The sequence below is a fragment of the Phocoena phocoena genome, chromosome 9 (genome assembly GCF_963924675.1).
Source record: "Phocoena phocoena chromosome 9, mPhoPho1.1, whole genome shotgun sequence".
Taxonomy (NCBI): Eukaryota; Metazoa; Chordata; class Mammalia; order Artiodactyla; family Phocoenidae; genus Phocoena; species Phocoena phocoena.
The window spans coordinates 93645163-93789341 of record NC_089227.1 but is presented as its reverse complement, the minus strand read 5'-3'; the positions used below and the strand labels follow the sequence as shown (position 1 = coordinate 93789341).

Sequence of the window (144179 nt, the reverse complement as noted above, 5' to 3'; positions counted from 1 at the left end):
GCAGAGCTTAAGAGGTAGAGATAGCTGAGAGGAGGTGAAAGAAGGGCAGAAATTGGGTTTGGCCTCAGACCATGGGATTAACAAGGTCAAGAAAGCAGGTACCAGTCCTCTGGTTGAGAACTTGGTAAAACATCTCTCCAGGTATCCCAGATCTGGAAGTGATAGAGGAATTCAGGATACCCAAGAGATTTGGTCACATAGGACAAGGAAGGTTAAAGTAATGTCCCAGCAGATGAAGATTCAGGAAACAACCCCACACTATCCTTGAGTAATACTTTCTATTCCCAAGGTTTAAAATACAATCTATACTTTAATGACGTCTGTGTCAGGCAGAATAATGCCCCCCCAAAATGTCCACACCCTAATCTTCAGAACCCATGAATATGTTACTTTACATGGAAAATGCAGCTTTGCAGATGTGATTATGCTTATGGACGTTGAGATTATCCTGGATTATCTGAGTGGGACCAATGTAATCACATGGGCCCTTAAAAGTGGAAGAGGAAGGCAGAATATTTGGCCAGAGAGACGTGACAACAGAAGAGGCAGCAGAGATTCCAAGCATGAGACGGACCTACCCCCCACTGCAGGCTTTGAAGATGGAAAAAGGGAGCTACAAGGCAAGGAACATGAGCGGTCTCTAGAAACTGGAAATGACCCTCAGCCACCAAGTAGCAAAGAAATGGGGACCTTAGTCCTACAATCCTTGACAACTTGATTTTAACCCAGTGAAATCTGTCAAATTTCTGACCTACTACTAGTACTGTAAGATAATAAATTTGTATTGATTTAAGGTAATACAATTTATTGATTTAAGGTGTTTGTGGTAATTTGTTACAGCAGCCACAGAAAACTAATACAACTTTTAAATCCACAGCCCCTAAAAGAACTGCTTTTTATAATGGGATTTAAAAACCTTCAATGGTGTCCGATTGCCCTGAGAATATCTAAACTTATTAGAATGGCATCCAAGCCTCCTTGATACTTCCCACCAATCTCATCACACTCCCAAAATAGAATTTCTAATACTGTCTTGCCACTTGGCATTGCTTCCTGACCCTGTGAAATGTAAATCAGGCTAAAAAGAATGTCAGAGGAAAACATTAAAAAAAAAAGGCCAACATCCCCTTTCCTTTTAAGGTAGCAACCTGGTCAAGGCACAACCTTAACAAACTTAGATCCATTAAAAAAAAATTCCTTGAGTTGAAGTCAAGCCTTCAAGTGTTGAATGCAAAGGCAACAATATTCCAGGCGAAGTAGTTCCTCTACTCCCATTGCCTATGACTTAGGCATAAATAAATCATATCAATCACTCTTAGAAGTAGATTGCAAACTGTGCTATGTTCAAATGTGTGAAAACTCCCTTAAATGCTGCCATGCGGCTGCTGTCTCCTCAAATGATGCAAAGAACAATTATGCAATAGAAGCAACAAGAAAGATTAGGACTTGTTTAAATCAAAATTACTGCCAATATGACAAAAGATAACTCAAACAGCAGTGTAGATCTGGATCACCATTCAAAATCATCTGTCCTATAGCCTCAGCCAGAGGATGACCAAAAGGAAGTCTGAGAAATGAAAATTAAATCCATAGTCCCACCTGTCAGAAAATTATCAATTCTGCAAAACAAGCAAGAACAAACCACAACCTATCTGGAAAGAAATGACCACAAAACTTTCAGAATCCAGATGGAAAAAGAAACACTGAATGCACTCTGTGCTCCAAAGCCAATTAAAAGTGACCAATCCTTATCCATTGCCCATTTCCAAAAGCCCACCCAGCAAAGATCACCCAATTTATAATCATAAGAGCTAGCCCTTAAAAAACCTTCTGTAACTCCCCTTCTGTGGACATCACTGATGTTCTGTTCTTAATAAAGTTTTCCCTAGCTGGAACGATTATTAATAAATGACTCTGCTCTTGACATAGGCTTTCCTGATGATTCTGTGCAGATTTTAACAGCTTGTATCTAAAGCGAAGGCTCCACTTATTCACTAGATCCCATCCCCTCTCTTCTAGTCAAGAAAATCACTCTGGTACTATTTCTCTTTTGGTCTCTCGGTCTCTCAGTCTCTCTGTCTCTTTCTCTCTCTCTCTCTCCCCCCTCCCATCAGTCCCATCAACACAGAACCATGTTGTTATATCTCCCATTAAAAAATTGTATTTAGATCTCATGTCCCCTGCCCCGGCTGCTATTCTCTCCTACAATTTATAGCAAAACTTCTTGAAAAGGTTGTCTATTTTCACCAATTCCTCTCCATCCCAGTCTCTTGATCCAACTCAAATCTGGCTTTTGCACAGCACTCCCTCTAAAACTACTCTTTCTAAAGTCACCAATGACTTGTATATTTCTAAATCCACAGGTCAATTCTCAGCTCTCATTTTACTTGACATTATCAACATCAATTGAAAATGTTAGTCATTCCCTCTTCCTGGAAACATTTTCTTTACTTGGCCTCCAGGACGTCATCTTTTTTCCATCTATCTCACTGGCTACTTCTTTTCAGTCTCCTCTATTGATTCCACCACATTTCTCTAACCTCTTAACGTCAGAGTTCCCCGAGTTTTAGTCTTGGCCCTCTTCTCTTATCCATATCATCCACTTCCTTACTGATCTATGCTAGTCTTAAGATTTTAAATATGATATATAATCTAACAGCTCCCAAATATATATCTCCAGTTTGGACTTTTCCCTTGATGTCCAGTCTCATGTATTTTACTCATATAGTCTACTTTGATATCTAATATATATCTCAAACTTAACATGTTCAAAACTGAACTCCAAGTCTTACCCACAAGTCAACCAGCCTCACCCACGATCTTCCCCATATGAACTGATGACAAGCTGATGATCCTGCGATTTACTCAGGCCAAAAATTTTGGAGTCACTTTTGATTCCTCTCATCTCTCATATCTTATATCTAATCTATAGGTAAATCCTGCCAGGTCTATCTTCAAAACATTTCGACAATCTTACCACATCTCCCTGTCTCCACTGCAACCACCCCGGTAAACTTGGAGCAGCGCAATATACCCCAACCCATTTTATTCTTCTACTTTTGCCTTACTAAATTTAACCTATTCTCAGTACAACTACCTAAGTGGTCTTTTAAAACCTAAGTCAAGTTTTGTCACTTGCCTCTGGTAAAACCCTCCAATCGTTCCCCATCTCACTCAGAATAGAAGATAAAATTCGAACAATGGTCTATAATAAAGTCCCTAAAATCATGGGCTCCATGGCCCCTTTGACCTCAGTGCCCACTACACCCTCTACTCCAGCCACAGTAGACTCCTCGCTCCTCCTTGAACACATTAGACACTTTCTTACCTCAAACTTTTACACTTTCCCCAGGTTCCTGCATGGCTACCTGCCTCACTTCCTAAAATCTTTGTTTAAATATTTTCTTAGTGAAGTCTTGTCTGACTAACCCTATTTAAAATTAGGATCCCACTTCTGGTGGAAGTGCATATTCATTTTCTACAAAAATTTGGCAGTGCATATGATAAACCTTCGAATTATGCACATTCTGCCTTCTACCTTTAGAGTTTTACAAGGATGTTTGCTGCAGCACTGTAGAGAGCAAAAACTGGTGGGGTGGGGGCCAGAGAGTATCGCTAATTTCTAAAAAGGCAGTACAACCATACACAATAATACGTGTGATCATTTAAAATGGTGTTGTAAAAGAATATGTATTGTCATAAAAATTATAAGACTCAGTTTATGAAATAGTATATATGTTATGGCTCCATTTTGGTGCCCATAGCTGTTCATTCAACAATATCTACTATTCTAAACACTGAAGACACAAAGAAAACCAAAGAAAAAGATTCTTGTCCTCAAGGAGTATACATTCTAGTTTAAAGGTACAGGTAGTTAAATTTTAAAATGTATGTCAGATAAGTACTGTGAAAGAAAACTAAAGTGGAATTGGGAGCACTGGGGTAACATTTCAAAGAGAGTACATATTGAGATTCATTTGACAAGGATCCCCAAAACTTGAGCAGGTTCTAAGAATTCTCCTTGGGAATGCAGAAAATAGAGTTGAAAGGTGTTTGGGAAAGGTGGTGTCTGCTCTCCTAGAGATATCATGATAAATAGAGAACAGTGAAAATGCCACGATCGGGGTGAGAAAGTGAGGATGAGGAATGTGTTTATGACAAGTTGTAATAATAAAGTGTGACAAAATGTGGCTCCGGAGCCTGAATGTACCCAGAAGGCGATGACGATGAATGGACAAAAGAAGGGAAGAGGGTAAGGGATCCATCCAGGAAACATCCAGGACATGGATCTCAGGAGCAAGGATTTGGATTGGTTACTGCTCCTGTGGGGATACTGGGAAAACCCAAAGCCAGTTTGCAAAGCTAGGGGCCTTGAAGTGAATGCTGCTGTCATCAGATGTTCCTCCAACTCTTTTACTAGTTCCTCAGAATTATCCAGTGCTGAATAATAAAACCTTATTAAAAGAAAAAAAGCCTGAACTGTTGATACCTGCTTTTTAAAGTTATCTTTTACCTTATATTCAAGATAAGTTCATCTCAGTGATACTATGCTAAGAGAACTTCAATGAGATTAATACTCTATTTTTCTTAACCGTTTTTGCACATCTGAATCACATGAGGAACTTTAAAAGACATAATGCCTGGGTCTTATCTCAGAGATTCTGATGTAATTGCTCTTGGGCAAGACCTGGGCACTTGGGATACTTTTTAATCTGCCAAAGTGATTCTCATATGCAGCCAAGATTGAGAACCTGAAACTGACTTTCACCATGAAGCTTGTACTAACTAAAGCTTTCCCAGAATTTTACAGCACACTAGAGGCTGCGAAAAATGGTTTTCTGAAAACCCAGGTTTACTAGTTTCATACTGCTATATAGAAACACACTAACGTTTGGGTATTGACCTTATATATAGCTACATTTCTAAATTAACTTATTTCCTAAAATTGTTTAGATTATTGGGATTTTCTATGTAGACAATCATATATTAAAATAATGAGTTTTATTTCTTCTTTTCCAATACTTACATCTTTAATTTATTTAATGTGTCTTTAAGTGTATAATTCAGTGGTTTTTCAAATAGTCACAGACTTAAGCAATTATTACCACCATCTAATTTTAGAACATTTTCATGACCCTGATAGAAACCTATACCCATAAGTAGTCACTACCCAATACCTCTATTCCCCAGCACCTGGAAACCACTGATCAACTTTCTGGTTCTATAGATTTGCCTATTCTGGACCTTTCATAGAAAGGGAATCATATAATATGCAGTCTTTGAGACAGGCTCCCTTCAGTTAGCATAATGCTTCAAGGTCTATCTGTGTTATAGCATGTATCAGTACTTCTTTCCTTCTTATGGCTGAATAATATTCCATCGTATGAATATGTGTGTGCATGTACACACACACACACCACATTTTGTTTATCCATTCATTGGATGATGGACATTTGGGTTGTTTCCACTTCTTGACTATTATGAACAGTGTTGCCATGAACATTCATTGGTAAATTTTTGTGTGGACATATATTTTCATTTCTCTTGGCTATATACCCATGAGAGGAATTGCTGGCTCATATGATAACTGTATTTAACATAAAATGTAGAAGTTCTTGAAGTCACTCCACTAGCTCCCACTAAAGGAAAGCCCCTCAGCAAAGTTTTCAGCTTTGCTCTTAAAATGCTTATATATTGCTAACGTTTTCTCTTTAATTGAGAGAAAGTTGCCTCCAGTGGTTCCTTTCGTCTTCAATCTATATGCTTAATTTTTTGGACTGTTTCTCCTATTTCCATCTTTTTATTGCTTCCTGATACCTTCTGAGAGAGTTCTTTGAGCTGACCTCCCAGTTCATTCACCGACCGTCTGCTGTATCGATTCTGCTACTTAACCTCACTGTTGAGTACATTATTTCATCTAATTTAAAAATACATATTTTAGAAGCCAAAGGGAAATCAGACTTTTTTTCACCACAGGACCTATCGTCTAGGGCAGGTGTGTGACCTAGAATCAGCCAACCAGAAGCTCTTAGCTAGGGCTTATGTACTATGACACAAAGGGATACATTCACAGAGGCAGTGGCACTGTCTAGGACACAATGCTGACAGTTGAAATGTGAGTGTTGCTGCCAGCATCAGTCCCTCTAGAGTGACTTGGTTGTGTTCTCAGCTGTTTAAACCCTCTTGGTTCCCATTCTGATGTTGACTCTCCAGACTTCCCATTGATTCTAAAAGATAGCCAATTTCCTTCCAATAAATTAATTTCCTCCTTAAGTCATTTCAAGTTGGACACATGAGTTGGGATGTGGGAAAAGTACATGAGAGTTAAAGCACTAATTTCTACATAGTTAGATTCTGTAGACACTGTCATAAGTTATGGTTCAAAAAGTAAAGTGAAAAACATATTACTTGAAGTTACAAAATTAGTAATCAGAAGAATGACAAGTAAATAAAACTAATCAAATATAGGAGAGGGGAATAAATTTGGGGTTAAGTGAGATGATTCCCAAACTTTGATGAATGGGATTCAAAAGTTACAGTTTCAAAGTTGATAAACCAAGTAAGAAAGGCAAAATATTATTTAGAGATGTGAAAGTCATCACCAGAAGAACTAAGACAAATGGTAAAATGTGACCACATCTGGGCAGTGGGACTAATAAGGAGTGGAATGGGAAATGCTGCTGTACATTTTCTACCTTTCTGTATTGTTTACATCTTTTTCCAGTCCCCCTCTAGGCTGCACCATCAGAGATCATACCCCATAACAGAAAGGGAAGTAGTAAGACCTACACACATACATACACACTTATGCGCATGAACATGGATCCAGCTGCAGCTCGGAGAATGCAAACTATAAAAGATTTAATTACAGAAGATTCAATTCAAAAGCACAGATTTGCCTCCAGATTTGTTTTCTTGGATAAAACACAAAGTAGCCTCACATCCATCAGGAGCTAAATCACGCACGGAAAAGGAAGGAAATCCAACCCCAAAAGATGACTGGGAAAACGCAAGTGTTTTGTCCCTAAGAAAAGCAAGTCATAGATACTTCAGTCTGTCATGATTTTGGATCTTGACTCCCAGGCATCCCACCAACACCAAACATGAAAGATTAGTTGCTTATTTCACCTGTTTAAAAATACTCTCAAACTTGAGCATTCCACAGGCTAATCCCGGCATGAAGTCTTACAAGTATGAACAAGAGGAACTTAAGGTTTACTGGTAAAAGCACAAGACTTGGAGTCCAAACATTTGGGACTGTTTTATCTGACTGTTTACTAGTTGATGATGTTAAGCAAATCATCACTCCAGCCTGAGTTTTGTCATCTATAGAATGGGGATAGAATTACTACCTGCATAGAGTTGCTATTAAAATCAAATGAGATAATAGACTACATATAAGAATACCTGATAAAGTGTAAAGCCCAATACAAATGTTAGGTTATTATCATTATGACAGCTGGTCACAACAGAGAGCTGTACAAAAATAGGCATGGCATAGTGGAAAATTCATTCTACTACTAAAAATATAACCCTAGAGAAGCATCTCCATACTTGAAAAGGATGAATATTATCATTTCCAGAAGACAAAGATGGTGCTTGACCTCACACAGCTCACAGTGACATCAGTGGAGCTATCCCTCCCTTGAACTATGACTAACATCCACATGTGGCTAGCACATACCTCAGTTCATAGCTTTGGATACGGAAAAGACATGTGTTAGAACATGTTAATGAAAGTAGAAGTGAAAAACAAATTTTAAGTATATCAAGTATTGTCCTTTGGATTACAGATCCTTTAGAACTGAACCAAAGAAAATGTGTTCAAATAAGCCTAAAAAGAAGGCTGAGAAAGTATATACAAAAATGGACAAGATTCAAAGGAGGGAAAGGCAAAGCTAACTCTTTAGCAAAGTAGTGTGATATAAAGGAAAGAGCCTTGGACCAGGAGTCTGAAAAGTTAGTTCTGGCTCTCTACAAAACTCTGGGCAGGCCATTGCCCTCTCTGGGCCTCAATTTCTCTATAATATATAAAAGGAGTTAAAAGACTAGTAAACACAGCTAATCAATCATTTACAAAACATTTATTGTTTATTATGGGCCAGGTAATATTCTAGGCACCAAGAACTTAGGAAGAAACAAAAACAGACACAGTTTCATGGATTTGATGTTCTAGATGATCTCCATCCAACTCAAAGACCCAACATTTAACTCTGTTAAAACAGAGTTTTAACTCTGACTTTAGGCTGTAGAGAGGCCAGAGTGGACAGTCAGGATGGTCAAATGACCAAAGAAAATAAGGCTTGACCTCTCCAGGGAGCAATGTTCTTTTGGGGAGCAGAAGCAAGTGCCCCTCACTCCCATCTTGCCCCACACTAGGTCCTGGGCTCAGAACGTAATACCAATTGTGGCAGCCAACTGATTTTTATCCTGAAAGGCAAGTCTAGGGCTCAAAGAAACTCCCAGAAATAGAAATATATTTTGTTTTATTTTTCAGTTAGATAACGAGACCAACTACAGTAGAGAAATGGGAAACTTATTTGGTACTTTTTTTTAAGCTTATCTAAAATGACTAAAATTAACAGATAGATGAAATTTCATAAAAATTAAGGATCACTATATTAATTGTTCCTAATCTCGATTTAATAGGAAAAACACAACTTATTTATGTAATTTTAAAGGAAATGAATTATTTTCTGTATATAAACAGAACATAACACCTCATTTACCAAACATAAAGCCCTAGCCTCGATTTCTCTCATATATTAAAATAATGTACTTTGCATTGTGAAAAGAGAAACAGTATTGATTTTTATTCTGCATTTTCTATTGTCCGTTTATTGATATAGCGTTAAAGAAGGAAAACTTTTACTCAGCCATTAAAAAGAATGAAATACACACACTACTATATATAAAATAGATAACTAATAAGAACCTACTGTATAGCACAGAGAAATCGACCCGATACTCTGTAATACCCTACATGGGAAAAGAATCTAAAAAAGAGTGGATATATGTTTAACTATAACTGATTCACTTTGCTGTACACCTGAAACTAGCATAACATTGTAAATCAACTATACTCCAATAAAAATTTATTTTAAAAAAAGAATGAAATAATACCATCAGCAGCAACATGGATGGACCTGGAGAGTATCATACTAAATGAAATAAGTCAGACAGAGAAAGACAAATATCATATGATAGCGCTTATATGTGGAATCTAAAAGAAAAAATGATACAAACAAACTTATTTACGAAACAGAAACAGACTCACAGACATAGAGAACAAACTTATGGTTAGCGGAGGTGGGGGAGGGGGAGGGGGAGGGACAGATTGGGAGTTTGGGATTGATATGTACACACTGCTATATTTAAAATAGATAACCGGGGCTTCCCTGGTGGCGCAGTGGTTGAGAGTCCGCCTGCCGATGCAGGGGACACGGGTTCGTGCCCCGGTCTGGGAAGATCCCACATGCCGCGGAGCGGCTGGGCCCGTGAGCCATGGCCGCTGAGCCTGCGCGTCCGGAGCCTGTCCTCCGCAACGGGAGAGGCCACAACAGTGAGAGGCCCGCGTAACGCATAAAAAAAAAAAAAAAAAAAAAAAAAATAGATAACCAATAAGGACCTACTGTACAGCACAGGGAACTCTGCTCAATACTCTGTGATAATCTAAATGGGAAAAGAATTTGAAAAAGAATAGGTACATGTCTATGTATAACTGAATCACTCTGCTGTACACCTGAAACTAACACAACATTGTTAATCAACTATACTCTAATATAAAATAAAAATTTTTTTTAAAAAGAAGGAAAAATTTTAAATATGTAAAAGTCAGCCCCCTTTTGGAGAGCTATCAAAAAAGTGTCTCAAAACAGTCTCCTGACCACTCCTTTCTCTCCAAGTATATACTGTCTTCCACAGGATTCTCTGACAAGTCTGCTTCATCCTGGGATTCCCCATGATCAATATGACAGAATGAAGAGAAGCGTAGGCAGCGATGAGTGTCTCAGAGATGAAGAGAGCGGTAAGATCAGCAGGAAAAGACCTGGAGGTGATGGAGAAGGGGCTGGCCAGGATGTAAACTATGTAAAGTATAAGAAAACAGCCCAAGGACTTCAGGACAGTGATGTGAGCCTTGGCCTGAGCATCTCTCCTGCCGACTGTATGGACATTCATCTTCCTGCGGTGTCTACACAAAGAGACAATCCGCATCCCAGAGGAAATAAGCAACACCATGAAGGGCATTATACTTCCTGTATTGAGCCATAATATATACAGATAGTGCCAGTTTGAAGGGGGGTATAAAATGCTGCTGTTTCCGTGGGAAGGATCGGAGAACTCTAAGCTACCCTGGACTATAAGTAACAAACTGATCATGAAGTACACCAGAAGGCACCAGTGACTCAGGCAACAGGCCCTCTGCTTCAGCCACAAGTAGACAGGGTGTTCAAAGGTCATGATCTTCCTGCAGTAGAAGACACTGAGAAAAGTGGCAAACCACAGGCTGGTCTGGCTTACTAAGACCCAGAAGACATTGAGATAGCAAAGCCAATGGCTGCTCTGGAAAAGCGGAAACAGACTTAAGTCCACCATAATCAACCACTGTAGAAGAAATCAACAGACAGCCAGGCCCAGGACAATGAGGTTATATGAGGACCCCTTGAATTTTCTGAGCCGTTCTCCAAAACTCCAAACCACGAGGACTCCATTTCCAACCAGGCCAATGAGAAATTCAGCCACTGCTACCAGCATTAACAGTCCTAGGACAGCAGTCAGCATGGCTGGGGAAGTCTCTCACTGCTGTCTCAGCAGGTGCTCTGCTTCAGTGCCGATGAATGCGAAAGGCTCCTGGCTGAACTGCAGACTCCCTGAAGAGGATACAACACTCACAGTAAATTTTCATATCACAAAATCTGGATTTGGTCTTACCCTTCTGTAACCTGTCCTCAAGCATAGACTGAACAGCTGTGACCAGGAACAGAGAGTTTAGAAGTTATAAACCCCTCTATATTTGCATCCACATGAATGAACCCTGAACAAACCCTGAGACTAGAGATTTGAAAACGTATCAGAAATACCAACTCTCCTTCTCAAGGGTCATGGGCTAACATCTAGATACCAACACATAATATAATAAGATCTCTCAATAAGAAAGACCAAAACAGTCTTAGGTTCTATACAGTGCCAGATGTGAGCTCATTCATATAAAAAAGAAAATTTATTTTCATAAAAAGAACTTTGAACATATAGGCATGAAAGCCAAATAAAGTCAGAAATTAAAAATATATTTCATTATTAAAGAGAGAAGTAGGGGAAGTTTGGGGAAAGAAAACAATCACAGAACCAAAACATACTTTAAGTGCCAAATAATAAAAAATATAGGAGGTCAGGTAGAGGAGCCATTACTATTAATCAGGATCTTTGAGATCATCTGCCCTTTATGATCAATTATCCACACACACTTGACTTAGCATATATGTCATATCAAGGTCTTAGAGGAAGGAGATGAGCTCAAAGAAGTGAAAAAAGACTAGCAGAGTAATCAAGAAATATAGGAAAAGTGCTTCATTTACTGTTCAGATTCCACCTACCTTGGGACCAGACAAATGCAAATGTGTTTATGGGAGGCTTAATTCTAAGATGGCGCCCAAGGTTCCCACCCTTTGGTGTACATACCCTGAATAATCCTTGAGCAGGGGTGGGACTGTGAATAACATGGGATGTCACTCCTGTGATTAGGTTATATTACATGGCAAAGATGAAGGGCTTTTGCAGATGTAATTAAGGTCCCTAATCAGTCAAGTTTGAGTTAATCAAAAAGTAGACTATCCCGCGTTGGCCTGATTTAATCAGATAATGTCTTGGAGGAGGAACTGGGCCCTCCTGCTGGGTTTAAAGAATCCAGCTGCCATGTTGTGAGAGAGCCACATGGTGAGAAACTGTGGGAAGCCTCTAGATGCTTAGATTGACCCCACCCCACCCCCGAATCCCACCACCTGACAGCCAGCAAGAAAACAGGACTTTATCCTACAAATGCAAAGAACCGAATCCTGCCAACAACCAGTAAGCTTGGCAAGCTCCAGAAAGAACACAGCTCCAGAAGGAACACAGCCCCAGAAGGAACACAGCCCAGCCAACATCTTAACTGCAGCCTGTGAGACGCTACACGGAGGACCCATGTGGGCTGTGCCAGGAGTCTTGATCCACAGACACTGTGACATAATAAATGGATGTTGTTTTAAGCTGCTAAATTTGTCTTGCTTCACAAAAAATAGAAAACCAGTAGAGTGTTCAAAACAGGCTAGAAATAACTATGAGGAAATGAGAAGAAAGTGGAACTGGACTGGAAAGAAGGAGAAAGGCCAGGCTTCTTAGGAAGGCAGCACGGGTGTAGTAAAAAGGTTCTGTTCCAGGTGCCAGCGCTGCCTTGGGCACTCTATGAAGCTGCAATCAAGCCAGCACCCTCTCTGGGCCTCAGCTGTTCTACTAGTAATATAATCGCTTGTGGGACCGGATTTCTATCCATTAGGTAAGACGTGCAGAGCGCTTACCATGTGCCAGGCAGTGGAGGAGGCACAGGAACACAGCAGGGAGCAGGCCCTGCTGCCAGGGTGCACACATTGTGCACCACCCCACCCAGCTGAGGGCCTGGAGCCTGAGAACTCTGCCTGCAGCTGTGGAGAGGCAGAGGGGAAGGTCATAACTGCCACTGGCCAGAAAACTTGGATGAGGCATGAACCTCTCCAAGAGCAAGGCTTCTACAGTGACTTTTGGATGGCAAACAAAACTGCCCTTCTCTCCCACCCTGCCGCACTTGAGGTCCTGAGCAGTGGAACTTCATGCAAAGCATGGCAGCCAACTGACGTGTATCCAGAAAGCCTGTTCTGGGCTCAAAGAAAAAAAAAAAAATCACTAGAAATATAAAGATGGTTTCTTGACGGGCTGCTTTACAAGTGGTGTTAAGAAAGGCTAAACCACGTAGAGAACTGAGATAATTAGTTAATTCTAATAAGAATAATGTTTGTCTAAAAAATATCTAGCAATTAATGCACAGGTTCATCTTTTTCTTCACACACATTATCTCAAAATTATACCTATTTTCTACTTCATCTCATCAGGGGATACACAGTCTCTACTGGCAAAGAGAAATGGATTACCTGCAATAATTTAGAAAAATGTGATCCTTTCCATGCAAAACATGAGAACTCAGTTTTGACTTCTGGAGTTTACTAAAATAAGCACTTTGCATTGCTTAGAGAGCAATAGCTCTGGTTTCTATTCTATTTTGCATGTTACTCTCTCATTTTATTTCAAAATTAAAGAAGAAATGAGAAGAAGAATTGAGAACAAAAATGTAATTAACTTGACAATTTTACAGGAAGTTAATTTTACTGTTGGCAATTCTCTAGAGTAAGGGCTGACTAGATCTTTCTCCCATGTCGTGGACACCTTCAACAGGTCTGATTCCTCATGACCATTATGACAGAACAGAGGGACGTGTAGCCATCAGTGTCTCAGGGATGAGCCAGTGGTGGGCTCAGAGAGGGAAGAGCCGGAGATGATGGCAGAGAGGCTAGCCAAGGCATAAAAGCCACATGAAGGAGGAAGCAGCAGCTAAGGGACTTTGGTTTCAAAGACTAAGGTCTGCCACTTTCATCCAAAAAAATGCCTTCCCCCCACAAGTTGCCAGACTAAGTACAGCTCCATCTCCTGTTCTACATCTGATATATCTCAGGGACTCAAACATTTTGTATTCCTGGACATAGACTTTTCTAATGCCGCCCCAAATTGTGCCTACATTGCCACTAGATGGCATCTAGAAGGCAACTCTTCTGTAGCAACTGCTAACCTGAGCAAATTAATTCTTCTCTTAATGTACAGCATGTGTCTAAAAATTCAGAAATTGAGAAAATTAAGCATGTTATTAATTGGCACGTGTAATAGGAACAAAAGCTATAAATGTACACATATTCATCGTCTTTCCAGCTTCTTCCCCACCACTTCATGAAGAGGTGGAGTTCTCGCTCACTGGGTCAGTACCACCTCTTGGGTACTGGAATTCAGGTATTTGCAGGGAGGATGAAGTGCCAAACTCCACCCTCCATGGCCTGCATGCAGCAAGGATCACAATAAGAGTATAAGCAGCAGCAGCATTGCTGGGGTAGAAAAAGTAAATGGTAGTGAGGGGACTTGGCAGATAAGAAAGCAGGAGCTATTTTCTCTGCTTCCGTAAGTATGAAAATTTGGGACGAGAAATAAGTAGACAAGATTTGGGAGACCCTCTAGGAAGCACGGCTTAATGCCCCTTCCCTTGAGAATAAGCTGGACTTAGAGACTTACTTCTAAACAAGAATGTCTGGAAAGGGAAGTAGAGTAACCAGGCAGTGGAGAAACCTGGCAGACACCACCTTCATCAAGCAATCCAGGTTAACAGGACCAATGATAAGTCACGATGACATCATGTACCCCTGATGTGATGTGATGAGAAGGGTGCTTCACCTCTGTTGTACTCTTCCCTAAAGGCCCTCAACTCCAGTCTAACTGTGAGAAAAACATCAGAGAAACCCAGATTAAGAGACATTTTATAAAATGCCTGAACAGTAATCTTCAAAGCTGTCAAGGTCATGAAAAACAAGGAAAGACTGAGAAACATCGCAGACCAGAGGAGACTAAAACTATCTGACAACTAAACGCAATGTGAGATCCTGGATTCTTGGAACAGAAGAAGAACACGTGTGGGAAAACCGGTAATATTTGAATGAAGTCTGTAGTTTAGTTAACAGTTACTGTGTGATTGCTGGTTTCTTAGTTTTAACAAATGTACCAGGTTATGTAAGCTATTAACATCAGAAAAGCTGAGAGAGGGGAATATGGGACTGCTACATACTCTCTTTGCAACTTTTCTATGACATAAAATAAAATTAAAACGTTATTTTTGAAAAGTTATGTAAAACTCAGTTACATAAGGCTGTTTGCAGGAAAATTACATTTTTAACAATTTGAGGATTGTGCTTTTCTAGAGGACGTTTGGGAGGTGGAGGTTTTCTCCTAACATCGCAAGATCATGCTGAGAAAAGAGTCGAGCAACAAGAGATGGCAGACAGGGCTTTCTGGATATCTGCTCATCTGAAGCAAAGTGTCCACAGTTTCATGCTAGCACCAACCCTCAATGGGACACAAACCACATGACCAGCTCCGTGTAAGGGGAATTCAAATAGGGGCACTTGTGGCCACTCATAGAAAGGCAACATGCTTCAGAGTCAGACAGATTTGGGTTTACTTCCCAACTCAACCAGTTATAATGTAGCCAGGTCCTTAGACAAGTCAATTAACCTCTCAGAGCTCCTCGTTTCTCTTTATAAAAGTTTTGATAATAATGCTTACCTCACAGGGCTATTGTGATGATAAAAGGACGTATGAAATTACCTAGCCTGGTTCCTAGAAATTAATGTTAGTATTTTTCTTTCCTTCCTTGGTGATTTCTCTCCATATTCACTCCTGTCAATAAAGTAGGAGAGCAGCTGAAGTCTGCTGTTATTCACAGTATGCAAATACATGAACTGGGTTGGTGCTTCTGAAGAAAGGTGGTAAGCTCTGCACAATTCCAGAATTTCTGGAAAGCAAGAGTAAAGATAGGAGCCTGATTATGACAGGCCTTTAAAAACAGACAGAGAAGTCAAAGATACAGAGGGGAAGATGGGAGTTAGATAGATTTTTCTGAGTAATATCAATATATTTAAGTATTTCTTCTCTTGATATCCCTGAATTCAGATCATTATATAGTCATTGTCCCAACTATGAAAGCAGCAAAACTGAGACAGATAATTTTCTGTATTTAAAATAGGTCAGAAAGATTATCAAACAAATCAAGGATGTACCTGTGTTCAGACACCTCATTTGCAAGCAAGCTGTACACACATGGAGCCATTACCCAGGGCCTCGTGTTCCTTCCTACTGACAGAGTTACAGTCCTGCCTTTCTTCCCAGACCCTATATATCCCACAGCCATAATCCAAAGAGCAAGCTAGCTGCTCTGACGTGATGTTACTACTGGTGCTCCCCCAGAAGACTGAACTTATACCTACCCCAACTGCTTGGGGAGGATGGTGTGCGGTCCTCCCCTCTCCCCACCCTAACCTCCATTAACTCCTATCACCTACTTGTTAATTTCCATGCCAGGCAAATTCTCACACATCCATGGAGTTTCTTTTCATCCTTTTTCACTCAAGGAATAAAACTGGCCAGGGGCCAGTTTTCTAATCCTTAGGGAGTTTTGTCAAACTACCACTTCTACCTTCTACTCCCACACCCAGGAAGAATGGGAGGCAGGGCATACAAAATTTGAAAGAAAGCCCTCGCACCTCCAGCTCTCTCTTAGAAGCAGTGGGCTAGATTAGAGGATCCATCTCCAGCTTTAACTTATAAAAAAGAACATTATTGGGAAACTTATTTTAAACGCTTTCAGTAAGCTTCAGTTTTACCAGAAGACCCTGGCATTTGAGGCTATCTTAAAAGTTACAATCAATTTATGCTTTACAACACTACTGCCTTCTTCCTCTTATTCCCTTCTTTCTTTGTTAGTGTTTTTTCTTTTTAAACAGCTGGAACAACTGAAAATGTCTCAACAGAATGCTGGTAACAATGATCAGGGAAACCCAAAGTCACATATGTTTAAGTGAAACTTAGGCAATATAAAGAAACTTTTAAAATACTTGAAATGGCCAAGAATTTCCTTTACTTCTTACATGAACTGTATCTACTTTCCCACCCTCTTTCTACTCCTTCCCAAGTAGCTGTATTCAAAAGAAATTTTAAAATGGTTTCTTCTTTAATGTTCCTACTTGTTGTTTTAAAAATATATCTCACATAAATTTCAGGGCCTAAAAACCCAGTGTCTACAGTACCCCATGATAATTATTTCAGAAAGAAACTAAGCATCCACAAGATTTTCATACCTCCCCTACCTCTCTCTCTTAGATAGATAGATAGAGAGATAGAGAGACAGCAGCCCAGCATGGATTTTCAGGCTGGATACATCCTGCTTCAGACATCATTTTGAATATTTTCTTCTTGTCCTAGGAAATAAAGCTTTATAATTGGGCATGATTCTACTCTGTCCCTACATCTTTCCACTCATCTTCTGATACAGTGGGAAAATAAGTGGATTTTAGAATCAGAAGACGAATTGGAGCCTTGCATCTACCCTCTCCTAGTTTTACTATTGTGAGCCATTTACTTAACTTGTTTGGACCTCAATTTTCTCATCCATATACTGGGTATAATATATATCTACATTACCAAAGAAATTGTGAGGAACCAATAAAATAACATGTGAAAATGTAGCCCAGACAATAATTTGACCTGTAGCAGTTAACAGTTAAATAACAATGCCTCCAGTTATAGCTACCACAGAGAATGTTTCAGGATGTTATACGGACACTGCCCTCATGCCTGCCCTTCATTTCAGAAAGTGACTCTTCTCAGCAAAGAGTTTTAAACATCCCTCTCTTTCCTGAATAGGTAGAGAATTTAGGGAGATGCAGGATATTGCATATATATATATTAGAGAGCTTGTAAGTTATCATATTTTGAAGAAATAAACTCCAAAACAATGTTTAAACTCCTGATTAATAAGTACCTAGTGGAAGAACATATTGGAACCAGCAAAACTCCAAACCCACAGCATTGCTAAAAAACTATGCCCAAGAAGGACTTTAGGCAATTGTCTAAGCAAAGACTCAAGATCTTCAAACAGCAAAACAGTCCTAATACAAAAACAACACATCCAGTCCAAATGGGAAATAAATGAATACAATATAAGACACTCAAGAAATGAATCAGCAGAACTTTGTCAATACTAGAAAAAGAACCCAGACAAAGCAGGAGAATGGTTACTCACTCAGCCTTTCTTAGTGAGGAGAGACAGGAGTTTGACATCAGAAGACCCCACTGATCATTTAGACAGACAGACAGATACTTACTGTTAATATTTTAAAGTATGTGTTTTCTTCTGATTACAGAAGAGATACATGTTCATCATAGAAAACTTGGAAAATGGGAAAAAAATTACTCAAAACTTTCTACCTAAAAATAATTGCTGTTTTCAATTTTCTTTGCATATACATGTTTTTGTTTCACTTAGTAGTAATAAGTATTTTATCAGGTCATATAAAAATGTTCTTTGACTACAAAATGCTAAATACACACTCCTTCATCATACAGATATACACTATTGTACATATCTATGGTACAGCATAAATTATTTGAGTAAAAGGCAATAGAAACACCAAACTACAGAGTCGGAAAGAATGGAGATGTTTATTTTTCATGAATGGTCCTGGAGTTGAGGTATGGCAGCTCCGGGAACCATACAGCCAACTCGAGCATGCATAACTGCTCCACTATCTCCAGGCAGTCACCTCATCTGTGTGGTGCAAGATGGCCAATCATTACATCGGCATTCCAGCCCATAGGAGGAGGAGAAGGGAAAAGAAGGGAATGCATATACCTGTTCTGGGGGCGCCACCTAGAAATCACGGCAATACCTACTTATAAGAAAAAGCTGTAAAATGTAATTAGCTGCCAAAAACTCCAAGTAGCTAAAAATTCCGTTAACTATTTAAGAGAGGGGGAAAAGAACAGATACTGGGGTCCATGAGGGCTTCTGCTATGCATTTAGAGTTCTTATGTCGCAGTGTACATTTAATTGCTCTCAGCAATCCTTTTATCTCCTAATATTCAGATTCTAACATGATGAATACCTCCAGGTTTTGTAGTATAAACTATTGGTTCTTTACTGAATACTGTAGTCAGGATTCTGGTGGCTGGAATGAGAAATATCAGGTAAATTGTAAAATTTGGAGATTTCTCGGGGTCTTTTTCAATAAAGAGAATGTTATTTTATTAAGATTATTTATTTTGTGATGTGTAAATATTACATATCCTATAAACACCAAAAAAACTATATAAATTATTATTTCCCAATTCCCATTTCAAAACATCAATATGCCATCTTCAGATTCCTATTCCTCTGTAGCCATAGTCCTGCTGTTCCAAACAAATAAACAAAAAGCTCAGCATTTTGGAGAACTGTGCAGTGCCCATAAATCTCAGTGCATAAATTCACACAGAGGTGACATAAATTCACCAAAAGTCAGGTGTTCCCACCACCAGTCCCATGACTCCTCTCGGCTTTCTACTGAATCCCATATCATATGAAGGGTACAATCTTTTGTAAAGGGGCACTCGGATTGTGTTAATGTCACGTTTTGGCACATGCTTTTGAATTTGGCTCCCTGGATTTGAAGATCCTTGAAACCATCCTGGATTGGGCTTCTTCAATCCTAACCACTTCCCTCCACTCATCAACTCTGGCCCTTCCCTTCTTTCCAGAACAAACCTAGAAATTCAGTCCTAGAGTTTCTTGGTAGTAATACCTCACTTACTGTCCCTTTTTCTATGCATCTGACCCAATGTACACCTATTTCCTTTGATGTTTCTCTTCCCTCCCTCTTCTCTCTGAAACTTTCCTTTCCTCTTTTTCCTCTTTGCACCCTCTTGCCATGCTTTAAGCCAGTCTAGTGGCTCCTGATGACCATTTACCCACTGCTGATCCCTTACCCAGGGCTCCTCAGCTAAACCTCAAAAATTTAACTAATGATGTGCCCTCTAATGTATTGCTTTATTTTGGGGAACTTCCCATTAAACTTCAGTAGCCACGGAACAGTGTGGTGACTTCCATGATCCAGGTATGCAACACCCATGCAAAATACATGATAAGCGATGCTTCAAACAAGTTTCTTACAGAAAGTGTCTACTTTTAAAATATTAGCAAAAATATATTGTAGAATGAATTGAAATACAGGCACTTAAAGGCCTAGGGAGTCAGATCAGCAATTCCAAAAATGAATTCCTCAGATAGCTGGGAAAACTGCCAACAAAATCATGCGCCCCATGAGGTGACTCTAGCCACCATTTATTATTGAAATTCCACTATTTATTGAAACAAAGAATCTTCTTTGCTTTGTTTTCAGTTTAGGATGTGTGAGAATAATGAGAACAGAATGTCCCGGAGGGTAAATGGTGGAAATGATAACATAAATGGACTTGGCTCCCAAATCCATCCCTACAGAAGAAGGGAGATAATGGAGCAGGGAAGCAAGTGAATACAGAATGTAGAGTATGAGGAAATATATCATCAGCTTCAGAGCACCCACAGGAGTCTCAGTCTGAGGATTCCAAAGAACAGCGGCATTTCTCTGCATCGTCTGTATACGTCTCCTCAAGGAACTGATTAACAAAGAAGCAGAAGTCACATTAATGATGAATTGGAGAAATGAGCTCAAGACCAAAGGGGTCACCAAAGACAAGATTCCCTCAGTGATGTCAAATACTGTGTCATTTCTCCCAGCCACAAATTCAGAAGGGGGTGGTGCTTTCTGTCTGAGCACGACATACAGGAGAGTGGTGGAGACAGAAATCAGCAGCAGCCAGGGCATCTTGGGGGAGAGATTTTGTTTCAGCAGGAGAAGCAGTGAGGGTTGGTAGTTAGCAATCTTCACACAGTACAAGGCATTGAGCAAGGTTACAAACCAAAGACTATTAGAGTCCAAAAACATCCAACATGACAGGAAAAAAAAATGGATATGTAGACTGACCTTTCCATATTTGCAGAGATGAAGAAAACAGCATTCAGTCCCAGTATAAGAAACCTGGTGATGTCCAAGCTGAACAGGAGTCTATCAGAAGAAGAGATTCTGTGGCTTTTGACCCAAGTATTGTAACTGACTACTACAATAAAGAGATTCACGATGAGTCCTACAAAAGTCAAAATCACTGAGACAATAACAGAAAGAGAAAAGAATGTCTGAAGTGTCTTTAGTCACTGAGGATTCAGCAGTTGCGGTGTTGATGCTGGGAGCAGGAAAAATATTGAAAGGTCCAAGTAGGCACCAGTACCAAGCCAGGAAAGATATTTCCTTTTTAAATTTTCCCCAGTGTGACAAATGAGCAATCAGTGGTCTAAGAGCCAGCTGCTTTACTGAGATGCAAATCTTCCAAGGATTGCATTACTATTTCTTCATTCATATCCTGTTTTCCCTAGAAATGCCTAATTAAAACAGCCAAGGTGAACCTGGGAGTCCACTTCTCCAAGAGAAGGAAAGCTAGAGCGAGGAATTATGGCAGGCTCCAAGGACTTCAAAAGCAAACGACTGAGTTCCAGTCCAGCATGTTTGTTTCACACTGAATGCAGCCTTTCTTAATAGCAACCCCAGAATATGGTGGGAATTCTCATGCCTCCCTCCTACCCATCCACTCCCCCAACCACAAAAGCACGGATTACCCAAATCCAACTTCTCTCTCTCTCCTCTCATCTGTTGATGTTGCAACCATTTTCTCCATCTGTCATTCTGGCCATGCCAATTTCACCCTTTCATCCCTTAGCATCTATAGCAATTTACAGTTATCTAATAGATTAAGTTCAAGAACCCCACACCTCCTGGAGAAAGCCTTTTTCAACTAGTTTCACCCTTTCATGATGATTCTTTTACTTTCATTTCTTCCCCAGGCACCTATATAGACTTGTGTCATAATAATTTGCTGTGATCTGCTTTTTCTTGGAAAAGAAATGTCAGTCATTTCATGTGTTTCCTTTATAGACCTGGTTTATGCTTAGAACACATGTGGCTACTTTCTCTCAGGCATTTAACTGCCAATCAAAGTATTCTGGTACTAGATACACAGTAATGTTTCAGTTATAGTTGTGTGGGCAAAATAGATAGTCATGTCATTGCCCGGTTTCCCTGTAGTTTCTTAGGTAGTAAAGGGTACAATATGCCTGGCAAATTACATTCTCAAAGACCATGAGTGAGTGCAAGAGTATGATACTCTTACCTACTCCAGCAGTTGGGGGAAGCCAAGGCACAATCCTGGATGCAGCCACATGTAGGTTACCAAACTAGCAGCAAGGCAATGCATACAAAGTCTTATTACCAAATCCAAATAGGAACAGATAAGAAGAAGGAGCTAAGATATGAAAATTACCAGGTCCAGAAGAGAAGAGTAAATTCCTGAGGCTCTTTAAGAAAGACGACAGGAAGGCAAGCCTGGAGGAACTCCCTGATCTAGAACCTAGCTTTCTGTACAAAACTAATGGGCACTGACAGAGGCACGCCCAGATCAAAGAAGTAACACAGAGTGAGTAAGCAAGGCAACAGTTAAAGCAAAGATTATATCAGAGCACATATCTCTACTTAACTATCTACAAAATAGATTACTACATTGAAGCAATTAAGTTAAAATATTATAACTACCACATTTAAACAGAATAAACAATATGGAGTAAGATATAAGAATTAAATGTTCCATACTTGAAAACCAGAGTTTGTGGTTACAAATCAAAAACATACAATGGATTCACAAAAACCAAAAAGAAGAGAACTCAAGCATAATACAAAGAAAAGCTTCAAAACACAAAAGGAAAAAAAGAAAAACAAAGGAACAAAGAAGAAATATAAAATCAACTGCAAAACAAGGTTTAAAATGGCAATAATTATCTATCAATAATTACTCAAATGTCAATGGACTAAATGCTCCAATCAAAAGACAGAGAACGGCAGATCTGATAATAAAACAATAGCCTACAATATGCTGCCTACAAGAGACCTACTTTAGGGCGAAGGACACAGATAGATTGAAAGTGAGGGGATGGAAGAAGATAGTTCATGCAATGGAAATGACAATAAAAGGGGGTTGCAATACTCCTATCAGACAAAATAGACTTTAAAACCAAGGCCATGAAGAAAGAGAAAGAAAGACACTCTATAATGATAAAAAGATCAACAAAAGAGGAGGATATTACATTCGTTAATATATATGCACCCAATATAGGAACAGCTAAACACGTAAGACGAATGCTAACAGACATAAAGGGAGAAACTGATAGGAATACAATAACAGTAGGAGACTTTAACACCCTGCTCACATCAATGGACAGATCTTCTAGACAGAAAATCAATAAGGCAACAGAGATACTAAATGACACAATAGAACAGTTAGACTAAATTGATATTTTCAGGACATTACATTCAAAAGAAACAGAATACACATTCGTTTCAAGTGCACATGGAACATTCTCTAGGACAGACTACACACTAGGACACAAAACAAGCCTCAACAAATTTAAGAGGATAGAAAGTATTTCAAACATCTTTTCTGACCACACGGCATGAAACTAGAAATCAACCACAGAGAGAAAAATGAGAAAAAAACGATTACATGGAGACTAAACAACATGCTACTAAAAAACCAATGGAGGACTTCCCTGGTGGTCCAGTGGCTAAGGCTCTGCGCTCCCCAGTGCAAGGGGCCCAGGTTCAATCCCTGGTCAGGGAACTAGATCGCGCATGCCTCAACTACAGATCTCACATGCCGCAACTAAGACCCACACAGCCAAATAACAAATTTTTTTTTTTAAAAAAAGAGTCAATGGTGAAATCAAATAGGAAATTAAAAAATACCTGAGACAGGATTAAAGACCTAAATGTAAGGCCAGAGAGTATAAAACTCTTAGAGGAAAACATAGGTAGAACACTCTATGACATAAATCACAGCAAGATCCTTTTTGCCCCACCTCCTAGAGAAATGAAAATAAAACCAAAAATAAACAAATGGGACCTAATGAAACTTAAAAGCTTTTGCACAGCAAAGGGAACCATAAACAAGACCAAAAGACAACCCTCAGAATGGGAGAAAATATTTGCAAATAAGCAACTGACAAAGGATTAATCTCCAAAATTTACAAGCAGTTCATGCAGCTCAATATCAAAAAAACAAACAACACAATCCAAAAATGGGCAGAAGACCTAAATAGACATTTCTCCAAAGAAGATATACAGATTGTCAACAAACATATGAAAGAATGCTCAACATCATTAATCATTAGAGAAATGTAAATCAAAACAATGAGATATCATCTCACACCGGTCAGAATGGCCATCATCAAAAAAATCTAGAAACAATAAATGCTGGAGAGGGTGTGGAGAAAAGGGAACACTCTTGCACTGCTGGTGGGAACGTGAATTGGTACAGACACTATGGAGAACAGTATGGAGGTTCCTTAAAAAACTACAAATAGAACTACCATATGACCTAGCAATCCCACTACTGGGCATATACCCTGAGAAAACCATAATTCAAAAAGAGTCATGTACCAAAATGTTCATTGCAGCTCTATTTACAATAGCCAGGAGATGGAAGCAACCTAAGTGTCCATCATCAGATGAATGGATAAAGAAGATGTGGCACATATATACAAGGGAATATTACTCAGCTATAAAAAGAAATGAAATTGAGTTATTTGTAGTGAGGTGGATGGACCTAGAGTCTGTCATACAGAGTGAAGTAAGTCATGAAGAACATAGGGGTAAGATGGGAAAAAAGACACAGACCTACTAGAGAATGGACTTGAGGATATGGGGAGGGGGAAGGGTAAGCTGTGACAAAGTGAGAGAGTGGCATGGACATATATACACTACCAAACATAAAACAGCTAGCTAGTGGGAAGCAGCCCCATAGCACAGGGAGATCAGCTCGGTGCTTTGTGACCACCTAGAGGGGTGGGATAGGGAGGGTGGTAGGGAGGGAGATGCAAGAGGGAAGAGATATGGGAACATATGTATATGTATAACTGATTCACTTTGTTATAAAGCAGAAACTAATAAACCATTGTAAAGCAATTATACTCCAATAAAGATGTAAAAAAAAAAACTAAAAATAGAACTACCATACGACGCAGCAATCCCACTACTGGGCATATACCCTGAGAAAACCATAATTCAAAAAGAGTCATGTACCACAATGTTCATTGCAGCTCTACTTACAATAGCCAGGAGATGGAAGCAACCTAAGTGTCCATCATCAGATGAATGGATAAAGAAGATGTGGCACATGTATACAATGGAATATTACTCAGCCATAAAAAGAAACGAAATTGAGTTATTTGTAGTGAGGTGGATGGACCTAGAGTCTGTCATACAGAGTGAAGTAAGTCAGAAAGAGAAAAACAAATACCGTATGCTAACACATATATATGGAATCTAAAACAAAGGTCATGAAGAACCTAGGGGCAAGACGGGAATAAAGATGCAGACCAACTAGAGAATGGACTTGAGGATACGGGGAGGGGGAAGGGTAAGCTGCGACAAAGTGAGAGAGTGGCATGGACATATATACACTACCCAACATAAAATAGATAGTGGGAAGCAGCCGCATAGCACAGGGAGATCAGCTCGGTGCTTTGTGACCACCTAGAGGGGTGGGATAGGGAGGGTGGGAGGGAGGGACATGCAGAGGGAAGAGATATGGGGACATATGTATATGTATAACTGATTCACTTTGTTATAAAGCAGAAACTAACACACCATTGTAAAGCAATTATACTCTAATAAAGATGTTAAAAAAAATACCTGAGACAAATAACAATGAAAATACAACCATATAAAATCTATGGGATGCAGCAACAGCAGTCCTAAGAGGGAAGTTCACAGCAATACAGGCCTTTCTCAAAAAACAAGAAAAAAATCTCAAATAACCTAAACTACCACCTAAAAGAATTAGAAAAAGAAGAACAAACAAAACCTAAAGTCAGCAGAAGGAATAATAATAAAGATCAGAGAGGAAATAAATAAAATACAGATTTTAAAAAATAGGAAAAGAAACAATTAAACCAAGAGCTTATTTTTTGAAAGGATAAGCAAAATTGACAAAGCTCTGGCCAGGCTTTCCAAGAAGAAAAGACAGAGGACTCAAATAAACAAAATAAGAAATGAAAGAGGAAGAATAACTGACACTGCAGAAATACAAAAAAACCGTAAGAGAATACTATGAACAATTAATTATATGCCAACAAATTGGACAACCTAGAAGAAATGGACAAGCTTCTAGAAACACAGAGCCCACCAAAACTGAATTAAGAAGAAACAGATAATTTGAACAGACCGATCACTAGAAGTGAAATAGGAATCTGTAATAAAAAAAAAATACATCTCCCAGCAAACAAAAGTCCAAGACCAGATGGCTTCACTGGGGAATTCTAAAATACAGACAAAGAAGAACTTATGCCAATCCTTCTCAAACTCTTCCAAAAGACTGAAGAGGAGGGAACACTCCCAAAGTCATTCTATGAAGCCACCATCACCCTGATACCAAAACCAGACAAAGACACTGCCAAAAAAGAAAATTACACGTTAATATCTTTGATGAATATAGATGAAAAAGTTCTCAACAAAATATTAGCAAACTGAATCCAACAACACATAAAAACATGATGAAGTCAGATTCATCCCAGGGTCACAAGGATGGTTCAACATACACAAATCAATTATTGTGATATACCACATCAACAAAAGAAAAGACAAAAACCACATGACCATCTCAATAGACACAGAAAAAGCATTTGATAAAATTCAACATCCATTCATGATAAAAACTCTTACCAAAGTGGGTATAGAGGGAACTTATCTCTACATAATAAAAGCTATTTATAGCAAATACATAACCAACATAATATTCAAAGGTGAAAAGCTGAAAGCCTTCCCACTAAAATCTGGAAAAGAAAAGGATGCCTAGTCTCACCACTTCTATTCAACATAGTACTGGAAGTCCTAGCCACAGTAATCAGACAAGAAAAAGAAATAAAAGGTACCCAAATTGGAAGGGAAGAGGTAAAATTATCATTATATGTAGATGACATGATACTATATATAGAAAACCCTAAGGACTCCACACAAAAACTATTAGAATTGATAAACAAATTCAGCAAGAGAGCAGGATACAAGATTAATATACAGAAATTGGTTGCATTTCTTTACACCAATAATGAAATATCAGAAAGGGAAAGTAAAAAAAAAAATCCCTTTTAAAATCACATCAAAAAAATACTTAGGAATAAACCTGACCAAGGAGATGAAAGACATACGCTGAGAACTATAAAACACTGATAAAGGAAACTGAAGGTGATTCAAAGAAATGGAAAGATATCCCAGGCTCTTGGATTGGAGGAATTAATATTGCTTAAGTGGCCATACTACCCAAAGCAATCTACAGATTTAATGCAATCACTATCAAATTACCCAAGACATTTTTCATAGAACTAGAACAAATAATACTCAAATTTATATGGAAACACAAAAAGACCCAGAATTGCCAAAGCAATCCTGAGAAAGAAGAACTAAGCTGGAGGCATAACCCTCCCAAACTTTAGACAATATTACAAAGCTATGGTAATCAAAACATCATGGTACTGGCACAAAAACAGACATATGGATCAATGGAACAGAACAGAGAGTCCAGAAATAAACCCACACACCTATGGTCAATAAGCTTCGACAAAGAAGGCAAGAATATATACAATGGAGAAAAGACAGTCTCTTCAGCAAGCAGTGTTGGGAAAGCTGGACAGCTGCATGTAAATCAATGAAACACTCCCTCACACCATATACACACACACACACACACACACACACACACAAACTCAAAAGGGCTTAAAGACTTAAAAATAAGACATGATGTCATAAAACTCCTAGAAGAGAACATAGGCAAAACATTATCTGACATAAATTATAGCAATGTTTTCTTAGGTCAGTCTCCCAAATCAATAGAAAAAAAGCAAAAATAAACAAAGGGAACTTTTCAAACATATAAGCTTTCGCACAACAAAGGGAAACATAAACAAAATGAAAAGACCCTACAGACTGGGAGAAAATATTTGCAAACGATGCGACTGACAAAGGCTTAATTTCCAAAATATACAAACAGCTCATACAGCTTAATATCAAAAAAACAAACAACCCAATAAAAAAAATGGGCAGAAGATCTAAATAGACATTTCTCCAAAGAAGACATACAGATGGCTAATAGGCACATGAAAAAATGCTCAAAATCGCCAATTATCAGAGGACTGCAAATCAAAACTACAATGAGGTATCACCTCACACCTGTCAGAAGAGACATCATCAAAAAGTCTACAAATAACAAATGCTAGATAGGGTGTGGAGAAAAGGGACCCCTTGTACACCATTCGTGGGAATGTAAGTTGTGCTGCCACTATGAAAAAAGTCTGGAGGTTCCTTAAACAACTAAAAATAGAGCTACCAGATGATCCAGCAATCTCACTCCTGGGCATATATCTGGAGAAAACTCTAATTCAAAAAGATACATGTACCCCAATGTTCATAGCAGCACTATTTACAATAGCCAAGACATGGAAGCAACCTAAACATCCATCAACAGATAAATGGATAAAGAAGACATGGTGTATACATATACAATGGAATAATACTCAGCCATAAAAAAAAGAATGAAATAATGCCCTTTGCAGCAACATGGAGGAAACTAGAGATTATCATACTAAGTGAAATAAGTCAGACAGAGAAAGATAAATATCATATGATATCACTTACATGTGAAATCTAAAAACCGATACAAATGAACTTACAAAACAGAAACAGACTCACAGACATAGGAAACAAACTTATGGTTACCAAAGGGGAAAGGTAGGGGAGGGATAAATTAGGAGTTTGGGATTATCAGATATACACTACTATGTATAAAATAGATAAACAACAAGGACCTACTATATAGCACAGGGAACTATATTCAATATCTTGCAATAAACTATAATGGAAAAAAACCTGAAAAAGAATATATATACACCCACATATGTACGCTGATATATGGATATATATATGTATGTATCTGAATCCCTTTGCTATACACCAGTAACTAACACAACATTGTAAATCAACTATACCTCAATTAAAAGAAAAAGTGTTAAATGTTCCAAAAAAGAGGGGGAAACCCAGTGTTGGGCAGTAACAGACCCAATTCAGAGGTTGATATACCAAGCTGTTGGGTTCTCGGTAGCAGGAGGTACTATAATTAAGATGTGATCATGTTGGCTAGCGAGAACAACAAGTAAGCTGGCTCCATCTGAAGTTACTTCTAAAAGGGTCACTATGGAAAAAGTGTTAACAAAATCCTTTCTCCCCCTGCATGAGAATTTGACCTTCAGTTAAATATAAATATCTTACGGAGACCTCCGGCTTCCTTGAGTGTGATGGATGACTCAGGTGTGTATCCCTTGGCTCAAGCCTGAGAGCTATGTCTATGAAATTATTACAAGAGAAATTGGATCCTTTGGGACACGAGGCATTTATTTTAGGGAAACTTCCACCCTTACCCAAATGCGGATCTCTTCTCCTTGCACCTGAACTGTATAACTGGCAGCAAGGACTCTGCAAAAGAAGGTCTGACACTTGCCTGCTACTGAACTGGATCCTTGAACTATACCCATCTGAGTACACTGCTGCCAGAGTGGCCTAAGACAGTCTTGTAAGTCTGACTACTTACTGGAAACCAAGAAGACCCACTTGTGGGTGTGCTGCAGCTGGGAGTCCAAACTCCACTACCTGGCAGATCTGTAGGGAAAGTTTTAGGGCAAACAGTCAAAGCAAAAGGGTGACTTAGTTTATTTGATGAAGGCTTTAAATAATGAGATCAGTCACGGATCAATAGGAATGACAAACTTTGAATTGTTTTCAAAAGAGTACCACTATTGCTTAGGAGGAAGAAAGAAGAAAACTTTATTTCTTGGACTTTTTTGAGTGCTTATTATGTTCCCAGCAGTGTACCAGGCATCACAAATCTCAGCTAATCTTCAAAACATTTCTAGGAGGGAGATCTGGTTATTTCTACATACAGGTGAGGAAAACTAAGATCAAAGAGAGTAAGTGACTGCCAAGCGTCACAGAAAATCAGTGGTTAAGTTGGAACGTCTTTCTGAGACTGAGCTCTTTCCAGTACACTAGGCCGCCCCTCATTGGTTCATTCATTCAATAAATTGTTATTATCAGCCAGTCCCTTATATGTTAGGTGCTGGGGAAACAAAGAAGAATCACCCACAGCCCAACCTGCCTTTAAAGAACACACAGAATAGTGGGAGAGACAAATAGACTATTAGATTAGTGTATTAGGTGCTATAATAAGGAAAAACAAAGGGTACAGTGGGAGGGAGAAGGGTATTAGAACAGGGGGAGAACTCTACCTGAAGACTCAGAGGTGACAAAGAGTGTGGTAAATTCAGAAAACAGAAGAATGGGGGGATGCAAGGAGAGGAAGAAGTGGTGACAGATAAAACTGGAAAGATAAATAAGAGACAGATCATGAAGTATCTATGCCATAGGTACAGATTTTGGACATAAATAATCATTACAGAAATCTGATCTAACATTTTAGGAAAACACACAGAATAAGTCCTTAACTTTATCTGAGAAAGCCAGAGAAAGTTTCCTGGAGGAGACAGGTCTTGAAGGATAAGAGGATTTAACAAAGCTGGTAAGTGAGAAAGGGAAGTCTAGGCAAAGAAAGCAGCTTATGCAAGAGTGTAGCAGCTAGAAGAGTATGGACATTTGGGAACTAAAGTAGTTCAAGGTTCTTTTGAAAAAGTAAGGAATTGGAAGATGAAACCAGATAGGAAAATAGGGGCCAAGTGATGAATGGCTTCTCATTCCAAGCTAAGGCATTTGGACTTAAACCAAAGCAATGGAGACTCACTGCAGGATTTTAAGAGAGGAGCGCCATGATTGTATGTTCACTGTATGAAGCCCACATCCCAGTAATGTGGAAATGCTTTGCTGGAAGGGGATGGAAATGGAGACAGGAAACTAGTTAAAATCCTGCTGCAGTCATTCTGATGGGTTGAAAAGAGCAGAAAAAGAGACTGGGGGGCATCTGAGAGAAAAATTTTTAGAGTACAACCAAAGGGATCTAGTGACCAAATGAATATTAAAGCTGAAGAAGAAGGAAGAATCTGGGATGATTTCCAAAATTCTAGTGCACTTGAGAAAACACAACACTTAACATATCTTTTAAAAAGACAAGAAGCATAGGATTAGACATTCAAGAGATTTTAGGTGGTAGGGAGCAAAGGAAGGTGAATAGAGTATTCAGACAGCAATGTAGGTCTGACACCTATAAAAAGGGAGGGAGAAGGAAGAAGAATTGGATACGAAGAGCCCTAGACTGCAACACAGTTCCAAAAAAGGTTCACCCAAGCTGACGGAGAGTCCTTGGGCCAAAATTGCCTGTTGGAAGAGTCTCATGTCTCAGTAGAACAGACCTACCTTAGTACTCCACAGTCTCCATCACTGGCTGACAGCAACCTGCAGGAAGTGTGGATCTCAGCAGCTAGAGCCCTCAGTCAGCCTTGCTCCCCACAGCAGGAGAAGTGAGCAGTACATTTTCATGGCTGCCAGAAAAGGGATCTAGAGACAAAGATCACCTGTGCCAGAACCCTCTGGTGATAAGAGGATTGCTTTATCATATCTGAAGCATCTGTTTCAATGATGTAGATATGGAATACTCATTTCTGTGTCTTTATTACCCACTAGATGCAAAGCTGTTGAGAATAAGAACTGATCTGTATGGTGTTTGGTGCAGAGAGAGTGTTAAATAAATGTCTGTGGTATGAGTGAACGAACTAGAATCAGGATAATCCAGAATCAAAATGGAGTAAGGAATTTATTTATTCCCGAAATATCACAGCAGCGTCTGACAGGTAGCCAGAACCCATCCCTTTCTCAAAGAGATCTGCCAGCTGAGCAGTAAGGGTGCAAACCTGAGCAACCAAGAAAGCTTCAGCAATCATCCCTCTCTGTGGCTGTGAGTGCCCTATTTGGCAACAGACAGATACCCAGGCTAGACGGAACATGTCAAGAAAGTCTACTCATGAACATCTGATAATATATTTTTCAGGGTTAACCTGGAAATATCACTCTGGTCACTGGGCGAGCTCCACCTAGTTACACGGACGATTTAATTATAGTGTGGGCAACAAAATTCACTCACTCTGCAAACTAAGATATGTCGAGAAAAAATAAGGTTCCTAATTTTGTCTAAAAGTATTAGAGTTTTTCTCCTGAGTCTCCACCTATGGTTGAGGGAAGAGTTTAATCCAATGGGATAATGCAAAGAATAGCTTCAGAAAAATGTTCATCTTCTACAGATTTAAAAATAAAAACCTCTGAGACATCCTCCCCATGCCACGCTTCTCTCCTGCAGCATTCAAGGCTGAGTCTGTGCCTGTACTTTGCTCCTACTGACTGCAAACAGGGAGCTTGCAGCCAGTCCTCAAAGAGGAGGAAAACCAGGACTCTCACCTACCCTACTTGCAATCCCTTTTCTTTCTCCCTCTTCTCCTTTCCACCATCCCCTGGGGGCTGAAAACAGTAGGCTTTCCCTTATATCATGTCCCCTTATACCACCAGCAACAATAAACTTCATGGATTCAGTGTCATAAGAGTAGGACTCCAAGAGGTACATACTTCCAGCTCAACCCTTGATAGGTTACTAATAGCTAATATTTGTTATGCATTTACTATGCTTTAGTTGCTAAAACACTTTCTATACATTTAATCCTCACACCAATCCCATGAAGGATGCCTATTTTATAGCAAAGGAAACTGTGAAGTCCAAGGAGGTTTAGTAACTTGCCAGAGATCATGCATCTAACAAGTGGTGGGGTCAGGATTTGAACCCAAATGTGTGATTCCAGAACTAACATTCTTAGCCACTACATTATACATTTTTCTAGTCCAGCAAAATGTAGAAATACCAGAAAATAATATACAAGCAGCAGCAGCACTTGTTGGAGGTTTATAAGGTCACTTCTGCTTTCTTAAAACAGAACTTCTCACAGATTATGAACAAATAACATTGACTTTCCTTTCCACTTATCCCAAATCAAGAAAATCACAAACACAACTTGCAGATCCTCTACATAGCCCTGTTCATCAACAGCTGGGGAATATCAGGGATATTGTATTGGTATAAGGTAAAGAGCATTGGTAGGCTCTGAAACTGTTTAAGAAATGTTGGAATGTAATTTTGGGGCGAGTTTGGTTTTGTTTGTTTGTTTTCCATTCATAATCCTCCTGGGACCAAACTATGGTTCAATCTCATTAACTGTGAGGAGCTATGAACTTGGCCTAAGAGGTCAGAGAGTATCAAAAACGAGTAGCTCCATGAGACATGGAACATAGGGGGCCCTGGTGGAAACTTGGAAGGTTTCAGGAGGTACTGTCATAAGTTGCTGTTGATTCCTGTGCTAAAGCCCCATGCAATACACCGAAGAACAGATGCACTTGGCACAGACACGTGGCTTAGGAACAAGCTCCAGCATGTAACTGGACTCCAAATGTGGGAACAATTCTCATTTCTATACTTTGACCCTGGTCACAGTGTGGGAACCAAGCCATGCTCTGGTCCTTTGTGCATGAAACAACTAGATTTAAGAGTCTTAAGAGATTTAGCAACTAAAGTTAATTTATTGAAAGCAAAACAAAACAAACAAAATGGTCGCTTCCAGGGTTTCTCAAAAATGGGAGTGAGGCATTAGGTAGTTCTTCCCCATGGCCTGGGACTTGGTGAGGAGCTGGCAAATTAAGTATTTTCCCTGATAGATTCAGAAGACCATATCCTCTCCAAAATAGCTAAACTTCCCTTCAGTGTGCCTCCAACAACAAGACTCCTTTCCTCGGCAACCCACCCACTACTCAGACCCATATCCCCACTCCCACCCCAGACTTTGATTAAGGGAAGTCCACGTATTGATGAAGTTGCATAACAAAGTCTGAGCTTTTCCATGTGTCACCTCCAAATTTCTCTGAAAGCGGAAACAGGAGAGGGGTTGGGAATGCCACACGTATGAATCTGATTTCATTTACTCCCAGGGAAGGAAACTCTGCACTCAGCCAATTGGACTACCACAACAGGCTCCCTATCAGGAAATTCTACATTTTCCATCCATATTCCAGGCTCCAGTGGAATGAACAGCAGTGGTAACTTGAGCAAGTTTACTGCAGCACATGTGAATCTGTTAGATCAGGGTAGGATTTCATGGAGCCTCAGGAGAAATTTCTCAGTCAGAGGAGGAGTCCTTCAGAAGTTAGCCAAAGGCACCAGGAAACAAACAACAGCCAAGCCAAAATCTCTAGTAAAATGTTATGTTCAATTAAAAGAGAAGAAAATCCCCACACCTAAAGCAGAAGGCAGAATCAGGAACTCAGGTAAGGGCTAAAGAATCAGAAAGTCAGGGCTAAGTAGAGAAGCTGTCAAAGTGACAGGAAGTAGGAACGAGTGTTCAGAGTGGGTGAGGATGAATCCCAGAGCAGGCTTTAGGGTGAACAAAGCAGACACCAACTGAGACAGCATGGTTATTCCACCGTTAAACTTCCCTGTGCTGAAAAGAAGCAGATATTTTTATTAATTACAGAAGTACTCGTTTCAGAATCCTTCTTTTTTAGTGAATTATGAATGAATATTAAATCATTCTTATAAGTTTCAACAGATACCTTTTTGAAAGAGAATTTTAAGTTATGTCAGGATTAGGAATTCTCCTAGCAGCCCCGAGAGGTATGTATCAATTTGAAAGCAAACAATACAGACCAAAAGACATTTTGAAAATGTCTATAATTTTGAAAATGAATATATGAATCAGAACAACCAGAGAATTCATTTTTGGTTACATATGACAAAATGCCAAGTAATGTGGTGATCTTTCATGCTATGTCAGAATGTAACCCCTTCATAAAATAACAACAACAATAATAATAGCAGTATTTATTGATTATTTACTCCATGTGGGACTCTAAGCAGTTTTCATGTGTTAACTCACTCATTGCTTCCAACAACCTATCGAAAAAATACTATTACTATTCCCATTTTACAAATGAGGAAACTGAAATAGAGAGAGGTTAAGAAACTTCCCCAAGGTCACCCAGTTTGTAAGGGCAGGGTCAGGATTTGAACACAGGCCGTCTGGTACACATTCTTAGCCCCAAAACTTTATACCTGAGAGCACCATTAGTGATAGAAATCCAGATTCAGAATTGCCATGTGTCCTAAATATGTTTACAAGTTTGAGATCTCAAGCAACAATATTCTCATTGACTTGTCAGCACTGTTCAGTGACAGGAAGGAAATCAATACCTACATAATTTTATTAAAATAAAAGTGACTATACTTACAAAAACTGCTTATTTTTTTTTTATAAAACTCTGAAATTTTAAAAGCAGATATGCATCTTGGTTAATTAAACAAACTAAAAAACTGTTGGGATTTTTGCCCAGTCTAAAAAATTAAAAATGACTTGAAAATCGACTTTAGCAAAATGATAAAGGAATGCAAAGGACGACTGAAATTGAAGTAAAATGACTTCACCACCAGACTGGATTAGAACCTAGTATCCAAGGGTCTTGATTTTCATTCCACTGCTTGTCATTACACAGTGGATTTGTGGAAACCGGCCTCTTGTGGGAATTGCTGTTACCACACAATTCACGGTCTGTTACACTAACAGCTTCACCTACTGCATGCTGACACAATACACTGAGCTGAAACGATGGCACACATTGTCTCATGAATCTCTAAAACCCTGTGAGGTCACTATCACAGTCCGCATTTTTAAAAGGGGGAAGAGAGGTAATTAAAGTAACTCACCTAAGGCCAAAAAGTCTTGGAAAATGGACAGAACCAGAATTCAAATCCAAGTCTGTGGGACTGCAATGCTTTTACTCTTTCCCCTGTAGATCACTACATTGCTATCAGTATAAACTTTAAGTTAAAGTTAATAATCAGATCATTATGTTAAGCTGATAGTTATTAAAATACAACTCCATGTCTATATAGTGAGTGTTTTACCACACTGACACTTTCCAAAGACTATTTCACCCTCTCCAAAACAACCATACAAGGAGAGGCCATGAGAAGTGTCCCCGAGTGGGACAGAATGAAGCAGCAGTGTCTCTCCTACTGATGTGACAGAAGTGGTGCCAAGGGAGGGTAAGGAAGAGCCCTGTAATCCTGAGCCAGGTCTAAGGACTCCTAGGCTCCCTCCTGTGCCCGCAGATGCTCTATGGAAAAACGGGTTCCTTGGATCCAGGCTTCAGATGACCATGCTCACACCAAAGCATCTCCATGAACATCTGCTTCAGCTTATTATTTCCCAGAATGAGAATATATGAGCGGCCAGCAGGATATAACATTGTAATTATTTCTCCAGTCATCATAATCACCTCAGTTGCTGGTAGAAATAACTGCATGTCAAAATTGAAAAGAAAAGAAAGTAAAGTAGGAAGAGAAAGAAGAAGGAAAGGATGATTTTGATGGCCCTCTTGTGGGCCTCAGTACTTGGATATCTGGAGCCGGTAAAGTTTTGCTGCATCTGCCGCATATGCCTCCCCAGGGAGAGGATGAGCAGAAAGTAGGAAGCTAGAGATACAATTAAGGGAGGGAAGTCCCACCGAGTCCCAAGAACATGGATCAGCTTATATTCATTTCTTTTCTTTCTAAAGGGTTCAGTCACATTCCCTGTTCCATCAATTCCACTGAGAACAGAATAGATCTTAAATTCATGGATCAGAGAGACGGCACTGCTACATGATGAGAGCAGGGTACTCAACAGCATCCATACAACCAACCTGGAAACTCTCCACTTGAGCCAGAGGAACGTAGGATGGGAGAAACTGGAGACTTTCAGGCAGTAGAAGACACTGAGACAGGTGGCAAGCCAAATGCTCAGATGGTTTGTAAATGTGCAGAAAATATCACTAATCTGCATGATTGCAAATTATTCATCGTAGAGTTTGGCAGAGAACACCATCAATCAAGAGAATCCACAGCAGAGGGCTTCCCTGGTGGCGCAGTGGTTGAGAGTCCGCCTGCCAATGCAGGGGACACGGGTTCGTGCCGCAGTCCTGGAAGATCCCACATGCTGCGGAGCAGCTAGGCCTGTGAGCCATGGCCACTGAGCCTGCGCATCCGGAGCCTGTGCTCCGCAACGGGAGAGGCCGCAACAGTGAGAGGCCCGCGTAACACACAAAAAAAAGAGAATCCACAGAACAATCCTGGAGAGACCCCGGTTAGTGATGATGAAGTCAGACAAAGAGGTTCTCTTGTTCTTGAACCAGCTGCTACCATTGACCAACCCATGAAACTATTCCCCGGCATTCCCAGAATGAACTGAGTGGCAGTCAGAACCAGAAACCCGCACTCAGTGAGTCCCAGCATGTCAGCTATTAGGCAGACCTGATCTTTGTTCTTTCTGTGGATGAACACTCTCTTGCTAACTTGAAATCTCTGTTAATCACCTCTACCTGCTGCTTCTCTGTACCTGTCTCTTGTCTCTGCCCAATTTAGTCTGTTGTGGAGCACAATTTAGCAAACCCTCTCTGCTCTTTCAGGTTAGTCTGTCCTCTTCAGAGATGACATGGATTGTCACATTCCATCTATGATCTAAACTCAGAAGCTCTTTGCCAAAATGCAAATAGAGTAGTGTCCAGTGTCACACAGAGAAATAAGAGATCTGAGTCACAAAGAAGATGCAGGATTTGGACTCAGTTTCAAAGGCAGAAGGGTTCTGAGCCACCCAGAATGGAAAGGTGTGTCACCAGAAGGGTCGCACAGAATCACTCAGAAGAGTGAGAAGTCTTACTCTTCAGGAGGGAGGACTCAGGGACATATACAAAAGGGCGAAATATCAGAATTCCACTATAAGGCACTATTACAGTCACCCTGGAGGGAGGTTTACCTTCATAAAATAGAAAAGGTTCAGTGTCAATGGTCCTGGATTAGAATTAAAAAGTGTGCCTCTTAGAGTATGCCTTACATGAAGGGGCTACAAGCTCTTCCCTAGTGAGCCATAGCATCAGAAATTCTTAACTACCTGAATATTTAATGATAACAATAATGAAGTATCATATGAGCTACTCAAAGTATGGATTTTTTCAGAGGGATGACCACTGTATTGATATATATCAGTAATAGTTCAGGCTGACAGAAAACACATACAGACACTCTGTCAACCAAAACACTGCCTTACAGATTTTGACTATAACCAATAGTAATACTTTTTATATTGTCTTACATAATATAAAACATATATATGTATGTATATATATACATGTCACAATCTAAATATTGGATTGGCCAAAAAGTTCGTTCGGGTTTTTCATAAGATGTCATGAAAAATCCAAACGAAATTTTTGGCCAACCCAATATATGTATATAATACTGGAACACAAAGGTTTCACAAAACCATATTTCCCTTTCTACATGTGGGGCATTCTGATATTTTCTATCTTATTCTATTTCTTTCAATGCTGCTTGTACATCACAAACTTGATTTTACAACCTACCAATGAGTTGTTACAAATACTGTTTGAAAACACTGATCTGAAGGGTAAAGAAAGAAATCCATGCCATCAAGATACAAAACAGAGAGTTCAGCAACACTATCTAGTAATAGACTGAGGGATACATGCCAAGGAGCCACTCACCTGAGCTAGTAAACCTCATCAGTCTTGGCATTATGTGGTGTACGCTACGGTTACAGAGCATCGTAGAGACACTCAGGCATAAACACAGTCCTCCTTAATTACCCTCAGCTTTCTCAGGCTAACTTGACAACCTGGCCCAAATGCTTCCTTAACTCTATGCTACAGAATTAGAATAAGGCCAGTTCCCAGCTGTCCCTGGGAGTCTTGTAACAGAACCTTAGACCAGTTGTAGGGCTGATCCTGCAACCTACCACCGACCCTGTTCAGTTTTTTCCTCAGGGCCTCAGATCTACAGATTCAGATTTTTGTCATTATAACACCTTTTACCTCCCCTCATAAGAAGAAATACACTAATAAGATTCCTCTACCCATGTATTAGAATTATCCATGATGAAAAAGTTTAGAATATACAACATATCAGAATGCATTTCATTTACCATTTCAGTTCAATCATACTTTTTTACTACCCCTATTATTTTTACCCCTTCCAAAATTAGAACTTGTACCTTTCTTAAGTTGCTATTGAGAAATTTAGGGTTAACTGTCATTTTCCTTTCTCATGTTTTGATTCTCTCCCAGGACAGTGTGTTTCCATGTACACCACATTAGCTGGTGACCAGAGTTCAATTTCCCAAATGACTTTTGTTGAATATCATCATTATCACTGCTATTATTCCATCAGGTACCAGTGATATGAATTATGAGCCCAGAGTTATGACCATTCTCATCTCTTAACATAAATACTAAAACCATCATACTATAACTAATACCACAGCATTAGTAATGGCTGATTCCAAAATGTATGTTGGCCATGGTCAACCAAATAACCACATATACGCCAAGTCCAATTCTCTTAAGCCTGCAGTTTGTTGGAGGGATCAATACTAGAGCTGTGATATTGTGGCATCCCAGGCTGCAGACATCTAGAAAAACTACTTAGAGATCATGAGCCTGCTTTCCTTCATTCTTTTTTTTTTTAACATCTTTATTGGAGTATAATTGGTTTACAATGGTGTGTTAGTTTCTGCTTTATAACAAAGTGAATCAGCTATACATATACATATGTCCCCATATCTCCTCCCTCTTGCGTCTCCCTCCCTCCTTCCCTATCCCACCCCTCTAGGTGGTCACAAAGCACGGAGCTGATCTCCCTGTGCTATGTGGCTGCTTTCCACTAGCTATCTATTTTACATTTAGTAGTGTATATATGTCCATGAGTAAAAGACCAAAGTAAGTATATAAGTGAGGGCCTTGGCAGAAAATAATTTGCATAAACTGGGTAATTCTAGAAGAGTTTTAAAAAGGGATTATTTACAAAATGATGGACAGAGTACAGGGAAGCCATAAACAGATAGTGCAGTACCTCAGGGCTAGGAACAGTGGGGCACCACACCATGATCCCACTGAGAGAGAGAGAGAGAGAGAGAGAGAGAGACCTGTGAGGAGGGGACCTCCTGACCGTAGCTGAGATTTTTCAGTTGGGAGACCCTGAAGAGAGTGAGCTGAGAGAATACACTTCAAAACACAGATCAGCAGACTAACAAGGCATTCTGAGATCATCTTCCACTCCTTCATATTCTTGACACTTTCTCCACAAGGACTTAGACATCATGGTCCAGGTCTTTGCATCATTCCCGCTTCTGATACTAATCTGCATGACAATTGTGTTGATAAACATCAGGAGTACACTCGGACTGACATCAAGACAAATCATAGATAATATCCATTTATACCAATCAAAGTTCAGTAATCTGAAGAACACAGAAGGAAGTCAGTAGAGTTGAGTGTACACAGCAGAGAGATCAGCAATATATATAAAATGATAAGTAGCATGCAGCCTTCCAAGTCCCTTAAGGTCCTGACCTGGAGAATGCACACTGGCCAGTAATAAGTCTAAGTGAGCATCTTATCAGGATCCTAAAGGCCCCCCCTCAAACTATATATGCATAAATACATTCTGTATGTGGCTAACATGGACGATTTTCCATTTTCATTGCCTCCACCGTGGTCCAAGCTACCATGATCTCTCATATGAACTGCTCAATGGCCTCCTAACCCATTTCTCTACTTCTAATCTTTTCTCCCATAATACATTCTCCATATAGCCACAAGAATGATCCTGTTAAAGTGTAAATTAGATCATTCCACTCCACTACTTAAAACACTTCACTGGCTTCCCAGTGCAACTGCACAAAATATAAACTCCTCATAGTATACTGTATACTGAGAATCTCTTCTAAATATCCTTCTGCACGCAACAGAATTCAAGATAAATTTTATATCACATGGTCTGCGTTAAGGAACAGGTTTTACTGGAGTAAGAGAAAACTTCTATATCCACAACAGAAATGGAAGCATGGTTCCTCCTCACCCTCCTATGACTGCACAGAGGGACCTGGGCACTGTTAGGTTAGCAGTATACATCTGTATGCCAATGGAGATACCTCATCCTCTCTATTGGTCTCACTTCTTGTAACAAAAGTGTGGAAGCAATTTTGTCAGTAGGAAAATAAACAGTCTGCCTAATGCCAGAAAATCTGGATTTGGGAAGCCAGCTATTATAGGAGCTGTCTAGGAAGGCCACCTGACCAACACCTGGGGACCTTAGATGTTCTAGTTCCCAGTGTTAGAAGGAGAAAGTCATCAATTCTGTGGGAATTGAGCTTATGTGAAACACATAAGTGCTTCACAGAAGTGAAAGAAGTGAAAGAAAGATAAACAGGTTATCTTTTCCCAGATAACCTGTTGTCCAGGCAACCTAGATTGAACTCCTAGGGTTATTTTTGGATGACTTTCATCTTTGCAGTATAAATTTCCTATAAGGAGAGTGTTCAAATTTCCCAGTTTGTCCGGGACAATTATGGTTAGGTGACTGTTGCTCCGAGTAATTTGTTAATAATGCACCCTTTTGGTGTTTTACTCACTGAATACCATCTGGCCCTAAGCTCAGTCCTTGGAACACAGTAGAACCTCAATAAATATATATGGAATAAATAAATTTTCCAGAAGTTTTATTTTTGCTTTTATCTCAAGTTTTAGATTCATTTTCTAATATCGTTGGATTTCAGGAAAAATAATGGAAAATAAATGAACTAGAAATTAAATCTTATTTCTGTACTGCCACTCATTCATCTAACACTTCTTGAGCATCTACTATGTGACAGGAAGTGTACCAGGTACAGGAAATCATGGACTAGAAAGCAAGAGAGACATATCTACAAAAAAATTACATAACGATGTGACCAATGCTTTAAGAGATAGATACAAAATATACATGTTTGCACAGAGAAGGGACCAAATTCTGCCTGGAATAGTCACAGGCTTGAAAGAGGAGATAACATTTGAGATATGTTTTTTAAAATAAATGGGAGTTCACCTGGCAGGCAAGGTAAAGAAATGGGAATTCCATGCACTACCGAAATAGATGATGATTTATCCACCAACATACCCACAGACTATCCAAGCAAGAAAATAATAAACATACATAATACTTAATTACAGGCTATGCACTGTTTTAAGGTAGCTAGAGTAAGTCACTTAATTTTCAACGCATGAGGTGAGTTCTATTATTGTCCCCATTTTTAAGGAGGAGGAAACTAAGGCTCAGAGATTCTCATAGAGCTAGTAATCAGTACAGCGAGGATTCTGACCCAGGCACTCTGGCTTCAGAATCCATTGCCTTAACTAAAGACCTCAAAGATCACCTATTGATGACACCTCAATAAATACAAGAAAAAAATGGGGCCTTGAGCAGTAATGTTATGTCAGAGACAAAATCTTAGATCCCCGCTCTTTTAGATCACACTGCACCATCTGCTCTGGTTCTTAATGATCCCTATAAACTCTCTATAAACTCTATAAACTCTATAATCCCTATAAACTCTATAAACCATGGGCTGCACCTCAAACCAACAGGTGTTTTATTGAGAACCCTCTGGGTCCCATTCTCTTCCTTTAACAGTACTCTTCATTTATCTATATAACACATTTTATCAATTAGGGATCTGCTACTATGGTAAAATGGAAAAAATCCCAGAAGATAATAACCTAGGTTTCTTGCATCCTTCCCATAGAAATGCTTTAAGCTAATTATGTGACATTAGGCAAGTGTCTTGATCCTTCTGATCCTCAGGTTGGAAATAAAGAGGAGGTACCAGATAGTCAATATGAATGAATGCTTTAAGGACCTGGGTTCTGGAATCAGGCCTAGATTTGAATCTGAATGTCACTGCTCATTAGCTATGTGACCTTAGGCAAGCTAATCTTCCTAAATTTAAATTTGCTCATTTGTGAAATAGGCATAATACTAGTACCTATTTCACAGAATTGTTAGTGATTAAATAAGACAGTGACTATAAAAATCTAAAATGCACAATTATACTCCAATAAAGATGTAAAAAAAAATGTAAAATGCAGGAGTGTTTTTTAAACGTTAGCTATTAATAGGGTCACTGCCCTACACATTACCCATACTTAGGATATTTTTATGAAAACTGCTATTCTTTTAATGTAATATTTAATACATATAAAAATACATGTAACATATAGGTAAATTATAAAGCAAACAAAATAAGTACCCATAATCCCACCACCCAACTTAAGTAAAACATCACCAGTGGTACCATGGCACATGTGTGCTTCTTCTCTGTCCTACCCCTTGTTCCGTCCCTCAACTTCCTATGGTAACTCATCTTGAATTCTGTATTTATCATTCCTTTTTGAATAGTTCTATCATATAGGTATCTACCCATTAAAATACTGTATACTTGATTTTAACCTTTATAAAAATAACATGCTATAACAAATATCCTCTGCAACCAGAGGAACATTGTTTATAAAAGCTATTCCTGTTACAGGATAACTGTAATTCATTTACCCAGCTGTATGATAATCTACTGTGTGAGCATTTATCCATTCTCTGTGGATGAACCTTGGGGTTGTTTGCAGTTTTGTACTATTAGGTACATTATTGCTGTGAACACCTTTGGACCTGTTTCTTCGGCCACATGGGTAAGGGTTTCCTATAGAGTGTACCTTAAAGGTTGAATAACTAGGTGAAATTTCAACAATATCAAAATGATTTCTCAGACAAGGCAAGTTAATCTCCCTCAAAAAGAGGTGCCAATTCACACTCCCCCCACTAGTTTCTGTTGGTCGACAACATCCTCCTTCACACTTTGTTCTTTCAAATGTGTTGAAATTCGCTAGCATGGAGGTCTTGAAAGTTCATTGCAGTTTCTGGTTTTCGTTTCCTGGATTAATGAGGTTGACCACTTTTTCATATATTAATGGATTATATTTCCTTCTCTGTGAAATGCCTGTGTCTTTGACCATTTTTGCACTAAGCTGTCATTTTCTTATTTCTCCATAGGTTTTCATATATTCTAGATCATATTCTTTTTGCTTTGTAGGTCTTTATATGTTCCAGATTGCATTTCAGTTATATTATTTCAAATATCTTCTCTGCCAGTTTGTGACTTGTCATTTTGCTTTCTTTATGGTGATTTTTGGTTTAAAAAAAGGTTATTTTTAAGTTAAATTTATCACTCTTTTCTAAATTCAAGTTATTTAAAAAAAAAACAAAACTCCACACCCCCAAATTATAAAGCCATTGTCCTATATTTTCTTCCCAAAAAATTGTTTTCTAAAGAAGGAGGAAAGTTCCTCCTTAATTTTTACCTCCTATTGTTTTATTTAGGCCACCCCACACAACTTGCAAGATCCTAGTTCCCTGACCAGGGATCAAACCCAGGCCCCCAGCAGTGGAAACACCGAGTCCTAACCACTGGACCGCCAGGGAATTCACCTCTTCCAAAATTTTTGTTTTTCCTTTTACTCTTTAAATAACCAAGAATTGACTTTTGCATAAGGTGTAAGGTAGAGATCCAATTTCACTTTTTTCTATTGATTTATGGATGACAAATTTTCCTAGCATCATTTATTGAATAATTTATACTTTACCCAGTGATCTAGAATGCCACTTTCGTCATATATACTTTCCATATATGCATGGTCTGTTTGTGGGTTCTCTATTCTACACCACTGTTCTATTTGTTTATTCCTGCATCCATAGTATACTTAATTTAATCACTGTAACGTTACTTTCAAAAAAGAAAACTGTCTTGCCAACTGGCAGAGCAAGGCCCCCATCTCACTCTTCCTCTTCAGGAACCTGCTGCCTGGTCTTAGATCTCTGCTCAACAATACATCTTTAGAATCAACTTGTCCAGTTGCCCCAAAACACTTCTGGGAATTTTTGATCTGTAAACATCAACTTGGGGAAGGCTGACATCTTTACATTGTGATGCTTCCAATAAATAAAAATGGTGTACCAATGTGTTTAAGTCTTCTTTTAATGTATTTCAATAAGTTTTATGTCCTCCATAGGAACCACACACCTGGAGACATCTTTCATCTTCTGATGCTCTTGTATACGGCATCTTTTTAAAACTACATTTTCTCTGCTGTTGTTTGCGATTGACTTTGGTATACTGATCTTATTTCCAGCAACACTTAATTACTCATCCATAGATTCTTTTGTATCTTCTATGTAATCACAGCCTTGTAACTTTCTTCCTTTCCTGTCTTAAAACTTTTTCTTTCCCTTCCTAACTGTGCCCTGATACAACAGATTAGTTCCTCCAAAGAGATACCAGAGAGCTCTCATTCTCTCTCCGCCAACACTCACAAATAAGAGGTCATGTGAGCACACAGTGAGATGGTGGTCACCTATAAGCCAGGAACACAGGCCTCACAAGAAACCATGCTGGTACCCTGACCTTGGGGCTTCCAGCCTCCAGAATAGTGAGAAAATAAATGCCTCTTGTTTACATCTCCTAGCCTATGGTATTTTGTTATAGCAGCCCCAACTAAGACATCCAATGATGCAAATAAAAACTATGTTATACTTAGGATCCGGTTATTTTCCTGTGGGAAATCTCCTCACTCCAGATTATCTAGTCTGCTATACTGCCAGGAGAAGCATAAGGGCAGTACTTCTGTTCTTAAGTGTTCCTTTATTTAACAGGGGGCTGTTAACTAAGGGTCCTCATTAGGGACTTCAAGCAAAATTAAACAATATTTATTTGATGAGTGTGTGCTCATATTCATGCTTTTTAAGGCTAATTGCTAAGGTTTTGTGTGTCTTTGTTCCAATCCCCTCCTCAAATTTAGAATGAGACATAAGTTAAAAGCCCGAAGGACTGTGGGAGCAGAGGTGAGATTTTACTTCTACTTACAGTGGAAGTCGTCCAAGAGAAAGGCAAGAGTAATGAGTTGATCACGTATATGGAGATAAAGGTAAGAATGTGTAAATTTGTAAGGATTAGGTTTAACTGCAAAGCACAAATCAGTGGCTTAAACAAGGTAGAGATTTATTTGTGTCTCCAAAAGAAGTCCAGAAGTAGACTGTCCAGGACTGGTATGGTGGTTCCATGGTCATCACAGATCCCAACTTCTTCTGTCTTCCATCCTGAAGATAGTATCATGCTCCAAGACCACTAGTGGAGATTCAGCCAGAGTCCACATTTCAGACAAGAAAAAGCCAAATGAGGGTTTAGAGAAGCACACAGGATGAGCCTCCCAACAGAGTTAGTTCACTGAAGGAACTTCCCTGGAAACACCATCAAATAACTTCTGCTTATAGCCCCTTAGCAATCCTTAACTACAAAGGAGAACAGAAATACAATATTTTAGCTGTTCACACTGTCATCCCCAATAAAATATGGGTTCTGTAAATATAGAAGGAGTAATAGATATTGGGTATCATATTAACGTTTTTTGGTTTTTGTTTTTTAATGACATTTCTCATTTTCTGTATTTTACGATGCTTTGACATCTTGGGGCCTGGCAGGCCCTGGGAGGGACTTTCCCCGCTCCACCCCCAAATGATAGCTGATTCCTAGAAATAGTAAAGGACTCGCCCACGAGCATGCCTCTGATATGCACACCAAGCAACCCTGCGTTCATAGCCCTCATTAGCCTTTCATCAGGCTCCTGAAGTCCAGGACACTACTCCTCTGCCTGAAATCACCCCAGGGCAAAAAGGTACCTGACAACTAGGGACCACCCCTGTTACCCACTGCCTGCTGAAAGGTATTCAAACTGTCCAATCCTAAACTTGCTCAGCGCTCCTATCCTGTCTCACCCATTCTTTCCCCATGAAAACAACAATAAAAGCTCTGACCCATGCTTTTCCCTCGCTCCTTTTGCCTCCTGACCTACCCTGGTACCTCTCCGTGTGGTGCTGGCATGGTGAGTTGCATGCCCTCCTCTTGAGAACTGTTAAGTAATAAACTCTTCGTTCAAAGGCAGTTGTCTCTGTGTCTGTCATCATACCATTCCCGATTAGAACAAATCCCATGTACATCGTAAAACAGGTAGGCAACTGGAAATCCTTCCCACAATATGGTTTTCCACAACGGGAAGCTGGAATCTTGGCATCATCTCACAAAAATCTGCTTACAATGTGTCTGGCAGAAGAAAAATAAAGTCACTCTTGCCTCAGCATCTCTTCTGAGCGCCAGACTCGTTAACCTTCACCCTCCCAAATATAAGCTAGAAAGTCTACAGTTAAACTATTTTCAAAACTAAACTCAGTATCTTCACTCTTCTCAAATCTGCTGCCACATCCATGTTCCTTAGTCTCTAATAAAATGTCATCATCTACACAGCTGCCCAAGCAGAAGTTTCAAAAGTATCTTCTGGAGTCCCACGAAGTGGCCTCTGGGATGCTTTCAGGCACCCGGGTAGACCCATGCAGTCCACCAGGGGGGTCACTAGAGGCCAGAGCTCTAAATTGCGGCCGGACAGCGTGACCAGGAGTAAGTGTAACACACACCGGACGCCAAGACTGAGGACGGATGGGAGGGGAGTGTATGATATTGACATGTTGGAATATTTTGTATACATTGGGTTAAGTAAAAGTATTAAAATTTAGAAAAAAAAATTATCTTCTGATTGCCTTTTCTCTTACCACCAACACCTGTTCTGTCACCACTAGATGCTGGACAGGGGCTACGCGTCCTCGGTTGTCTCCAACCCAGAGCCTAGCACAGGATCTGGCACGTAGTTGGTACGCGACGAATGAGTCGATGTGAATCCTAAACATCCCTCGTGTCACCTCTCATCCCCACTTTACTAACCTTTCCAGGCTTATTCAGTAGCTTCCTAACTACTGCCAGGCTTTGCTCCTTCTAACCCTTCAACTGTCTTCACAGCTCTTTCTAAAGCACAATTCTGATAAGATGTCGCTGTTTTAAAACCTTCTATGGATCCCCATTGCCAAAGTCCTCTGCAAGCTTTCAACGCCCTTTACAATCTAGCCTCAAATACCTTTCGTGTTTTATCTTCGAATGCTTCGTATACTTTTAAGTTTCTGGACCTTTGTTCGTGCCGTTTCCTCTGCTGAAAACTAACCTAACTATTGTCTTCTGCGCCCCACTGGACTCTGTTTCTACCGTGACTAGAGTGTCTCTCCCATCGTATCACACTTGCCTACACAACTCCTGCTTTTACCTCCCCCATCCAACCCGCACCACCCTGCACTGCGAGTCCCTTCAGTGCAGGAGTCCTGTTATATTCACCGCTACATCCACGCTGTACGGCTGCATGGCATACAGCAGGTGCCCACATGGCCTCTGAGTGTAAAAAAGATGCCCAGGTTAATAGTAAACAGCCATAGAAGATTAACAACAAACCAAAGAAAAAAAATGACCAAAGTGGAATACGCGCTCAGTAATCCACGGACATTAATAACTCAACAATAAAAGGTCGAGTACAATAAACTGAAATTAAAATGCTCTCCTAAGTATCTCCTGAGACTTGGTGAGATGGGCATGGTGACTGAGAGATACACCTTGTTTAAAATAACTGCAACAACAGGGATAATAGCCAGCATGTATTGAGCACTTGATCAGTTACTATGTGCTAAGTAAGTTACATGTATTACTTACTGTGTTCTTCACAGTAGGCCTATAAAAGTACAACTACTATTATCCCTGTTTTATTCACAGGAAAACAAAACAACAAAAATCAAAGGCATGGAAAGTTAAGAAACTCACCAGAGTTCACCCAGCTGCTCTGAGTAAAGCAAAAATTCAAATGCAGGCTTTCTGACTGCACAGCCTTAAGTGAACTATTATGACAGACCACCTTTTTCCCAAATGACTGGTACAGCAGAAAAACTAAAAAATGTCAAGATGTACCCTTATTTGGACAAATAGGACCCTAAGGTCCAAAGCATGGCAGAGAGCTAATGGATGAAGGGTAAAGAGAGAAAAAGAAAAATTTCAGTATTGTGGATGCATGACTCTGACAGCCGAAAAAGCTACACATCATCCTATCACAGACTGTGGGACTAGCACAGGGGCCAAGTATAGTAGTTTTGAGAGGGGACTTCAATGCTGTTGGTGCCTACCAAAAGTCTCACTCTCTAAAAAGTGAGTCTGACAAATTCTTGAACAATCTTCCTGGCAATTTCAATGCTCAGTAGGAAGGAAACCATTGTAGGCAACAATAAAAGGAGCAGACACTCTGAACTTATTTTAACCAGTAAAGAGACACTGCTTGATAAAAAGGAAGCAAGAGGAATATGTAAAGATAACCTGGTAGAGAAATTAAGTGTGACTTATCTTCCTGTGGGATCATCGGACTGAAAATGAGAAAGAATAAAGAGGCAGAGGTATTTCTCCCTCACTCGTAATTCTCTCCCCTAACCAAAACCTAGTATGTACTGAACTCCTGGTGTGATCCAGATGCACCTTGCATAGGGCGCTGGTCACAAGTCAGCAGTGGGGTTCTGGTTATGCAGGGCCAATGTGAGCAGGAAAGCAGCAGGAAGGAGACCGTAAGGCAGAAAGCAAAATGCAAACTTCACGTACCCAAGTTCAAACCCCAGGTGTGCCTCTTATAGGCTGTGTGACTTTGACGTCTCTCAACCTTTCCATTTCAAGTTTCCTCACCTGTAAAACGGGGATAATACTACCTTCTTCTCAGGTTAACAGTTAAATGAGACAATGATAAAAAGCACTTAACTCAGGGCCCTGTGTGCAGGTGGTAAGCACACAATAAATGTCAGCCGTTAATATGATTATTGTTACCTTGTAAGATATTTCTCTGTAGCGCATTAACCTTGGGATCATCTCTCATTTTCTACAATGATCTGCTTGCTGTTACTCCCACCAAATCTTCAGGGCACATAATGCAAACCCTGACAGCAAAATAAGTAAAGCGATCCTGCCCTCATTTTCATGTTGATGTTTCAGGGCAATCCAACTGAACACCACACATTTACAAAGCCCTAAAATGTCACTGTGCTCGGCCGAGCTGGACAAGGGCAAAAGGGTAGTCTGAGTAAAAGACAACACTGCCTTCAAGAATTACACGATATCTTTCGGGAACAATGAGAAACTACCACTAATTTCCCCTAAATGAGCTGCAAAGGTTAGACTGAAACGCAGTTGGCAATGACAAGTAATCCCCAAAACAGCCACAGAACCGTGTCTTTGGTGTTTTCAGATGTCTTTGGACTGATCAATCTGTCCGATTTTCAAGAAATGGATGACTCTCTGAGAACTGCACCTCGCAGCAAATGGTGGATCTTATCTGGGCTGGTCTTTAAAGTCAGCCATTCTGGGTTGTGTACGTTTATTAAGAGAATACAAAAAAAAAAAAAAAGAAATGAAGTGTTTAAGCATGAGATGTTACGATACAGATAATGCGGGAAAAACTGCATGAAAGAATATCTTGTTCACCTCTAGCACATGAAGTGGTACTAGCTTAACATGAATGAGGAGAGCAAGCCTGGCTTGGAAATAATGGAAAGATTTTTTTCCCCAAAAATGTAAAGAGCTTTATTTACTTCTTCTTCTTATAAAGGTAATACATACTCAATGCTAAAAAAAAAAAAAATTACAAAATTGTAAAAAATAAGGAAAATCATACATAATCTTCTCAGAGATCATCAGAGCATTTTGATTTTTCTCCTTCCAGACTCTTCTAAGTATATATTTATATCAATTACTTTTTTTCAAATACGGGAATAACACCACACATGCTGTTTGATACTTTTGCTCCCACACTTCCATGTATCATACGCATCTTTCTACCTAACCCAGAATCCCAAAATCAAAGTCACAGGGCAGTTTTCTGCAGGTACATTCCCTGACACCGTAAGAACATGAAAAAAGGAAATGCAGGACACAAAACTTGGACTAGAAGACCCCTACGGTCTGTTACTGCTATCAGATTCCACAGGTCTACTCCGAGACTAGGCTCGGAACAGTAGAAAGTTTCTCAGGAGACGGGGCTGCCTGCGGGGGGGAGGGCAGAGTTTATGCTCCCACAGCCTGCCTGGTTGTGGACCCCGGGTCTGCAGTATCACACGCACGCTGAGGCCTCTGCACTGAACACCTGACTCTGAAAGCCCTGCTGCCCAGTCTCAGAGCCTCTCAAGCAAGCTCCAGTGGAAGTCTGCAGAAGAGCCCCTCGGCTCGCGGGGATCCTGGAGGACGCACTCTTCTTCTGCCCCTGCACCCTGGACTCAGAATCGCTTGGGGTTGGTAATTAAGCAGTTTTGTTCACCATGTCACTTTCCCAAAGCACAGAGTCATCACTCAGTTTAAACAGGAATACTAATCCACATTAACTTCTCACAACTTTGAAGGAGCATAAAAGTACCTTTGCTGAGGAAAAAAATTAAAAGTTGCCCAAAAGACAAATCTTACCTACTTTACAATTTTGCTTAAGGAATGTGGCGTAAAGGAGTGAAGACTACATCACCAGTTTTAATGCGGGAACTCGAGAGAGCAGACTTAATGTGCTGACTAATGGTGCCAGCTACAGGAAAAAGAGAAAAAGATGGTGGAAAAAAAATAATTAAAATTTAAAAAGAAATAAAGATAGCTGATATGAGGAAACAGTAATTAATTTTCTACTGTTCCTGGGCGAAAGAAAGGATAAAGCTAAGGAACTCCATTTTTCCTTAAACAAGCTGAGTACAAAATGCTGCTGATGTGTGCAGAAAATACCTTAAAACAAAAAGTCAAGGGTCCATAAAATAACGTGTGAATTCTGAACCTGTTAAAGTCCAGCAGGGTCTAAGCTACAGTTAGCACCACACTCTCTCAGGCAGAGGGGAGAGGACATGTAGAAGTAAAAGATGCATTAAAAAACTGAGTTTGTTTTATGTAATCTTTACTAGTAAATTACTAGTACTCTGTCAGAATCTTATAATAAAGGTAACTGTGCATACACAATTGTACACAGTATGTACAACAAGAGACCATGTAGAAAAATAAGAGGAAAATGTCATACCTGGGGCGCTAACCTAGAGAGGCAGGGACTCCCCTGAGAGTCTGTATGAGACTAAAAGGACAGAGAATGGGGTTTAGAAAGATAGAAAATAGTGAAACCAGAGCCTATGTCATCACCTGGAGATGGACTACTTCATCCCTAGTTATACTTTAGGACTTTACTGCTAGTAAACTCTGTTTCACAAATGCTACTAGTGAAATTGTCCAAAAACAGAAGACGTGAAGAATGTAGGTTCATCTTGAAGTTATTTAGATTAGATATTAACCACTGTTCAGCAAGCCCCTACAATTTAGGCTAAAGCTTAATATCCCATTGGGATCATTCATGTGTCAACATTTATTGCCTATTCTGTGCCAAGCAATGGTTAAGATGCAGGTACATAAAGAAGATACAGTTCTTGCCTTCTAGTCTATAAACCAAACAGATAAGGAAATCTGTATTTACAACCATGGGATAAAAGTATGACGTACAGCAATGCTCAATAAACACTGAGTAGCTAAATCAATACTATAATAGAAGTGTGCACAAAAAGGGGGGGGGGGGGAGCTTCCGAAAGGGCAGTTATCCCTCTGCCATAACACGGATGACCCTAACAGTTCACTATCTTGTATACTTATACACAGAAACTGTCTCTTAAAGAATAAAAAACTAGTGAATGCCATAACATACAGGAGCTACCAAGGTTCATGACACGAAAAGGGGAAGGAGAACAGCAGTCAGGAAAAATATTATCACTCATTTTACATAGAGTATTTTAATTCTTGTCTTCAGAAACTATAAAGACTATCAAGATTTGGAAACGAGACTGTACCAAACAATGGCCAAAGAAGAATCGTCCATTCTATGCCTTCTCTTTCGTCTGGTCACTCAGAAATATAATGTTATCTGTAAAGAAGCCAAAGCATAAATGTTATTTTCAGAATGCTTCCTCCATCTCATTTAATCATTCCCCTCTACCACATACATATTTTAGTGCTATTCACTGAAAAGACTTTAGACAAATTCTCAAAATATTATGTTCTTGCTATATTGCTTGCTATGTCCTTGAGAGGTATATACAATAGGCATAATGGAGCTAAAAGCTGGGCTTCAACCGTTGATCAACAGCTCAGACCTTGTGAGAAAAGGTGGGATACTTCTCATCTTCCCTGAAGATAGCTACGGTCTTCTCAGTGATAACTTTCTACAGAAGAGCTAGTCACAAATTCTGATGCTTGCAGTGCTCAGACAGATGCCATTAAACCGGGGAGCACATCCTCACAGAGAAAAGGATCCCGGCAACACAGTCCACAGGCCGGAGGGATGGAGGAAGGACAGGGTTCAACAAATGGCCCCATCGCACAGACAGACTTATTTATGTTTTTTAAGTCTGAATACTTATACAGAACACATTTTATTTTTAAATTTTAAAACAGAATGAGTTTTATATATTCACTCTTGAGAAAATTTTTACTATCAGTATTTCACAGAGAACATTTTTATCCAAAAACATCAGACATTGCTCTTAAAATATTGTGCAGAAAGAGTTAGTTTAGGACAAGCAAAAGAAAAGAAGTAGTATCTCCCGTATAACACCGAAAGATCTACATTCTTAAAACTTCAGAATTATTCAAAAACGGTTGTTATATAGTAATTGAATATTTGTTGACGACTGTAGTCTTCTAAAACTAGAATGTTTTGGAACAGAATGGTTAGTATAAGAGATTATCAGAATTGACATCACTGTGTAAAAAAGACAAGCATGCCACCTGCTGGTGGTTATTTTTAAGCTACATTGATCCAAAGGAGAAAAAAATATGGCCTATAAAACAGATAAGCCAAATTAAAACTCTATTCTCTTCCATTCTAATGTCACTAAAGACCTGTTCAATTTTACTATTAGCCATAAACCTATGTTAACTGCTTAATCATTCATGCTAGTGAATACTGGTGACAAGAAAAAAAAAAAAGGCTGATAATTTGAAATGCTTCTGTTTGGCCTGGTTCATAACGATTCACACAATCCAAAATCTGCCCTCACAATAGGTTTACAGTGGAATATGAAAGTGTTGAATGCTTCATAAATACATGATCAATAGATTTTAAACTGTCAATTATTTTATGAGAAAGCTTGATCTTCCACTGCTGAAATCACAGGGGTAGTTCTATACCATACACAGGTCTAGAAAAAAATTTTTGAATAGGTAGATACATCTGGAGGCTTGACCCAAGGAGGAACAGGGCAGGCAGGAAGTAATTTACTGTCACAACACTCAAGAATTATGAAAGCAAACCAGTCAGAAAAAACCTCATCTAAGTTATCAAGGTCAGTATACTTTCAAAGAAACCAGTAAGAAAATATACGATTATTATTTACAACAAATTATAATTTATCCATATGGCACAGTAGTTAAGACAAACTCTGGAGCAAGTGAAAAGAGAAAGATAAGAGAAAAATCTGTCAATTAGGAGACAGTTGTCAGACTTTTCGCCTCCAGAATTGTGCGAAAATTCATTTCTGTTGTTTAAAAAAAGAAAATAAGAGACACTTAAGATACATATAAACCATGTAATATGATGTATGTACTGGTAGTTATGAAGCAGTCAAAGAAATTTCAATACTACGACATCTGGTAAAAAAAATTTTACAATAATTTCTTAATATTAGGTGTGATAATAGCACTATAGTTATGTTTTAAAAAGGAATCTATCTTTCAGAGATACCTACTGAAATATTTATGGATGATATAATGTCTGAGATTCCCTCAAAATAATCCAGGTGGGGGAAAAGGGGGTTGGGTCATAGATGAAATAATATTGGCCATCTGTTGATAATTGTTAAAGCTGCATGGTGGGAGTTTTCGTTTCTTACTATTCTCTCTCCTTTTGTGTATGTTTGACATTTTCCACAATAAAAAAATTAATTTTTAAATGATATCTAATTTGGGCATACCTCAGAAGTTCATAAATATTGAGATACTACTAAAATAAAAGTTCTTTTATTCCCATCTACTTATTTATCAAAACAAGGTTTCTCAGTTTTTATATTGATAAAAAACAAGAAAACAGAATGAATACTTTTTTAGCAATTTATCCAAAAGGCAAAAAATGCATCATCTATCTCATTAAGATACATTTTCAATAAAATTTTAGTTTGTATACATATATACTAAAGTTGTTTTGGTCAATCATGTTCTAAAACCAACTGTAATGATAACCCAATTCAAGGAGAAACCTAACATTTAGAGCTCTACTGTTGCAGGATTTTTTTTAATATTTTTAAATCTCTATTTATGCATGTACTTTTATTACAGTTAATTGAATGAATGACAAGAGTCTTGACTATACAATATGTTAAGGTACACTTCTGAGGAGAAAATGAAATTGAAAAACAAGTTCAGAGAAAAGGGAATAATGTAAAATTTCCAAATATTGAGGAGTTTGTATCTTTTTTAATGATGATGGATACCAAATAGCTATAATATTTAGATCCATTAATACCTTTAAGAGTAACATAATTTTATATTAAAAAAATTTAATGTCAACTTAAACATGTCCAAAGGGGTATATTATTTTCAAAATTCTTGTAGAATTTTCAGAAAAGTTTGAAAACTCTGCTCTAGAGGATATCTTCTTAACTTTCTGAAGCCTCCATGTGTCCATCTTTTCTATGTTGTTTTGTATTTTGTTTAATGAGAATAAAAGGAATTTAAAACAAAATCATCATGTTAAGTACCAAACAGGTTCTGAACAAATTTGCACAAATGTCTAACGCCACTCACTTTAGTATAACTCTGTCTCAACACATGCTTTTCCCTGTTTAGGCCATGTCCTTCAAAAACACGAAAGGTTTTCTCAGTCCAAATAGTAAGTACTGGCATAGACAGTTCAACTGATAAGTTACTTGTGAACTAAAACTGTGAGTACAGAGATAATTTTCTAAAGGAAGAGATAAATGTAGAAACCTGGAGCAAGCCCACAAACCTCACTTGGAATTCTCCTGGTGAAGTGCCTTACAATCCCATTGGCATCAGTACTAACAGCCTCAGGTAAAGTTACAACACAGCCAAGCTTTCAAAAACGGAAAGGAGAAAAAAAAAAAAACAGAATAGCTATTATCACAAGAGCCTTACCAGCTATAATTGTTGTTGCTTGTCGTCTCACATTATTTTTATCCATATATTCACCATAGTCTACTTTCCCTTCCACATAAATTCGAGACCTGATATAAATAAAATTTACAGTTTTTAGTCTGGAGATTCTAATGTACTTTACAGGAGAGAGTCAGGTTAGAGAGGGTAAGTATACATTAAGGATGAAACAGATAATCGTACAGAACCTCATTTTTGCTACCACTTCTCAAAATTCAGAATTAAGAGTACTGAAACAGAGAGTTCCCTTGTGGCCTAGTGGATTCCTAAGGAATGCTAGCTCTAGGATTCCAGGCTTTCACTGCCAAGGCCCAGGTTCAATCCCTGGTGAGGGAACTGAGATCCCACAAGCCACGTGGTACAGCCAAAAAGAAAAAGTAGTGAAACCGAATGTGCACAGACTTGCCACACCTAGGGAAAAGGACAATGCTTTCATCCTTGAGCTAACTGTGGTCCTTATGAAAGTTAAAAAAAAAAAAAAAAAAAAAAAACTGTTCAAAATTTTAAGTCAAAATTTAAAAAAAAAAAGCAACCTTAAGACCATGAAGAGCAACCTAGTGGCATCCTTTAAATCTCTATGGTTAATTTCCAATGTGTTATTTTCTGTCACCGCTGATCCTGGATTCTCTAACAGATTTGTTGATTTTTTCATTTATTTTTTAGTTAGTTCCTTTCTATATTAAGGTTCATAAACTTACTCTCAAAAGACTTAGATTACTAAAATGCAAAATTTTCAGCTTTAGTATTTCACTCAGAGTTAATTACTAAGACTATGCTGTACTCTCTAGAAGGCTGAACTAGAAGACAACTGTAACTCTGATTTCAAAAAGTAGAAAATGGCCATAATGACACCAATTTTCAGAGTCTAACACCACCAAAAATGTACAATACAGAACATAGACAAGACTGGTAAAATGACTGGGTGCCAAAGGGAACAGTCACACAGATTCACCAATCAGTAGGGGAAATTGCATATAGACATTTTCCTTGAAATTTCCTGTGTTTATATGCATATATACACACATAACATACATACATGACAACGGAGGTATATATGAAGAAAAGGCATGCACTTATTTTTAAAAAATAGAAATTTTAGTTACTGCTGAAATTATTTTACATGAAATGTTTTATTTCTATAAAACAAGTACATTTCTAAACATACTATGACTACAACTGCTGTTAAACACATCCTCTTGTCCTTCTGTGGGTTTGGAAAAGATACTTTTTATACGTAATCAATCCAAGCATTCCAAAAGGGAACTACTAAGTTTACATAAAATTATCAAATATGAAATAACTGCTGTGAATATTCCCATAATACCTCACTGGGTCAGGCTTCCGACATTCCAGACCCTCTGTTAGGCCATCGTGTGATGCCAACAGGCAAGACATCTGCCTTCAGGATCGCTGGCCATGCAGGCACTTGCTCACATGGTACTCGGTACCCATTGCCTTCTCTCTTACCTCATCAGCTCCATTTAAGTACACATCCTCTTTGCCCTAAATTATAAGTTCTTAAAAGGCTAAATCATGTTAAAACCTTTAAATTAGTCACATATGGCAATGCGCTATGTTTATAGCATTAAGCATTGCATGAATACCTCTTGGGTTAAAACAGAGTAATTAGTGGTACTACATAAATAAAGGAGCTATGCAGCCCATAAGAACACGTTACCAGTTTCTTAAACCAGCGGTCCCCAACCTTTCTGGCACCAGGGACCGGTTTCGTGGAGACAATTTTTCCCTGGACGGGGGTGGAGGGGGGGGTGGGGGGGTGGCTTGGGCGGTAACGTGGGCCATGGGCAGCGGCAGGTGAAGCTTCACTGCTCGCCTACCGCTCACCTCCCGCTGTGCGGCCCAGGGCCTAACAGGCCGTGGACCGGGACCGGTCCGTGGCCCGGAGGTTGGGGACCCCTGTTTTAAACCATTCAATCTGTAAGATCCTTCCTTCCTCAACTTACCCCTTTTTCACATACTGATATGCCACATCTCTCAGGCCTGGTCGGAATACTGAAATTCTGTGCCACGTTGTCTTTTGACTGACATCACCTAAATCACAACAGGGAATGTGGTTACAAATGCAAAAGACAAGTGCCGAAGGACAACATGTCCCAGCAAAACCAATCCACAATTTCCGAAAGAGCAGAAAAGAATTAGAGAAGGTCCTTTCTAAAAGTATCTAATTAGGTAATTCACAATAAATAATGTCTATTTACTGCTGATAAAATTAAGAGCCCGGGCTTTTGTACTCACCCATTTGGTGTGCTTCATTTTCCCCTGATCGCCACATCTCATTTGTTGCTAGAGAAAATATTGTGACTGGGTTTTTTCCTTCCACCTGTCTCATGACAGGGTCCTGACCTACTCGACCAAGTAACTGCACACGATTCAGAGCTGAAAGGCAATGTGTAGATAAAACGAGACTGAGAGAAATGTCCAGGGAGGAACAGCTACAAACACTACTCCGACTTCAGTCTTGGCATTAAATAAAACCCAAGTTCTAGAAGGTTTGAAAGTAAGTTGAAGGGGAAAATAGACAGAGGTTGGGAGGGAAAAAGAAGGTTGGCAAGAAAGGAGAAAATATTCAGAAGTAGCAGCCCCACAAAACAAACGTTAAGTTCTTTATCTAAATTCTTCTTTTAAATACCTAAAGAAACTTCTTTAAACTGTCTGTAGAGTTAAAAGAACAAATCTGAATATCTTTATAAATACAAGGGACTATTTCTGTGAAACAACAGCTTTCACAAACATTCACTTCTTCAGCCAAACGGCACATACCCTTGGAAGACTTAGATAACCAAATAGGACTCAAGAAAATTCTTTGGCAGGAAAGTGACAACAAGAGTGAGTAAAAACTGACTGGTAAAGGAAGAAGGGCCCAATTCACAGGAGCCCTGCAGCCTGGTGGGGCAAGGCCAAGATCTGGGAGGCAAATATGAGTCAAGAGCGTGACGATTAATAGATTATAACCCAACGAATACACCTCTTGTGCAACACTGAGAATATGAGCATACTGCTATAAATAACACGCTTTAAACTTGGAAATCAGCTGCTACTTACATCTTTCGAGAACCAAACTGCCAGCTATTTCAGACTCATGTCTTACAAACTGATGAAGGACCTAAAGTGGAACAAAGAAGTAAAACAGCTTTAATCCGGGGGGGAAGGCAAATACCAACAGAAGACCCATTCACACGTGGTCACCATCTAGTCAGCAGCTCCTATGGCACACATCCACCCAAGACAAGAGGTGTGCCCATCACACAGAGCCAGGAGGACCATGCAAACACTTAAGGGCAGCCTACTGCAGAAGCCCACAGGTACACAGGAGGTACTACACAGTATACCCAAGAGAGTTCATTTACAGTCCTCTCCCGCTTCTTTTGTGGCAATCTTCCTGATTACGGTGCCTCTGTGTTTGTACACAAAAGGTAAATAAATACATGTTGGAAAAAGTCATGCTTTCGACAGACCAAAGAAAAAAGTCTAAGATAAACAAACATGATTCTTTGATAAAGTGCAAAGATATGCCTGCCCAAATCGGTCTGTCAGACAAAGGGAATCACTGCCATGTAACAGCAGCACTCAATAACAACAGCTATCATTGCTGAGTACCCGCTAACTGCTTTACCTCTCCTCAATTATTCCTCAGACGAAATCTATAAACTATGTAAAATCACCACCACTTTATAGAAGAGAAAAATGAAGTTCAAAGAGACAGAGTAACTTGCCCAAAATCCTACAGGAAGTAAGTGGCAAGTCACGCCGAGATCCCAGGGCCGTCTGACCCCAAGGCTGCTGCTTTTCCCAGTGCCCTCTGCTGCCTCTTTAAGGACATTCTGTGTAAGGGCTACTGCAAAGATATGAGGACACATCACTGGGAACATCACTGGGAACATCACTGGGTTCAGAGAGCTAAACATTACATCAGAGAAACATGTGTCAAGTGGTGGCACTGTTAATAAGCGACCAATTAAAACAATACCCACTCCGAGGGTGGTACTTCTGGCTATGGAATCCTGGCGCTATGTTTGGGAGCAGAGAGTGGGTAAGAAAATAAAAATGTGAGTTACAACATATTAAAGATCAAACTGCTAACTGCTACCTGTGTCGTGATTCCAGAAAGGTGCTAATCTGAGTGCTCAGATGAGACAGAGCTCCTAAGTTTCATGGAACGACAGTTTGCCTCACTGGGGCACACAAAAATCAAGACCTACCGGAGGAGCAGAAATGGGGAAAGAATTAATTTAACTGGGATACTTTTTTAAATTAAACATTTAACTCTTTTATACACAGCTTTAAAGATACCGTAACACTGTAGAATCGCGTATTAAGACAGGAATAGCTTTTCCATGCTTCACATTTCAACACATGAAAAAGTATACGTTTCCAAAGTATGTATAAGTTAGTCCGGATCCAAGAATATAGGGCCAACTCTACAGCAGAGCGGGGGAAATATGAACAGGTTTCACAGAGGAATTGCTTCTTCCTTATCTTCACAAGATGAGTGCGAGAGGTGTTCTAAAGGAGAATCTATAGCACTTGGTGCCCAGATGAGCTTAAGCGAGCAAAAAGGGGTCTAGGCTGGCTCAAGGCTGGCGAGGCTGACTGAGGAGATCAGGGGAGGAGTCTGACTGGGTGACATGAGAAGCAATCCTGGACCTGGTAAACATGTGGTGATGCTGAGACCTCACCTGCTCTCCTCAGCACAAGGAGGCAGGGCGGGGTGGGGAGGCAGGCTGACAACACATGAGGCACGTGGTCAGAAAAGAAACCACTTGTCTTATTACAAATATAGTAATTTTAAAAAGCTGGAACAACGGTTCTCATAGTCTGCAGATCAACAACGACCTTCAGCGCTCTCTAACTGATCTACGTGCAAGCAGCACATGTTTTTAAAAGTAATTATTCCCATTATATATGTGAACACACTAGAGAAGTTTCGTTTTGCTTTAGTGAACATTATTTACCCAAGTAAAATCTGTCCCCAGCCCTCGTGTCAAATAAGTACACCAAGGTGTGTGGGCTCAAAGGACTTTTGCCTCTGCAGGCAAAAGCCTAAAGAAATTTGATCACTATGGCTTATAGTAACACACCCCAACACTAATACAAAGAAGTGATTACCTGCACTACAGGTCTTCGAAACATGGCTTCTATTTCCTTTTCTTACAATCTAACCTTTAATCTTTTCCTGAAGAAAAAAGACATCAATTAAGTCCTACAGCAAGAATATGAATTCACTGAGTCCTAAGTGCCTAACTGCATCCACGACTTTTACGCAACCCACCTTTAGACCGTATCGCATCAGCAGCCCTGCACAGGGGACGGGAAGGACTCCCTCCTGCTCCCAGAAAGCTCCTCTCGCACTTTCATGCCTCTCTGATCCCCCTTAACTTCCTCCTCCTCCAACCCACACCAAAAAATCCTGATTCTATCCCCATTTCCGTTCCATTGTCTTCCGTTCCATTGTAGCAAATTTGATTCAAATGCAAGTTCCCTTCGGGCAGGGACTTCTGTCGGACTTATTCACTGTTACACCCAATACCCCTAAAACAGCTCCTAAGACATACTAAGGGCTCAATAGATATTAAAATGTTAGCACGGGGCTTCAATCTGAAACGTGCGGCCGTAAAAACTACCGCCTCCAGCCCCGTCACCAAAGACCAAGGAGATCCCTGGGCTTCGCCGCCTCACCGCCGAGATGTGCGGGCGCCCCTTCTCCAAGATGACGCTCCCAACCAACAACGTAAAGGAATTGGGAGGGGCGACGAAACCACGGAGTCCTCTGCGCGAGGGAGAAGACAAGGTCCACACACCGACACAGTACCGCCTCCAGGACCTATGCAAAGCCTTCCGCCCCTCCTCCCTCCCTCACCCGAAGCTCAGCCTCAGACAGCTTCCAGGCAGGAACCCATTTCCGGTTGCTGCTGGGACGCAAGACTCGCGAGAAGAAGGAGGAAACGGAAATCCCGCTGCGTGCGTCGTAGAAATGAGGCCGGCCGGCGCCGCGGGAAACACGCCCCCTTAACGCGGTAGTCCCGAGAGCTTCCTTCTGGGCGGGAGCGAATGAGTCGACGCCGCCAAGTGGTTCAGTTAACCTATTTGCAAGTTTGTAGCGAAATGAAATTACTATTTGAAGAGGTTCCCGGCCTGGGACTCGGCAGGGTGGACCAAACAAAGGCTAGCTGCGCCTCTGGAAAAAACTAAAAAGGTTCAGGCCTCCAAAAGCAAGAAGATAAAAACAAAACAACAACAAAAACAAACAAAAAACGGAAAAAGTAGAGAAAGAGCCGAAAGCGCAAAATTTAAGGGTCACCAAAAAGATGGGAATCAAAATAAATGGTAATGCAATGTTTTCAAAAGTCAGAATTAAGGCAAAAAATTCGTGAATAAAATATGAAACATTTTATTAAATACAGTATCTGAGCCAGATAGGATCCTAAGGCACCAGGAAAAACGTGTGCCCCTATATACAAGTTTTTATGTATTTAAAAAAAACTTTCCAAGAACATTAAAGTACTTGAAGAAATATTGAACATCTGAAAATTAGGTGTATTAAAACTAACAACGTTGCTTTAAGTTTAAATATTTTGCTTTTACCAAAAACATCATTTTACCTTCCTGGCTTTAATAGAAGTAAACGGACTGATAGTATTTTCATAATCTACTTCTTTGCTTACTTTATTTCCAATTGCAGGAGTTGCCGTGCCTGATCATTCTTCCTGAGGAAGTGGCATTAACTTCTGCTTACTGAACTTGCCTTTATTTAGAATTCTGATATTTTGTTAATTGTGGATTTTTCATTAATTTTAATATCTTAAAATTATTGCATTAAAGTAGCATTAATCTTGAATGCTGGGTTTGTTGGCCCCCCCTTAAATTTTGTCTTGTTCCCCCTAATCCTGTCCTTGGTAAGGAAAAGGGGATTAGAGGCCCATAGGCTGCAGAATACAGGCCAGAGGGAGCCTCACCAGGCCTGTCCATCTACCTGGTCCTGGCACTGTCCAGCTTCTAGAAAAGGTACCCTCCACATCATTCTAATAAGCAAATCTCCTCCTCAGGACCCTACTTAAAACCTTTCAATGGCCCATTCTTGCCCTAAAAGGAAAAAACACGAACTACTTCATGTGGTTTCCAACACATACCCTAACTCACTCTTAAGAGTATGACTTACTACTTGGTATATTTATTGACGCTTACCTCTGTTTTACTTCCACCTTCAAGATGTTTAGTCCTGGAAGCATACCAGGTTATGCTGCCTTCAGGTCTTGCACAGGCATTAATCATCCCACACTCCACTGTGTTACTACTGTAACATACCCTCTGATGCTTTCCTATTTAAAAGTCCTATTTCCACTTGAGCTGTTGAGTCAAGTGAAAAACCAAATTCACCCTTTCCTTCAAAGCCAGTTTCCCCCTTCTAAGCTCCTTGTTTGTTCTAATGGTACCAAGATTCTCCCAGACTTGAAGTTTGGAATCATCTTTGACACATCTCACTGATCACCTATATCTGTTCATCCATATCCAATCACTTGGCCCTAAAAGTTCTATCTTCATTAGGCCACAGATCTCTCCCTCTTTCTTTCTGTTCACAAACACTCTGGGGTAAGCAGAAAGCACCATGCAAATAGACACACCTTTGGCAAACTTTTATAACCTTATGAATAACATCTCAGTGGAGAATCTGGGCTAATCTGAATTCTCTCTCAGACAGGAGTTACCAATACACGTTCTCCTTAGACTGTTGGTTGGAGAAAGTTGCAAGTGCTGTTTTCTTTGACAAAGAAAAACATATTAAGATGTATAATGTCATGGAAGAACAGAGTTAAAACATTTTCTTCTGTCATCAGATAGATCCTCCTTCACAATATGACAAATACTTCAGCATTGCTGACAAACTCTTCAGCATCAGAAATGTCCTTTCCACATACTTTCAAAATTCTCTACTCAAATCGTCTTTCCTTTGTTCTCCCATTTCACTTTCTTTACACACTCAGTCTATCTTGTATTAGAATTTAAATGCCCATGAAGGTGCCTCCTCTTCCCCATTGATTGTGAGCTCTTAGAGAATAGGGACCTTGTTGTGAATATCCAGTTGGCAATTATGCTTTAAACAAGAACAGGCCACAGGCCAGAACGGAGAAATAGAACCTAGAAGGATACTCAAATAGGCCTGAAATCAGAAAATTAAAAAAAGAAAAAGAATCTAGAAGAGTAGCTGAAATGTATTTTTTAATTAAACATACCACTTTTACAAGAATCTACAATTTGCATTTTGGTGAGGAATTCCTGAAACCTCTTCATGGTGTGCATATACCTGCACATGCTCTAACATAATCATAAACTTTCTGTAGTTCATCCACAGACCCAGAAAGTACCTTCCCAATGCTGAGAAGTGGTGAAAGCATCATGGCTTTAATCAGTTACAATTACCCCTGGCAACAGTGGAATAATTCAGGGCTTTCATCCTTTACAAAGCTAACTGAGAAAGAGCCATGTCTATATGCCCAAGTCCACAAAGTTATCTTTGGCCTTGCCTTTTTTTTTCCTTATGATAACAGATCAATTTTAATTCTAGCACCTGCAGCTATACAAGGGTGTGCATTATAAACTTCATGGAACTGTTGTACACATTCGATAAAGTGACAACTGTGCGATACCACTTAGTATCTCAAAATCAGGAACATACATTGGAATTGTTTAAACACAATCCACAGAATTAAAAACAAAATCAGAAGTCGTCCACAGTTATACTCATTGTCAATTAAATGTTTTATCACTTACCACTTGATATAACAGTCAATATCTAGTAGGGGATATCGGAAGTGATTTCAGATTCTCATCCTGTTGTACTCTGTTGGGAAGGTTTCTTGAGTAGCTATGTCACTGGCCAAAGGTGAGTACAACTAGGACCCAAACAGCATGTAAGGTTGTACCACAGTTTCTGTAGTTTTTTCTTCTTTTCCTTTGTCAGTGAAAAGTGAACAGTAAGAATTAAATACTTATCTTTACATACACACACAGTGTGCTGTGAAAGCATATTTGCTAAAAATATGGAACGCTTCACGAATTTGCGTGTCATCCTTGCACAGGGGCCATGCTAATCTTCTCTGTACCGCTCCAGTTTTAGTATATGTGCTGCCAAAGCGAGCACTGGCCTTGCCTTTTTTCCCCCCTAAATTAAAAAAAGTCTCAGCTATAGGCATCAAGTGGTAGAGACCAGGGTTGGCAATGCTTTCTCACAGATAGGAAGCTTTGGACAATTTCAGTGCTGTAGAAGAACATTTTTTAGATATTTTAATAAAGTTTTCACTTTGCTTTTAAATCAGTTTTTCCTCAAGCCTCATAACTATTAGAAAATTACAGCACTTATTACTTAAACTGATTACTATCACATTTTACATTGATTCAAAAGCAATTTTAGCAATACTCCATAGTTACTATGGCTATTTTTTTGTTAAATTTTTTTTGAATTTTATTTTATTTATTTTTTTATACAGCAGGTTCTTATTAGTTATCCATTTTATACACATCAGTGTATACATGTCAATCCCAATCTCCCAATTCATCACACCACCACCACCATCCCCACCATTTTCCCCCTTTGGTGTCCATGTTTGTTCTCTACATCTCTGTCTATTTCTGCCCTGCAAACCAGTTCATCTGTACCATTTTTCTAGGTTCCACATATATGCATTAATATACGATATTTGTTTTTCTCTTTCTGACTTACTTCACTCTGTATGACAGTCTCTAGATCCATCTACGTCTCTACAAATGACCCAATTTCGTTCCTTTTTGGGGCTGAGTAATATTCCATTGTATATATGTACCATACCTTCTTTATCCATTCATCTGTCGATGGGCATTTAGGTTGCTTCCACGACCTGGCTATTGTAAATAGTGCTGCTGTGAACATTGGGGTGCATGTGTCTTTTTGAATTATGGTTTTCTCAGGGTATATGCCCAGTAGTGAGATTGCTGGTTCGTATGATAGTTCTATTTTTAGTTTTTTAAGGATGCTCCATACTGTTCTCCATAGTGGCTGAATCAGTTTACATTCCCACCAACAGTGCAAGAGAGTTCCCTTTTCTCCACACCCTCTCCAGCATTTGTTGTTTGTAGATTTTCTGATGATACCCATTCTAACTGGTGTGAGGTGATACCTCATTGTAGTTTTGATTTGCATTTTGTTAAATTTTTTAAAAAACTCAACCTGACAGTTTTTATGCAATTCAAGGTTGACAGTATGGTTCATACAGAGATTTTTAAGATATCTAACTGTTCAGGCTGAAATGTTGACATTTATCTTTCAGTGTTCATCTTTCTACAGTTTTAGATAAATAGCTTCTATAAATTGGTAGATGTGTTAGAGCTTAGTAAAGCACAGTAGTATTTCTTTATAAGATTTCTTTAACTCAAGATTGTCTGTTGGCGCCTTAACGTCAGTGTTCATGTTTAAGAAACAGAACTTCATGACTGAGGATGGAGTTTCTCACTGAGGCCAGGGGTCAACTTCCCTGGAAGGGAGTAAATTCCGAACCCATTGAGGATCCAGTCCCTCTCACACTCAGCGTCTGTGCAGCTGCCTGCTCTTTTGGTGACTTCCTGCTACCGTGGAGCCCAGCAGAGAGAAATGGAGAGAAACCAACAGTCTGGCATCGGGTCCATGCAGGTGCTAGAACAATCTTTGAGGGACGTGGTAGAGAAGGGGTCGTAGGCCCTAATAGTAGTTGTCAATGCCTGAGAAGAAAAGTGTAACCACAGAATTGTGGGCTATACATTGCATACTCTTAATAATATACCTGCTTATAAATCGTAAAGTGTGGTTGACCTTGCAGCACTGTCCCGCAAGGGACATGGCTGGTGTCAGGGAGGCAAGAGATAAATTAACTCAGTTTTAAAACCTGAATAATCAACTATACTCCAATATAAAAAATTAAAATTAAAAAAAAATACATAAGAGTACAGGGGAAAAAAAAACCTGAATGAAGACTCATTTTTTAAAATGTCAATGGGCAATACAGAGCACTATACCCCACTTAATTGCATGGAAGAAATTGCTACTCCAAAACAGAAGAACGATGTGATGGTTTGTTCAATGATTTATTCAATTTTATTTTATTTTTTTGCGGTATGCGGGCCTCTCACTGTTGTGGCCTCTCCCGTTGCGGAGCACAGGCTCCAGACGCACAGGCTCCAGACGCACAGGCCCAGTGGCCATGGCTCACGGGCCCAGCCGCTCCGCAGCTTGTGGGATCCTCCCGGACCGGGGCACGAACCAGTGTCCCCTGCATCGTCAGGCGGACTCTCAACCACTGCGCCACCAGGGAAGCCCGATTCATTCAATTTTAAAACCTTCTTAATTTGCTTTTAAAAATTAAGGGAAAAGAAGAAAACAAGGCAGCCAAAAAGCCTACAAGCCATGAAGAGGCTAACGTCATCAATATGACACAACTAGGAGTTCTCAAATGCCTTTACGACCAACATTATTTTGTATCATAGCTTGGCCATTATTAGCTTTTAGGGCCGTGAAGCTGGGCCTTAAAGCCAAGACCTGTTAGTACCAGCCTATTGGATTCTCTCTCCTACTCATGGTTTCCAACATAAATTTCGTATTCTTTGTTAGTTGCATATTTATAAAGACGAGTGCTTTACTCATATTTGGCTTTGGACAAGATAAAAACCTTTATTTACAAACATTCTAGTCCTTTAAAAATATATATACAGAGTAAAGGATTTGGATAAAATAAGTTAAATCACAGGAAGCAAAGCCAACTTCTGTTAAAATCAAGGAGAAATTGGTGACAGCCAAGAATCAAAACCAGTTATAACAGTTACAAGAGGCTCAAAGCAAATAGATTGCGGGACAACAAACCACATCAAATTTCCCCTGAACCCTCTACCCAGTGGCTTTGTTCCACAAGTTCATAGCCAGCTCAGAAATTTGAAGTTATGTAGAGTCTTATTTCTACCCACCTCATATGGTGGTGAAGTCATTAACTTAATAAATACAACATCAGAGAAAGGGGTTGGCTCCATTCAGAGAATGCAGTAGGAAAACTACTTGCTCAAAGTGGCTGAAAATTCCTTGAGGAATAAATTCATCTAACCTGGGAAATGTTGTTGAAATCCAGGCACACTTTCTTGTAAGCTGTTACCTCAACTCAAAACCAAATTGAATTCCTTTCTGTTTGCCCGGAGAGTCCCTGGGATCCTTGATAGGTAGGTAGGCAGCCTCATAGCCCACAGGCTGCACAAAGGGCTGCTTTCAGTTCAGAGGTCCATGCTTTCCCGTTGTGCACCAACAAATCTGAGAAGTGAATGAACTGTTGACAGGTGGTGTTAGGAATGTAGCAAGAGAGAAGAGAAATGGCTACCAATGATAAGACCTATGACCATTGCTGCTAGGAAGTCTTGATAGCTGTAGGATCTTGGCTGAAAATGCTAAATTAGGAGTGACTTTTGAAATCTTTGGGCACCCAAGGCTGTTAGTTTCTTCCTTTACAAGAGAAAGGTTGACACAGTCGGTATCTATTTGGGGGATAAAAGGTGAGTTGGTGTGAAAGGAGTTCTTATGGGGAAGACTGCCCCCAGGTGAAGCTTGAAGACTTGGCACTCTTTCCTCCCACCAGGCGTTTGGTGCTTCTTGATCCCGTGGGGGTCCCAGAGACCCCAGGGACACTGTGGCATTCCTTGGGGGACTGGGCCTGCTGGGCTTCTTTCAGTTCCCTGGAATTAAAGAGGAAAAATGTACGTTACTTAGTCCTAAATTAGAGATAGTATTTATGATCAAAACTGATATAGATATGGCATGGACATATATACACTACCAAACATAAAATAGATAGCTAGTGGGAAGCAGCCACATAGCACAGGGAGATCAGCTCGGTGCTTTTTGACCACCTAGAGGGGTGGGATAGGGAGGATGGGAGGGAGGGAGACACAAGAGGGAGGAGATATGGGGATATATGTATGTGTATAGCTGATTCACTTTGTTATAAAGCAGAAACTAACACACCATCGTAAAGCAATTATACTCCAATAAAGATGTTTTTAAAAAATTAAAATTTTCTAAAAAGTGAAAAAAAAACTGATAGAGATTTTTCTTTTTATTTCAGTATTTATAGAAACAAGCCTGAATTATACACGGAATAGAAAATTAGCTCCTGTGATTATCTTAAAAAATAGCTACTTCACACATGCCTCAACACACAGCAGGCTTGGCTTACTGAATTCTACTGATTGGGGCATAAATGGTCTTTAAAATTAAAGAAAAATAAGAGAACAACACTAGAGGCTATATATGAAAGCTCCAGGGGTCCGCGAAGTACAGCCCATAGGTCAAATCTGGCCTGCCATCTGTTTCTGTAAATAAACTCTTACTGGAACTCAGCCAGTCCCATTCATTGGTATATGGTCTATGGCCACTTTCACATCACTCCAGTAGAGTTGAGTCGTTGCAGCTAAGATCATATGGCCCACAAAGGGTGAAATACTATCTTGTTCCTACAGAAAAGTATGCCAACCCCTGGTCTAGACAATTTCAAAAAGCAAAAAATTATTGAGTTGCTTATTAGGAAGGATTACCTGACAAAGGCTCAGTTAGAGCTTCCACAACTCATTGCCAAGAAATCATTTGGGGGACTTTTCAAACCAATCATTTTAAGATGGGTTGTACAGTCAAAAGAAACTGGACCCCTAAGTTTATTCTAGACAAGGACCATTTCTCATCCGCTTTTATATCTTCAACAGCTCACAGTATGTAATAATTACTTCAAAATGCCTTCAGAACCGTGCTCAAACATCACTTCCTGACCTTTACAATACCAAACCCACCCTATCTAATTAATTAATTTGTGAAATGAAGGAATAGGTTAATAAATAAATGCATGCATGAATACAAGCTTACATGCATACGTAATAGGACTGCTTCCTTTGGCTTGGAAAAATACCTCTTTCTCTAAACATTTGCCAAGACAGAATATCTGCCTGCCCCCAAGATTTAATGGATTTCTAATAGATATCTTCCCACTTTAACTATGGTTATCTTATATCGGGTGATCATCCACCAGTTACTGGTCACTCAGAATCCTGCTAATTTCTTTACCAGTTGTATTTTCTTGTATTCATTTGCATTGACTGGAATTTTCTCTCTCAAGCCGTCTAGTCACGGAGCATCCAGCCCCTTGTTACAAAGGGCCCCATGCTACTAGCCTCCTTGTGGGCAGGGGCCCCTGTGTCATACTGTTGGATTCCACTCGAATCCATAGAGAAGACACATCAGACCAGTCATGTCACTGTGAGTAGTACATCAATAGATTCTCAACTCCAGCATCCAAAATCTACCTTTCCAGTGTGGCTGTCTTGAACTTTTCCAAGTTCAACTGCTGCTGAAGCTCTTCTGTTTTCCCCAGGGAGGGACAGAGAACTCGACTTTTGGCCAGAGCTGCTGCAGAAGGTCTCTCTGCTGGATCGGGGTGGATCATGTTCTGATGAGGTAGGACCAAAAAGGAGGAAATAGAACCTTCACTGTTGGGAAAAATCTCCCCACCCAAGCCAACTCCAACCCAGCTTCTGCCGGTGGATTTTGTGAAACTCGCTTCTCCTTTGTGCAAAGGGAAGAAATAAATGAAAACTTAGCTCCACCTGGGACAGGAATATCATCCTTATCTGGTAGCATCAGTCATCCGTACCTTTGAGTTGTCCTTAAGTAGCATATTTTAGAGCTGGATGAATGATGAACCAGCTTAACTGCCTTAATTTTAAGCAGGAAGAAACTGAGGTCCTGAGATAGAAAGTGGCTTGTCTAAGTTATTGACAGGCCCAAGACTAAAACTCGGGTTACCCAACTGCTAGTTCAGCTCACTTTCTACCATAACGTGCTCATTTTTCACTTAAAATTAATTAAGGATATCCCACCATGACAGTATTCCTACAGCATTTATCTTCAGGTAGAGGATGTGTATAGCCTAAAATGACTGGAATACAGTCAAAAATACCTAATATATGGAAATTAGTAGTGTCGAATAATGAAGAAAACACTGACCCTCCCATCTGGGGAGCAACGTTCAGAGCCAGCTCCACCACTTATTATGTAGCCTTGAGCAAACGTACCTTTGCTGAAACTCAGTCTCCCTTTCCTATATTTAGGATAGCGATATTCACCTTCTGGGCTATTGTGAGAATTAAATGAATTCACATATGCGTATTACCTAGCACAGGGACAGCGTTGAGGTACTCAGTTAGAATCAACTAAATCTAAGAGCGATTTACACATAGAAATAGGCGATTAGGCTACGAACAGAAGACCGCTGTGAGGAAAGGTTTGCCTTCTTTCAGGAAAGCAGAAGTGAGGAAGGACAAGTTTGGAACTAAATTTGAAGTGTTCAGGTAAACTGTGAAACTCAAACTTAATCTCCAAGAGAGTAGATATTTCTAAGTCTATTTTAGGGATTCTAACCAATCCTGCTCCTTAAGCTATGAAGTAAGTCTTACGTATACATTGCTTTTCTAGTATAATTCTAGCTTCTTGACAGTGTAGGTGTTTTTGTACCTCTCTTTGTTTCAACATAATACCTTCCTTTCCTTGTCCCTTCACATACTCAGGTATCATTAAGGACAAGGAACACATAGATTCCTAAATTAACATTATGCCTTTAATCTGCTCAAATAACTGGTGGGATTGTCAGTTATCCATCAATAAAGTAACTTCTATTTCCTCTATACAAGCAAAATTCAGTTTTTTGAGTAATATCACTGTTACCATTGACTGTAGTTAGAACCGTGATATAGGAGCCTAAGAGCAGATTTGATTTTGGAATTAATCAATTATCGAAAGTGAAACACAAGTCAAGGAACTGCTCTGAGGCTTGGTTTCCTCATCTGCCCACCTCACGGGGTTATTAGGAAGGGTAAATGAAAAATACAATAGGAGTTTTAAACTATAACAAAAGGTTTTCATGATATGCTCTAAGTTTCCTAGAGAACCTTTCAGTCTGTCCTGTTTTTTCTGGGCTTCCTAGTCATGCTTCCGTTCCCTTCTGTCAATGGCACCACCATTTCCCTTTTCCCACCTATTTGCCATTACATTTTTTAAAAAACAGACATTTCTATCCTCTCTTCATTTCATTAGAGACACCACCTTGAGTAGTTGGTGAAATTCTTTGGAGAGCTCCTGAGGAATGTCTGGAAGATTCCCCTCACGGATGTGATGCCACGCAGCCCCATTGGTAGGTAGTGACTCTGCTCCCGCAGCCACTGCAATGGTCAATCCCAAGGCAAATATGTCTGCTTTAGGAAGGTGCTGATAATTCTTCAAAACAGAAGACAGGAAGGCCAGTTAGTTCGCCAAGTGAAGGGAGTCTAGACTAAAACACAGCTGGTAAGAGAGATTCATTTGAATGCACATGAACTTAAACAGACGCAGTGGGCAAGGTTATATCTGCTGTGGTTAGTGGTCTATCTCTAGGGAAGAGAGGACAGGGCACAAATCCACTTGATTAGCACTGCCCTGCCCCGAAGAGTCTGAGGCAGAATCTCAGTGCCATTTTGCTCTCTCAGGCTCAAAGAGGCTTGAAGCATAGATTGACTGATCACAGATAGGAAAGACTCCTCTTTTTCTCCCCTGATTATTATCCTGTAGAAACTTATATCCTTCCTCGGCCAGACTCACAGACATCTTAGAAGGTGAGCAATAACTGAAGGTCATTCCAATGACCAAAGCTGGAGGTGCTATCAAAAGGATAGTAGCATGATAAAGATGGGTTCGACCAATAACAGCTTCCTTTCTACTAGGAAATCCGTAAATTTAAGAATTCTAAGAAGTATTAGAAACAGTAAAGGACCTTCACAAAAAACAGTAAAAATTTTGACTAATCCATGTTTGAGCCAGCTTTCCCCACGCTTTTTTTGCAAAAGTTTCTCTCCTATCTTTGGTCTCCATTCTGGATAGAAAAAGGATAATATAAATTTAAATTATAAATATATACTTTTCATTTCCTGCACTGTCAACATTCATTTGAAACTCAAAATGTTCAATGGATTATAAAATACCCTCCATTTCCCTAATCTATACCTCTTGCAAAATCTCATTAGCCAGGAAGCGACTATCTCCCTCTTCCACTTTGGGCTTGCTTATTGATGTCACATGACCCAAGTCACCTAAAAAAAGAAAAAAAGAAATAGAGTTCTTTAAAAGCATGTCTTTCTTAAAACTGGAATAAATGGAGTAGTCATCAGCATAAATTTTATAGGATAATAGTATACCAATCAGGTTACAAGACAGACTCACCAATTTTATACATCACATTGGCAGAGAGAAACCAATCAGCTTCATTTTCAATCTCTTCCGGGACTACTGGAGAGTCACTCTGCATCTTATGACATATGAAGATGTTACCTGAAAAAATACAGAATTGTCGTTAAGTAATGAATCCTAAACTTTTTCACCCGAGATTCTTTTCTGTAAATAACATTTCAGTCACCCTCCTTTTCTGTGTGCATGTAACAAGACTACCAAGGTTTCTTTTCTTCCATGGAATCTCTCACACTACTTCTGAACAGCTGAGTGATTGATAATACCTATTTCAGTGAAACTTAAACCTCAAACATACTCCATCCTCTGAAGAGGCTGGTGGCCTCAAAACAAAGAAATAATCAAAACCACAAAATAGTAACATTTCTTCGCATTTCACATTAATGAGAGCCTAAACCATGCATTTCTGCTCACTTTGATCAGGGCTGAGTTAGAAAGACTAGAGCACTAGCTGTAAAAAGTCAGGATGCAGCCAATATGCTGTCACTTATCTATGCGGTAAATTAAACACTTATTTTCATACTTTTGATTCACTATCTGGGAATCTTTACTCTCTGTCCTCTAGGCCTGGGGGGAAATGGTTAAAGCTCTTTAACTGAAATTTGGGCAGGGGAGGGGGAAAGGGGAACTGATGAAAGGGATTCTGCCAGCAAACAGTCTTTGACACTTGATAGACACGCAGGCACAGATTCTGACAACAGTGGGAAAAGGACTAAATATGGCGAGAGGAGAGCTGTACTGACTAGGTTTGATGTCCAGGTGCGCCATGCCAGAGTTGTGGATGTACTTAAGCCCAAGGGAAATCTGTAGAAGGATGTCTTTGAGTTTGCACTCTTGGAAATGATTGCCAGACTTTGCGTTTTCAGATATAGCAGCTTGCAAGCTCCCACCTGGGAAAGAAAAACAGAGTAGCCCCGCAAAATGAGAGAAAAGGTATGAATCTTATAAATGAAAGCATAGTACGTATTCAATAAATTCCTCATGAGTGAACGCAGTCCAGCAAGTATAAACTGCTTCAGTGTCAGTTTGAAACATAAGATCTGATCCCTGTCTATACCATAGACATATTGGAAAGAGGAATTAAGGGCCTTTAAAGAGGAAAAGAAAATGCCATATCCTAGGTATCCAATATGTGGCCCTATTGCTTTGAGTATGCCCCAACTAACATTTTAAAAGTTTTACCTAGTTATTAACCAGAAGGCCAATCAGGCCTAGTCATGTAGCTACTATGGCGTTGATGAATAATTCCATGTTGGTATCAAGGTAGTAATTATAGGCCATTAGTAGTTTTTATGTAATTGGCTTCCAGTTTCATTCCATTAAAATATATATCATGAGGGCTTCCCTGGTGGCGCAGTGGTTGAGAGCCCGCCTGCCGATGCAGGGGACAGGGGTTTGTGACCCGGTCCGGGAAGATCCCACATGCCGCGGAGCGGCTGGGCCCATGAACCATGGCCGTTGAGCCTGTGCGTCCGGAGCCTGTGCTCCGCAATGGGAGAGGCCACAATGGTGAGAGGCCCACACACCACAAAAAAAAAAAAAAAAAAAAAAAAAATATATATATATATATATATATATATAATGAAATAAGAACATGTAATGATTGCTGACCCAAGGAAAATATAAAACCTCCATATACACCTAAACCCTATTTGAGCCACCGTGTTTGTATATCAACTATTTATCATTGTTATCAATAAAAAGATAAGACCCCCCCCCAAGGCCGCTCATCTGACTACCTGATCTTAGATACTCCTATCCTAAGGTATTAGAATGCTTCTGAACCCTTTGTTTCATTAATTAGCATTTGTTGGCGGCCTCTTCAGTCGAATTAGAGACTCCTGGGACCCCCTGTCAGAAAGCCCACAGCTCCACCCTCCAAGTGTATATCAGAACAGGAGGATCTGAGATGATAACTGTACTTTTAAGGAAATTGATACTTTAAAGTATCTATGTAAAACTGAATTTAAAGCTTGAGCTGCCATGTTAAAATAAGTTCAGAAAGGAGAATTCAGCCCCTTTCAGAAACACAAAAAGGGCTAAAGTAAAGGTTATTTTTTTCCCCCTGGGAGTCTTCTTAGGAAAGAATTTATGGACTGTCAGAGACATTAATTAGAAAGGAAGAATAAGTAAAGAAAGAGTGCGTTGTGCTTGTTAAAAATGCAGTCACCTCAATACTAAGTTTGCAGATAAGGTTATGAGCTGTGACAAAGCCCCCGGGTCCCCACTAGCCCGGGGGGTTCCTTTAGGACAGGGCCCACAGCTCATTCATCTTCACTGTGCCAAGGTCTGGCATGTAATAAGTATTTTCTGAACTGAATGTCTATTCTGGCAACAGAGGGAAAAGAAAGGCTGAGTCAAGGGCCCTATGAAAGGTATGGAAAGAAAGAAGCATCCTAGGTTACGTAGGATCCACTTAATATGTTCCTTTAGATTATAAGCAGGGGTATTTCTAATCTCCTGAAGAGGTGCGGATATTTAGTAAGGGTAACTAGACCAGTACTAGCAGCACTTTTATTTACTTAGAATCTCTATAGGTCATATTAAAGATAGCCAAGAGGTAATTAGAAGAGTAGAAGTTACTGGAAAGTACTCGTTTATACGACTGTATTAGAATATCCTCATTTTGCTAGAGCTAAAGCTGGTTGTCCACACACTCTTATAGAAGAGCATAGTTAACTGTTCTTTACTAAATAGTATTAACAAGGAAGTATGTGTTTATAGACATAGCAATACTGAATGAACTGCAAACTTAATCCCTCCTAATCTCACCCAGCTGCACTGAAGCCTTAGCCTGTAACCCAAGGTACCCCCTGGAGTTGGCTCCCGCCAGCATGGTGCCCTAGGAGGAAACAGCCAGTTCCTGGCAGCTCTTTTCAAACCACCTTTGTGAGATGAGTTGCTGAATTCCTTCCTTTAGATAAAATAAAGATACTCACCCTCCTTGGCAGGAAAAAAAAAAAAATTAAGAAAAACATATCCATGTTTTCCTGTCTGCTCGTGAGGCCTAACAGATACCGAAACAAATAAATAGCAAATGCCTTCCAACAATGAGATGCAAAAAGCAGGCCAACGACTGCTTTGTGTTCCTACATTTGTAGGATATTGTGTTCCTACATTTGTATTCTCACAGTCTTGATTTTAGGTTGCCACCAACAACACAAAGCCTATTTTTCTGCTGGTAAAGTTGTTCCTTATTTGGTAGAAAAATATAACCAGTATTCACGGTGTTCCACAGAAGACACAGACTTCTGAATGTCACGTCACTTGAGCAAGTATGAGAACCACCATTCTAGGGGAAGATGCCCTGTAAAACTTCCGTGACAGAGATGTCAAAAGAAAATACTGCCTTTAGGGAGAGATTAATCATCCAGTCCTGAATCGGTTAGAATCCTGGTTGTTGCAGAATCAGCCTGCTACCGGAAAACCTTCAGATTTCTGAGGCTGGCCCAGAGGTGGCTTGTAGGGGATCTTGGCTAGGGTGGCAGAGGAGCAGGGAACTTTTGATTAGTTCAGGGTTCAGGAGGGACAGGAGGGGAAATCAGATGACTGTTAGCCTCTAATAGTTAAAATCTAAGTTATCAAAATCATCTAACTTATAATCAGAGTTAACACCATAAGAGTACATGTTCCAGCCGGACTGCTGTGAGAGGCTAGGGGTGAGGGGTAAGGGTGGGCATGGGGAAACACGGCATAAGGATGAAGAGATGAGAAAGAGGGAGAGGATGCAGTGGGGAGGGAGTGGAAAGAATGAGCCACTGACTACTCTGCTACTTTACATATACTTCGGGCTTATTATCCTTTACTTAGAGCCATCAGGCAAAGTCTCAACATGGATTATCCTTAACTACAAACAAGGTAAAAGGGCATGCTTTATTCTCCATGATCAGTTCACATATGGAAGGTTCAATGTATGTGAATTACATTTTGCTAAATTACAGTCCCATTTTAATTGGCAAGCGTTGAGTGAAGCTGGTGAACCTCCATGATGAACAAACAACGATTCCCCGTAATCTATTCCATCTAGTCAGACTCACTGCCTGGCTTTCACGGCCCACTGCAGTCTTCCCACCCTTTACCTTGCTGATCTTATTTTCCTCCTGTAGGGTCACCTCAGGCCTGGTAGTCTCCTTACCATCTGCTAGGCCAGACCCTTCCCAGCACGGTGCTCTTAGCCTGCCTGCTGTTCCCCTAACTGGGTGGTCTTCCTTCTCCTTGCCTAAACTCTAGTAATCCTTCTGCAAGGTCTCATTCAAGTCTTACCTCCTTTATGAGATTTTCTCCGGATATGCTAATGACAAGTATTATCAAGTTCTTTCTATGTACTGGGACTTGATATTGTGCTAGCATTTGACATATATTGCTGCTAATTTTCAAACTACTCCCTTAGGTAAATATTACTGTCTCTTTACTCATTGAGATTAAATGACAGCCCAGTGATCCTACAACTACTATGTGACAGAGCTGGATTTTGAACCCAGGTCTGCCTGACTTTAAAGCCCAGGCCCATCCCACCACACTGCCTCTTGTTCACATTCGTCCTCTCTGAACGCTTTGTATCCACAGTTGTACCATATGGCTTTGCATCAGATTGTCTCTTTTGTATTCATTTTAACAGAGCAGATGGAACAAAGCTCCTTGAAGATAAGGACTTACTTACCTTATCTCACGCTACAGTATTTCTCACCCTAGAGCTTAATACAGCGTGGAGCCTCGAGAAGGTATTGAAATGTTGAAAAGAATTAGAAGATGATTTGTAATAGATCACTTCATCTTATTCTTTTTGAAAATTTGAAACTTTTACATTGCCCCAGTTAAAATTTACATTGCCTGCAGGTTAAAATTAGTTGTGTTTTGCTTTATTAATTTTTTAATTTGATATTCTCTTTGTTAGTAGCTAAATGTCATGGAAATAAAATCAATCTTCTTTATAGAGAGAGGGAAGAGAGAAAAAGAATAGGGAATCTCAGGTTATGATAAGAGGAAATTAAGAAGAGAAGATGATAAGAAAGTCTCAACCTCTCAATCACAAGTATAATGAAAGGGTCCATTTTTTAATCCCAAAGAAACTATTAGAAAAAGGGATTTGGGGTGAGCTTATTAAGGAAAAAAACTCATGAAGTTCAAAGGTAAGGCTATGAGAAAATCAGGCTCTAAGGAAACAATAAGGGAAATGCCAAATCATTATTTTATAGGATATGTCTTCTGTACCATTTTCTATGTTTTTAGCAACTCGTAATGTTATTTACTTACCTACTTATAAAATCAATCATGTATATGGTGATGAAGCTTTATCAGTGATCACTGCCCTCAAAAGCCAGGCTGGACATACATACTCAGGGCTATCCAGTGGTCATCAAACTTACCCAAAGACAGACTGTACTATTAAAGAAGCTCAGGGTGGGTGTACATGTTGTGGGGGGGATGCCGTTATCCAATATCACTGTGGCTAAAATATGGATTGTAAAATATGGATGCATCCTAAAATGATGGCAAGCTTCTATTCAACTGGTAGCACTTTTCTACTTTACCACTGAACATTTTGATGAAAATGTATTTCCAAGAATAACAATACACAACTACTGTTATGTCACCCCTTAATCATAGATTAGAAATATTAATCATGGATTAGAAATATGTTAATCCAAAGGACCACTCTTTATAATTTAAGTAGCCCAGGAAACAAAAAGGTTTTACTGGTTACGGTGTATATATGGTCCTGAAGGATCTAGGAGAATATATCTGAGGTCACTAAGTTTCAGTCCCAGCACCCCACCCCACGCCCTTACTCTTCTGAGAATACTTAAAGCTCAAAGGTCAGAAGCAGCAAGAAACATGAACAATCCCCAAACACAGGAATCCACTTCAAAATTAATCAGAAGTTGGCTATATAAGTTTACCACCCCTTCCCCAAAATCGTAGGGACTATGGCTTACATCTTTTAGAATACCTAGTAAATGGTAAAAGGATGATTTACCATTCAAACCACCAGGGTGAAAGTTTTCTCTTTAAGTATTAATTAAAGTGTGAAGGATGTGATAGCTTCTGTGTATTAGCTGTGCATCAGCTTTGAAAGAAACACATAACAGCATAAGCCTGAAATTCCTTTCCAGCTCAACTCATTTTCTCCAGCTGTCTGTTTCCAAACAAAACAATAGTACAGACTTTTAGGTATGACTCTAATATACCTGCCATAAACTACAAGAAGGAGGCAGGGATTTTTTTCTGAAGACTTAAAAGTTCATCTCCCTCTCCATAGATATTAGACCACATACTTACCATTGCAGTATTCATTCTGAATGACCATGTGGTCATCTTCTGCCCATGCAGAGTAGTAACGTACCACATGGGGGTGATGCCCAAGCACCGCATGAGCATAAACTTCATGCATAGCCAAATTCCTAAGAGACAGAAAAGCACTGAGAAAATTGAATCAAGATAATAGACATACAAAGGCTTTTAAAAGACAAGCTCTGAGGCATTACTAACAACGGCAGAACATTTACTGAGTGTTCACTGCTTGCTTACTATTTTATCACATTTAATGTTTGTAACGCCTCAGTATGATATAGTGGCAAGGATTAAGGCTTTAGAAAATTACGTGACTGACCCAAAGTCAAGCTGGTGATAGTAGATCTAAGACCAGAACCTTGGTTGTCCTGGACCAAAGTCCATGGTTTTTTGATTGAACATGACATATGTAGAGAGGAATCTTGGGTGGTTATTACCTCAGCAGCAGACCTGCTTTGATTCTTTTTTTAAAAAAATAAATAAATTTATTTATTTATGGCTGTGTTGGGTCTTCATTGTTGTGCACGGGCTTTCTTTAGTTGTGGTGAGCGGGGGCTACTCTTTGTTGCAGTGAGCGGGCTTCTCATTGTCATGGCTTCTCTTGTCGCGGAGCACGGACTCTAGGTGCCCAGGCTTCAGTAGTTGTGACACGTGGGCTCATTGGTTATGGCTTGTGGGCTCTAGAGCTCAGGCTCAGTAGTTGTGGTGCACGGGCTTATTTGCTCCATGGCATGTGGGATCTTCCCAGGCCAGGGCTCGAACCTGTGTCCCTACATTGGCAGGCGGATTCTTAACCACTGCGCCACCAGGGAAGCCCAGAGCTGCCTTGATTCTTACTTTCACTGTATCACAATCTAAAAACCCTGATGGGCTTAAGAAGAAATGGACTCGATTGTGGATATTGTGATGGGCCCTCTCTACCTTCCCTATGAAGGCTAAACAATCATTATAGTCAATAGTAAACTCAGCCAGTATGATGTAGTCACAGGGACAGTCTTGGGGGCAGATATTCATTATGCAATAGGAAATCCAACACACAAAAAAGCAAAATATAGTACTTGATCAATTTCATTATTCAAATGAAGAATTCCAAAGACTGATGTCAGATTCAGCATTTTAGTATTATATTCCCCAGAGTTCATAAAAAGCAGTGGCTGAATCTGAAAATATTTGTTTTCCTTGTGGAAAGGAAGAACTTTTGAACATTTAGTTCTGGGAATGAAATTTAAATTTTTGTTAGTTTTTCCTTGCTTACAAGGAAGGAAACTTTGAAACTTGACTATTGAATTTATTATTCATGCAAAGTAGAGATAACCAGTGAGTTAATAATAACTTGGTAATATTTCTGATGAACTAAACAGGCACCAGAAGATCATTCCATAAATCTATTTGTTAAAAAAAAAAACCAGTGAGACCAGTAGTAAAAGCCACAAGAACTACAAAAAACACAACAAAAACACAACACGATCCCAAATGCTCATGGTATATTTCAGGAAATAACTTATCTCTGATCTTGAAAATTCAGAAAGGTTATGAATGTGAGACAACTTTCAGTGGGTCGAGGCGGGGGTGATTAAAAAAAAGTAGCAAATGACATCAGTGCCCTGATTCAAAATGCTTTGGCAAATCCAAGTGTGTATTTCTAGTACATTTTAAAGGTACTCACTCATCTGATGATCCTACCAAAGGTTTCGTGGAACGTTTTATTGCATAAACACATCCATCCAGCCTCTTAATGCACTTGTAGACCGTACCAAATTCCCCAACCCCGATTTTTTCCACCTCCAAGAATTCTTTTTCATAGCGGGAAGCCATGTTGGTTTCTCGTAGAACACACCTCTGAAATATTTCAGTAAAAAAAATAATTCTCCCTGACATATTGTGAGAATAAAATTAAGGCATATTATTCCTAAATTTCTCTAAGTTTTCAAAAAGCCTTTTGAGGCAAATCCATCAATATTCTTGGTAGCAAACGCCTCTGCAACCCTGCCACAATTGCTGACTACCTTCTCTGTGTTCTTTATAACCTGTCATACAACTCTGTACTGACATTTCTCTTTGCTATATTATTACATCTTTTTCTGTATTATTTCCTCTGTCTGGCCATACTCTTCTTCCCTATATGTGCCTAGAGGGGACACCTCACTCACAGCCAGAGCTACTGTCCTTAGCTGAAGGAGCGGGTGGGCTCTCGGAGGAGGATGTTAAACAAAGAGAACGCCTCTCTTTGACTCTTGTTTACTTGTCTCACAGTCTGGCTGCTGACGTTTCATCTCAAGTTGAATAAACATACTGTGTTCAGTTTGCTTCCCAAAAAAATCTTAGTCTGGAGAACAAAATTGTCAAATTGATAATTTCAGAATGTGTGCTCAGATAGCAACCACTCCCGCTACTGGCCAACTAGCGACATCACTCATTGCTCTGCTAGTAAATAACTCAAGCAAGTCACTGAACTCCTTTATCAGTTTTCTCATTTGTAAGATGAGGATCATAGCAACTATGCCTCAGGGTCCTGTCAAACATCACATGAGAATTATATCTGTTACAAATATATATATATATAATTCTCAGTAAATGGTGGCTATGATGACAAAAATATGCGGAGATTTATATGAATCTCAGTCCAAGCTGATTCGTCTCTGTGAACTCATCTTTTCCCAATGTCCTCCTTAGCAAGAATTTCTGCCATCCAACTTTAAGTGTTTAAAATATCTTGACTCTTACTAGCTCTTCATTTTCAACATGCAGTTCCAACCAGTCTTCATCAACAAGATCTATAATTTCCCTTGCCCTTAGCCAGTCTCAAGCTGTTTCCTCCAAGTCTGGATTTGCTACAGCTACCAGCCCTCTCTCCATCTCCTCTAATAGGAAGATTGCTTTTGCAAAATGATGCTGTAGAATCAGACAAACCTGTTTCCCATGAGGCACCCACACTTTTTTTTTTTTTACTAATTTATTTATTTTTAACATCTTTATTGGAGTATAATTGCTTTACAATGGTGCACTAGTTTCTGCTTTATAACAAAGTGAATCAGTTAGGAACCCACACTTCTGATCAGGGGCCTGAAGGCGCTGGTAGTGCTTACCTGGCTACCTTACCAGCCTCATCTCAGACACCAAGTACCACCTTACCATCCATATCACTCCCTCCCCCTCCCCCTCCCCGACCCTCCCCCCTCCCACTTACATGCACTGAACATTATAATATCATGAAAACATGCCTATGTTCAAGCATCTTAATGGCAATTTAATATTCCACTGACTTTAAACTATAATTTACTTGGCCATTCTTCTATTATTGGACATTCAGTACTCCCTTTTTTTTTTTTTTTTTTGCTATTACAGTTAAGGCTGCAACAAATATCTCTGGTGGTAATATTTACAGCACTATTTTCTTAGTTTATATTATCAAATGAGGGATACTAGATCAACATTATAAAAATCAATGGATACTGACACATTTAAGAGCTAAATTTTACGTATAGACCTCTGGCTTTATGCCCTTTTTCTCTGTTTTGTCTTATTCATTTTTGGACCTTAAAGATCTTGATTTTTCCCTTCACTTCTTCTGGAGTATATAATTTTTCCCCAGATCAAAGACAGTAGCAGTAGCCTTGAAGAATACTCCAAGGTAATGGTTCAGCAATAGGTTTGTTAGACACTGTCTGGTAAGGTGTGTGGAGGGTTGGAGAGGAGAGCAAGGAGAAAGGAGGGAGTGAGGGAGAAAGAAGGAGACATTAGGATGAAATGACTGTGTTACGATGGCTGGACCAAAGAACTGTGCTCACCTTGGCAGGCAGCCCTTGTTCTACCTTGCCTTCTCCTGGACCAGCTTCCTCACTTGGGGAAAAAAAAAAGTGATATCAGAGTATGATTAGCACTTATTGAGCCTAGTACTATGCTAGGTTTGGGGGCTCTACAAGTAAATAAGACAATTACGTCCCCTCTTCAATCTAGATTTGGGCACAGGGATAAACAGAAATTTTCAATACAGGAACTTAGGACAGGATAAAAACAAGATATCAAGGGATACCATAGACAGCACCCAATTCATTATCTGAAGAGTAAAAGCCTTTCCCAAAAAAGAGGACATGTAAGCTCAGATTCCAAGAATGAGTAGGAACCAGCTAAGACAAAAAAACAGGGTTTTAGGCAAATGGAACAAGGTATGCTGAGATGCGGATCAAGAGAGTGCGCAGAACGTACCTGAAACTCTAAGGGCTCTTCATCACCAGTGTACGTTTCCCCTGCAACACCCGCCTCCCTTAGAACCCGGCCTGTCTTAGGTTCACAAGCCAACTGTAAGTATGGCAGAATGCGCTCTAATCCTGGCAAAGATGTTTTCAATTACTTTTCATTAAGCTGAAGTCTCTGACGGACACCCTCTTTGGCACGAGCAGATGCATCCTGGATCTTTAAGCAAAATTTCAGTTTCTAGATCAGCCAGCTAGGTTCTTCTTCCGGACGAGTACAGTGTAGAAGGGGCAAGTGGAGGACATTACACGCGTGCAAATTAGGTGATGCAGGACACTTGTGACTTACATTTAATACTACATTCTAATACTTTATAAAATAACAACGCCACAGTGAAGAAGAGGGGAAAATACCCTCTCAGCATCACTAAGTTATTGTACTAAAATGTCATCACTTTCAGGGCCAGGAATTCAAATCAGCAGTCTTTTCCTGCTAGCTTCAGTGAGAGGTGAAGCCATTCACTCTGAAGGTTTACAAAGATCCTAAAGAGCTAAAAGCAGTGGCCTAGTAACAAAAATAGACCAGTGTGCTTGTGCTGAAGTCCTGTTTACTTAAGACCCAGGAAATAGTATTGAGAAAAACCTATTCTGGCTACAAGGCTGATTAATATGTAGTCATGGATTCCAAAAGAACACAGCACATTAACTGTTCTACAGGCTTTTAGATTGTTAGCTGTGCGTTTATTTTGCCGAGTACCTCTAAGCATAAATGACCGGCCTGTTTCAGAGGTGCTTCCAGTCTATAAAAAAGCTGCATTGAGGATACGGTAAAGAAATGTCCCTGAGTAATCTCACTCTCCTTATTTAGGTGATTTCTACCATTCAGTGGCCTTTGTGGAACAATGCAGCTGGCTTTCCATTTATTAGCACCTCCGAAAGCAGCACTCCCTTTTTCTCTTCAGCCAGCCTTCCATCACCCGCAGAGAAGTTCAAATCCTTGCTCTGTAGCTGTCATCACCAGTCACACCACTAAACTCAAAACAGCAATATACTCTCTGGAACGAGAACTACACCCTCCCCAACTGCTGGACTCGTAGTAACCAGAGGGGAGCCCTTGAGTGCAGTTCCATAGCCCATTCAACTTCCTAATATAAGACAGAGCTATTGCTTACTCTGCCCTGTTCTTTCAAAGAGAAGGCATTTCACGGTACACTTCAGAATGGAAAGGTGTTACGATCTCTGTGACAAAGAAGGTTAAAGCCAGCGCTGACATTTAGAAAGGAGGGAATATATAAACACGATGTCGACTCATTCAGACAGACTTCTCGTTTATTCCTAATGTTTAACACTCCCCCTTCCACTTGGCAATAGTAAGATCAGTTCTCAAAAGTCATAGCAACAGGACACTTACAGGTCGCCTCGGGTTTTCCGCTTGCCATTGGATTTAAGGAATTGTTTCCTATAGGACTCCGGAGTGAAGGGATTAATATTGACCAGAGCCAGTGAGGTCATCGCGTCGGTGAAGGGACCAGGTGTGAGCTTCAGATGCTTAGAGCTTCGGGAGGGGAGCTTCCCTGTTGAAGAGATCTCCGGCTGGCTCACCTGGCCCTGAATGAGGATGATAAAAGGCAAATCAGAATGGAGGTAATTTTTTAAAAAGCGTTCTGTATCAGTTAGTTAATTAATATTTGAACCAAAGAAAGTTATTGCTGAAAGATACCCCTTAGAGGGTATCTGGTTCACTGCAAACATTGTAACTGGTCCTCTTATGAAAAATACAGATTCCCACTCTACCTCTAGATATTTTGATTCCTGGGATCAGCACAGCAATCTATACTTTTGTTAAGCTCCACCCTCTTCCCCTGGGCGATTCTGATAGTCAGCTCTGAGACCACCAATTCTAGTCCTACCCCCAGCTTTTTAAAGATGACCTTTCAGCTTAGACAAATGAAAATGACTCTAGAAGACCTGGTGCTTACGTTCTCAGACTGTATAGTTAATTTCCCCTCAATTATTCATCCCAATATTTGTTTGGTACCTACTAAGTAGCAGATGCTGGGTTAGGTGCTGAAGGGACCAGAGGTGAATTCTGGCTCTTAAGGAACGCACAGTCCATTCATCAGCAGTTCATTGATGTTTCAGAAATAATCACTTTGTAAGGGAAAGATTTCATAGACTATCTAAACATGGAAAAAGAAGTTTCCAAGTCCACTAAAAATGTAGCACAAATTGAGAAAAGTTCCAGAAAGTGGGGTAAGGAGACTGAAAAGTAATACTCTAAGCCCTTAAGATGCAAGGCTTTGCAGTGGCTACAACTAGCATACCAGTCAATAGGAAAATGTGCAGGGCTTACCACTCCAAGTGGGGTACAGTAAGAGAACATCGGCCTAAAACCTAACCAGAACTAAATCAAACGACAGAGGGGAGAAATCAAAGACAAAGAATTCTGATGAGATGGCAGAATATGCTATAATGACCTAAGTGCCAGGGGCCAGAGGAATAGCTGCGTAATAGATCCGCAAGAGGACAGTAGTAGACACAGGGGCCATGCTGTAAGCTCATAGTGTAATCTTTGTACTGTGAGGCTCTTCGGAAAAGAGTTCTGTTTTGATATTCTCTGCACATGACTTTCGAGTGTAGAAGCAGAAGCTAGATTACAATATGATTCAGTATATAAAAATGTAATTGAAGAATGTGAGGCTACAAAGAATGGATATTAAACTTACTAATGAATACTCATTATTAAATTAATGATAGAAGCAGAAATACTCATTAAATGATTGATAGAAGCAGAAATGAAGGAAGCTATAGAGTACACATAGCAGCCTAACATTTTTTTAAGTGAAGAAAAATTGACACAGTCAAGAGTTTTGCCAAGGGTTTTGCATACGTCTTAGAGTTCAGAGGGTCAACAGCCCTGGGGATATTATCAGACAAAGCCATCAATGACAAATAATTTTCCCATAAGTTTATTGTAAGGGTTGAGTATTGGTTCAAAAGAAATAAAACTATACTGGATGATATTTCTCAGTTGTCAATGTGATTCAGGAAATGAATTTAGAATTATAGTAAATCATTTTCTGAAACAGTTTTCTTGTGATGGTGATTATCATATGGAAAATCAAATGCATCTGTCACATATGAAACAGTGGGGCATCCACACCGGGATCCACACCTGGTATGTTTCACATAGTTCCAGTTGCTACAGTTCGAGGACAACAAAGAGGCCTAGAAACTTTTCAGATAAAAGTAAGGAAAAGTATTCCTATCAGGGAAGACTATCAGAATTCCTAGTCTGGAAATATGAGGGCTGATAGATTTTGGGAACTCCACTTACAATATAGTAAATGATGTTATGTTAATATGGATTTTATTGCCAAAGTGATAGAATTATGAGTAATCCTTTTGAAACCTAAAAGAACACAGCTTGCAACAAGATTTATGAAAGTGAGTTCTGCCTAGAAGTAAAGTAGACTGAAAATTTCTGGAAAGATGACCAGGTTGAGGGTATAAACGTGTTGCAGAGAGCGTAGCTACTTCTATATAAGTAACAGCTCTTACTACAGATGATTAAGAGAAAGGAAATTTGGGGAATAGCTCCTTGACTTCTGAAGATGGTGAGAGGAGAAGGAGGCAACCTCCCACTAAGACACAACATCACAGGGACTGGGAAAGGCTTTAAAGGTCCAGTTGGTACAATTAGTTCCCTGATGCTTGAATCCCCGGTACAGTGTTTTTCTACCAAGTGGTCATCAAAGAGCGTTGAATGCATTTAGCCACAGGGACCTTACTACCTCCTAAGGAAGCTCTTCTATCTCTAGATAATTGTGCTAGGAAGTCCTCATGGGGACCTGAAGTCGTTTCCCATGATTTCTGGTCCTATCCCCTGGGCAAGGCTGAACTAAGCCAATCCTCCTTTCCTCTGCATTCCTGTCTTTAGCACAACATTATGAATTATCATCCCCCGGCCTCTCTCCTGACCTCGATCCAAACTATATTTTTTGTAAAGTGTGTACATTCCCAGTTGCATTTCGAGTTTCCTTCCCAAATGTTGTTTTCTTTCTGTCCCTCAAATCTTGGCATCTCTAGGGTCCCTAGCTTGGACCACTCCTCTTCTTACTCTGGCACACAGACTGTGTAAACTTAAACACACCCATGGCTTCAACAACTTCCTAAATGCTGATGATATCCAAATACAGACCTTCAACTTAGGTGGTTTTCCTGCACTGCAGAACCACTTATCCAACGATTTACACCACATCTCTTTCTCCAAACCTGTACATCCTCTAAGGTCACCTACCTTGATTCAAGGTACCATCTACTCTGTCAAGCAAGCAGGAAGCCTCACAACACCCTAGGTCCCTCCTTTTCCCTCAACCCCTCCATCAAGTCAGTTAGCCATTCCTAAGCAACTCTCAACTCATCACTGTCTACCACTATCCAAGTTCAGTCCCTTCTTTTTTCTCAGTCGATCTATGATGAATACTGCCCTGCCCCCATGGTCTCTCCCACTCCATTCCATCCCTCACGTGAAGGTCACGATTTTTCAAAACTGCCTCTGACCAAAACCATTTAATGGCTCTCTCAACACTCTCAGGATAAAATCTCAGTGTAGCAGCTACCTACCTACTCCGGCCTCACTGCCAGACCCCTGCCACTCTGAATAACAAGCGATTTTCCTGGTGTAGTGTGACCTTTCCCCTCCATAGCTTGGTAGATGCTTTTCCCTCAGCCTCGAGCTCTCACTCCCTTCTTTTCCTAGCAAACTGCGAATCATCCTGTAAGACTGCTCTCAAACATTACTTCCTCTGGAAAGGTGTCCTGGATATCTCGAAACTTAATTCCCCACTTTTTCTCATCATGCTCTACAAGTCCTCTAGCATACCTGATCTGAACTTTATTTACCGTTGTTGTTTACCTTTATTCATTCTGTAGGCACTTTTTGAGGTAGTGAAGGGTTTGCCAGCAGAAGGTCTGCTAGCATATCAAGGTGTTCAATTAAGTTTTCAGTGAGTGGATGAAATACACATACCGTGCCGTGTCTCCCCCTGCTTACTCTTGTTCTGAACTACATGCTCCTAGCCCACTCTCCCCACAATTTCCATGTATGAAAACCATACCAACTTTCCTTGCCCTTCATATGCTTCCTTCACCTTCATTTCTTTCCTGTCTACCCACTGAGAAGCGGTCCACCCAGAGAACTCTGACCACTCTTGAATCACCTATCACATAGTATCCGCAGGCACGTCTCCCCTGCCAGAGACTGCCTCATGCTCCCAGCCCACAGTGGGTTCTCAGAAAATAAATGGTTAATTGATTGGTTATTGGGACCATTGAAAAACCCACAGGCAGACGCCTGAGCGTATTAAAGTAGCTTGTCTACCATTCAAACAAGAAGCTTAGTATTTCCTGGTAGTTGTGGTACCCATACTCAGCAGGTACAAAAGAGACCTGCTGACAGCGACTGCGCTGCCTTCAGAAGCACAGATGTTATCCTGATGATTTAAGCACCTCAAGCTGAGGCCGCGGGAGCTGATTCCAGGCCTAAGGCTCACACACCACAGCACCAGTCTATTAGAGGTAACCCTGCCCCAGTCCCGGCTTTAATAACATGAATGATGTAACAGGAGCTCAATCACAGCAAGGACAAAGGAACCTGCTTACTTGGGACCTTTACCTATTTGCCATCCTCAGCTTATAAAGGAGTATCAACCAGTTACCTCTGTGTTCACATATAAGAGCCTGTACCTCACTAGACCAAGGAAGGGAGAGGACTTCTTTCTGGAAAGAGCAGCAGCAAAGAGATAAAAAATATGTTAAATAGTGAATGTGAACATTCTTATATTAGGAAATATTAGTAAATAATCACAGAAGAATAGAGCCAGTTGGCGTAATGGCAGGAACAGTAGACCAAGCCCCGAAGAGCATGTTTCTCAGTCCTTTCTCTGCCGTTGGCTGAGCTACAGGCCACTTTCTCTCCTGAGACCTTGGTTTTCTCATAGGTAGAGTACAGGTCAGGCTGTAGATCTCAATATTTTTTCCAGTTCCAATATTCTTTCACTAGGAACTTTTTCCCCACCCAAGATTTATCTGTGGCCTACACCAATGGTTTTAAGAAGACAGCTGGCAAGACACTTAATTCTGTTTTCCGGTAACTTTAAACTCTTCTTCATTTTCACCAGGAAATACGGAACTGAAGATAGATACAGCCTGTGAAACAGATCTGTCACACATACATAGGACTGGGCCCTCGTTCTCCGTCCGCCGAACTGAAGGAACACAGACCTCAGCGGCCTGGCTCCCTCCTCCCCAGCGATGGACTTACTTTGGGAGTGAAGGGGCTCTCGCAGCGCGGCGGCTTGCCCTTGTCTGGCGGGGCTGGGGTTTCAGGACGTGTGAGAGAGTGCGACACTGGAGTTCTCAGACCCTGACCTGGACTCACTTGGCCTTTTTCCTGAAATGTGTTGAGGTCACGTACGTCACTAAGGGGAGTTCTGACGGGTGTAAGCTCTACCGCCTGAACAGATCCTGAATCCTGAGCTCCAGGCTTCTCGGGGGTTCGGCTCCGGGGCTCCTTGCTCTCCTGTGCTTCCTTCTGCCCTTCGTTCTCATGCTCTTCCTCACAAGAGGAAAAGTTTAATTTCTGCTTCAGTTCTCTGTCCTCATCGTTGTCACCCATCTCAGCCAAAGAGCTTTAGAACCTAGGCAAGGAGACCTCTCAGCAGGAAACACTACAGAGCTGCAGAAATAAGGAGGAGAAAAGAAAGCAACCTGGCAAGTTCCCTAACTCTAGCCCGGCTTTCCTTCTGCCAACTAACAGCTACATGGAGACACACCCTTGGTTTACTCACTTAAGTACCACGTATCTGTGTGATCTCAGCTTCTCCTTATTTCCATTCTGATTAAAGAAGGCTCCAGTAACCCTTTGAGCAATTAAATCCAATTATGTATAGAATGCTTCTGGATATCCCACAGTCTCCCTGAACCCATGTGCAACAAATTACTAGGGAAACAGTTGGATTCTTTAATTTAGCATGGCTTTAAAAATACATATTCGCCCACTGGGAACGAGCTCATTATTGGAAAGAAATTATTTTCACTCTTTTACACCTACCATTTAGAAATATCACCCTCTCCTCTCCCCCAGTTCCCACCTACCCAGTGGCTAGCAGCAGTTCCTTAGAACTCAGTATCACCTGGATATCATAATGATCCTTAAACATCCGCTAACATATCTTGGCGGGAGTTCATCTCCCTAATAGAGACACACCTGAGATCTCTGCCAGACACACCTGTCCTAATTCAGGCACCTCCACACCCTCCGCCCACCCCCAGGTATTAGCAGTTAAAGGTTTTAGGGAACCGGACACATTTTCACACTGAAAAAATGAAAGGTAGAAAGATCAGCAAACAGAGAAGCAGATATATGTATCACTTGAAAATAGCAATTACTTGGGCCCCAGACACCTTATTTTGTAAAATATGTTTTCTTACTGTTTAGATATCTTTAACATACATTATTCAATTTCTTTCTCAGAGAGGCCCCTATGGAGAGGGGAAAAAAAAAAAAAGCTCTTTGAAGAAAAAAAAAGGCCACCAATATCACTTTGTAGGAGAAACCATGTGAAAGGCACGACATGCAAAAGGAAAATGATGTACAGGAGCCCCCAGTGCCCTCAGGGGTGACTCTGGAGGGACTGGACATGAGGAATTATTTACATGACAAACGTGGACCCAAAGAGAGGTGCTAAGGATGAGCTTGGTCTTGACTGAAACAAATTCAACGTCCCTTCTCATGATGGTCTTTGGTTACGCATTGCCTGTCACCCATCTTCCACCTTCTCTCTCTTCACCAATCCCTCCGCCCCTTTCTTTTTTCTCCCTCCTTTCCCATTTCCCACCTGAACTCATAAGGTTAATCCAAGTGAAGAGTAACTGGGGTGGGGGTGATTGGGAAAGTGTTTCTGCAGCTAAACGCCTTCTCATGCCCCAGCTGTTTGTAGATGCGCACGCCACCCAATCATTCCTTTGTCCTTCCCCAGTCCCTCTGGCCACGCAAACTTTCCAAATCACTCAACAGGGTAGCTCACTGCTCACCTTTGCCAGACACTTGCCATCCCACAGGGGCCAAGGAAAAGAGAGTCATCCACAGGGAGGGGAGGCCGGTAAAGAAATTCCTGTTAACTGAGATTCCGGGCTTCGTGGTGAGCTTCTTGTTTACAAACCAGCGGGCCATGTGATATAATTCCTTCACTACAGCCTTGGTGCTGATCAGTTGTCCCCTCTCAAGGTTGTGGCTAGTCACCTCTCCAGGCCAGCTAGAGGCTTGCTCTGTTCTCAGGAAGGATGGGACCAACCTGAAACCCTCTGACTGTATCACGGGCCTGCAGCCAGGGCACAGGGGCTGGTGTATTGGGTGTTATCCAGTAGGCCAGGCTGGTTTTTATCATCACCCCTGCCTTTCCTCTCTGCCTTGCTAGAATTCTCAATTCCCTTTACTTATGACTGCACTGTTTGCCTAGGGAGGCAACTATGCCACCGTGATGACCAATGGTATATAACTTGTGCCATTCACCATCCATATATTATCACTCAGCAGATGATTGCGGCTAAGGCTTCAGAATAAGAAAGGTATAATAACAAGTACGAAAAGAATATTCCCGATTTGGAAAATAGAACAATGAGAATTGGGCACTTGCCGACCTTGATGGCCCAAGGGAATCCCTGGAGGTGCACATCTGGCCTCTGGCACGCAGCCCCACTATTTCTGGTGTCATGCTTTACTCTCTTCTCTGTCCTTAGCCTCTTCACATTGTGAAAGATCCCATCTTTGCTCCAGTGCATGTTAATGCCACAGGCATCCATCCCAGGCACAAAGCTTAGCATCACGGTTGAGATGAGGTGTCAAAAGGGGAACCCAAATAGCCTGTGGCAATAAGAGGAAAAGGAGGGAGGATTTTTCCCTTAATGTGGAACATATGTGGGTGTTCCATAAACTGTTTTTGAATTTACTTGGGAAAGTAAAACTAATGTATCTCATTTTGTTTAAAATACTCAGGATTTGACTTTTTTGAAGGTGGAATGTTGTTCATATTGCTATAGGGATTTCTGCACAGCGGGAAGGTAATGTTCCCAGGAGTAAGAGGTACAAGGAGGAGGTCAGCTTTGCATCTTAGGGCTGGATTCCCCAAACCGTGTGCTTGGGGGAAACTCTCCTTCTGCAGACACTGCAGAGTGACGAGAAAGCTCCTAGACTCAGAGCTCCGCTCTGACCAAACCTCAGTTCTGAGGCCTCTGAGACACTGATGGGAAGGACAGAAGCAGGAAAATCCAGCTAATTCAAATCGGATTCACAGGAGGTAGAAGCTTGTATTCATTCACCTTCGAGATAGACTGTTCCTTTGCAAAAGTAAAGCTAAGGCCGCGGAAAATGAGATATTTGAGGGTCTGTTGCTCCAAGGAGGGACATGCTAGCCTGATTGTCTCCTCAGTTAGGAGGGAGAAATGTAATAAATGCTTGAACAAGTCAAAGCGAAGCTCTACCACATTATTTACTGAAGACTGAAGATTCATTCCAGACTCTGAAAAAATACCGATGCTGGATTATGATGTATTTGATGGGACTGCCCCACTGGGAACCATTGGGAGGTCTGGTTTCCCAGATAAGAACTGGACATTTTTACTGCCAGGCTTAATGGGAAGCTGGCAGATTCCAGGACGGGAAGTGAAGTCTTGAAGCAGGCTTAAGCTGAAAGCAACTCTCTGGGCTTTGGACTGTTGGGCCTAGAATCTGAAGACCAGAGACACACTTGAGGGAACTCCAAGGTGGCGGAGGAGAGAAGTTGACTTTTATCCCCAGAACGTGCCCTATAGAGGCAACAGTGCAGCACCAGTGTTCTCAGACAAGGGCCCATGGACCCCATCAACATATGGAGGAATAATCTCGAGCTCACTGAGGAAAGGGACGAGTAGGCAGTGGTATCTCTCGGGTCCCTCCTACTTCAACCCCATTGTCTTCCTTGCCCTTATCTTGCAATGTTTGCAATACCTTAGAAAAAAGCAGAACATGTTCATCACCGACGTGTACTGTTCAGCTCCCTGGACAGATCCATCAGCAGCAGTGACGGTGAGCACGTGCTGGGCCTGGACCCATCCCATCAAGGGTCTCAGGTGCTCCTGACTCCTAGCAGCTCTCTTCCCATGACAAGGGTGGTCAGCAAAGCCAGGAACCGCGAAGCGGACCTTCTCTTGATCTCCTTCCCACACCAGGAGAGAGTGCACAGAAGCGGCGGCTGTCGGTCGCAGTCAGTCTAGCGATAATTACGACAATCATTAACGATATTCACTAGCGGTACTTACATTTGGCCACCACATTTCTTCTTTTGAAGTCCTTGTACATCTATGTCTAATGAGTAGCATTCCCAGCAGAACAGAATTCCAAGGAAAGACTGTGGGCCGGGTAAGATGAAGCCTGGAAGTCATCTTAAATCTTTTGAGTCTATCATGAATGCTTTTCTTCTTGTTGTTTTGCTTTTTCTTGTGGAAATGTTCAAACACACCAAAAGTAGAGGAAATATAGTGTAATGAGTCCTGATGTACCAATAACCTAGTTTCAAAAATTGGGGGCAGTTTTACAGTCTTGTTTCGTTTACATCTGCAGCTTCCTTGGGGGTGGGTGCTGGAGTATTTTAGAGCAGATCACTGATAACATGTCCTTTCACCCATGAATACTTTGGTGCCGTTAGTAAAAATCCTTAGATTAATCTATTTATTTGAAATCTACTATATAACTATGTAATAAGTAATCAGATTCTAATGAATTGCTTCTCTTGCCAGAGTCTTCCATTTGCTAGAACTAGAGGATAGTCATCAAAATAGCTGTTATAACAGATATACTACTTGTCCACTCACAAGACAGTATTCTTCTTAGAACAGGTACAGAGTTCTAACCTCATATCCCAATAGTTTAGAGATGGTTGATGTACGGCCCACACTTTAAGGAGCAGATAGTTTAAAATGATACAGATTCATTAGTCTGATCTTTTCTCTATGGGCCACAGTTAGGAGAATTTAAGTGGCATTTGACCATTCCCAGGTTCTCTAAAATTAGAGCAGGTAGTAGTTGCCTATGTGACTGTGTCCAAAGCCAGCCCTGCAGCCACAGAGGCGAGATCTCTGTCTCCTCTGTCTCTCTCTCTCTCACACACACACAACATACGCAACACTCGCGTGCATGCACACACACACACACACACACACACACACTCACTGCTTTAATGGGAAGAAATTAGTAGGGATGGAGAAGACATCCTCAGAGCTGGACCTACTGTACCTCAATCTTGACTCATTCTCTCTCTCTGCTCTGAGGGGTGGGACTCAAGAAGTCCCAAGGCATTGGTCAAACATTCTCAGTCATTTCTTCACACTTCTGACCCAATTACAAGATCCCCACACTGAAGTTTTGCCTTCATGAAACTAAGCAAGGCAAGGTTTTAATGATTTTTTTGAAATGTGATTAGGAATTAAAGCTCTTCCACAGGAGGTGACCAGCAGAAACTCTAAAGACAGAAACTTAAAATATTAGTCTCTCAGAAGAGAGTGTGGGTATAGGGGATTGGAGAAGGAGATTGCTACTCGTTATACGTCCTGCATGCAATTTGATTATTTAATCTTTGCCATGTATATATATGCCAAATATATATATTATATATACCTGTCCAGAATGTGCTTGAATCACTTCACTCGCTCCTCTTCATCTCCTGACCTCTGAACTCTGGAGGTCCCTGAGCTCAGTCGCCCAAACTTTTCTCTGTGTACACTCACTTCCTTGGAACGTCATCCAGCCCATAGCTTTAAACCCCATCTGTAAGCTGGTGACCCTTGAATTGATATCTGCGTCACATACCTCTCTGTTGAACTTCAGACTTGCAGCTACCTAATCAAATCTCCCTCTGGTTGTCTAACAGGCATCTCAATCTCAACACGCCCGAAAACAAACTCCTGATCTTTCCTACCACACCTATTCCTCCCGCAATTTTTTCATTTCCCAGTAAATGGAAACACCAAAAATCTGCGAGTGATCGTTGACTCCTCTCTTTCTCTGCAGCTGTGCATCCAACCTATGAGAAATTCTTTCAGTTCTCAGCCTCCTCCTACTGGCATCCCCTGCTTTCCCCCAGCCCCTCTCTACCCAGCAGCCAAAGGGATCCTCCTAAAAGGATCCTGTACTCACATCCTCCAGGGACTCCCATTTCACTCAGAATACGGAGCCAGCCCCTCTACAAGGCCCCCCAGGGCCATAGGATCCACCCAACAACCTGTCTGATTCCTGCTACCCGCTCTCTGCTCTAGTCTCCTCACTGTTCCTCCAAACGCCAAAACCTTTCCCACGTGTCTCACTCACCCCATCGCTTCCTTCAGTTGTCTGCTCACAGGTCATTTATCAGAGAGGTCTTCCGCATCAACCCCGTCACCCATTCTCTGGTCCCTCACCCTGTTTCACATTTCTTCACAGCACTTACCACTACATCATATATTATATATTCAATGGTTCATTTAAAACATTGTCTCCCTCATCCCACCCCCAAGAGAATCTAAATTCCATGAGGACAGGGACTTAACTCTTGCTTGACGCTGTTTTTCCATTACCTGGAGTAAGGTTTGGCACACAGTAGGTGCTGTGAATCAAGGCACACACTATGTGTTCTGTGTACCCTTATGATGGACACTACCGCAGAATGGGTACCTTTTACGAGGTTTCAGATGTTTAATTTCCAACTCCATTGCAAATTTCAGAGGCCTAAAAGGGAGGGATGTGTGGATTTTAAATAACTTAGTAATTTTGAATATATATTCTATTCTATTAATCCCTACACCATTTATGGCTCAACCGGAGCTCGGCCTCTGTAGTATGTGATTTACTGTGCTTTCAACTTGGATCCTGCCAACAAGTGCCCGAAGCACAGATGATTCAGGGTAGATGGGGCTGACGTTATAGCTGTGTGGCTAATGTATAAAGTAAATGTGTCTCCTCCATTCACATTCTAAATTTCACCCTGTTACACCTCAGCTTGTCCCACAATCTGGACTCCTGTCTGGACCACTGGTATTTGCCCTGGTCCACTAATTATGCAGACTGATCATGGAGGCAGAGCAACGTATTCCTCACATGGATGGAAGACTGCCTGGCCAAATAAAATGGCTTAGTTATATAAAGATGTTGACCCTTCTCCAGTAAATATGTACAGATGACCCTTGAACAGTGCAAGGGCTGGGGCTCAACCTTCAGCATTGTCAAAAATCCGCATGTAGCTTACAGTCGGCCCTCTGTATCTGAGACTCCCCTGCATCCGTGGGTCCCCATCTGTGCTTTCAACCAACCACAGATGGCGTAGCACTGTAGTGTCTACTACTGACAACCCACACATAAGTGGACTCGCGCCCTTCAAACCTGTGTTGCTTAGGGGTCAACTGTAATTCTCATGCAATTTCAAATGAACAAAGATCACATTTTTTTGAAACTGGCTAAAATGATTTTAAATTTCACATGGAAAAATCATCGTCAAAGAAATAGCTGAAGATTTTTTAAAAAGAGTAAACAGAGAAGACTACCTCTCCTAGAAATAGAACTTTAAATTGTATGTAGAATAGGCAGGTCAGTGGTGAAGAATATATAGCTTAGTAAATATCAGTAATATTAAATATTTTAGAGCCTCACTTCCTAACACATATCAATATAAACAATGAAGAGATGAAGAGATCAAATGTGGAAAATCAATCATAAATAACTGGAAGAAAATAAAAGTGAAGGTCGATCAAATTTCTGGGAGGGGAACAACTTTATAAATGTCAAAGCAACGTGAGAAATCACAAAAAGAATTGATAAGCTTGATGACATAAAATTTAGAACTTCTATATTTCATAAAGCAATTAAGTAGCATTGAAACCATACAGCAAATTGGAAGTAATATTAACAAAAATTATGACAAAAGATTAATATTCTTACTGCATAAAGAACTCATGCAAATTGATAACAATTCTTCGGACCGTGTCTTCAGACAGTCCTCTGAAGAGGAAACACAAATCACCAACATGTATTTCGAAACCATGATTAGATTCAGTCACAAAACGTTAACTAAAACAAAATGCCATGGTCATCTGACAATTGGCCCAAAAAAAAAAGATTTTAAATGGCACTATCTAACTGGGACAAGAGGGAAATGAGACTGATGCCCTTGTTCACTTGGGAATCAACAATTTGGCAGTACAATCAAAACATGGATACACCTTAATCCAGTACGGCCACCTCTGGCAATCTGTCATGTCAGCAGCCTGAAGAGCTGATTGTACTTGCCCTGCCTGTCACCCCCTCCTTCTAGATTTCATTTTTTGCCTGATAGCTGCCTCCCCTGCTGGGCTATAAGCTTGATGCAAAGGGATGTCTGTTTTCTTCACAGCTGGACTCGGCATAGAATAGGAACCTAGTGTTAGTTCAGAGTGAAATTTAAGCACAACAAAAAAGGGAAGAGCTTGATTGTCTAACAATGAGAATGGTTAAGTAAATAAATTTTCAAACACACATACAAGAGAAAGAATTAAAATGATGCATATAAAACTTTCTAATAGAACGGCGAACTGTTCACAGTCTGATATTAAGGGGGAAAAAAGAATACAAAATTGATATACAGTATGATTTCAACATGTAAACACAGAAAAGAAAAACAACTAAATCTATCATTTATTTTAAGACATACCATTATTATACCATTATTTTTACATGCCACTAAGAATAAAAAATGCCCATGATGGGGAGCCTAATATGATACCCCCTACACAACTTTGCCAAGTAAACCTCCCACGCAGAGAGGGCCAGGCAAGGAAGACTTCTTGTCTCAACTTTGTCATTGGGTGCAGAGAAGAAAAAAATCTCACCTAGGAATTAAAAGGCAGGGCTCGCACTAGCTTGTATTTTGAATTCACACTACCAGCGTGGTCCAAGGAACCTCCAGCAGAGAATTTAACTCAGAGAAGTCTCTGGTTGGTGGTGCCTCCAGATGGCTGACAAAAGCAAACACAAATCTCCCTGGTGAGACCCGGACCTCAGTGGGGCCAGCAGCAGTTATAAGTCGCCATAGCAATCCTAACAAGTGAGAAATTTTGCATCCTAGAACGGATGAGACAGGATAAGCAAAATCTTCTTAGGGGCCAATTCAGCGGTGAGATGATAGATCAAAAGTACTTTTATATAATGTATTTTATGTACATTGTGTTTTTATTGTAGAGATATTTATATAGAGTAGATCTAGTTTATATGTTTTACATAATGTAGATATATTATTTGTAAAAGTGAAATAATTTTATCTTAAAATTTAGACGTACGGGATTCTAGGGGAACTCATTAAAAAATTTAACATTACCCGAGGGTCTCTGAATGTGACCGACCTTCATTTCTTATTGCCCTTAACACTAGTTTCCCACCAGATCTATTCTAATAGCTAAGTGCAATTAATTCCCTTCCTATCATCTCATGAAATTCAGTAGACACAGAGATGATGAATCTGATGGTCAGGCACAGGGCCTCTCTCAGTCTGTGAATGTATGTCAAGCAGAGTGCCAACAGCGTCATTAACATTTTTGAACACCCACTATGTGCAAGATACTAGGTTAAGCCTGGCAGGAGGGGGCCGGTTGTGCAGAGGTTTAAGTCTCTACTTTCATTCATTTGCTTAGTTGACAAATATTTGTCGAGCACCCGTTATGCAAGGCACTAGGGTCTGAAGATTGACCTGACTGCTGGTGAGCTAGAACACACGCTTAAATGAAGATTGGAAAAGGCGCTAGGTTTAGGGTTTGGACATTTTGGTCTTCTGTTTATACAGAAAATCGATTGGGATGGAGATTATGAGTTTATTTCTTCATATATATATACAGCTTGAGGGTATTAAACTAGGGAATTCGGGGCTGGGGGGAGGCTCACACAAAAGGTCAGGAAAAGGAAGTCCCTTGGAAAAAAAAGGAAAGTCGGACTAAAGCTGATGGCTTTGGAAATGGATTAAGGATTTTTTTAAGAGTTCCCCATTTTATATTTAGAAGTAACATTTTGAATGCCTCACCCCTTGGGGTAAATCTGGTGGTTAAGTAATTAGAGGAGGTGGGAAAAAGAAACAGGAATAGCCACTAAAATAGTGAGAAAGAATGAAGTGAGGAGAGAGACTTGTTCAGACACCCAATTCCTCCAAGGTTCAGGAAGGCCTGGGGTTTGCCGGCCCTCAGAAGGACACTAGGCGTTACCCGGGGGGTGTTGATGAAGAGTGATATCTGTGTACCAGACACGCAATGATAAGATGATTTAACCCCCCTTCCCAAGGAGATCATCAATGACTACCCAAGGCTGCTGCTTCCAGACAAAAATCTATGACACAACAATAAAAGAATCTATGCAGCATTTTACCCTGAAGAATGGAGGCTGCTTTCATCTTGGCTGTATTTATCAACCTCTCCCCCACGCCCCCCCAAGGGCAAGTAAGTGACCGTCGTCCACCACTCTCTGTAGAGACTAAGTCACTGAAACGGATGGGGAGCCCCAAGCAGGGTCCAGGAAGGCCAGGGTCAGGCACTATGCAGCTCATTCAAGGGCACACCGACTGGGTGCTACATACACTACTCCAGGCCAGACACCAAAGCTTCAGCGGATCAGGCCACGTCCCAAGCGCAAACAACGCGGGCAGCCGGGGCTCCCCGCTTCTGCTTCACTCCCGGCACGGCGGAAGCTCTGAACACACATCCAGGGTTATGTAACACCTATCTGTCACGGTCCATATGGCCAGAGGACTTTCAAAATCATGCTGGCGTATAACAGCTCACGGCGGTACAGTCATCCCACGGAATCCTAGGTGAGAAGGCGCAGGTAGACAGCTCCAAGTGGCTGCGCGCCCATGTCACCGCACTTTTCCTATCCCCGGGCGCGCAGATGCATCCGTGAAGTCTCAAACCAGGCACGCAGTTCAGCGAAGCCCGTAGGGAGAACGCGTCCTCTGGCAGGATCGCAACTCCGCCGAGCTGGGTGGGAGGGCGGCGGGCGCGGCGCGGGGCGGGGCGGGGCGGGGCGGCCGGGGCAGGTGAGGGCCTGGGGCTGCGGAGGCGCGGCGTGAGCGCGGAGGCCCGGCCGGCCTGCCGCCCGCCCTCCGGCGAGAGGAGTTCCCGCAGCCCGCCCCTGCGCCCGCCCCTCGCCGCCCGCGGCTCCTCCTCGCCGCCGCGCCTCGCCTCGCCTCGCCTCACCTCACCTCGCCATGGTGGAGCGGGGAGACGCGGCGCCGCTGCTGCGTTGGGCCGAGGGCCCCGCCGTCTCCCCGCCGCTGGCTCCGGACCAGCAGGCTGGAGTCCGGGGCTGGGGCGGCGGCGGGGGCGGCCGGGCGGCCACGGAGCCGCCGAGGAGGCGGGAGCCCGAGGAGCTGGGTGCCTCCCAGGTGCTGCTGGAGCCCGGGCGTCTGGAGCTGGGCGACGTGGAGGAGGACCAGGTGGTGGCCGTGTTCGTGGTCACCTTCGACCCCCGCTCGGGTGAGAGCCGCTCCGAGACCGCGGGCGGGGAGAGGGTCGCCGCCCACTGGGCTTCGGGGGCGGCGGGGGAGGGGCTCGCTGCGCGCGCACCCGCACACGTGCAATCCCCTCCGTGCCGACCTGGCTGCCTCGGGCGAGCCCGGTGCCCCCGGGAGGTCGGGGCGTGGGGCTTTGTTCCCTGCGCTTCTGACCCCGTCTCCGTTGCGTCCCGCTGCCTCTCAGCGGATCCCCAGCCCGCGCGCCCGTCCCCACAGTCGTGTTTGCGCTTCTCCGCTGACAGAGGATCTCGTTTGTGGCCACAGGCACGCTGGCTTTTGTTTTTGTTTCGGGCTCGCTTAAAAGGTTTCTCCCTTGAAGAGGAGGAACGCCCCCCAGGTGAATTCCGTCCGAAACTGAGCGTCCTCAGCTTCAGTGTTCTCTGTTTCCCGCCCTTGCTCCCCATCCCTCCCTGCACGGTAACTTTGTGAGCGGCCAAGTTCACTCCCTCTGACGGTATTATTTTGAGGAATTGATGCCTGGAGCATTAAAGGGTGGCACTGAGGGATTAAGCTGGAGACCGGTGAAAAGAGAAGCCTCCTCAGGTAGGCTTTACCCTGACCATCCAGTAAGGAAGTGTGCATTTTACTGGTGAGAGAATTCATGGGGTTCAAAAGTGGTTGAGTAAACACCTCCCTCCGAGAGCCTTAGGTAGTCGGGGAAAGACCCTGCTCTCAGGATTGGAGGGATGAGAGCTGTAGTCTTGGTTCTAGGGTTTAAGAAAGCGCAGGTGTGTCTTTCTATCCTAACTCCACTGAGGTTGCTGGAATGTGGAGTGTCTATTAGGGGAAAAAAAAAAACAGAACAGTTTCTTTCCGGAGTTCCCTTCCTGGTCTGGCAAGGATGAGGTGTGGAAGCCATTCTGAAAAACTTGATACTGTGCGCTGGAGTGGGAGGAAAAAGGGTGAGGGTCTTGGGATGGCAGAAGATACAATCCAGGGAGGATTATAAACCAGCAAGACCCAGGAAGAAGTAGGAACAGCTGTGGGGAGACTAGGCCTTTCTGACTCCTGCTTATTCCTTGGCCCCATCCCAGTGGGTTTCAAACATTTTTGACTGTGACCCACCATATGAAATTCATTTTACATACCAATCAGTGTGCTCACATACGTAACTGAAACAGAAGTTTCATGAAATGGTATTAACCCCTTTTACATGTAGTGCATACTGGCATTTTCTATTTTTCTTTTTCTTTTTTTTAATGCTCATCACATAGGCTGGTTGACTCATGTATGGTTGGGACTCCCAGACAGAAAACCTGTTCTTTTTTCGATCAGAGTAACCTTTATTGCTAGACAAAAACAGATACTACTTTGTAACTAATAATACTCCTTATGCCCTGCCCCATCACCTACATACAGTAAATAGATGTGAGCATGAGATTCATTCTGGAAAGTGTTTAAGAGTAACTAGAAGAAATGGAGAGAAAGCGCTAACAGGGTCTGATTTAGCAGTGGTCGCTCTGGCGGTAGAGCCTAGAGAGGGGAAGAGGAGAAGAAAAAAAAAAAATCCTACACTAACCACAGATGGAGTTAATAACATTGAAAAGCACCACAGAATTGGAACCCTCCCCCTGCCTTGTCAATCACAGCTGGTGAGCATGATTTTGTGGGTATGTGTATATGGAGTATTTGTGTGTACATGTGATGTGCACACATGCACAAGTATGTATTTGTAATGGGTTTCAGATTAAGGTTAGTGTGGAAAGAAGGGATTTAACTGACACTTGGACACTTGCTTTGTGCAGGCATTTTACTATAATGGTTTTTCTTTTTTTTTTAATTTGTATTTATTTATTTTTGGCTGCGTTGGGTTTTCGTTGCTGCACACAGGCTTTCTCTAGTTGCGGCGAGCAGGGGGATACTCTTCGATGCAGTGCTCTTCTCATTGTGTTGGCCTCTCTTTGTTGCAGAGCACGGGCCCTAGGCACGCGTGGCCTCAGTATTGTGGTATGCGGGCTCAGCAGTTGTAGCTCGCAGGCTCTAGAGCACAGGCTCAGCAGTTGTGGCGCACGGGCCCAGTTGCTCCGTGGCATGTGGGATCTTCCCGGACCAGGGCTCGAACCCGTGTCCCCTGCATTGGCAGGCGGATTCCCAACCACTGCGCCACCAGGGAAGTCCCCTATAATGGTTTTTCATCTAATTCTCATCACCATTGTAATTTGATGATCGTTTATAGCCAAGGATGATTAAGTAACTTGGAAATATTAACTAGCCAATAAATACTTGACTCTGAGTCTGGTTGTCTTTCTAGAATACAGCACTGCCTGAACCTCTGGCCCCTAACTTTTTATCCTACTGGGTGCAGAGAGGGGAGAGGCTGAGAAGGAGTGCGGGAGGGGAGAGAGTGTGTTTTTAACTTTGGTTGATGGTTTTGTTTTGTTTTGTTTTTGGAAAGCTGCTGTTTCCTGCTCATAACTCTCTTGTCATCTTCTCAGTCCCAATTGGCACTTTACTTCCTGTAAAAAATTGTGATAGTACCTATAGCAAGTAAAAATTATATGGCGCAGTATAATTCTAAGAGTAGAAGATGGAATGAATGAATGCTACTGGGGTTCCCAGGGCTGCAAAGGTCTGACGCTAGGACAGGGGCCTCAGAGAGCCCGTGGAGTGTCCCTTGGGTGAAGGTTGAGGAAATCGCGGTCTGGAGAGGGGAGATGGAGGCCCTTGGATGCCCAGTGAGTGGGAGACGTCGCTGGGGCCAGACTTACCTCTCCCAGTTTTAATAGTTCAGTGTCTTCCTCATTCTGCTACGGAGGCAGGTCTGCTATGTGTTATTATTTAATCTTGGTCCACCAAGGCTTTTGCCTTCCTTAGCCCGTGATACCCAAAGTAGTAAAGTGAAGACTGGCTTCTTTACCCAAATCAGAACATATCACAGAAGTTCTTCCATGGGAGAAACTGTCTAGAGTTTCTGCGCTTACCTGTCTGCTCCCCATGTGTCTCCCAGCTGTGTCCTCAGTGTTCCCCAGGAGCTCCTCCCTTCTCCCCAAACCTCCCCAGTCATCTGCTGCCCAGGCCATGGGTATTTCATTCATCTTCCCACCTGGTATAGGGAACTGTTGGCACATGTGCCTGCGAGAGTACAAGAGGGGATGGGGGAGGAGAGAATCCACAGCCGTGGTTCATCTGTCAGGGTGTGCGTGGTCTGGGTGCTGAGAGAGGTGTGAGAGAGGAGTGGATTCTGGTTACACTCACACACTCTTGGGCAGGGATGTGCCCAGTGATCCTCAGACCGGTGAATGGGAATAAGAGTAATTCTCCTGTATTTTTGGATACTAATTTTGGGTTGGGCATCTGTAGAAAGAATCAGAGAAGAGGCTGGGGCCATAAAGAATGTTATTTTCATTGGAGTCACGGTTTGAAAATTATGGTTGTTGGATCTACCGATGTTGTGAGGCCTGTAGGAGCTTCAGGGTCAAGTGAGGCAGAGGCTCTCGCTCTCTCACACACACTCTCCTTCCCCTGTCTCTCTCTCTCACTCACTCCCTGACACACTCAGTCTTTTTCTGGAGCAGGGAGTCCCTGGGATGGTGGTGGTGCCGGCCATGTGGGCTACAAAGCTGCTATTGAAACCAGGCCCAGATGCCGACTATGGGAGCCAAGTGGGAGAGGTTGGCAGCCAGAATCCTGCTTTTTCATTGTGTCCAACCCATTATTTAGAGCTTTGGGTTTTAATTTTGATTCTCTTCTTTGGGTCTCTGGTAAGATTTTCGTCCTTTTGTCCGCTTAATTAAGGGAAAAGTCACTGTCACACTTGGAAATCAGCCTGCTTCCCCCATCCCCTCTATGAAGGTGACATAGCTGTCTCACCGTGTGACTGAGGGCTTGTGTGTGGGCCTGAGGTAGCTAGAGCTCTGGATCTGCAGTGTACGACACCTGTGAATCAGCGTCACTGGACTGTTTCTTTATAAGAGATTCACTTTCAACAGCTGCATTTTCCCCAGAGTTATTTTGTGATGGGGGAAATTCCTATGCTGTGCGTGTTTGTGTTGGGATGGCTGAGCAGAGGAAAACCTGCTGCGGTTTGTAAGAAGTCTCTTTTTCCTTTGTTCTTCCTGATTAGGGATGAATTACCTGTTCCTCCCTCAACCTCTAGCCAGTGCCTGAATTACAGCTAAGCCCCTATTTAGTGCATCAAAATGCTTCTGTGTTCCCGTTAAATGAGCGTAGTATTTCAAATCACTCACATACGCTAATTTTAACCCCCATACATTCTGCGTATAGTCAGCAGAATACAGGCATTTTCTTTTAAACAATGGCAATGTGGAGGCACGGCGAGACAGGGCCAGGTGTAGCATCTGAGGCATAACTTGGAGGGCTGCCCAGGTCATCTGACTCATGCAATACTAAATGGCTCCAGCCACTGGTGGGAAAGTGACAAAGCAGAATGAGAATGGAAAATTTGGAGCGCCATTTTGAGTCTCAAAGAGCAGTCCTACGAATGACCAGCTCAAAGGGGCCAAGAGAAGGCCGGTTCGAATGATTAAGTCTGCCGCGTCCTTTCTCTGTAGTTTCTATCAGATGTCGGTGGAATACAACTGTGGTGAATTTCAGTAATTCCCACATTGGCAAACTCTTTCTCAGGCTGTTGGTGATTCACCTGCTTGTGGTTTTCAGGGAGAAGTCAATTGATCACCAGCTGCAGGGACTTCTGTTTCTCCTCTTGAAGGTGGATGGAAACTAGAGTAGGAGTGGGAATCAAAACAACCACCACTTACTGAGTGCCCACCGTGGACCAGGAGCTAGCTAATCCTTTCAACAGTCTGCTCTGTAATGATGAGAAAAACAGAGGCACAGGGCAGTTAGGTCATATTAAGTCACAGAGCAGAGACGGGCAGAATTCCTGTGCTTCTTCCCACATCACACCACACCACTGCCTGGCGCAAAATGATATGGGGCCCGTGAAATGGAAAGTTTCTTCCATGTAAAATTAATGCATTGGAATTCAGCCATGGGTTGGCATATGGCTGACTTGAAATCACCAGGATTAATTTCTTCCTGCCTCAGGTTTCTTTATACTGACTCTTTCTTCCTTTGCATATACTCTCATCCTAGGTGGTGGTAAGACAATTCAAAACTATTTAAGACCCAGAGTTGTCGACTTTTCTGGCGTTAGAGTCTGAACCACATAAGCTTCTGAGGTTTCTTCCATCTCTGGGATTTGGGGGCCTCCTGCAAAAGTGGGGACCACAAGTACACCTGGATTCTTGCCTTTATTCAGGGCTTGTGTGTATGCCGATGGGCAGAGCTGCTGGAAAGAGTAAAAATCAGCGCACTGGAGAGGGGAGAGCTGGTACAGAGCTCCACTCTTGAGGTCAGAGGAGCTGTAACAGGACCTTGAGCGGAGGTAGCCACTGCTTATGAAATCAAGGGCTCAGGAGGAAATTCTTGATTGGGAACCACCCAACACGGAGGGAGAAAAGGAGGAAGGAAAGCCCCGTATTTCCCACTAGACAGAGATTATTTTGGTTCAAGATCATTGCCTTCTCCATTTAAAATATTCTGAGATTAGCTTTCTTAACAGGCAGCAGCAGTAGCAGCTAATATCTGTTCTCCCTGGAGAGATGGTGGTTGATGAAATCCAAATATGCTTGGGGGTGTGGTCATTTCACATTTCAACAGAAATAGAAGGCAGAGGCAGCCCTGTATGTAGATAGGACAGAGTATATCTCACCTAGCGTTGGGGCTTGTGAAACATCAGCTCTGGGAGGCCCTGGCACACAGGGCCACGAGGTTCAGACCATCTCTGCATCTACAGCCAGGCTCAGCATTGCCCTGTGGCTTCCCTGGGTACCTGAGCCGCCAACTCAGTAATCTGTTAGCCCAAATCCCTTTGCCTGAGCCCAGAATCTGGCACTGGGCTGCCAAGTTATGTTCCACCAATATTTACTGAATGACTGGCTGAATGTACACAAAGCAGATTGCCACGTTTGTTCCTCGTGCGGTCATGTCCATCCCTCCTAGAGGCTAGGTAGGGCCTCTGGGTACCTGTGATGGGCCCAAGGCAAGGGGGGACATGGAGATGGAAGGAGAGCAAGTCAGGAAATAAGGCACTTGTCAGTGTTGACTCCTCTCTTTGATTGCCTACCCCTGGGATGAGCCCTTCTGTTCAGTCTTGCCAGGCCCCAGCTCCCTGGCTGTGTTCCTAAAGTGTGGTGAGGAAATGTGGAAAACCAAATGGCTTTGAGTGTGAAGGCTGAGCCTGAGGTAGGTAGCGTTCTGTGTGAGGTTTTTCTGGCCCTAAATGGCTCACGACAAGGATTGTTATTTCTGCCAAATCACTTTCCTTTAAGCCTCTTACAAGTTTCATATATAAACGGGTTTCTAATCTTTGAGACTAGTGTACTATTTCTGTTAAAGGATGACCTTTAGCCATCATGCTGTTTCATCCCCTTAAATATAACACATTGTCTCAATTATTTTTTGCTTTTGCAAAGTCCTTTATGCTTAGCTTATGGTTTTTTGCATCTCTTATTTCAGTTATGTTTCTTAAGTCATATGTTGAAATTTTTTAATTTAATTTTTTTTATATTGGGGTATAGTTGATTTACAGTCTTGTTAGTTTCAAGTGTACAGCAAAGTGATTCTGTTATACATATATCCATTACTTTTCAGATTCTTTTCCCATGTAGGTTATTACAGAATATTGAGTAGAGTTCACTGTACTGTACAATAGATCCTTGTTGATTATCTATCTATCTATTTATTTATTTATTTATTTTGCGGTACGCAGGCCTCTCACTGTTGTGGCCTCTCCCGTCGCGGAGCACAGGCTCCGGACGCGCAGGCTCAGCGGCCGTGGCTCACGGGCCTAGCCACTCTGTGGCCTGTGGGATCTTCCCGGACTGGGGCACGAACCCGCGTCCCCTGCATCGGCAGGCGGACTCTCAACCACTGTGCCACCAGGGAAGCCCGATTGTCTATTTTATATATAGTAGTAATCCCAAACTCCTGATTTATCCCTTCCCCCCCCCCCCACCTTCCCCCTCTGGTACCATAAATTTGTTTTCAAAGCTTGTGAATCTGTTTCTGTTTTGTAGATAAGTTCATTTGTGTCATATTTTAGATTCTACATATAAGTGATATCATGTGGTATGTGTCTTTCCCTTTTTGACTTAATTCACTTAGTATGATCATCTCTAGGTCCATCCATGTTGCTGCAAATGGCATTATTTCATTCTTTTTTATGACTGAATAATATTCCACTGCATATATTGATATGTACCACATCTTTATCCATTCATCTGTCAGTGGACATTTAGGTTGCTTCCATGTCTTGGCTATTGTAAATAGTGCTGCAGTGAACATTGGGGTGCATGTATCTTTTTGAATTATGGTTTCCTCCAGATATATGCCCAGGAGTGGGATTGCTGGATCATATGGTAGTTTTTTAAGGAACCTCCAGGTGGTTCTCCATAGTGGTTGTACCAATTTACCTTCCCACCAACAGTGTAGGAGGGTTGCCTTTTCTACACACTGTGTCCAGCATTTATTGTTTGTAGACTTTTTGATGATGGCCATTCTGACTGGTGTGAGGTGATATCTCATTGCAGATTTGATTTGCATTTCTCTAATGATTAGCAATGTTGAGCATCTTTTCATGTGCCTATTGCCATCTGTATGTCTTCTTTGGAGAAATGTCTGTTAAGATCTTCTGCCCACTTTTTGATTGGGCTGTTTGCTTTTTTGATATTGAACTGCATGAGCTGTTTGTACATTTTGGAGATTAATCCCTTGTCAGTCACTTTGTTTGCAAATATTTTTTCCCATTCTGTGGGTTGTCTTTTCATTTGGTTTATGGTTTCCTTTGCTGTGAAAAGGTTTTAAGTTTCATTAGGTCCCATTTGTTTATTTTTGTTTTTATTTTCATTAGGTGGATCCAAAAAGATATTGCTGCAGTTTATGTCAAAGAGTATTCTGCCTATGTTTTCCTCTAAGAGTTTTATAGTATCTGGTCTTACATTTAGGTATTTAATCCATTTTGAGTTTATTTTTGTGTATGATGTTAGAGAATGTTCTAATTTCATTCTTTTACATATAGCTGTACAGTTTTCCCAGCACCACTTATTGAAGAGACTGTCTTTTCTGCACTGTATATTCTTGCCTCCTTTTTCTTAAATTAATTGGCCATAGGCGCATGGGTTTATTTCTGGGCTTTCTATCCTGTTCCATTGATCTGTATTTCTGTTTTGTGCCAGTACCATACTGTTTTGATTAGTGTAGCTTTGTAGTATAGTTTGAAGTTAGGGCACCTGATTCCTTCAGCTCTGTTTTTCTTTCTCAAGATTGCTTTGGCTATTTGGGGTCTTTTATATTTCCATACAAATTGAAAATTCTTTTGTTCTAGTTCTGTGAAAAATGCCATTGGTAATTTGATAGGAATTGCATTGAATCTGTAGATTGCCTTGGTTTGTATAGGCATTTTGACAATATTGCGTCTTCCAATCCAAGAACATGGTATATCTTTGCATCTGTTTGTGTCATCTTTGATTTCTTTCATCAGCATCTCATAGTTTTCAGAGTACAGGTCTTTTGCCTCCTTAGAAAGGTTTATTCCTAGGTATTTTATTTTTTTGATGCGATGGTAAGTGGGATTGTTTCCTTAATTTCTCTTTCTGATTTTTCGCTGTTAGTTTATAGAAATGCAAGAGATTTCTGTGTATTAATTTTGTATCCTACAACCTTACCAAATTCATTGATGAGCTCTAGTAGTTTTCTGGTAGCATCTTTAGGATTTTCTATGTATAGTATCATATCATCTGCATACAGTTACAATTTTACTTCTTTTCCAGTTTGGATTCCTTTTATTTCTTCTTCTCTGTTTGCCATGGCTAGGATTTCCAAAACTATTGAATAAAAGTGGTGAGAGTGGAAATCCTTATCTTGTTCCTGATCTTAGAGGAAATGCTTTCAGCTTTTCACTGTTGAGTATGTTAGCTGTGGGTTTGTCATATATGGCCTTATGTTGAGGTAGGTTCTCTCTGTGCCTACTTTCTGTAGAGTTTTATCATAAATGAGTGTTGAATTTTGTCAAAAGCTTTGTCAAAAGCTTTGTCAAAAGCTTTGTCAAAAGCTTTTCCTTTTCCATATAGTTTTTATTCTTCAATTTGTTAACAGGGTGTATCCACTGATTGATTTGCAGATACTGAAAATTCCTTGCATCCCTGGGAAAAATCCCACTTGATCATGGTGCATGATCCTTTTAATGTATTGTTGGATTCGGTTTGCTAGTAGTTTGTTGAGGATTTTTGTGTCTATGTTCATCAGTGATGTTGGCCTGTAATTTTCTTTTTTGTGATATCATTGTCTTCTTCTGGTACCAGGGTGATGGTGGCCCCATATAATGAGTTTAGGAGTGTTCCTTCCTCTGCAGTTTTTTGGAAGAGTTTCAGAAGGATAAGTGTTAACTCTTCTCTACATGTCTGATAGAAGAATTTACCTGTGAAGCCATCTGGTCTTGGACTTTTGTTTGTTGGAATTTTTTAAATCACAGTTTCAATTTCAGTACTTGGTGATTGGTCTGTTCATATTTTCTATTTCTTCCTGGTTTGGTCTTGGAAGACTGTACCTTTCTAAGAATTTGTTCATTTCTTCCAGATTGTCCATTTTATTGGCATATAGTTGCTTGTAGTAGTCTCTTATGACTCTCTTTCTGTGGTGTCAGTTGTAACTTCTTTTTCGTTTCTCATTTTATTGATTTGAGCCCCTTCCCTTTTTTTCTTGATGAGTCTGGCTAAAGGTTTATCAATTTTATCTTTTCAAAGAACCAGCTCTTCAGTTCATTGATCTTTTCTATTGTTTTCTGTGTTTCATTTATTTCTGCTCTGATCTTTTTCCTTCTACTAACTTTGGGTTTTGTTTGTTCTTCTTTCTCTAGTTGCTTTAGGTGCAAGTTTAGGTTGTTTGAGATTTTTCTTGTTTCCTGAGGTAAGATTGCATTGCTGTAAACTTCCCTCTTAGAACTGCTTTTGCTGCCTCCCATAGGTTTTGTATCTTCATGCTTTCATTTTCATTTGTCCCTAGGTATTTTTTAATTTCTTCTTTGATTTCTTCATTGATCCATTGGTTTGTTGTAGCATATTGTTTAGCCTCCATGTGTTTGTGTTTTTGCAATTTTTTCTTGTAGTTGATTTCTGATCTCATAGCATTGTGGTTGGAAAAGATGCTTGGTATGATTTCAGTTTTCTTTAATTTACTGAGGTTTGCTTTGTGGCCCAGCGTCTGATCTGTCCTGGAGAATGTTTCATGTGCACTTGAGAAGAATGTGTATTCTGCTGCTTTTGGATGGAATGTCCTATACATATAAATTAAGTCCATCTGGTCTAATGTGTCATTTAAGGCCTGTGTTTCCTTATTGATTTTCGGTCTGGGTGATCTGTCCATTGATGTAAGTGGAGTGTTAAAGTCCCCCACTATTATTGTTTTACTGTCACTTTCTCCTTGTATGGCTGTTAGCATTCGCCTTAATATATAAGGAGCTCCCATGTTGGGTGCATATATATTTATGATTGTTATGTCTTCTCCTTGGATTGATCCCTTGATCATTATGTAGTGTCCTTCTTTGTCTCTTGTAACAATCTTTATTTTAAAGTCTACTTTGTCTGATAAAAGTATTGCTACTCCAGCTTTCTTTTGATTTCCATTTGCATGGAATACCTTTTTCCATTCCCTCACTTTCAGTCTGTATGTGTCCCTAGATCTGAAGTGGGTCTCTTGTAGACAGCATATATACAGGTCTTGTTTTTGTATCCACTCAGCTAATCAGTGTCTTTTGGTTGGAGCATTTAATCTATTTACATTTAAGGTAATTATCGATATGTATGTTCTTATTGCTGTTTTGTTAATTGTTTATTTGGCTGTGTTGGGTCTTAGTTGCGGCACATGGGATCTTCGTTTGGCATGTGGGATCTTTTGTTGCAGCATGTGTGTTCTTCGTTGCCCCACGCAGGCTTCTCTCTAGTTGTGGTGCGTGGGCTCAGTAGTTGCAGCGCGCAGGCTCTCTAGTTGTGGCATGCGGACTCCAGAGTGTGCGGGTCAGTAGTTGTGGCGTGCGGGTTCCAGAGTGCATGGGCTCAGTAGTCGCAACACATGAGCTCTCTAGTTGTGGCGCACAGGCTCTAGAGCACATGGGCTTAGTTGCCCTGTGGCATGAGGGATCTTAGTTCCCCTACCAGGGATCGAACTCACATCCCCTGCATTGGAAGGTGGATTCTTAACCACTGGACCACCAGGGAAGTCCTGCCATTTTGTTAATTGTTTAGGATTTGTTTTTGTAGGTCTTTTTTTCTTCCCTTCCTCTTTTGATCTCTTCTCTTGTGATTTGATGACTATCGTTAGAGTTGTTTTTGGATTGATTTTTCTTTTTTGTGTGTGTGTATATATTATAGATTTTTGGTTTGTGGTTACCATGAGGTTTTGATATAGCAGTCTCTATATATATATATAAATATACATATAAAATATATGTAAATATATATATATACAGACACATATATATATATATATATCCAAGATTTGTTTTAAGTCTCTGGTCTCTTAATTTCAAATGCATTTCGAATATCCTGCATTTGTACTCACCTCTTTTCACAATTGCTGGTTTTGATACCATATTTGTGGATAATTTCTTATCTTTACTGTATGTTTGCCTTTACCATTTGTAATTTTCTTTTTTCTTCTTTCATGAGCTTTCCCATTTGTAATTTTCTTATTTCTAGTTGTGGCTTTTTCTTTTCTGCCTAGAGAAGTTCGTTGAGCATTTTTTGTGAAGCTGATTTGGTGGTGCTGAATTCTCTAAGCTTCTGCTTGTCTGTAAAGCTTTTGATTTCTCTGTCGAATCTGAACAAGAGCCTTGCTGGGTAGAGTATACTTGGTTGTAGGTTTTTCCTTTTCACACTTTAAATATATCAGGCCACTCCCTTCCGACCTGCAGTTTCTGCTGAAAAATCAGCTGATAATCATATGGGGGTTCCCTTTCTCTGAGGTAAGATTGCATGGCTGTAAACTTCCCTCTTAGAACTGCTTTTGCTGCCTCCCATAGGTTTTATATCTTCATGCTTTCATTTTCATTTGTCCCTAGGTATTTTTTAATTTCCTCTTTGATTTCTTCATTGATCCATTGGTTTGTTGTAGCATATTGTTTAGCCTCCACGTGTTTAGCCTCCTCTGTGCTTCCTGGACTGGAGTGTTTCCTTTCCCATGTTAGGGAAATTTTCGGCTATTATCTCTTCAAATATTTTCTCAGACCCTTTCTTTCTGTCTTCTTCTGGGACCCCTATAATGCAAATGTTGGTGTGATGAACATTGTCCTAGAGGTCTCTTAGATTGTCCTCATTTCTTTTCATTCTTTTCTCTTTGTTTTGTTCCATGGCAGTGATTTCCACCACTTTCTTCCAGCTCACTTATTCATTCTTCTGCCTCATTTATTCCACTATTGATTCTGTCTAGTGTATTTCTCATTTCAGTTATTGTATTGTTCATCTCTGTTTGTTTGTTCTTTAAATCTTTTAGCTCTTTGTTAAACATTTCTTGTATCTTCTGAGTCCATGCCTCCATTCTTTTTCCAAGATCTTGGATCATCTTTACTATCATTACTCTGAATTCTTTTTCAGGCAGATTGCCTATCTCCACTTCACTTAGTTGTTCTTCTGGGGTTTTATCTTGTTCCTTCATCTGGAACATATTCCTCTGCCATCTCATTTTGTCTCACTTGCTGTGTTTGTGTTCTCTGTTTCTCAGGCTGCAGGTTTGTAGTTCCTCTTGCTTCTGGTGTCTACTCCCATTAGGTGAGGTTGGTTCAGAGGCTTGTGCTCCCTGGTGGGAGGCACTGATGCCTGCCCACTGGTGGATGGAGCTGGGTCTTGTCTCTCTGGTGGGCAGGGCCATGTCAAGGGGTGTGTTTAGAGGTGGCTGTGCACTCAGGATGACTTTAGGCAACCTGTCTGCTGTTGGGTGGGGCCAGGTCTTGGTACCAAAATGGCGACTTCTGGGAGAGCTCATGCCAATGAATATTCCCTGGGGCCTCTTCCACCAGTGTTCTTGCCCCCACAGTGAGCCACAGCCGACCCCTGCATCCCCAGGAGATCCTCCACGACCCGCAGGTGGGTCTTGCCCAGGCTCCTGTGGAGTCACTTGCTTTGCCCTGGGTCCCAGTGCCCATGAAACCTTGTGTGCACACTCCAAGAGTGGAGTCTCTCTTTCCCCTAGTCCTGTTTAGCTCCTGCACTCAAGCCCTGATGGCCTTCAAAGCCAAATGCTCTGGGAGCTCCTCCTCCCAACACCAGACCCCCAGGCTGGGGAACCTGACATGGAGCTCAGAAGTCTCACTCCTGTGGGAGAACCTCTGCGATACAATTATTTTCCAATTTGTGGGTCACCCACCTGGTGGGTATGGGTTTGGATTATATCATGAAAACACCCCTCCTACTGTCTCGTTTTGGCTTCTTTGTCTTTGTTTGTAGAATACATTTTTGGTAGTTTCCAGTCTTTGTTGATGGTTGTTCAGCAGTTAGTTGTGATTTTGGTGTTTTCGTGAGAGGAGGTAAGCTCAAGTCCTTCTATTCTGCCATCTTGTCTCCCTCTCATATGTTGAAATTTTTTAAACCTCAGAAAAGTTGAAAGAATAGTACAGTGAAAATCTATATATCCCTGACTTAGATATATGTGTCAATCTGCATTTGTTGAGATATATGTATCACTCCGCATTTGTTGACATTTTGCCATATTTGCTTTATGTAAAGTCAGTTCCACAATAACGTGAAATACGCATTCCTAAAAACCACTGTGCTTAGCAAATCATGCAGTAAAAATCACAGGGCTTGCGGGGAAGATGGGGTGAGGGGCACAACACTCAGAAACTTTGTCAGTGACACATTGAAGAAAGATAGGAACATAATAAAAGTGGTAGGACGGTTGTACATATGTTAAATAATTAAGAAATGCATCAATACTCAAAATACGGCACTCTACCTTAAAAAAGACCTGCAGTTTGCATACGAAGGTGGGTGTTGGAAGGGGTGAGCTTGTGAATTATAATGAAGCAGAGGAAGAGGGCTTTGTGAAATTGGATGGAAAGTTGTAACACTAGAGGAGATAAGTGTGGCTCAGAACACACACGGTGAACCGAGGTAGCAGGCAGATGTTTGAGTGTTGTGTGAGGATGCGTTTTGTGTAGTGCTACAGCTGGCTGCAGTTTTCTGTGTTCACATTTTGAACCTTGAGATCAAAACCACATATCAGCAAACATGAAACTCCCTATGAATTGTTAACATATCGATTGCTTTGGAACAAATTCAGCCAGCATTATAGCAGAGCTGAGGATGTATAAATATACTTTTTTTTCTGAACTATTTGAAAGTAACTTTCAGACATCATGACATTGCATTTCTAAATACTTCAGTTTAAATCTCCTAAGAATAAGGCCGTTTTCCTACATAACCACAATATCATTACTACCCCTAGGATAATTATCCTAGGTTAATTAATTTATTACCTTTCTTAATAAATTTTATTTTATTTTTAACAATTTTAGGTTTACAGGAAAACTGAGCAGAAAGTACAGAGTTTCCATGTACCCTCTTCCCCTACCTGCCTGCCCGGCCCCCCTCTATTATTGACATCGTGCATTAGCGTGGTATATTTGTTGTAATTGATGAAGCAGTATTTATACACTATTGTTATCTGAAGTTCATAGTTTACATAAGGGTTCGCTCTTCGTGTTGTACGTTCTCTGGGTTTTGAAAAACGCACGATGTTAGATGTCCACCATAACAGTATCATGCAGAATAGTTTTACTGCCCTAAAAATCCTCTGTGCTCTGCTTGTTCATCCCTGCTTACCGCCTGACCTTTTCTACTATCTATAGTTTTTCCTTTCCAAAATGTCACATCGTTGGGATTTTGCAGAACAGCTTTTTTAGACTGGCTTCTTTCACTTAGCAACATGCATTTAAGTTTCCTCCATGATTTTTCGTGGCTTGGTGGCTCATTTCTTTTTATTGCTGAATGGTATTTTGTTATATGGATATCCCACAGGTTTTTTTATCCATTCACCTTTTTGAAGGACATCTTGGTTGCTTCCAGTTTGGGGCAGTTATAGTAACAAAGCTGCTATAAACATTAACGTGCAGGCTTTTGTGTGGACCTAAGTTTTCAACTCATTGGGTAAATATACAAAGGAGCGTGATTGCTGGATCATGTGGCAGGAGCGTGTTTAGTTTCGTAAGCAGCTACCCAAGTGTCCTGCAAAGCAACTGCACCGTTTCACGCTTCCACCAGCAGTGGGTGAGGCTTCCTGTTGCTCCACCTCCTTGTCAGCATTTGGTGTTTTCAGCGTTTTGGATTTTGACCATTCTGATAGGTGTGTAGTAGGATCTCGTTGTTTTAATTGACAGTTCCTTGATGATATGTGATATTGAGCATGTTTTCATATGCACGTTTACCGTCCGTATGTCTTCTTTGGTGAGATATCTGTTCAGATCTTTTGTCCATTTTTTAAATTGAGTTGTTTTCTTTTTCCGGTACGCGGGCCACTCACTGCTGTGGCCTCTCCCGTTGCGGAGCACAGGCTCCGGGCGCACAGGCTCCGGGCGCGCAGGCCCAGTGGCCATGGCTCACGGGCCCAGCCGCTCCGTGGCATGTGGGATCTTCCCGGACCGGGGCACGAACCCCTGTCCCCTGCATCGGCAGGCAGACTCTCAACCACTGTGCCAGCAGGGAAGCCCGAGTTGTTTTCTTAATGTTGAGTTTTAAGAGTTCTTATTTTGGATATAAGCCTTTATCGGATATGTTTTTGCAGATATTTTGCCCCATCGTTAGCTTGTCTTTTTATTCTCTTAATGGTGTTTTTCACAGGTCAGAAGTTTTTAATTTTAATGAAGTATAACTTACCAAGTTTTTCTTTATGGATGATTCTTTAGTGTTGTATCTAAAACCTTGTTGCTAAACTCAAAGTCACCTAGATTTTCTCCTGTGTTATCTTCTAGAAGTTTTATAATTTTGCATTTTACATTTAGGTATACTATTCATATTGTGTTAATTTTTGTGCAAAGTGTAAGGTCTGCGTCTAGATTCATTTTTTTCCGTATGGATATCCAGTTGTTCTAACACCACTGTTGAAAAGACTATCTTTTTTCCCATTGTATTACCTTAGCTCCTTTGGCAAAGATCAGTTGACTGTATTTGCGTGGGTCTATTACTGGGCTGTCTAGTCTGTTCCATTGATCTATTTGTCTAATCTTGTGCCAGTACCATACTGTCTTGATTACTTTATAGTGAGTCTTAGAATCAGGCAGTATTAGTTCTCTTCAGTATTGTATTGGCTAACTTCGGCCTTTTGCCTTTCCATGTAAACTTTAGAATTAACTTGTTAATATCCACAAATAGCTTATTGGGATTTTCATTGAGATTGCATTGAATCCATAACATTAGCAAATGTGAAATTCCCTGTGTGCATACTGTTCTTAATATATCAGTTGTGTTGGCACAAATTCAACAAGCATTGTACTAGAATTGACTGAATACAGATAAAAACTTTTTTCCTCAGCCATTTGAAAGTAAATGCAGGGCTTCCCTGGTGGCACAGTGGTTAAGGACCCGCCTGCCAATGCAGGGGACACGGGTTCGAGCCCTGGTCTGGGAAGATCCCACATGCCGCGGAGCAACTAAGCCCGTGTGCCACAACTACTGAGCCTGCGCTCTAGAGCCCGCGTGCCACAACTACTGAAGCCTGTGCTCCTAGAGCCCGTGCTCCGCAACAAGAGAAGCCACCACAATGAGAAGCCCACGCACCACAACGAAGAGCAGCCCCCGCTCACCACAACTAGAGAAAGCCTGCGCACAGCAACAAAGACCCAATGCAACCGAAAATAAAAAATAGTAAATAAAATAAGTTAATTAAAAAAAAAGAAAGTAAATGCAGACGTGACTTCACTCCTAAATACTTGAGTATATACCTCCTAAGAAGAAGGACATTTTTCTACATAACCACAATATCATTACTACTAGCTTTTTAAAAACATGCATATCCTCTATAAAGCTGGGTTTTTGCTTTGTTTTTGTTCTTAATGTCCTTCCTGTCTTGTGCTAAGCTCTGTGCTATGTTGGGGTGTAAAGATAAACAATCAGAGTTCCTGCCTTTAAGAAGTCCAGTCTCCTGGGGAGACAGACATCTAGGACAATGATTGTATTAGGCTGCGATGAGGGCCATAGTAGCTTTATCTACTTTCCTTTAATTCAACGAGGGTGTCAGCAGAAATGTTCTTCCTGTGGGATAAAGAACTGTTCCCAGAGGGGTGTTCTGGAGGCCATGCTCCATGCTGTGATTCGCCAGCCTGACCCTGATGGACCTTTCTTCCCAACCTAGAGAGGCTTGCATCCATCTAGAAGTGAAGGATGTAACTGACAGGGTGTCATTCACTTCGTCTGATTCTTTCAGTTCCTGTACAATGAGGATTGGCCAGGCACAGAGGAATAAGAGAGAAGCTTTGAGGACCAGGCTGAGGAATTGGGAGCTTTATTCTTCAGATCAGCTGTGTTAAGTAAGAAGACGTATGTTTGGCCATGAATACCAGAGACCCAAATTAGCAGTGACTTAATCAAGATAAGAGTTTAGTTTTCACTTAACAGTCAGGAGGTAGCCGGTCCAGGGCTGGAATGCTGGTTCATACCCATGGGGTCATCCAAGGACCTAGACTCAAGTTGGCTCTCGCTCCATCATCCCCACCTTGATGTGTGGGCTGGTGCCCTCACCTGTATGATTCAAGACGGCTTGTCACCACATCCATATGCCAGGCAGCAGGATGGAAGAAGGGACTACCTACTCCTTCCCTTTAAGGCACATTTTGGAAAGACACACCTCACTTCTGCCTATATCCCACTGGTCAGAATTTACTTGTGTAGCCATACCTATTTGCAAGAAGGTACAGAGAAACATAATCATCATTTGGAAGGCCATATGCCAAGGCTAAGAATAGGAGGCCCTATTCCCTATAAGAAAGGAGGAGTGATATGTACTAAGGGTCAACTTGCAGGCCCTAATATACTGGTATTTCTTTTAAAATAAAAAAAAAGCCTTCTATAAAATTTGGCCCTTAAGATGCTCCTTAAAAATAGGTCTATTGGCCAAATAATTTTGGAAACATTTAGCACGGTCTTGATCTCACAGAGATTCGTAATGTAGAGGAACATTAGAGGCTCTGAGAAGTTCTGCAGTAAAGGAACTTGTCTGTCTTTGTTTAACCTAAACAAAGATTGTTTGGCCAAAATCCCTTTTTACAAATTTTGTGTTTTGCAGAAGCCCTAGTCATCTAAGCTTTGGGAAACACTGCTTTGGGGATTATTAAAGTTTCCTTAGTTTGCAGTGATGCAAACATTTTTACAGCCGTTCCGTTCCACTCCTAGGGATGTAGTCAACAGAAATGTGTGCATATTGTGTCAGTCAAAGTCAAGGTTTAATCAGAGAAACAGAACCACTGGGAGATAAAGGGATTTATTGCAGGGATTTGATCTTGTGCAATTGTGGGAGCTGGTTAGAAAGTCTGTGTAAAGCTGTTGCCTTGTATCTGATGGTGGAGCTTGAAGTCTCTTGAGCGGACAGTTAGGAAGGAGAGAGTAAAGCTGAGAAGGAGAACAAGCTGGAACTCATGAGGGTGGGTGGGAACCCAGGTCAGCGTGTCACACTGCCTCCTGTTCTAATGATGTGGTGCCCTGACCAGATGAAGCTGATGCCCTTTATTATGGAACTAAGCACATGCCTGGGGTGGGAGTCCGAGAAGCTGACAGAGGATCCAGGGAAGGTGGATCCATCGGCAGCAGGCCTGGCAGCCACCCCCCAGGTGTGATGAGCCTGCAAGATAAGCAGCAACGCCCATGAGTTACGCCCTCACACTGGCTTCCGACATAAACACAACATGGCTACTGCATCACTTCGCCTCCCCGGTCTCAGACGCAAATGGGAATTCTGAGAAATGTGAATCAGCCCAGCTGGGTCATGCCGCACGTGTAGTCACCAGATGACACGTATGGAATTGTTCACAGCAGTGCTCTTTGTGATAGCTTCAAGTAAGAAGTAAGCTAAATGTGCACCAACAGTTAAATAGGTAAGTAAGCTGTGTTACATGCATAGGATGGAAGTAGTAAATGAAGAAATTATTGCTACATGCATCAACATGGATGAATCTTGCAAAAAAAAAAAAAAAATTGAGCCAAAGAAGACAGACGCAAACGAATACAAACTATGATTGCGTTTCTATAAATTTCAAAAACAGCAAAGCTAATTTATCGTGTTCGGAGTCCGGATAATCGTTAGCCTGGAGAGAGGGGTGATGACTCGGACGGGGCAGAAGAGTGGCTTCTGTTTTGCTATTCATGTCCTGCTGCTTGGTCTGGGCTCTGCTCACCCAGGTATGTTCGTGCTGGGAGAACTCATGGTGCTGCAGAGCTACGATCTGTGCGCTTTTCTGAACTTATCCCTCAGCACAAAGTTTAGGTACGTTAAAGTTTTAACAAGTCATTGAGTAGTCATGGACAGGCTGGGTCAGAGGAAAGGAGCTAAGAGCAAGCTGAACCCTGCATGGAGTGGCATGGGGGCGGGGAACAAGGCAGCGGGTACTAGAAGAAGCAGGTAAGCGAGAGGACAGAGTCTGCCAGAGGGTCCGTGGCAGGCTGCCCCTCTCCTACGCTGGCCATCTGTTGCCATCATGAAGGGTTAGGACCGTGTGCACAGGGGGCTCATCCGCTGAAGCACCCTTGCGGCACAGACCATGATCGTGTAGATTTGGGGGGAGGGTCAGCACCTTTGTAAGCTTCCTGGGTGTCCTGTTGCACAACACGGGGTGAGCGCCACTGGACCGAGGAGACCGTAGACAGGGATGCTAGTGGAAAGACAGGAACGTGGGGGAAGTCGGTGTGCGAAACCTTACCTTTCTCCCCACGTTCGCCCCTCTTTCAGCGTGCAGCATGCTTTTTCTTGTCTTTAACCCTGACAGATACAACATTGTTCTGGCCTCTCTGTTGTGTGAAATCTTAATTCCTTTCTTCATGCTTTCTCTTTTAGCCCATTGATTAGTTGTTTGAGTTTATGAGTCCTCTTTTGAAAATAAACTACTTGAAAGTGCCTTAGGCTGCTGAATATAGGATAGGCTGATCCCCTGTGATGCCCACCCCATTTGGAGACTGGGTTGAGTCCAGGTAGACTTGATATGCGGTACCTCTGATGCCCCGAACAGTTATCTGAAAGCATTGGTTGTCTGGGATTATTAATGATGTTTCTAATGCTTGGGCAATTAGGGTTTGAGGTGTTGATGAGAAGTTTGTTCTAAAGTGAAATCTTACAAGTATCTTAGTATTTTTATTTGGAAAATTTTTGAATATGCAAGAAAACAGTAGGGCACGTTCTGTAGCATCCTCTCAAGCCTCTAGGAAACACTGCTCTTGTGAACTTCTCTGATTCCCTCAATCTTATGGCTGTTACGTTCTAAAATCCCATGTTATCCTCTGTCACAGAATTTACCACACACCACCACCCTCAGCCTCCAGAATTGTAATCACTGGTCTCCTTGTTTATCTCCGTATCTGTCCCGGAATCTAGTCTGTTTGAGGTCAGGGACTGTGTCTTATTTGACTTTGTAGCTCCAGCATCTAGCTCAGTAGAAACTCAGTAATTAGGGATAAGTGAATGAGCTCTTAAATTCTGCAGGCAGAGAACTGGTGTCTGGACCTTGGAGAAGAGCCTCATTTTGAGGAGAGAGGAGAAAGCGTTAGGGAAGGAAGCAGAGCTACATTTGATCAGAGAAGAAGGAAAAGAACCAAAATAGTATTTCTGTCACGGGAGTCAAGGGAAAAAGGGGAGACATTTTTGAGGAATTATCAAATGCCACAAAGAGATCAATGAAAATTAAATTAAAAATTAATTTGAAAATTAAAAAGAGTGTGGGGGTTTGTCAGAGTTATTAGTGGCCATAAAAAGGCAAGATGGAAGCAGGATCTCGAGGGGTTAAGGAGAGAGTACGAGATGAGAAAATGGGGGTGGAGGGTCAAAACATGCACTTAGAAGTGAGGCTGCGAAAGGAAGGAGATTTGGAGGTGGCCAAGCAGAATGGGAGAACCAAAGCCAGCAGCCTCGCTAGGAAGAACTGTGTTCATTTGAAGGCGGAGATCGGAGGTGCCTTCAACACCCATCTCCTGGCCCTCGGGATGACTCAGGGACTCTGCTGGCATGTAGGCGATGGAGGGATGAGCCACCTGAGCATGCTGGTGGTCAAGTCAGTCGTACATTTACTCCGAAGCCATGTGCACTTAGCCCTGCACTAAGCCCTTTGAATGATTTTGTCTCTTTTAAACTTGTATCCGCCCTTCTTCCCCACAGGAAACATGGTGGAATGGTGCTTACCTCAAGATATTGACCTTGAAGGTGTTGAGTTCAAGTCTATGGCCAGTGGGTCCCATAAAATTCAGTCTGATTTCATGTAAGTACTGCTGATTGCAAGTCTTCTCTGTACCATTTCCTCTCACTCTGTGCTTTCCCCCAGAGAATAAGGGCTCTCATCGGGGCATTTTCAGGAAGTGTGTGTAAATACCCTGAAAATATATACTGGTTTGTGTTTTTATATCAGTTTTCTAGCAAGAGGTTCCCAAGCTTTCATGAGGTTCTCTCTCCTCTCCTAAGAAATGATTGGGCCTTGCTTGAGGTTTGGCTTTAATAAAGGAATAGAGTTTCAGTTGCATTTGGGTTAACTTAAGGCATGTACGTGCTAAAACTTGAAATTCCAGCTTTAAGTAAGGCCAGTTTGTAGTCCTGTGTAATTAAGATTCTTGTGAGGAGCAAATTGAGAGAATGTCAGGGTGATGGAGTAGCTTTCATCTTCTCATTGGGCTGAAACCATGACAGACATAAGTGTGAGAAACGGGAAGGAAACAGAGTGACAGCTGTGGTCAAATGTTCTATTTAAAATATCAGAGACTCAGGAAGCGAGGAGAGAATCAACACAGTTTATGCCAATAAAACAGAGGTCCCCCCATCAGGCCAGCTTTTATGCAGGAGGAGAAAGGCCGTATCCATGGTCGTGGGCGACTGGGTAGCAGGCTTTGCAGAGATCAAGTCCTGCCTCCGGCGGGATGACCCTTGGCGGGTTCCACAGTTTCTTTGAGCCTTGGTTGTCCCATCTGTGAGGTTGAGGGGCTTGGGCTGATGGTCCCGCTGAGGTTCTAAAAAGGGTTTTTCTCAGGCTGAGTTTTCTCACGTAGAGCCCTGGACACAGTTATGTCTTTTGTTCGCGACTGCATCTCAAAGGCAAAACACAAAGTAAAATGAAATTTCTCTCTCTGATTTCGAGCCACGCTACACATTGGGTCTATTTTAGCTATTTCCGAAAGGGGCCCTTCTTTGGCCTGGCCTGCTTCGCCAACATGCCTGTGGAAAGCGAGCTGGAGCGTGGCGCCCGGATGAAATCCGTGGGCATCCTCTCTCCATCCTACACCCTGCTGTACCGGTACATGCACTTCCTGGAGAACCAAGTTCGGTATGTGGCTTACATACGGGGTGGGGTGCAGGGAGGGCAGAGGCAGCAGGGCTCTGCCAGGTGGTGTGCTGTGATGAGCCCTCAGTGGTAAAGGCTGTCCGTCAGAACGGCAGATTCCTCACCAAGAGCATCCATGGCTGTGTCTCACACCTCGGGTGGTGGTCTTTGTGTTTCAACCAGCGTCCTGCATAAATGATTCTTCATCCTCGAATGAAAGTTGGGGTAGATTTTGCTTTCAGCTTATATTAATATTGTCATCAATTTTTTTTTTTTTTTTTTTGCGGTACACGGGCCTATCACTGTTGTGGCCTCTCCCGTTGCGGAGCACAGGCTCCGGACACGCAGGCTTAGCGGCCATGGCTCACGGGCCCAGCCGCTCCGCGGCACGTGGGATCTTCCCGGACCGGGGCACGAACCCGCGTCCCCTGCATCGGCAGGCAGACTCTCAACCACTGCGCCACCAGGGAAGCCCTGTCATCAATTTTGTTGAATTAATTTGTTGACATTGACGTGATCTTTGCTTACCTTAAACCACAATAATTATCTCCTTGCCCCAGGCAAGTAGACTCTCAACTTTTTTTTTTAAGCCTAATCATTTATTATTGGAGGTAATTATTATCATTGGGGGTAATAGGAAGGGAATTTTTAACAGAAGCTGCAAAACTATTAATTACTTCATATTTTTTTCATCCTGTGAGTAACCTAATTTTATTTCATATTTTGAAGGGAAAATCTACCCCTAAGCCCTGAAGCACTGTTAAAATTTTAGCACATTTGCCTCTTTTCTGGTATGCATGTGTGTGTACTTTATTTATTTATTTTAAAATATTTGTTTATTTATTTGGTTGTGTCAGGTCTTAGTTGTGGCAGGCGGGCTTCTTAGTTGTGGCATGTGAACTCTTAGTTGCGGCATGCATGTGGGATCTAGTTCCCTGGCCTGGGATCGAACCCGGGCCCCCTGCATTGGGAGTGTGGAATCTTAACCACTGTCCCACCAGGGAAGTCCCATGTGTGTGTACTTTAATATATACATACTTGGCACCATACGACATACATACTTTTATGTCATATGCGTTTAAAAGTTATTGTTATTTTAATTTTTGATATAATCTATCTTGATCATCATCTTTGAAAGAATATGAAATTGTGGGAAAAAATGTTTATTATTGAAAAATTCATGTGAACGTACAAATGAATTTTAACAGTTCTTCCAAATCTTAACACCCAGTGAGATATCCATTGTCAGTATTCAGCGAATGCCATTCTAAAATAGACATAATTTTACAAAAATAGGATTAATATTTTATGAAGATCTAATTTTATCAAATAGGCTAGTTTGAAATATATTTAATTTATTTGTAAATATCAGAAAAAGAGTAAGTGAAACTGAAGGAATTGTCAAACTTTAATATTTTTTTCACAGTAAGATATGTTATTTCTTAGAATGTTCTTCCAGAGTTAAGATAAAAGACTGCAAAACATGAAGATACAGTGTCATTCTTATTGAGAAATAATGTATATATAATAAAGTGCACAAATCTTTGTATAGGTATCATTGGTGCTTTTAGGTTGTGTTTTTTTAGTTGTAGACAGTCAGGTATCTTATACTTCTTCCCAGAACCCCTCCCCGACTTGACTTCTCAACTTTCATGTACTGTGAGATTTATTACATTTAGTTCTGTAATCACAATTCCCATGATTCTTAAGTCTCAGTTGTATGTTTACGACCACATCCAAGGCTTAGCTGTGGCTTGCTACGTTCCAGAGCTCGTGATTTATTTCTTGGTTGGTTAGATTTTGCCATCAAGCATCTTTTGTTTCTTTTTTTTTTTTCATGAAGGGATCATGGGTGCTGCCTTCTCTGAAGTCTTGCATGCTTGATAGTATTGGTCTTTTACCTTTACTCTTGGCTGGGTATAAGATCCTAGAATCTTTTCTTTCTTCCTCTCAGGATGCTATAAATATTACACAGCAGTATTCTGATATTGGTTGTTTCAGAGAAGTCTCTTCTGTCTAGATCCCTAAGATTCTTTATCTGTGATGTTTCTGAGCAGTTTTTTTCTGGGGTAGTTTGTCCCTTTTTATCTATAGATATGACATTTATTTTTAATTTCAGGAACCTTTTTATCTACAATAAAATACTAAACTTTTCCTCTGCATTTTCCCTTCTTCAGGAACACGAGTTATGTGTATGTTTTCTCCCCATTGTCCTCTATATTTTTCATTTTGATGATTTTTTTTTTCTTCTTTTGTGATACGTGGGCCTCTCACTGTTGTGGCCCCTCCGGTTGCGGAGCACAGGCTCCGGACACGCAGGCTCAGCGGCCATGGCTCACGGGCCCAGCCGCTCCGCGGCATGTGGGATCTTCCCGGACCGGGGCACGAACCCGTGTCCCCTGCATCGGCAGGCGGACTCTCAACCACTGCGCCACCAGGGAAACCCTTGATGATTATTTTAATAGCTCTATAGTGCTAGAGCTGTCCCATTAGTTTACTCGGTTATTCCCTATGGTTAAGCGGTTAGCATGCTTCTAATTGTTTTAACTGCTCCTCTACATTTTGGAGCTGTGATACCTATTTTTCTGTATTTGAAACATTTCCTCAGTTTTGTGTCTCAGAAGTAACAATGAATTTAAAATAAAAAACATTTTTATTGGGATCTTGACACTTTAAAAAAATTATTACTGCTTTTGAAAAATTAATTTCCCAAGGAGGCAATACATTCTCGTTCAAAAGCCAAAAGTTATAAGGAGGTATTATATTAGAGTCCTGGCTAAATGGTGATAACGGAGGCCCCAAAATACACTGGCTCAAATAAGACAGAAGATTCTGCCCCATGTAATGTTCTAGAAGTAGGAGGGTGGTCAGGGTGGGCAGCCTCCTGTCCCCACAATTCAGGGCCCACGCTGCTTCTCTTATTATTCTGCCATATCCTAAGAGTGATTTTGTGTTCTAAGGTGTTCTTCTCATCTGTTTGAAGCTGCTCACCACTATTATGTCTGCATTCCAGCCCGTAGGGAGGAATGAAGGACCCAGAAGTTGCATACATCACTTCTCATATCCCATTGTCAAGTCCTCAATCACAAAGACACACCTGACAGCACAGGACACTGGGAAAGGTAGTCTCTAGTTGGGTGACCTTGTGACCGGTTAAAATTCGGGGACTCCTGTTGCAAACAAGAAGAAGAGAAGAATGGATTTGGAGGAAATTTTAGCAGCCTCTGCTTCAGTTTGCCCCCCTGGTGACCTAGGTATCCGTGTGTACTCTTCTTCCCAGACATAGAGGACATTCCTCCCACCCCGAGACATGATAGAGTCTCATGTGGTTAATGTTTCTAGTCTAAAATCCGGGGTTTCTGTGTGATTTGAGGCAATCAGGACATGGTTCTCTTATCCTGGAAAGCAATGAAAGAAATGTCACGTCCTCCATTCCCACTTCCCAAATGCAATATAGAAGTAGAGAAGGAACCACAATACAAGCTCCCATTTGAAAAAGAAGAATCAGAAATAATATGAGGGGTCGTTAGTCCATAATAATAATGAAATTTGCTGAGTAGGGTTGGCAGAGACCCCTTGTCCTCACAGAGCAGTATGGTCCTGGCTACACCTTGGTTCTGCTCACTAGAATCCCCTTGTCCATTTTCCTCCATGGCTCCTGGCTTTGCCTTCTGAGGGTTCTTTATCCATTTTGTGCCATGACCGCTTTTGAAACGGGCATTGGAGAAAGCTGCATGGCTTTGGAACATGTTTCCTGCTGGTGTGGATTTGGGGGTCTAGTGATTTCTTTAAGGGTTGAGAAGTCGGTGGCTTATATAGGCCAAGAACATGACAATACGGATGAGATCTGGCGATTTCAGGGTGGTATGGCCGTAGACAAGAATGTGACAATACAGATCCCTCAAAAACTGAATAGGCTTCTTGGTCTGTTTGCTTCCACTCAATTCCATGTAAAAATATCCACTGCCAAAGATCTCCTCTGGGTCTTAGTTTTTAAGTCAGTAGATGGTGGCCTAGTTACTGATCACTGTTCTTGGCCTATCTATCTTTCCCTGGTTTTAATGGTAACTACCTTGAGACTGTAGCCTAAATCTGGGCTTTATAAATGGGCAGACTCCCACGTCTGGGAGAGTTTCTTAGAGGCTTTGAGAGAAATTCTTATCTCCTGCATTTTTTTTAACATCTTTATTGGAGTATAATTGCTTTACAATGGTGTGTTAGTTTCTGCTGTATAACAAAGTGAATCAGCTATATGTATACATACATCCCCATATCTCCTCCCTCTTGGCGTCTCCCTCCCACCCTCCCTATCCCACCCCTCTAGGTGGTCACAAGGCACCAAGCTGATCTCCCTGTGCTATGTGGCTGCTTCCCACTATCTATCTATTTTCCATTTGGTAGTATATATATGTCCATGCCACTCTCTCACTTCATACCAGCTTACCCTTCCGCCTCCCTGTGTCTTCAAGTCCATTCTCTACATCTGCGTCTTTATTCCTGTCCTGCCGCTAGGTTCTTCAGAACCTGTTTTGTTTTTTTTTTTAGATTCCATACATATGTGTTAGCATACGGTATTTGTTTTTCTCTTTCTGACTTACTTCACTCTGTATGACAGACTCTGGGTCCATCCACCTCACTACAAATAACTCAATTTCGTTTCTTTTTATGGCTGAGTAATATTCCATTGTATATATGTGCCACATCTTCTTTATCCATTCATCTGTCAATGGACACTTAGGTTGCTTCCATGTCCTGGCTATTGTAAATAGTGCTGCAATGAACATTGTGGTACATGACTCTTTTTGAATTATGGTTTTCTCAGGGCATATGCCCAGTAGTGGGACTGCTGGGTCTTTTAAGGAACCTCCATACTGTTCTCCATAGTGGCTGTATCAATTTACATTCCCACCAACAGTGCAAGAGTGTTCCCTTTTCTCCACACCCTCTCCAGCATTTATTGTGTGTATATTTTTTGATGATGGCCATTCTGACTGGTGTGAGGTGATACCTCATTGTGGATTTGATTTGTATTTCTCTAGTAATTAGTGATGTTGAGCATCTTTTCATGTGTTTGTTCGCAATCTGTATATCTTCTTTGGAGAAATGTCTATTTAGGTCTTCTGCCCATTTTTGGATTGGGGTGTTTGTTTTTTTGATATTGAGTTACATGAGCTGCTTGTATATTTTGGAGATTAATCCTTTGTCAGTTAATTCATTAGCAAATATTTTATCCCATTCTGAGGGTTGTCTTTTGGTCTTGTTTATAGTTTCCTTTGCTGTGCAAAAGCTTTTAAGTTTCATTAGGTCCCATTTGTCTATTTTTGTTTTTATTTCCATTTCTCTAGGTTATCTCCTGCTTTTTGGGTACAGAGGAATTGGTTTTTTCAGTCCCATGGGGTCCCAAATATTTCAAGCCTCAATTAATTTATGTTGCAGAACTCAGAATGTACACCCTTACGCTGTATATCCCACCATTTCTGCTTGCAAACTGACCAAGTCTTGCTTATTTTCCTCTTGCTGTTGTAGTAGTAAGATGAAAACTACTAAAAACATCAAGGAGCTATCAGTGCTCTGTTGCTCACTGCTTCCCTTAAAGTTACAAGTTCAGATGATACAAGGCCTGTCTTCCAAGTTATTGAAGTTCTAGCAAAGTTTTTGTTTGTTTGTTTGTTTTTTTAGCGATCTTCCCTTTCTAGCTACTAAGCCAGTGCTACAGTGTGGTTTTTGATACTATGGTAAATCATGCCTAAATATCATTTTCTGCTTTAGCTCAAATCCAGGCTAAGTTGCTATAACAAAGAAACCCAAAATATAGTGACTCAAACAAGGTAGAAGTACAGCTTTTCTAGCATGACAATCCCAGAGGAAGGGAAGTAGTCCAGTGTGGTGGATGGCTTTGCTCCACTGGGTCATTTCTGGGACCCAAGTCTTTCTGTTTTGTGTCCTGCCGTCTGCTAGAGTATTGTCCTCACCCACATGGTAAAAGTTGATTCACCATTACTAGGTCTTGCAGGAAGGGGAAACCCACAGGAATCCCAGAAATTGGACACATCGCTCCTGCCCACGTTTCATTGACTTATTCTTAGTGTCTAGCCACACCTAGCAGCAAGACAGTCTAGGAAATGGGGTCCTTAACTGGGTGGCCACGTGACCAGCTAAACTTTGGAAGGTTCTGTTACTAAGGGAAGAAGAGAGTGGCGGTCTCAACCACTGGCATAAAATGAAGTCTTCACCCAGTTCCCATATCCATCCAATAATCCCAGTAATCACTGCTGATTTCCCATGTATCTTTCCAAAGTTTGTCTATATACAAATACAAATGTATATTCTTATTTTCCCTCTTTTCATACAAAAGGTGGCATGTTATACATGTTGTTTGCACCTTGCCTTTTTCATTCAACAATATATCTAGGAGATCTTCTCATATTAGTACATGGAGAGCTTCTTCATTGTTTCTCACAGTTGTGTTACGTGCCCTGTGTAAAAGAACCATGCTTGCTTTATCAAGTTGCTTACTGATAGACATTTGGTTGTTTCCAGTCTTTTGCTGTTATGAGGCTGCACTGAATACCTATGAGCAAGTATAATTTCACACATGAGTAGTATATGTGTACATTAAATTTCTAGAAATGAAATTGGTGATTCAAAGAGCATATGTGTTTGTAATTTTAATAGATATTGCCAAATTGCTTTACATAGAGATTGTACCATTTTACATGCCCAGCAGTAATGCAAGAGAATGCTGTTTCCTCACAGCATTGTCCACACAAAAATACAACTTGTGGATTTTGGGCGTTTCGATTGGTAAAACATGGTACGTGAGTATAATTTTAATTCGCAGTTTTCTTAGGAGTGAGAATGAGCACCTTCATACGTGCTTGAGTCATATATATTTCCTCTTCTGTGAACTGTTCCGAGCCTTTGCTACATTTTTTTTTTTTTTTTTTTTTGCGGTACGCGGGCCTCTCACTGATGCGGCCCCTCCCGCTGCGGAGCGCAGGCTCAGCGACCATGGCTCACGGGCCTAGCCGCTCCGCGGCATGTGGGATCTTCCCGGACCGGGGCACGAACCCGTGTCCCCTGCATCGGCAGGCAGACTCTCAACCACTGCGCCACCAGGGAAGCCCCTGCTACATTATTTTTTGATTGTTGTTTTTTTCTTATTAATTTCTAGGAGTTCTTTGTGTAATATGGAGATTTATTCTTTGTGGTATTTTTTCCACTTTGTCGTTTAACATTACTTTTTGTCATGCGGATGGTTTTCTTCCTTGAGTTCGATGATATTCCTATGGCTTCTAGATTCTGAGTCATAGCTAGAATGGTTTTGGTGATTAAAGAGGGCTCAGGATAACATGAGAGAAGGACTTGCATGAGAAGGTATGAGGAAAAGAAAGAAGTGTAGTGATGTAAGCCCAGGTCTAGGCAGGGGTGATACTTGACTGCAGCAATGACTTTTATATAAATTAACTAGACTTGATTTTTGAAAACACTGAATCCATGTTTTATATTTATTCTTACTTATGATTTCCTAACGTTATTTGTTAGTATTTCATCCATAACTCTTGGCTTCGATATCTCCCTAGTTAGAGAGTCTTTTCTATGACTGTTTCTTATTAATCAGAAGATATTGGAGAACTACTATATAATTTTAAAGGATTAATTTTAAACCACATTTTTGACCTTGCTTAGATCGTGTTCGAACAACCTACTGTAAAATAACATTTCAGAGACAGTTGGTATAATTTGAAAGTGGACTGCGTATTAGTTTGGATTAAGGCACATTATTTTGTTAGGCAAGATAATGCCGTGGTGGTTATGTTATTTTTTAAATAGACTTTATTAGTTAGAGATGTATGCTGACATATTTATGGGTAAAACGTTATAAGGGATTTGCTTTACAACATTTCAGGCAAAAGAGTGGTGGGTGGGCGGGCGGATAGGGTATAGATGTAACCATATTGATAAAATATTGTTGAAACTAAGTGATGGATAATGGGGTCTATTATTCTCTTCTTTCTACTTTATGTTTGAAATTTTCCATATTGAAAAGTTTAAAAAGACGAAATATAAAATTAACATAGAGTTATTGCAGAAAACTGAAAAATGGACAAAGGCTAACGGGAAGGAAAGAACGTTGGGCTTCCCTGGTGGCGCAGTGGTTGAGAGTCCGTCTGCTGATGCAGGGGGTGCGGGTTCGTGCCCCAGTCCGGGAAGATCCCACATGCCACGGAGCGGCTGGACCCGTGAGCCATGGCCGCTGAGCCTGCGCCTCCGGAGCCTGTGCTCCTCAACGGGAGAGGCCACAACAGTGAGAGGCCCACGTACTGCAAAAAAAAAAAAAAAAAAAAAAAAAAAGAACGTAATCCCACTAGCCAGACATATCTGCTGTTAACATTTATATCCTTCTGGTCTTTTTACCATGTATAAATGTGTACATACACATTCATTTAAAAAAAAAAAGAATGTTGAGGTCGTTCAGTATCTAAATTTTCTAACCGAAAGGCATGTTAACGTTTCACTGATCGTGAATAATGATACTCCTCGTCGTTATTTTGCTGGTTCCGTAGCGTCTCAGTATACAGACGGATTACAGGTTATTCAGTTGTTTCACTGTTATTGGGCTTTTAGGCGGTTTCTTATTTTTCACCACCGTGAACATGAGTATCCTTACGGGTAAATGATTGTTCATATCCATATACAGATCTTTAGGCCTCGTTCCTAGAAATGGAATCATTGGGTTTCAGGGTATATACAGGGTACAACTGGATACAGATTTCAAGTGACCCTTCAGAAAGGTGGTACCATGTTGTACCTGCACCAGCAACAAGTGGGAATGCCTGTTCTTCTGTACTTGCAAGGCCAGAAGACAGACTGGTGCAGAGCAGTAACGAGTACACAGGAGTGATGAAGTGTAATTGCTGTACAGAGGCATCTCTGATACTTACATTGGGTGCGTTATTGCCTGGTGTGGTGGGGAAGGGAGGGTTAGTTGCGGTGGGCATCAGCATGGACGCATAGCTTATGTTGTATCAGTGAAGGGGCTGCGGGCTTACGTAGCACCCCAGTGTCTCTGGTCCTTCAGGGGAATCCTTGATCTGGCCCAGAGCCCGTGGCTTCAGGTCAATAGCACACATTGTGCTGGTTACTCTCTCATTTTTACATTGTCATGTCTCTTGGGCAGTTTCCATAGATACTTGGGCTGTGTTCCTTAATCCAGGTATCTGTGTAGGTAAGATCACCAGGAAGGCCTCCTCCTGAATCATCCTTGAAGCCCAGCTTATCTTCCAACACTCTCAGCCTTGTTTCAGTACCTTTGGGTTTATCTTGGTGTTACACTTTGATAATCAATCTTGTTTATTGCAAAATCTATATCGTGTTTAAAATTTGAGGCTTTCATAAAACGGTTGTTTAACATTTGTCTGGGAACTACCAATTTATATTTATGTCTGTGTTCGTGTTCTGTATTCCATATGATTGCCTTGTTCTGTCCCATCAGCCCGTGGTATAGGCTGTCAGAGGACAGGATCCTGAAACTAGCTTTTTGTGTAAGAGACCCTAACTTAATAGTGAGCTCTTCTTTAGAATCTTGGTTCAAGTATAGAGTTTAATGTAGTCAAACAGGTAAAACAGTTAATTCAGAAGCAAATCAACAAGGAACCTAGAAAATAGTAGCCAAAACATAGTATTAGAAATACAATAAAATGCTTCCCACAGTTCTTTTTAAGGAAATTAGGTCCTAATGAAAACAGCTTTGAACTTAATTGTCTGTCTGTTATTTTGTAGTAATCAAGCTTTCGTCCCTTTGACACATCTCTGAAGGGTGTCTGAAGTCGGCCATCAGAATCGTCAGACACAGCTTAGCCCCCATGGATTTCCCATCTAGCGTGTGAACATTTGTAAGAGTGAAAGAAATGATGATAAGCACACATACCCCCAAGGTCATTTGTTATTACATCACACAACTGCCTCCCTTTGCAAAGCTTAAAGCAAAATGTATAGGAACCCCCAAATTAGAGAGCTATCACTCAGAGGAGAGTTTATTTTTGTAATCTTTTTTTGGGTGTACTTGATGATTTTTTTTTTCTTTTTAAAAATGTAAATTTGGGACTTCCCTGGTGGCGCAGTGGTTAAGAATCTGCCTGCCAATGCAGGGGACACGGGTTCGAGCCCTGGTCTGGGAAGATCCCACATGCCGCGGAGCAACTAAGCCCCTGCGCCACAACTACTGAGCCTGTGCTCTAGAGCCCGCGAGCCACAACTACTGAGCCCATGCGCCACAACTGCTGAAGCCCGCGTGCCTAGAGCCTGTGCTCCGCAACAAGAGAGGCCACCGCAATGAGAGTCCCGCACAATGCAAGGAAGAGTAGCCCCCGCTCGCCGCAACTAGAGAAAGCTCGTGTGCAGCAACGAAGACCCAACGCAGCCAAAAATAATTAATTTTTAAAAAAAATATAAATTTGCCCTAAGTTCTCTTCTAGGGCTTGGCCTGAATCTTCCCCATTTACCCACTGTTTCCAAACCCTCCCTGTGCACCTAGCTAGACTCTGCCCCATGTGCTAGGGAGGAAGGAACCTAGTGTTCTGTGAGGGGCTGAGATATGTGAGGCCCATTTTCTGCTTAACTCCATTTACACCTCAAAATGATACCGCGGTGTTACTAGTATCTGTGTTTTTAAGGAGGGGAAAAAAAGCAGATTTTGAAAAGTTCAGTAGCTTGACCGAGATCTCACAGGGACGAAGTGGCAGCCGTAGCCTTGACACGAGGAGCTGTACGTCCCTCTGGAGCAGAGATGTTTGGGGAGCAGCTGGGTACCGGTTGGACTGTGCAAATCTTGAATCTGAGTTTGTGTCAGTGTTTGGAGGAAGCCGGCAAATGACAGGTTGGGGGCATCATTGCCTTTCAGCCATCATTGTACCAGGGCCAACCGTAATTGGTGATGCCTCCCCTTGCTCAGTAAAGCTATATTTTGATTCTTTTTCAGTGTAAGAGAATAGAAATTATAGGGTTCTAAAGAAATTTAAATGGACTAAAAAGGTTTTAGTGCCTTTTATTTCTCCCTGTATTAGTTTTCTAACGCTGCTCTAACAAAGTACCAAAAACTAGGTGACTGAGAACAACAGAAATGTATTATCTTACAGTTCTGGAGGCTAGAAGTCTAAAATCAAGGTGTCAGCAGGCTTGGTTTCTCCCCAGGGCTCCGAGAGAGAATCTGTTCATTGCCTCTCTCCTGTCTTCTGCAGTCTTTGCTCGACCTTGGCTTGTAGATGCATCACTTTGATCTCTGCCTTCATTTTCACATGGTGTTCTTGTGTGTGTGTGTGTTTGTGTGTGTGTGTGCGCGCATCCAGATTTCCCCTTTTCATAAAGACACCAGTGATACTGGATTATGGCTTCATTTAAAATTCAACCCACTGTGCTGTCAGTAATCATAGTGCCAATGTGGTACCCACGGTCCTCCTGTGCTTGACCTGAAGACAGGACTGGATGCTCCATTGTCCAGATGCTCCAAGGCCTCAACGTTGCTTTCTTGATTTGGGGGTTATTTGACAGAACTACCCACAGCCGAGTCTCTGCCACCCGAGCAGCCTAGGTTGGGGAATAAAAGAGATTCTGAGCTTTTTATTACTTGGTGCAAAAATTAGAAGCCCTTTGTGACATCCAGTAATTGTTTTCCGTTATTTGAGACATTGAGGGGTACTCTTCCGTCTTATTCTTTTGTATCAGCAAAGCAAGAACACGAGCATGCTTTCTAAACAAAGAGCAGCTTTCCAGCAGGGAATCTGTGGTCTTCCAAGTTACCCCTTCTCTGGGAAGCATCCTTTGCTCGAGAACAATAGATATTAGTTACAGTCTGTTAATTCCTCCTGATTGCGTCCACAGCACTGTTGGGGAGTTTCAGAGCCTACGTTAGAGTTTTTCATAAGGAAGCTTCTGTAACACCAAAGGAGGTGTTCTAGGCGACCTCAAGAAGGGGGTCTTTTAGTTTATCTAGGCCTTTCCCCTCCCCACCCCCACCAAAGTAGTACTTCCCTTGGGGCCAGGGAGTGAGTGGCAGGTCTGTGGGAAGAGCCATTCTCACTGTGCGTGTGTGTCGTGCAGACACCAGCTGGAGACACCGGGACATTACTCTCGTCTGGCTGCATTCTACGAGGACAAGAAGGGGGTGCTCCGTGCCAGTCCGGGGAGAGGTGGCAGCCTGCCCCCTGTCTACTGGCTGCCTTCCATCCACCGGTACATGTACCCCGAGATGAAGGTAGGTCAGCCCCGGACTTAGGTCTGGGGACGGCAGTTGTTGATTATTGTTTTCATGAATAAGGAAATTGTCTTGGGCTGATGCCCAAAGTCTGCTTTTGATAGAATAGGATTGTAACCTAAGCATTTGATGCTTTTAAAACATAAGGCAAGTTATCTTCAACTAACATTGAATACATTAGAAGTATACACTTCTAATACTTCTGTAATCATGGTGCAGAGTCATCCTGATAGGCCAGCGGTGGTGGACTCCTGGTTCTAGCGATTGCCTCAGGCAGTTTAAAGGCAGACATTTGAACTAAAGATGAAGCGTTTCGCAGTTAAGATATTTCTTAGTTACAGTAGTTTTGGTATTCCTTTACTGTGTATTTTTTTTCTTTGTAAATACTAGAGTATGTTTATTTACCATTAACGACACACCCAACCAAGTGTTAGGCCTTGGGAGGGTACAAAGATCACCCCTCCTCCTCCTTCTTCCCCCCTGTGCCCCCTCCTCCATCCTGCACTTCCCCCTTCCCATCTCCCGCCACCTACAGGTGGTCACAAGATACTTCAGTGGAAATTTCAGGCTGCCCGGTAGAGAAATTATGCCATGAGTTCTAGAGAACTCTGGGAAGGCATCTTGCAAGAGGAGTTGGTCCTTGAAGTATTTGTCTGGGGGAAAGTGAGAGGAGCTAATTCCAGACTGAGGGAAGGCATGAGCGACAGTGGGGACCACGATCCGTCACTTTGTCAGCACCTTCTGTGAGTCAGACATTCTGCTAGCTGTTTATCAGTGACTGGGATTGAATTTCAATGTCAGCTGGCCAGGACAGAAAGGATTGGAAAAATAGGTTGGAATCAGATTGTAGAGAAGCTTAAATACTGGACCATGGAATTTGAACCTGAATAAGTACCAGTTAGGGTCTTGTTAGGAAAACACAAACTATGTCAGATATTTCGAACTAATTCAATACAGGCAATTGGTAATACAGGAATTGGAAAACCAGAGGCACGGAAAGGTAACAAGATAACCTAAACACCAGAAATACAGACAGCGGCACCACCCTATTTTAGTTATCTGTTGCTGCATCACGGATTGCCCCCAAATTAATGGTTTAAAACAGTACATATCTGTTTCTGTGAGTCAGGGATCCAGGCATGGCTTAGCTGGGTCCCCTCTTCATGGTCTCTCATGAGACTGCAGTCAAGGTTGGGGTCTTATCTGAAGGCTTGACTGGGGAAATATCCACTTCTGAGCTCACGTGGTTGTTGGGAGGACTGAGTTCCTTGAGGGCTGTTGGACTGAGCGCCTTGCAGACTGTTTGTTGCCCCCAGTGGGTCTCTCCGCAACATGATGGCTTGCTTCATCACAGCCAACAAGTGAAAAAGACTGTTGGCGAGATGGAAGTCATGATCCTTTGTACCTAACCGTGGAAAGTCACAGCCCTGCAATGTTGCCGTATTCGCGTGGTTAAAAGCAAGTTCCTCAAGAGGAAGAGGGGGTTGCATAAGGCCATAAACACCAATAGGTGGGGACGTCCCTGGGGGTTTGGAGGCTGCCTGCCCCGTGCTCCCGGGGCTGGAGTAACAAAGAGGGAAAAGTGACGTTACCAAAACCGCAGGAGCTGGAGGAGGGGCGCTGCACAGCTGGCACTCAGGCCGCTGGCACTGTGCGCCTGCGACGTGTTAAGACATCTTAAGTATATAGTTCGGTGAATTTTTTACAAAGTGAACACATACGTAAAGAAAAATTTTAAATAAGCTTATAAAGTAGAGGTCAGATTTAAGACCGTTACAGAGGGGAAAAAAAAAAAACCTGGAAAGTGAGAGGAAGGCAGGGTCACAGTCTCTCTGAGGCCCATCAGTGGCTGGTAAATGTTCCCCCAGGGAAGTGGGAAAGTGGGAGAGAGACAGAAATGGGGGGAGTGAGCTGCAGGAGCAGATGCATTTCCTAGGGGGCTGCAGGTGAAAGGTGAGGGACGAAGCGTGAACCCTGAGGGGCTTGCCAGCAATGGTGAAACAACAGGAAGAGGAGAGCGTAGCTGGCATGAAAGGGCAGAGGGAAGACAGGTGGGAACTGGGCCAGTCAAGAGAAGCAGCTGCAAGGCCACGAGGAGGGAAACGGCTTGGAGTGAAAACAGGAGAAATGTGGGTGGCGCTGTGCGGCTGGAACGGAGACGGGTTGAGGCGCGGTCTGCGGGGCCGCCTCTCTCCGAAGTGAGGAGGGCCCCTCGCCGGGCCCAGGAGGGGCAGCCTCCGCACGCCCTCCTGCGGTCCCGCGCCCTCCCGTCGCGGCTCGCATCAGCCTGGCCTTTAAGGGCTCGTGCGCCCGCCTCTGCCGCCAGCCTGTACCCTGTGCCAGGGCAGGGCCTGGCCTCCTGTTCATTGTGGAGCCAGACTGCTTAGCTCAGGGCACAAAGCAAGCACGTGGGAAGTGCTTCCTGCCCGAAGGCACACGTGTCCATGAATGAATGAATGAATAAGTACAGGCAGAATTGAGGGCTGCTGGTTTACTCTAGGATACTAGGGCCCAGGACACAGTTGGGCAAAACCCTGCCAGGCCTTCGTGCAGGAGAGGCACACGTTTAGGGCGTGAAGATAAGCAGAGTGCGCGCTGAGAAGAACCTGAGGGGCTTTGGCTCTGTTGTATCTGCTTGGCGGGCGGAGGCCGGCGGGGGCTGAGCGGAAGAGTCAGGAGAAGGGAGGGAAGCAGAGGACGCGCGGATTTCACGAGACAGTGCGACTGGACGCAGCGAGCAGCCGCGGTCGTGCGCTGCCCCTCCTCCCGGAGAGCTGGGACGTGGTGGCAAAGGAGTGGCAGAGGGCAGGCGGGGCCCCTCGGGGGACAGCCCTTCCGCAGGCACGGGGCGGGGGTGGCTGTGGTGCGGGGCGATGCCTTGGGAAGGGAAGCCCTCTCCCGGGTGGTCCGGAGGAGGGGGTCTGGCGGAGCGCTGCGGCCACCCCGGGGCTCGGGTGGCGGGTGCCCCAGGGGGCTGGCAGGTGTCACACCCAGCGCGCGGCCTTGGTGCCGGTGGCACCTGCCTCCAGAAGTGCTCTCACCTGCGTCCCGAACGGGTGAAGAGCACTGTCCCTTCTGACGCTTTAGCATGAAAGTGACCTTCCAGAAGGCTCACAGAGCACCTGGCTTGAAGCCTCACGTCTCGTCGGCGACAGTTGTGGCTGCTGCATGTGGCTTTTCCCACGTGCTAAGGGTTCCACACGGTTTTTCTCAAGTGGTCCTTCTAGCCAGATGAAGGATGTGACAGTGGTGTCCCGATTTTACAGATGAGGAAAGAGAGCCCGAAATGTTGGCTGGCTTTCCCGAGGCTTCCCTGTGAGTGGAGGGCAGAGCAGGACAGGCCCCCAGCTTTCCCTGGGTCAGAGCTCGAGCTCCTGACCCCGGGATGTGCCTTGGCGGCAGGGGCCCGGGAGGCGACCCTCAGGGTTGAGGGTCCTCGCATCCAGCACTGAGAGGAGGCGGAGGTGGGCTTAGGTGCCGGGGCTTGTGTCAGGGAGCCCCGTGGCGTAACCTGTCATCTGTGCCCACACGTCACCTCGCACGGGAGCCGGGTCCCTGTACGCTTGGGGTCTCACCCGGGACTGTCAGCGCATCCTTTTCTTCCTTCCGGCGCTCAGTCGTGTTGGGAGCTGAACGTTCTCGCTGAGGTGTCCATCACCTCGGAGAGACTCTCAGAAGTTACGTCCAGCTTCGCTTCCTCTGTACCGCTTCCCCCGGTTGAGGTAGTTTATAAGATCCCTAAATTCACACGTTGGTGTATCGGGGAGCTGTTGAATGATGGACCTCTAGTTTAAAGATAAGACTTTGAAAGTGAAAAATACCATTTTACGTGGAAGTAACCGTCCCTTATTGAACCTGTTTGGTGGTACCTTGTTTTTTTTGTTGTCGTTGTTGGCAGGGGAAGGGGTGGTTAGCATACACCTGTACTGAATATTTTTTGCAATATTTCTAACAAGCTATTCGCCTCCCACCCCTTTTAATTTTTTCAGATCACACACCCAGCTGGCTGCATGTCTCAGTTTATTAAGTTCTTTGGGGAACAGATACTCATCCTTTGGAAATTTGCCTTACTTCGAAAGCGCATTTTGATATTTTCTCCCCCTCCAGTGGGCGTCGTGTGCTATAGAGGTAACTAGAAGCCAAAGTCAGGGACTCTTCCCAAGTTCTCTGCAACAGAAACTGCCCCAGTCTTTCCAGTGTTGACCAAGGCCAGAAGGGATTGAGCCATATCAGGGCTTCAGGGGTTTTAAGCCTGGGAGTGACACGGTTGGATTAGTATTGTAGAATGGACTCTGGCGGTATGGAAGACGGATCGGGTAACACGTCAGTGGTCTGGTGAGGGAGAAGGGTCTGGGTTAAAGCAGAGAGGATGGATGCTTGATATGTTTAAGAGAGAAACCTGGCAAAGCCTGGCATCTGGGTTGTAAGGTTCTGATGTATGTGAGGTAACGGAGGCAGGATCTAGGATGCTGAGGACGGTGAGGCTACCGGGGGGGACCAAGGAGGAGCAGGTGGGGGGCAGTGTGACAGAGTTACCTTGGACGTGACGAGTGTGTGCTGCTCTGAGGCCTTCTCGAGCGGTACTCTAGGCACTGCTACAGTTGGGTCAGGACCTTGGGGGACAGGCTGGGCCACAGAGACAGACCTGGGGGTGGCACAGAGGCCGAGCTGATAGCCGGGGGGGTGGGTGCCGTCATTTGGGGAGAATGTGAGTGAGGAGGGACGTGCCAGCGTGTAAGGTGCAGGCCTGGGAGGTGAGCCAGCGAAGGCGGAAGGCAGAGGGGGTGTTGGCGTGCAGTCAGAAGAGGGGAGGGGACCAGGAGATGTGGGGGTCGCGGTGGGTAAGAGTTCTGAGAAGGGAGAGGGTCACCAGCACCAAATGCTAAGCAGGGCCTCGTGAGACACAGACTGAAACATGTCCGTTGGGTTTGAGCGCCTTGGTGGAGCTGACAGCTCCGAGAAGGTGGCCGCAGGCTGGGAGGGAGGGGCCGGAGGGGCCCGGGCGGCCTCACCTCCGCCGTCCCCGCAGTGTACTGCTGCTGCTGCCTGGCCAACGTCTCCCTGCCCGGCATCGGGGGCACCGTTCCCGAGTCCAAGCCCTTCTTCTATGTGAACGTGGCCGACATCGAGAGCCTGGAGGTAGAGGTGTCCTACGTGGCCTGTGAGTACGGGGCCCGCCCCATCCTGCCCGCACATCCCTGGCGGGGTCGCCCGGGGCCCTCCTTGTCCCGGCACGTCGGGCTGGTTCCCTGTAGGGCCGTCCTCCGGGGTCCTGCCGCCTGAAGCCCAGCTCCCGCAGGCACCACCGAGAAGATTTTTGAGGAGAAGCGGGAGCTGTACGACGTCTACGTGGACAACCAGAATGTGAAGACGCACCACGAGCACCTGCAGCCGCTGCTGAAGGTCAACAGCGCCGACCGGGAGAAGTACCGGCGGCTCAGCGAGCAGAGGTAGATCAGAGCCCGGGGCCGCGGCGCTGCCTTGTCGGGACAGCGGGGGGGTGGGGCTCCCGTCAAGCCCGCCTGCCGCCCCTTCCCTCTGGGCACACTTCTGCCCCTCTGCCGGGAGCCGGGGTTGAGGAAGCTCCCAGCACATACCGATGGGCAGCAGGCATGTGTGGGGAGACTCCTTTCTGGTGGCCTCTGGAATCTGTGAGGCCCGAGGGAGCGTGTTGGTATCAGTGGCGAAATAAATGGTCTCATCACCTCATCCCTATTTTATGACAGTTAGGAAAGATGGTCACTTGAGTGGGATTACACACGGGCAGAACCAGCCCTGGACTCCAAGCCCCGTTTATCTTTGCTGCTCTCCCTGCCTTTGGACGGGGGCCAGGGTGCGTGTGTCGCTCTGGATCAGCCTCCTTCCTGAGAGGCGGTGGCCCGTGCAGATGCCTGGCCGGTGACCTCGCCCATCGCTGGGGTCCTCGTAGCTGCGCCAGAGGCTGACGGGCGTCTCCTCCCCGACAGGCAGATGCTGTTGTATTCCCAGGAGGTAGAAGGAGATTATAACCCCTGTGAAGAGGACCTCTTTGTGCTGTAAGTCGGCCCAGGCGGCGGTCGTGGGCCTTCCCGTGGGTCCCTTAGCACTAACGGCTCTAGCCTGGATCCCTCCCGTGTTACCTGCTGCAGCCCAAGGATGCCCTTTATTGCCACCAAGGGCACTTAGAGCTGGGCTTCACACAGAGTCAACCTGAGCCCCAAAATGCTGTTGGGGGACCCAGAAAAGTTAAAGCAGCAGGGGAAGGTTTTTAAGAGAAAATGGGAGTCCCCGCAGCTGTCTTCCTGTTGGGCATCCACATCCAGATGTCCGCTGCATAGGAGCTCTGTGTGTCCCTCGGGATGCAGGGACTTCTCATCCCATTGCTTCCTTTGAATGGAGCAGTTCCTTGTACTGAGTATTATGGGCTAATCAGAAACTTAACTCTTGAATCGAAGGACATTTCTTTCCCTCAGAGCTGTTGGTGGTCAGGGTGGGAGCCATGGCCTTTATACCTCGTAGCACTGATCCCATTCATAAGCAGCTCTGTGAAACAGTGCTCAGTGATAAGAACAGAAATGTAATTGAACCAGAAACAATTTTCCCAGCTTCCGGCTTGGTCTTCCTACCCCGCCTCCCGGGATGGGGGTGGGGAATAGCACTTGCAGTTAGAACTGTTTCTGGCTTTGATATTGGCTTTGATAATTCAACAAAGGTGCAGTACTTTGATTCTAATAAAGTGTACTTTCTAATGCATACATGCTGTTTAGCTGTAAAAGTATCTGGGAACTGAGCAGAGAACCAGCAGACTCATCAAGGCTTGACACAGTCTATTGAATCTGACATTCCAGAGCGCCCGGAGCTGCTTTGGGCACTAGGCACCTTGCTCTGTGGAACACAGCTGAAAAGTCTAGACAGTTAATGCCTTTTCTGACTACAGTTCATATATTCATACAGTACTGTAAGTTCGTGACATTCAAATCATGCTCTGTGAATAATTAAAACAAAAAAAGCAATCGAAAGCACACAGCTGCGTACAGATGGCAGTGAGCTGTGGCGATACCGGTACCTCCAGGCTGACTCCCCTTCCGCCTTCACTGCCCGCTCCAGCAGGGCTGGCTTCAGGTTGCCCCGTGCCCGCCGCAGCGCCCCTGAGCTCCACCTTTTCTGTGTGGGTGCCTCAGGGCCTGGAGAGCCAATTCAGAGCCCTTCTCTGCCTCTAGGAAGGCTCACCTCCTGCTGCGGGCTCTACTTACCCAGCCAGGGCTTTGAAGGTGAATTCCACTTTCTCACATTAAGTCTTGACCTCAGAACTGCGTTATCAGTCTATTTGGTTTTGTTTTCTGTCCTTCTCTTCCCTTTACGACTAAGCAGAAAGAGAGGAACCAAGTTTACGGGGGCCTCTCCCTACAGCTGTGTTTAAACCCCTAGTGACCTCCCTCTCAACAGGAAGATAAATTGTTGGCAGTCAGACCATCAGTTGCTTAGAGATTTTGCTCGTCGTACCACGGTTAACGCCAGTTCTTTGCTGACCTTAGCGGCACTTGAATAACCGTTTAACTTCTAACCCGTTTTCTTCTTTTAAAAGATGTGTCTGAGATTTGAAACCATTTAAAAGTATATCAAGCAAAGCAGTGTAGTTTTGGTTCCCCACGTGTGGCTTACTTGGTGAGCTTTCGTGTCATTTCTGCCCTCCCTTTCCCACGTCTTGTCTTGTGAATGCAGGTTTTTCCTAGAGCAAAACAATCGGATATTTCAGACTTTACTGGAGGTGTCCGCCAGTCAAGACAAAACTCTGACGGCTGAGCATGCCCGGGGCATGGGTCTAGACCCCCAAGGAGACCGGAGCTTTCTCATGGACCTGCTGGAGGCCTACGGCATTGATGTCATGTTGGTCATTGACAACCCCTGTTGCCCATAGGAAGGATGAGTTCACCCAGGCCCCAGATGGCCTGATTTTTAATTAAGTTGACACAAAGGAACACTGTTTATACTTCCAACAAATGTAACTTTTGCATCGCCTTCCCTCCCTTCCTCCCTACCAAGAGGTAAGATGAGAGAGCACCTTGGTTTTGTAGGTCGTTGAAAGCTACCGCCTTCAGAGCTGCCGCCGGTTTGGTCTTAGGAGTTATCAAAGCAGATTCTCTCATTGCCTTGTTGAGGGACTTGAGGAGATGGGGCGGAGGCCGCATATCACCAGGC

General features: G+C 41.9%; 6 protein-coding genes and 1 non-coding gene across 8 annotated transcripts; 1 reads left to right on the top strand and 6 right to left on the bottom strand.

Moving 5' to 3' along the window:
* Positions 1 to 9834: 9834 nt before the first annotated feature.
* TAS2R5 (taste 2 receptor member 5) lies at positions 9835 to 10782 on the bottom strand. The gene is given in 1 exon segment (XM_065883595.1): positions 9835 to 10782. A coding segment is annotated over 1 exon segment (948 nt).
* Positions 10783 to 19967: 9185 nt separating this feature from the next.
* TAS2R4 (taste 2 receptor member 4) lies at positions 19968 to 20869 on the bottom strand. The gene has a single exon (XM_065883594.1). The coding sequence runs from the start codon at positions 20619 to 20621 to the stop codon at positions 19968 to 19970; it is 654 nt and encodes a 217-aa protein (XP_065739666.1). The 5' UTR covers positions 20622 to 20869.
* A 15103-nt stretch (positions 20870 to 35972) lies between these two features.
* On the bottom strand, positions 35973 to 37128 carry TAS2R3 (taste 2 receptor member 3). Its single transcript, XM_065883593.1, is given in 4 exon segments — positions 35973 to 36154; positions 36157 to 36752; positions 36957 to 37047; positions 37050 to 37128. Coding segments are annotated over 4 exon segments (948 nt in total).
* Positions 37129 to 52448: 15320 nt separating this feature from the next.
* SSBP1 (single stranded DNA binding protein 1) lies at positions 52449 to 61038 on the bottom strand. Of its 2 annotated transcripts, XM_065883961.1 has the most exons (6): positions 60968 to 61038; positions 58904 to 58964; positions 58097 to 58237; positions 57805 to 57892; positions 55823 to 55911; positions 52449 to 52595 (listed from the first exon to the last, which is right to left on the bottom strand). In XM_065883961.1, the coding sequence occupies exons 1-6, from the start codon at positions 60989 to 60991 to the stop codon at positions 52552 to 52554; spliced, it is 447 nt and encodes a 148-aa protein (XP_065740033.1). In that variant the 5' UTR covers positions 60992 to 61038; the 3' UTR covers positions 52449 to 52551. The 2 variants fall into 2 exon arrangements, with proteins under 2 accessions (XP_065740033.1, XP_065740032.1); XM_065883960.1 differs by lacking the exon at positions 52449 to 52595 and having other exon boundaries at positions 55764 to 55911; positions 60968 to 60991.
* A 3852-nt stretch (positions 61039 to 64890) lies between these two features.
* LOC136128659 (U6 spliceosomal RNA) lies at positions 64891 to 64997 on the bottom strand. Its single transcript, XR_010656245.1, has one exon. It is a non-coding gene; the product is annotated as a U6 spliceosomal RNA (small nuclear RNA).
* Positions 64998 to 68418: 3421 nt separating this feature from the next.
* On the bottom strand, positions 68419 to 90323 carry WEE2 (WEE2 oocyte meiosis inhibiting kinase). The gene is made up of 11 exons (XM_065884137.1): positions 89970 to 90323; positions 85056 to 85252; positions 83240 to 83291; positions 81118 to 81290; positions 79440 to 79561; positions 73904 to 74050; positions 73137 to 73244; positions 72921 to 73006; positions 71988 to 72158; positions 70193 to 70335; positions 68419 to 68575 (listed from the first exon to the last, which is right to left on the bottom strand). Exons 1-11 carry the CDS (start codon positions 90321 to 90323, stop codon positions 68419 to 68421), a joined length of 1710 nt encoding a protein of 569 aa, XP_065740209.1.
* Positions 90324 to 100932: 10609 nt separating this feature from the next.
* On the top strand, positions 100933 to 143898 carry DENND11 (DENN domain containing 11). The gene is made up of 9 exons (XM_065884280.1): positions 100933 to 101200; positions 122599 to 122698; positions 123593 to 123751; positions 135848 to 136001; positions 139991 to 140129; positions 141031 to 141162; positions 141301 to 141451; positions 141968 to 142036; positions 143703 to 143898. The coding sequence occupies exons 1-9, from the start codon at positions 100933 to 100935 to the stop codon at positions 143896 to 143898; spliced, it is 1368 nt and encodes a 455-aa protein (XP_065740352.1).
* Positions 143899 to 144179: the final 281 nt, after the last annotated feature.

What these genes read in the sequence shown, in the direction of transcription:
- TAS2R4 (XM_065883594.1), bottom strand. Translation starts at nt 20,621, where the DNA reads ATGTTTTTGGACTCTAATAGTCTTTGGTTTGTAACCTTGCTCAATGCC.
- SSBP1 (XM_065883960.1), bottom strand. Translation starts at nt 60,991, where the DNA reads ATGTTTCGAAGACCTGTAGTGCAG. An exon ending in CAGTTTGGTTCTCGAAAGAT is followed by an intron (nt 58,238 to 58,903) that starts GTAAGTAGCAGC and finishes ATTGCCTTTCAG; the next exon opens with CTCTGAATCGTGTGCAGTTA. An exon ending in TATCAGTATGTGAAAAAGGG is followed by an intron (nt 55,912 to 57,804) that starts GTAAGTTGAGGA and finishes TATTTATATCAG; the next exon opens with GTCTCGAATTTATGTGGAAG.
- WEE2 (XM_065884137.1), bottom strand. Translation starts at nt 90,323, where the DNA reads ATGGGTGACAACGATGAGGACAGAGAACTGAAGCAGAAATTAAACTTT. An exon ending in CAATGTGATGTATAAAATTG is followed by an intron (nt 73,007 to 73,136) that starts GTGAGTCTGTCT and finishes TTCTTTTTTTAG; the next exon opens with GTGACTTGGGTCATGTGACA. An exon ending in CTAATGAGATTTTGCAAGAG is followed by an intron (nt 72,159 to 72,920) that starts GTATAGATTAGG and finishes TCTGTTTTGAAG; the next exon opens with AATTATCAGCACCTTCCTAA.
- DENND11 (XM_065884280.1), top strand. Translation starts at nt 100,933, where the DNA reads ATGGTGGAGCGGGGAGACGCGGCGCCGCTGCTGCGTTGGGCCGAGGGC. An exon ending in GGGCGTCGTGTGCTATAGAG is followed by an intron (nt 140,130 to 141,030) that starts GTAACTAGAAGC and finishes CCGTCCCCGCAG; the next exon opens with TGTACTGCTGCTGCTGCCTG. An exon ending in AGAGGTGTCCTACGTGGCCT is followed by an intron (nt 141,163 to 141,300) that starts GTGAGTACGGGG and finishes CAGCTCCCGCAG; the next exon opens with GCACCACCGAGAAGATTTTT.